Source organism: Hirundo rustica, chromosome 25, assembly GCF_015227805.2.
Source record: "Hirundo rustica isolate bHirRus1 chromosome 25, bHirRus1.pri.v3, whole genome shotgun sequence".
In the NCBI taxonomy this organism is placed as follows: Eukaryota; Metazoa; Chordata; class Aves; order Passeriformes; family Hirundinidae; genus Hirundo; species Hirundo rustica.
The window spans coordinates 4,481,604-4,623,393 of NC_053474.1; the positions used below are offsets into that span (position 1 = coordinate 4,481,604).

Genomic DNA, 141,790 nt, shown 5'->3' on the forward strand with positions numbered 1-141,790 from the left:
GTCTTGGCAGAGCAGCCAAGCTCCTCAGGAAGGGGCAGCAGGGGTGACAGCAGGCACAGGTCACGCCAGGCTGCCTCCATCTCCCCTGGCCTTCAGGCGTGTCGCGTTGGCCGGGCTTCGCTCCCATTTGGGGGGGCCACTGGAGTGGATTTCCTGTGATTTCTGCCGTGGGGAGCTGCTCCAGGTGGCTCAGGAGAGCAGCGGAGCTGGCACAGAGGGAGAGGAGCTGCAGCTTGACCCTTGAATGGCAGGGGCAGGAGGGAACAGTGACACCTCAGACACCCACGGCTGGGAGGGCAGCAGTGGGAGGAGGAGTGTGGCTCTTGAGGGGGAAGATCAGGAGGAAGTCGGTGATGGAGTCACACTGTCTTAGGAGGTCAAACCCACTGCACCAGTGTTTGGTAATTCTGGTATTGCTTTGGGTTTTTAAAGGCCCCAGAGGACTGAGGAACCGCTTGCACAGACACCTGGACAGTGTTGGCTTTGATCTGCTCTGAAAACCAACCCACATGACTGAGAAACCCTCAGGGCTCGTGAGATTGTTAAATCCTGGACAAAGACCCTTCCACGCTTCTCCCACTCACATCGAAGGAGGAAGGAAATATGTGTGGAAAGGACCTCTCCCATCTGGAAGAGGGGGGAACCAGCAGAATCCAGCTGATTCCCTGACCCTGCATTCGAGCCTTAGAAGGGAAGGTGAGAGCACGACCACGCTGCAACTGATGCCTTAAGATTTTAGCTTCTATCTTTTTCAAATCCTGCACTGACTCGGTGTACAACTCCACACAGAGTGTTAGTGAGCTCTCTTCGCATTGTGGTCAGGCAAAACAATCCCTCTAAGCCTGAGATCCAAGGACACCCTCTGCCTCAGGCCCTGAAAATATTAACAGAGGTGAATTGGGGATGGGGGGAGTGAACAGGAGGTATCTGACTTCATTACCTGAAGCTGTAATTGGAGAATTAATCCCTAATATGCAAAGAGATCAAACTTTTATCTGTCTGAAAAACTCATGACTGTCGTCCATTATGGATGTAGCCCCTTGGGGAAGCTTTGTCTGTCCTTAATGTACCTGAAGGCCCTTGGTTAAATACATCCACTTTTATCTTTGTAACTTTATCTGGCCTCTGTTCCTAGGTAAGCCCGAAAAAGGCATCAGAACCAGCGCTCTGGGTTCCATGAGCACAGAGCCGTGCCATGAGGGCTGACTGTGCTGCCACAGGGAGTGGGAGAAGCGTGTCAGGAAGGTCTGGAACCAAGGCAGGCTCTCACGTGGAACAAAAGCCTTGAGCAGCATCTTTGCTGTCAGCCTCCCGTGTCTGCAGGACAACACAACAGCCCCCCGTGCTTTGGATCCAACTTAATGGGCTCAGGCAGCATTAACTGGGAACGGCATCCTGGGGATAATGAACAGGTGTCAGCCCAGACTCAGGGTCTCGCGTTGAGGGAGGATTATTTTATTATAATTAATATTCTTATTTCTCATATTGTTAATTACTGGCAGAAGCTGGGTGCTTTGGGGAACCTGCAGTAATGCCTCCATCCGTGCTCCAGATGATCCTGCAGACTTGGAGGGGCCTTGTCAGAGCTCATCAGGTTTTGCAGATGACTGGCTACCACACAGCAGCCAGAGGTGAGTGCAAATATTACAGACACACAGGGAAATCTTCTTTCAGACTAATCCCCATGAATCATTTTGTTTGCATTCATGACCTCTTTTATATACGAGTATTCGGTAGAAAAAACCCTTCCTTCTAAATAAGCGCTCGTGAAAAACAAACATGTCCTAATTACTTGTGCAAATATTCTCATTTGCATATTTATATACTCAATATACTCGCCCATGTGAGCTGGTATATCCAACTACTATGAATATGTATTTTCTTGAGAAAACACATAAGCTGAAAGAACCTTTTTGTCCAACTTCCCTGAAATTCACTTCTTCAATATGACAGCACTTTTGTTGTTAGCATTCAACAATGAATCTGGTATTGAAAAAACACAGGTAAATTATGATTATGTGATATCTGTTTAAATGATTGTGCAACGGCAAAGGGTTAACAGGGACATGCCAGGGAAAGGTGAAAACACCTTTTAGCCAGAATTTGGTCCAGACTGTGCAGCTACAGAAACCTCTTCTGAAGAAAGAATTCTTTTTCTTGTACAGGCCTGTTGGCATAGCTGAAATGCACTGTACCAGGCTGACCCAGCCAAATGGCCCTGCCTGCCCTGGAAAGGAGATTTTAGGCATTTTCCTGACCCTCTTCACATGAAACCTCTTCAGACCCAGTAGACTTCACTGAATCATTTAGGTTGGGAAAGACCATTAAGATCACCATGTTCAACCCTGAACCCCTCAAATCCCACAAAGCCACATCCCTGGGTTACGTATCTACACATCTTTTCGATCCCTCTGATGCCTTAAGTTTTAGCTTTCACATTTTTCAGATTTTGTGCTGCCTTGCCATCACCTCCAGGGATGGTGGCTCCACCACTGCCCTGGGCAGCCTGTGCCAGGGCTTGTCCCACCCTTTCCATGGAAAAAAATTCCTTAATGTACAATCTAAATGTCCCCTGGGGCAACTTTGTGTCATTTCTTCTTATTCTATTCTTTCTCATGTGAGAAGAGACCAGCCCCCAGCTGGGTACAACCTCTTTTCAGGGAGCTGTAGGGAGGGAGAAGGTTCCTCCTTCCATCTCTCTCTGTAGATGGGCGCCACATTTGACAATCCGAAGTCAGCTGGGACCCTCACAACGAGTCAGGAGTGCTGACACATGATGGAAAGTGGTTCTGTCAGCACCTCTGCCAGCTTCCTCAGCGGCCCTGGCTGGATCCCATCTGTCCCCAGAGACCTGGGTGTGTCCAAGGGGAGGAGCAGCTCACTGACCACTTCCCCTTGGGTCATGGGGGATTTATTCTGCTCCCCACCCCTGGGTACCCTAAGAACCAATATTCCTACATGAAGGTAGGAGAGTAAACTTCCATAAAAGACATCCTTTGCTATTCTCTTTTGGGTTTGGGTGGAAGGTCAAGGATACCCACAATATCCCCTAACCTCGGAAGAATGTGCTGTCATTTTTAACCTTCTCTTCCTCTTCTCTTCTCTCTTCTCTTCTCTTCTCTTCTCTTCTCTTCTCTTCTCTTCTCTTCTCTTCTCTTCTCTTCTCTTCTCTTCTCTTCTCTTCTCTTCTCTTCTCTTCTCTTCTCTTTCAGAGAGGTATCCACTACACAACAGTTCCTCGCAAAATGAACATGTTCCCATGAATAATGGCCATTTTTCAACTTCTGGATGAATTTTCCTGCTGGAAAACAGTCAGCTAACTGCTGTTTCAGTAAAGTGTTAATGAATGTCTGTTTGATCTGTAGCCTTTACTGGAGGAACACTGGTGGATACTTGCCTTCTGCAGATACAAATTTTCATGTCGGAATTTCAAATGTTTTGGATTTTGGCTTCCCTGCTTAATGTGATCCATGTTAGCCAGAACTCTTTTGCCTCTGAAGAGCTGAGCTGTGGGTCTGAGGCAATGTTGCTGGGACATCACCAGCCCCGCTCTCTCCCCTCTTTTCCTCTTCCCTCTGCTGCAGATGGGAGAGGAGAATCGGAGGTAAAATTTAAAGATCATGGGTTGAGACAGGAACAATTTAATGTAAACAGCAATGAGATAACAAAAACAAGAGTGACAGCAACAACAGTAATCAGAGAGGGTACAAGAAAAGAAACAATTCACATGAAAATACTCCCTGGACAATAAACAATACCCATGTCTCCCCCTGTGTTTTCTTGCCTGGAAGGAAGCCATTCTCCTTGGAAGAGCCTCCCTTCCCCTGCCCCCAGCAATGAGCTGAGGCAGTACAGGATAACCTCAGGGTCCTGACAGTGTCTCCTCTCAGCTACTGCAAAAATGAATCCAGTTCTGGACGGAACCAGCCCAGTGCCGCAGGATCAAGATCCTCTGGAAGAGCTGGAAGTGTTCAATGAGTCAGTGAGCACGATGAGCTAATTCAGCACAACCTCTTCTTAGGCTTCACAGTTCTGTCATTTCTTTCATTGCTTCTGGCCCGGCAGAAAGATTCTGGTCCATTAACAAAGGACCCTTTGATCTCTTTAAAGACCATTGAGGGACAGCATCAGGTTTGCCAACAGCATTTCGCTGCTTTGACAGGAATTTCTGCAGGTGTTGTGCACAGAGACTCCCTCTGCCAGACACAGTGGTGCAGTGGAAGTAAAATCTAGTGTTTTCTTGGGTAAACTCTGAGCCAAGCAGGGCAGAAAGGAGTGACTGTAAGCCAGGTGTACCTCAATGCCTCTGTGCCTCTGCAAATGATGGCTGAGCAAGAGATCCCTTCTGGAACAGTCCTGACATCTCCGTGCCTGAAGCAGAGCTGGCATTTATAAACAAGCCTTGAACTCTTCAGAGGTGACAGCTTCTCTGCTTGGTGAAGAACATATCAGAAGTAAAAGGTTTGCTGAAAAATCAAGGTCTCTTTCAGTAACCCTTGGAAATAAGTGACAGTTTCAGGGAGGGTAAGTGCAGCCTCTTCTTCCACAAGATATTGCAGAAGAGTGGAAATCCCTCATGCAGCACACCGTTTTCCCTCAATTATGGATTATCAGTGGACTAAAATACAATTAAATTATATCAGGCTTTGAGGTATTCCTGTAAATGTATTCTAATGTCAGCTGGTTACATTTCAGAGCACCTATTTTTCAGCTAATTCATAAAACTCCAAGCCTCAGTGGGTTTGTGTCTGGTTCCTGTCTTGGTGTTAGTTGAATCACCCAGAGCAGGTTTGCATTCCTGACAAGGGAGTGTCATTTCCACCCCTCCTTGAGATAAGAACGAACACAAGAAGGTCCCTGTGTAAAAAGAAAGGGGAAGACCAGAGGTTTGAAGAGGAACATACACAAAGAAATCCAAATTCCTCCCTGCAAACCAAACTCCATCATCCTCATCTTTGTTACCCCTTAAAAGAGCGAAACAACGACTGGGCAAGACACGGTGAATATAAAACAATGCTGCAATAGTGAGAAACTTATTTAAAAGCTTTTCAGCATCATAGTCTGAGAGAAGCTAATGGCTGTGGTCATTTGGACAGTGTTGGACAAGCGTTGGACAATGCTACGAGGCACAGGGTGGAATTGTTGGGGTGTCCCGCACAGGGACTGGAGTTGGACTCGATGATCCTGATGGGTCCCTTCCATCTCAGCCTGTTCTACGATTCTATGACTTCCATGTGCTAAAGTCTGAACAATTAAATCTGTAAAATTAAATGTAAATCTGTGAAAACGTAAATCCGTAGCGGTAAATTCTGGAAGCTTGAAGAGATTGGGAAAATAAGAAAAGCAGATGAAAAACTGGCATAACAAAGCAGTGGAAATCAAATGGTAACGTTTTTTATGTGTTTTGCAGTGCCTATGCACTGTGTAAGCTAAAGCCAATATCCATCCCATTTTCCAGTAATTACTGGATAGACCTTCTCCAAAGGCAGTGCTCACATCTCCAGTTGCAAATGTCATATTTTCTAAGCTGAAGACATTTTCTTGCAATTCACATCCTAAATTTTCCAAGCTTACACTCCTCCGCTGCTATCTCAAAAATAACCAGCAAATGTTGGATCACCTTTTCTTTTAACTATGCAGGAACAATTTCAAATATTTTGATATTTCCATGGTTTAAGGAATCATTGGCTACAAGTAAAATCATAGCCTTTAAAAAGAAATCATGATTTTTTGTCAATGGAAAAAATAATCAATACACTGCAGAGCATGAGGTGCTGCGTGTCAGACACGCAGACATTTAGCTCCATAAACCCGCTGAAAATCCCTGAGCTGCAGGAAGCCTTGTAGGGAGCAACACCAGCACTTCCCCACCTCCATCTCCTCCTCCTTGGAGCCCAAACCTCTGTGAGGAAAACAAGCTGCAAATGCTTCTTGAGGAAACATTCAAGGTGTCTTCCTGACTGCCCTGGAGCCTTTCCAACAAAACCCAAAGGACAAATAATGTCCCCTGTGGTGGAACCTGCCTGGCTGGTGACTGCTCAGGGATTGTGAAGCCACACTCCTTGGTACAGTTTGTCCTGCCGTGATGGATCTGTGTGTCCATGGCATGGCTGTGCAGAGGACTCGAAGGGAAAACTGGAATAGAAAGTGAAAAAAAAAAAATCATAAAGGGACATCGCATGAAGGGGTGAGATGTCAAGTGGTCTGAAGAGCTGAGTTATGAGTCTGAGTCAATGCAGCTGAGACATCAGCACCATCCACTTATTCATGGAGCAACGCTGAGCACCTGCCTGGGTATGGGACAGCTGGACTCAGCCCCCGAATTCCAGGCAAGGGCATACATGAGACTGGTAAATGGGCTCATCTGCAAGTGCAGGTGGTCAGGCAAGCTTGTGGAGGTGATGCAGATCCCAGGCTGAGCCTGGAAGTCAGCTCTCAGGTCAGGATTTGGCTCAGAGGGGCCCATGGCCAGGGGTGGCGTGGCTGTGACGCAGCTGCGTCGTGATTCTGTCTGGGACAAAGGTCAGAGCCCAGTTGGAAGGCAGATCTCGAGGAAAGGGGCTCAGCCGTTGTTGAAGGCTCCAGCTTTCCTGCCAACAGCTTTCTTCAAGGTCATCATCCATGCTCTGGCCATGCTGGCCCAGGGAACCAAAGCTCCAGGAAGGAAGGGTGCCCAAAGGCAGGGACAGTTGCTTCCCCGTGGCCCTTTGGCCCCATGTGCCTCTCTGTTCCTGTTTTGCAGTGGGTTCCTGTGCTTCTTCCATTGCAGGATGACACAACTGGGGCACAAATGCTGTGTGTCACTGGAGCCTGGCCCCAGTGAGATGGAGCAGCCAAGAGACTGTTTGCTCCAGCACATCCCTGGGATTAACTGCAGAAATTGCATAGATTGCCCAGAGGAGAGCTGGTCATTAATTTGCCTTCTATGCCAGTGCTCCTGAACTGAAAGCCATTAACATTTGCAATCTTGAAGTGGTTAAAGTGTCCCAGTTTAACGTATCTGGAAGGCAAACAGCAGCTAGCACAGTCCAAGAGGAGGGACACTCAGCTCTACCATCTGGGTGGGCCTCACTGCAAAGTGGAAAAGTGGAAGAGACTTTCAGGAAATGGATTGCTCTCTGCCAAATCCTTCCCCTGCATGCTCTGGTTATCACCACTGCTCCAGTCCTGACTCTAGCAGTACTTTCACTTGTCCAAGGCTTTTTTTTCCCCTGCTCTTCCAATGGTGGATATGTGGTGGCTCTGTGGTGGCAGAGAACGTGAGTGCTAGAGACAGCAATTGTCCTGGGAATTGAGTCCCACTGAGCCTCATAAAGCCAAGGGGGAATTATTCACCCCCTTGTGCTGGAATATCTGGGTCTGAGTGTCTGAGGGTGACAAGTTTCAGTCAAAGCTTCTGTGTCTTTTAGGTGCTCTTCAAAATGTGAGCACATACCCTGCACACTTCAGTTCCCATTGCTTTCCCTCACCAAAATTTCATCCTCCTGCCTTTGTCTGGAACCCATTGTCCATTTATAAAAGGATCTGCTGTGAATTCCTCATTCAAGGATTTTTTTACAGCCCAGGTATTTGGCAGTGAATCCAAGAAAATATTGCAATAGATGAGGAAAACCAGAATTGTGATCTCCCCAGCTTCCAGCAGCACAGTTGTCACTGATTCCCCACCTTGCATGCAGGTCTGGGACAAAGGGCCAGAAGGAAATGACAGGCTCTCTTTTGGGAGAGCTTTTATCCAGCACCTTCACAGGGAACTTCTTATCCATGCCTTGAAACAATTGCCTGGCACATACTTGCACTTGGGTAAGGTGGCACCTTGTGGCTTCCCTCACTCCCAAACAGAGCCCACGATGAAGATGTCCCTCCTGAGAATCACCAGCTGTCCCTCTCCCTCAATTCCCCCCTCAGCCACACTCACAGGGACTGACTTTTCTCTTCCTTTGTCTTGCTTTTAATTTACTGAAGCTGACATGAATTTCACTCACACCAGCTCAATACAAATACGGTTCCACCAGCTGTGATGGGTTTGCTTTAGATATACAGCAAGGCAAAGGGTATCAGGATCTGGTTGTCTCCTTAATTGCTGGGTTTTTTCTTTCTCCATTTTTAATTGTCTCTCACTGATTAAGAAACAAGAGGAAAATCTTGTCATTCCATCCAGCCAAAATTAGCCCAAACTCCAGCTCCCCTCCAGTTTCCTCATTTTCAAGCAGTGCTGGAGGAATGGACCTCTGCCCACGCTCCGATAACACACCAGCCCTGCTCTGGAGCACAGCTGGAAACTGGCAGCACATCAGGTGCATTTGCTGGGCGTGCATTCCTGGAGTGAACACCTGGCCTGGAGTGAACGTGGCAGCAGTGTTTGTGGTGCCCACACCTCTGCCCTGTCCAGAGCACGAGGCACCTGGCACGAGCTGCCCACGGACAGTGTGCGCAGCCCTGCCTTGTCTGCCCACAGGAGTCGGACCAAGGGGAATTTGGAGCTGAGGGAAGATGGTTATTCACCCTTGGAGGTTCAGGTTATCCTGCACAGCACATCCATGGACGCAGCTGAGGCACACCAAGCCCCCTGAGCGCACAAGGGATGATGTGGGGCCTGTGGGCAGCAGCACAGCCCACTCTACAGACCCCTACGTGGGACACTTTGTCTCCTGCACACCCCTGTGCCACGCCTGGCACTGACCCATGGGCCACACCGGGCACTGTGCAAGGGGGAGAGCCTGGCACAAGCTCAGCCTTGCTAAGCCAAGCTCCTGCTTCCCCAGTTTTTCCCCTCCCCCATGAGTCTCTGAGAGCGTCTCCCTCCTCTCCCCGCTCCGAGGAGTGCGTTCCTGCAGATTGCTTTGTGGTAATTAGCACATCGGTGGGGCTGGGAGCGCAGAGCGGGGAAGTGGAACAGGAGGAGATGCTAACGAGGTCAGAAGACAGCATGTGGCATCCCCGCGAGGAGAGGGAAGAGGATTCAAAACCTGCTGCAATCAAAGACGCACCTGCCTGGGATGAATCCCCGGGGCCAGGAGAGCAAAAGGAGAGGGAGAGGATTTCATTCTGCAACATACGGCAGCAAGTCTTTCTCTCCCGTTTGTCTCACAGACTAATTAGGTCAATGTTGCCCTCGCAGATTCAGCCTGGAAACCTGAGGTCTGCCCGCGCTGCAGATTGCAGGTCCTGGCGGGAGGGAAGGGACGGGCTGGACCGCAGGATGGGGACGGCTGGTTCTGGTTCTGGGTGTGCTTGGGGCTCCTGGCCCCTTTGTACTTGCTCGATTTAAGATGCTTTCCACCCCCAATAACTCAATCCCTGCTTCCTCAGCCCCTCTTTACTGAGAGGTAGAACAGATCTGGCTTCAAACCCAGCCATTCACAAGGGCACCTAACGCTGCTGTTCCCCCCTCGCTGCCAGCCCCGAGGGAGCTCAGAGCCTGCTCTGGCCACAGCCCCGTCCACCTGCTCCGTGCTTCTTTCATAGCAAAGATATTCTGGGAAAGTTCTTCGGGATCATCTCCAGAAACCTGAATTCTGTGTTTGCTCTTAGTGGTGGAATGCCGAGCTGCACAGTACAACAGCGGGTCAAGGAATGCAGCAAGACCAGGACAGGCCAGAAAGGATCAGCATGGAAGAGAGAGCAGAAAGATCCATCACCTCTCACCACACTGATCCCAGGATTTCTGCAGAAAGAGAAAGATAAAATCAAGACGTTACATATCCTGAACATGTTGCTTAATTTTATTTGACAGCAATATACAAACATAAACCCTAAATCCTTGGGCATGAAGTTATGAAGGAGCTGCAGAGGGAAGAAAAGAAGAAATTCTTTCTTACAGGGGTTGTTATTGCCCAGAGAAGTTGCTGATGCCTCATCCGTGGAAGTGTCCAAGGCTGGGTTGGATAGGGCTTGGAACAACTTGGTGCAGTGGAAGGTGTCCCTTACACACCCGTGGCCCGGGCTGTGCCCTTGATCTTGTGTTCCAGGTGTAAAAGCCGGGTCACCCTGTCCCAGGAGGTGTCACACTCTGCAGAGCTCAGTGACATCTGTGCCGGGCTCACTCCTGTGTTCAGCTGTGCCATGGTTCAGGACAGGGATGGAAGGGAACAACACATCAAGAAGCACAAATTTCACCCTCTGCAGCTGGGAGCTGGGAGCCCAGGTCTCCTCTGTGCCGCTGCTGTGAGGAGTTCACCCCTCCACAGCTGTTGCCCTCTGCCAGGGCAGCTGGGGTGGGATTTCGGGAATAGTTTGTATTGCCAGGTAAACAGACACACACGGTGGGGGAGAGCCAGAGTAGCTGTTGAAATGAAGCTATCACCAAGCCCCTGGAGCACTGCCTGGCACGGTGAGCCTGAGGGAGCGGGAGATTCTTTCCCATCCCTGTTGGGTTAAAGCTCATGTGCTCGCATGGGGCCCATCTCATGTTCACCCTCCTGCCTGTGCAGGACTCAGGCTGAGATCCAAGCCTCCCAGCTAACTCCCTCTCCATTTCACAAGCCCTGAAACCCCTCCAGGGCACAGACTCGGGATTCCAACACAGTTGTTTCAAATCTCACCCACTCAGCCATGCTGCTTTTCTTCTGCTGATGGTTTGTTTAGCCTGTCCCTAGCAAGTGACCCATGAGGAGCCTGGCAGTGTTTATGCTACCGCTGATTAGCAAACAGCCGTGTGACCCGCTGGGAAAATCCCAGTCAAGTCCTTGTCTGGCTGCTGACCCATGTAAACACCAAGAATTACTCCTGCGGCTGCAGTGATGCAGGTCTGGGGTCAGGGGATTAAGCTCCAGGGAGCGAGTGCCGCTCTGCTGCTCACTGACAGCATCTGCACAGAGGTTTGGTGCCTCACACTGACAGGCACCACCTTCCCTGCTCTGCCTGACTCAGCTCTCCCAAGGCTTGGGGGACAAGCCCAGAGCACCCTTCTGTTTGATCTGCTCTCCTCGTGGGTCTGGGAAAGCAGCAAGGGGTGCAAAGAAAACAAAGAGAGGTCAGAGAAGAAGCAGAGAGAGAGGAAAACGCACACAAAGGAACAAGGGTCTCTGGGTGGCAGGTGTGGGACATCACTGCTTTCCACAGATGCCACTTTGAAAGCAATCCGAAGGGAAGAGGGCATTTCCCACCCCCAGTGCCTGTCCTGCAGCAGCTCTTGTGTCACTGGATCAGGGCTGAGCACGGTGGGGTCACTGGGGCACAGAGGCAGTGCAAAAGCAGCCACGAGCTGGTGTGACGGGCTCTGTGTGACAATCCTGCCATTCCCAGCTCAGGTCACAAGTGCTGACTCCACTCGGGGTTTCTGCTCACGTCTCTTGAACACTTACTTCCAACAAGTTTCCAGCTGTGCCTCTGGCTGTGCCTTCCATCCTTTGCACACTTGGAAGCAATTATTCCAGCCAAGTGGCAGTCGCGGTTACTCAGAGAGCCCAGGCAAAAACCGGAGCTGCACATGTGAACTGACAGCTCTCAGAGGGGATGCTGCACCAGGGACACAAAAAGAAACAGTCTCTGCTCCTCCTGTGCCTGCTCCAGTTATTCCACATGAGAGGCACAGGAGGAAGGAGAGCAGTTCCTCTGACATTTGTCAGCAGAAGGGCGAATGGGGCACGTGAAGGGCCAGGGTGACCCAAACTCCATGGATACAGACCAGGAGGAAAGGGACAGCAGGGAAAGCCCTGGGCCACGGCTGGACTGATGGCAGGGGTACGCTCTTCAGGATCCATTGGATCTTTGTTGGATCCAGCGAGGCTGTGGTGGCCCTGCTGGGCTCCGTCCCTTTGTCCAGAGGGTGATGGTGTCTGGTGCCTCACTCAGAGACAGTTTGGTGACCCTGAACTTTAACCCACCCAGGAGAGGTGACAGCGCGGTTTATGCTCCTCTGTATTTCTGCAGTTACATCAAATGGGAGAGAGGAACACAAAGCATGGGCTTAGCACCTGAAATTCACGTTTGCTGGAGAAATTTCCTCACTTCCACATGACCCCACCGGGAATTGCAGGGGGAGCCACCTGCTGTGACACAGCTGCTCCTGGCATGGTGCCTCAGAAAAAGAGGATGGATTACTGGGACCTGGGTGACTTTAATAAAAGATAGTTTTCCTGAAAGAGTTTTGTCTCTATCTCCAGGCTCCATAGAAAGAGAACTCTCCCTTCCCAAGCAGCGTGTGACCACGTGTCCATAACAGGGCTGGGAACAGCACACACTGTCCTGGGCACCAGCCCCAGGTCCTGCCCGTGGTGACTCTGCCACACACACCTCCTGCTGCCCTGGGTGCTTTGCCTTCCCACTCGAACTTCCAACGCCTCCCCACATCCAGGGGATAATTAATAACACATGTTTTCCTTAATCTTCCTTGTAAACTGATAACCACCAGTGTCTCTTACAGCGGAAACCCATCCTTCACCTGCCCCAAGGGCTTATCTGATACCTGCTGCTCACCTTGGCCCAGCAGGACTATTCAAGGAGATGGTTTTTGCTGATCTGGGTCACTCATGAATTTAAATTCGAGTTAAAAGCTGTCAGCCGTTTTGCCTGATAAATACATGCGCACGGGATTTGCTTCAGTTTAAGAGAAAGTAGCAATTTCTTTTGACTAAAAGTTGCTTGGAAAAACTGTGGCTTACAGAAATTAGTCTCGCAACGCTCCCAGCTTGGAGACCTGCTTTCTGCCCTGGTATCGCGCCGCTTTGTTATGCACCTCAGCACTCCGGAGTTAATTGCAGAGCTCACACTTTCTCTTGGCTCGTTCGCTTCCTGCTGTTTCATGATTCATTACTTGTAAATGAGTCCCTGCGGTTCTCACAAAGCTGATTCCCAGCCTCACAAAACCCTCAGATCTGTCCTTTGGCTGAGCTTTCGCTGTTCTCGCCTGTGCCCGCTTCTGGGGAAACTGTCGCCGAGTTACAGGTACCAGCTGCCATTTGAAGAATGGCTTCATCTTCTTGAAAAAAAGACCTTTTTTGGTTTTTTTTTTTTGAGGTTCCAAAGTTTCTGTTGACTTCTGCCTGCAGCCAGAGGCATTGAGCTGCACCAGCACGAGGGCTTTAAGCGCTGGCCTGCAGAATTCCCATCGTGCCAGGATGCCACCAGCCCCCGTGGATGTGACTGCAGTGATATCAACCACAGGCCCCTCTGAGACCTCCTGGAAATAAAAGCAGGAGGAATTTGTGTTTTCAACACACAACAGCGCAAGGTGGGAGTGACCTTTCCCAGCTGAGGGGCTCAGGACTGCTCCCAGCTAATCACCAGCAAGGGGTGAAGGTTCAGGATCAGTCAGAAGCTTGCAACTCGACCTGGCAGTCACTGGGGCATCTCCTCCTTTCCTGGGGGGATGTTTTAAAACAACCTGCCTAACAGAGGGGTATGCACAGCTTTGATAGGGAGTACCGTGGAGCGGATCACTGAATCCCTTCTCCTGGACTGATGGTGCGTGGTGCAGCCCTTTGCCCTCACAGCCATGTCCTGTTCCTAGACAATCTTTTCTCCTCTGGAATGAGTCCCAGGCAGCAGGCTGGCATGGCAGGAATCTTCATCTCTGGACCCCTTCTCCTTCGTTGTCAGACAATGACAATGATTTCATTTTTGTTTCACTTTCTTCCTTGTCACCAACATTTCTTTTGTCTCTTTCTTTCTTTACAAATGTTAATTTCCGTCTTTGTCTCGGTTGTAGCTGTTTCAGTGCATTGTCTTTTGCTAACCGAAGTCCTCCTCGACAGACAGATCTGAGAAAAATTAACATCATGCTGCAATTTGGAACTAGCACAGCTGCAGCAGCTGCTCAGCTGAAGAGAAAGAGGCACAAGAACAACAAGAGTGAAAAGCACCTCCGACCCAGAAGAGCTTTGGGGCCATACTCTGCCTGTGTTCATCAGAGTGGCATTCCTTCGTGATTTGAAGTCAATAAAAATGCCTTTGGGACAGACTTGGGCAGGGTTTTACATTCCTGCAGAATTTGCATCAGCTGAGGCAAGAAGAGGACTGGGAACTCTGGGCCAGCCACCTGTCTATGCAAAGACAGGTCACGGAGCACATCCTCTTGGAATCCTTATCCAAATGTGTGCAGGATGGGGAAGGGACCTCAAAGAGCTAGAACAGGTTTACTGAGGGCAAATTGGGGCTTGCAAAAAGGCTGGAGAGAGACTTTGGACAAGGGCCTGGAGGGACAGGACAAGGGGAAGTGGCTTCACACTGCCAGAGGGCAGGGATGGATGGAATATTGGGAAGGAATTGTTCCCTGTGAGGGAGGTGAGGCCCTGGCACAGGGTGCCCAGAGAAGTTGTGGCTGCCTCATTCCTGGAGGTTTCCAAGACCAGGCTGGATGGGGCTTGGGAGCACCCTGGGACAGTGGAAGGTGTCCACGGAATGAGATAAGCATTCTATCCAAGCTGTTCTGTGATTCTATGAAAAGGCCGAGCTGCCTCTGCCTCCTTGTCCCATAACTATCCCATTACCTTATTCCCATCCACACCAACTTGAATAAGACCAGAATGGGCTCCAGAGTGTGATATATGTCCTAAAGTTAATTCGTGTTAAAAGATATAAGATGTAATTCACCCCCTGTAAATATAAGTTTTATTTCTAATCAAGTATACTACGGGTTAACTGAGACTAAAGCTGCACGGGAAGGGGTACAAGGAATTTCCTTCGCCAGAGATTACACAGGAGGGACACGAGAAACTATGTTAAGAATTACACGAAAAGGGACACGAGGACACCTCTGCCGGGAATCATTAAAAAGAGAACAAAGACAACGGAAAAGGGAGATGGAGAGCCCGGAGAACCAAATGATTACGTCAGATCGATATCTCATCCATCTCCTCCCGACATTAACATCTCCACACAGCACCTGGACACAACAATCAAGGACATTGTCTTCCAGAGCAAATCCATTCAGACACACCAGAACCCGAACATGAATATCTAACGAGGCTGCCTCGGAAGAGGGAATCTCGGAGTCCCGATTTTCTCTCAGCGATCCAGTGTATAAAAAGAGACAGTTCCAAGCCAGAAATGTGAACTTGGGGGGTGACATACTAACTGAGTGTGTCACCGCGTTCACCCAGTGCCGAAACCCGGGGTTCGACGCTGTCCTTTTAATTGTGGCTATCAGAGACTGTTATTTTTTCTCACAATAAAATTCTAAATTTTGATTTATAGAATTTGGTCTATCGTATTTATTACAAGAGGGTTAGAGGTAATCACGTCGAGTTTTGGGTTTAAAATGTTATAGTTCAGGAACTCAAATTTAACAGAAGTGCTGTTATTGCCTTCCAGCTGCATTACATCTTACATCTCCAATGTGCACAAATGAACTGAGCAGAGGTGGAAATCTCTCTGGGTATTCTATGATTTTGAGAACAAAAGCTGAACATCTTCCTAGACCACCAAGACAAACGCCAGAATCAGAGCTAATGAACAGCACAACCAGCTGCAGCTGCAGAACCAGGACATGAAGGAAAAAAAAGACTTTTCAGCACTTCTGCTTCCAAAGTAAACTTTCTTCCTTGAGCTGAGCGAAACAGCACTCAAAGAAAGGCTGGCAAAAAGGATACTGATCCCTCAAGTTTCCAGCAGCCACCACTCCAGGGATTTTGGAGGAGGTTGATGATGTTTAGTTATTTACAGGACTGAGTCCAAACAAACTGGAAAACTCCAACTCTGGGAAGCTGACTGATAATGTTGTGGTAACCAGCAGAATGCCTCAATTAATTCTTCAATTAAATCCTCTATTAACTTATCAGATGCAGGACAGGCTGAGCTGGACAAGGCAGCTGATGCCTCAGCAGAATCCTTTGCCAGGCTGGAAGGAATGTGGAAATCATTCAGGATTAAAATTCCTCTGGCCCATTCAGTTGCCCCTGTGCAAGCACAGCAGGACCGAAGCCCCAGGGTGATGGCAGGGACAAAAGCTTCCTTGATCTGCCCTCATGGCACATCCCCTCCTCGCTGCTGGACTCTTGAGGACATGCTCAGAGAGTCAAGAGGGAGAGAACAAATAAAAATGGCAAGTGCTTCCCCGTGGGGTGGGAATTGATTGCCGAGTTTACACTCCCAGGGCTGTTCACTGCTCCCTCCCTCCTGAAACACAGGCCATGGATGGCCCCCGTTTATACCTGCAAACAACCCAGGGGTGCTCGGGCAGAGCTTCCCTCTCTTCCTGACCCAGCTCCTCCCACTCCTGACTGAAATAAGGAGATAAATCCTGTTACCCCCACACTCAGCTCAGTCGGGGCTGTGTAACCTGCCCAGTCCCTGCCTGGTGCCAGGGACTGCCTCTCTCTTCACTCCTTCATCCCCTCTGAGCTCTTCGTGCCTTTGTGCCTTTCACAATGTTGGCCTCCTCTCGGCAAGGATTTGGGTTTACAAGCTGCTCACACCTCACCAGGTCCCGTCTGCGTGTGCAGGAATGTTCAACAAAACGAGCTGGGAGCTTTAGTTTGGCTGCAGCACTGCAGGAGACACCACTCAACCCCTTTCACTTGAGGGCTTCTTCTGTACTTGAGGGTTTCTTCTGTAATGACTCACTTTGTGCAAGGAAATGTTATACACTGAGGCAGGAATTTGTAGCACAAGTGTGTGAGTATTTCTTTATTGTCAGTTAAGCAAAAACAATATAAAAATTAGCTGTGAAGTGGCCCCTAAGTGAAAAACTCATCACATCTCCATCAGCCCAAGCAGAAGTAGAGTGCAAATGGGTTTGTGTCAGGAATACAAATGGTTTTATCTCAGGAGTTTTGATTGAATTAAATAGAAGTTCAAATTATCCTGCAATTGAATTAACTGAATGTCACTGTATTTCTCACACATTTAATAAAGATTTTAAAGGGCACTTACAGCAGGGTTTGGTGTCCTTAGGGCTGCATGAACAATGAGTGATTTGTCCTTTTCCATGAAGTGCCTTTTGAGACATCTCACACCGCTTGTGTGACACTCTCGCCACCCACCAACAAAGCGTGTGCGCACTCAGAAAAGGATTGAAATCCCTCGAGTTTTTGCCCCTTCAAAACTAGAAACTAAATGACACAGCAGGAGGGAGAAGCCACCCGCAGAATCGGGTTCAAAGTGTAGAGTCCAAGAAAATCAGCACGAGGGAGCAGAAGACCTTTTGGACTGTTGTGAATCCCAGCGCACAGCCCTGCGCTGTGGAGCTGTTGTGTCCCTTCGGGGTGGACGCAGGGATGTCACTGGTGGAGACAGGATCTTCTCAGGGGCTGTGCTGCTCACTCATACCACGCGTTGTACTGCACCTGCAGTGCACACCCCCAAATGTTTGATGTGTTTGATCTGGTGCCTCGAAGCCCATCCAGCTCCTGAAACCACCACCCCAGTTCTGCTGATACCCTGTTCCTGTTTCCTGCTGCAGCCAGAGGCTGGTTGTTAGAGGCCAAGCTTTTTGTTGGGTTTCTTTGACTGTGGACACTGCCAAAAACACCGCACTGGGTGCTGGCCCCATGGTACTGCCGTCTGTCCCGTGGCACAGCAGGCTGCACATGGCTGGGGCAGAGCACGAGCTCAGCTGCGCTATGAGGTTTCCTTGCCAGCTTAGCTTCACCTCTGCAGGAGTCCATCCAGGAACCCCCCAGGGCATTCCTCCTCTCTCAGGGCTTTGTGTCAACCCGAATTTCCTTCATCCTCTCTCTGGAGCCTTTGTGTCTTTCCTCCTCTCACCCAGCTTGCCAGGAAGAGACTCCCAGGAGTGACACTGTGGGACCTCTCCTTTCTCAGCCAGCAATGTTGGCCTGGAAACTCTTCTGCCTGCAGATTTTCTCCATACTCCTCCAAGCCTCTGCTCATGCTGCTTTCCTCACACCAGTTCCTCTGTTTGCTTAGCACTTTGTCAGTGGAGCTCCTTCTGCCTGTGCTGAGCTGTGCTTTGCTGCTCACAGGCCAAGGCCAAGGTCCCACGGCTCCCACACATCGCTGTGCTGGTGGCACACTCTCTCCTGCTGGTGATCACATATGCTCTGCTCCTAAAATGGAAGGATCTCACCTTTTTTACAGCTAAAAATAAACCTGAGGGAAAGGAACCCTTGGGCGAGAGGCTGTGTCAGCTGTTCTGTGCATGAGAGCGATCTTGTCAGATTTGTGTTGTGGAGCAAAACATGGGGATCCGTTCTCTTAACTCTGCCAGAAATCCTTTGGGACCTCCAGCAAAACACTGAGTGCCTTCATCCCATGACCATTGAATTACAGAACCATGGAATAGTTTGGATAGAAAGGGACCTTAAAGCTCATCCTGCTCCACCCTCTGCCAAGGGCAGGGACACTTTCCACTGTCCCAGGTTGCTCCAAGCCCCGTCCAGTCTGGCCTTGGACACTTCCAGAGATGAGGCAGCCACAACTTCTTTGGGCAGCCTCTGCCAGGGCCTCTCCACTCTCACAAGAAAGAATTTATTCCTGATATCTCTCATCTAACCCTTCCTTCTGTCAATTTAAAACCATTTCCTTTTTCCTGTCACTACCTCACTGTATAAAAAGTCCTCCTCCCTCTTTTCTCAAAGAGGCATCTGCAAACTTATGGGAGAACCTAACATTTTCCCAGAGTTTCCTGGCTGATCCTAGCCCCTAAAAAGTACTTCTTGCACCCTGGTACCTTGTTTGCAGCTCCAAACCTTCCTGTGTACTCTTGGGAAAAAGCAGATCCCTTATGCCTTGAATAGAGCTGAGTCCCACACTGAGGTGAGACTATTCCCAGAGGAATGGAAGACTCAGATGTTCTCTGGAAATCAGAGAACATATTACACACACAAATCACCTTTGCTACCAGGCAAATGTTGAGGTGAAAGCAGAGTTCAATCACTAAATGCAAATATTGTCAGGACAGGTTAAGGACAGAAAAATGAAGCATTTGAGCAGAGCTTTAAATGAACTCCAGGCTGGGCTGTTTTGTGTGGTCAGTGAGCTGATGGCACACTCATAGTTGTGGCAGAGAAACAGTATTTTTAAAAACTTCCAGTCTTTGACACGTCCACAAAATCATCCTGGATTAGGGACAGGTATAATTTCACATCCCCAAAGCTCCTCTGGGATTCTGGTGCTCCCTCATAGTGGTTTGCTGTGACACATAGCATGGTCCCACCTGATTTTCTAGCTGTGGTGGCCTCTGTGTGTGATAACCTGGACTTGACCAGATGGTTCACAGCCCCTGTGTGGGGAGAGGGCTCAGCTCTGTCCTGGACTTTGTCATACGGTACCTGAAAATATCTCTCTTGGATCAAGGCTGAGTTGTGCTGAGAGTCAAAAAGGTGCTGGGGGAGCAGTGACCCTGGTGTGTATTTTAATTCAAGGAAAAATGTTACAGAGAGTCACATTTATTCTTTTCCCTGACTTTTCTGTTGAGGAAATGAACAGTCTGGGGGAACTGTGACCCCTTCCTGTGTGTCTGTGCAGTGCCTCACCTCCTGCCCTGGGCCTGGCACACCTGGCTGCTGTTAAAGCAAACCTTGGCCACATTCTGGTATTTATTGTACGTGGTATATAGTGAGGCCAAAACCTGTTTTACCTCTTGGCACCTCAGTGCTTTGCTGAGTGCTCCTGCCCTGCAGAGCTCTTCAGGTTTGCTGAACCCGACTCTCCCTGGGTGACTGCACTATTTAAGCACTGAGACCCCGTTCTGTGCCTGGCAGTGACATTCTTGTCCCCATGCAGGTCCCACCACAGCAATTCTGCCCATTTACCTAATGCCCAAACAAGCAACCTGTCCTGCACTTGATCACAACAGCAAAACACTTATGACCGACAAGGTCACAAGCAGCAAGGATGGTTTGGGTTTGTGGAACCTACAGGCACACCCTGACATCCCAGGGCGAAGTCATCTCAACAAATGTTCCTGCAGATGTCCCACCTTGTCCTTTCAGCTCTCTGGACCAAGCCTTTTCTTGAACACTTGGTTCACTACCAAAGCCATGACTGAAGAGCAGCTCTGTGAGATAAATTTTATGATGGCTCCTTGTTGCCACTAGAAAGAAAGGGAAAAATTAGTCTCCTTGGCCAATAAGAACAGAAGGTGTTACTTGACAGCAGATAAAATTTAAGACTTGAAAATACAAACACAACAGTCAGTGAATGAAGATTTGGGCACCAGAGAAATCCTGCAGACGGTAAAGCTCACAGCATCAAAGAGGCAGGTGAAAACGGACCTATGGAAATATGACAGGATAAAAACATTAAAGGCAGATGACTGAATGGAAACCAGCATGCTTCCTGTGGGTAGCAGGTCTCTTTTCCCTACACCATCCTTTTTCTTGGATGACTCTCTATAAAGTCCTTGTCCCAGTTTTCCCTGGTCTCTATTAGAGACACCTTACAGGCTCACAGACCTGTCGCAGCACTGCAAATTGTTAGAAACCTAAATCTCGTGGTTCATGTACAAGGGCCAGGCAGCTCTCCTGGGAGCAGAGGTAATTAAATTTTGCTCAGCCATGCAGGTAGAGAAGCAGCTCTTGAAAATCCTGCCTCTTGTCCTTGCATGTCTTCATAACACACTGCGTGGCAGCTGGCTTGGCCTCTCCAGGATGCACAAGCTGGAAACGCACTCCTGCAGAGTGCTGGAGGAGCTGAGGACACTCCTTAGGCTTCACATGGCCTGTGTGGTTTCTCTCCTCAGAAAAAAGGTGTCACAGAATCACAGGATGGTTTGGGTTGGAAGGAACTTTAAAGGTCATCTTGTTCCAACCCTTCTGGGCAGGGACACTTCCCCCTAGACCAGGTTATTTCCTGGCAAAACCACCACCAGCGCAGTGCCCTCAGAGAGGGAAACTTCATTTGTTAAAGGAAAACATCTCATTCTGTTTCTACAGCTTCTCCACTCATCAAATCTGCATGAAGGCCTGCAGCCCACACCCTCACCAGGCTGGCCAAAGAGTGACAGCAGCACAAGCAGCACCCGTCACCCGTTCAGCAGCAGCTGGCTGTGGCAGTGTGTGCAGGACATGCAGCTCTAACTGAAATGAGGGAACCAGGACAGAGCAAGCTCAGCCCCCCACCTTGGACAGTGTCATGAGTGGAGATAAAGCCTCACCTCCCTGTGCCTCCAGGTACAGAGGACACAGTCCCACAAGTCACCAGCAGAATCAGTAATGGAAACAGAGAGCTCTGACACCCAGTTCATTGCAGATAGAAAAGACTGTCCCTAAAAGGTCGGACTCCTTGACTCCATCTTACACAGGAGAAACTGAGGCACAGAACTGTGGCATGACCTCTCAGGGCTGAGGACTGAGAGCTGGTCTCAGTTCAGCACTCTGTCCAGGGCCAGCACTGGCTCCATCACACAGACCTGAGAGCTTCAATCCCCATCACACACATCTCCTGCACCTGCAGAACTTTTTCTCCCCACTCCCGCCCCATTTGGTGACATGCTGTCCCTTTCTCATTCACAGTCCTCCAGCCAAAACATTCCCTTGCCAGCATGGATGAGCTCTGCAGCACTCCAGTGGGTTCACTCCTCTCCTCCTAGGAAAAAGGCAGCTCCTCTCCATGGAGAAAAAGAAGCAGAGAGGAAGAGGCCTGAAGGTGAAACCCCCTTGCCTGAAAGAATCGAGACCTGTGGAAGGATCACAGTTCTCCAGTGCAGTGGGTTTGGGATGGCACCGCAGAGACTGATGCGGAGGGGTGCTGCCAAATGCCCCCTAACATGAGCACGAGTGGTGCTCCAGGATCTGGTCCTGAGAGCAGCTCTGAGGTCCCCACGGGTGTCAGTCACCACAGCCTGCTCGCTTCCCTTTGTTACTGCACAAACTCTTTTACTGGTCCATTCCACCATCTAGTGGAGATCTCTGAGAGGACAGAGTGCCGAGAGGCGAGAAGGCAAGAGCTGCCACAGGACAGGAAACCATAGGACAACTGAAAATGGAAATGACCTCCAAGATCATCAAGTGCAACCTCTGCCGGAATCCCACCATGTTCACAAACCATACCATGGCACGGTTACTCATTGTTTTGCACTTCCAGGGACAGTGTCTCCACGACAGCCCTGGGCACCCTGCACCAATGCCTGACCATTCTTCCAGTGAAGAAATTCTCCCTAATATCCAACCTGAACCTCCTCTGGCACAACTTGAGGCCATTTCCCCTTGTTCTGTCACTCATCCCCTCAGCTGCTCCTCATCAGATTTGTGCTCTGGAGCAGGGTACATGTAGTAACAGCTCTCCTTCCCACATTATTTTGTATCTTATTCAAGATCTGCCCAGATCCTTTGGTTGCCCAGGGTAACAGATGTGTTTACTTTGCACTTAGACGAAAACTTGATCAAGTTCAAAGCACAAGCGTAGACTTGTAAAAGGGTTTGAACATTTTACACAAACCCTGATTAATCCTGCAAATGGAGACCTCAGGGAGCCATACAGAAGGCTCCCAGGGAGCATCCTGCTGTGTGGAAGTGCGACTTGGACAGTGCTTGACACTTGCCAGTGACTCCACAACACCCCTGGGAAGTTTATATTAATCCCAGGGTGAAACCCAGTGATCAGCACACAGTGGAAACCAAACGTAGAGCAGTTTCCCCTGTGTGTTCCAAGGCCTGGCCGGCACTGCGTCCTGGCTTTGATCCACATGCTGATGGGAGTTGGTTAGGAAAACCTAAAAATGGGGATTTTTACAGTCACCTCTATAAAAGGAAGTCCAGCATCCTACATCAGATAATACATATCTGCATTACTAGAAAGAATTTCCACCCCAAACCACTGAAGAAGCCTTTCAGATGACACTTGGATCACAGCAGGAACTATTTCATCACTACTTCAGCAGTCACAGAGTAAGAACTGAGGGTGAATCTGGAGTAGGGCAGATGGCAATCACCCTCGTGCCTTGATTTTCGGCTGTCTGCAATATTCTGTATTTAAAAATCAGCCAAGATGCTTTTGCACTGCAAGTATACATCATAAATGTTATATAATTTATTTTTATCACTGTCATTAATATTATACCCATGTAGCATCACAATGAGCCTTTTCCTGTACAAATAGTTCCCCTAAACTACAAGGAAGTTCAAGTGAGTGTCTGAGGATTCCAGTCTATTCATTCCTTGCATAATCCCAGTAACACATTAACATTCCCCAGAGATATGCCAGTCCTCCCAGCAATGTTTTCCAGTTAATTTGTTTTGTTGTGAATCAAATCCTGTTAAATAAACAGAGCTGATCCATTTCATCGCATTTCACATTTCTGAAAGGAAAATATTCAGTCTGTATTTTTCTGAGAGCTGAGAACAAGGCACTGCGAGGGCAAAACTTACCGGGGGCAAAATTAAGGGTGAAACACATGAACCCACACACACCTTCACCCACTTGTGCAAAAAAAGCTGATGTAATTCTGCATAACTTGAGATATTTGTGATCTGACTTTTCTGGGTCACTGTTATTCCACACCATTTAATGCTCACAATAGCTCCCACTGAGCGCCGCTCTCTCCTGAGCACCACGGGATGTCCAACCCCCGAGGCCTTTAATGAGGCACTGAGAAAAGGATTTGTGTGTCCCGAAGTTAATGCTCACATCGTGGTTACACACATCTCCACAAGAACGGACTTCCCATCAGCTACAAGACACGTGTTTTGCGGCCCCACTCATGAAATGGGAAAAGCCGGGATGTCTAAACGCAGTCCTGGGAGAGCTCATTTTCCCTGTGCCTTATGAGGACGTGCCACCAGGCAGCGACAGCAACAGGCTGAGCTCACACAGCCCTTGCGTGCTGTCACCCATCTCACTGCCACCAGACCCGTCACCACCATCCTGCAGAAAAGGTGCGGTAAATGAGGTTTTTTTTTCCCTGCTTAGGAGCTACTCGTAGGACAGCAGAGAACAAGAAGAGTCTTTCGTGGAGGAACAAATCAGCACGGCCAGGTAATTCTGAAAGCAGATGCTTCCTGCGAGAGGGCAGCAGGCACCGCACTCCTGTGCGCTCCTGTGCAGGGTCACCGTGTGCCAGCAGCGAGGGGACAGCCCCAGCCCGTGGGAAGGCAAAAAACACGTCTGCCCACAGAACTATCAACACCCAGGGGACCACGTCCATGGGAAATGTGCCGGCAGGACACACGGACACCGGAAAAGGAGACCGACAGTGACAGAATCCACCTCAGGGGCAGCTGAGGGAGCCGGGAAGGGGCTGAGCCGGGAGAAAAGGAGGCTCAGGGGCCCTTGTGGCTCTGCACAACTCCTGACAGGAGGGGACAGCCGGGGGGGTCGGGCTGTGCTCCCAGGGAACAGGGACAGGAGGAGAGGGAACGGCCTCAGGCTGGGCCAGGGGAGGCTCAGGTTGGAAATTTCTTCACTGAGAATTGCCCGGGCCTAGACTGCTCAGGACAGTGGTGGAGACCCCTTCCCTGGACGTGTTCAACAAAGGTGTTGATGTAGCACTTGGGGACATGATGAGGGCGTGTTAGGTCACAGCTCGGACTAGATGATCGTAAAAGTCTTTCCCACCCAAGCTCATCCAGCGACTCTCTGACCGCTCCCGCTCTCCGGGAGGCACTGAGGGGGCCGGGGCGGGGCAGAGGGCGGGGCTATCCCGGCTCCGCCCACGTCCCCGCCCCCACGCTCCCGGCCCGCCCCGCGCAGGCGCAGAGGCGGCGCTGGGCCTCATGCGGTTCCCAGCCGAGCCGGCCGGGAGCGGCGCCGCGCGCGCTCCGCACCTCCCGCCCGCTCCCCCCGCGCGCGCGCTGTCCGCGCGCCCGGCGGCCCCAGGTGAGAGCGGCGGGCGAGACCATCCGGGCAGCGCCGGGGGGGGGGAGCGGGGCGGGGAGCGGGCGGCAGAGCGGGACCGCGCGGACCCCGCGGGCCTGGCGGGGCCACGCGGGCGGCGCGCGGCGGTGGCGGGAATTTGTGGCGGGAGGAGCGGGCGGGGCACCGGCCCTCAGCGACGGGCGGGGGAACATCCCGGGGATCGCCGTCGGGAATGTCGGCGCCCGGGGCGCGTCCCCCTCGCGGAGCCCGCGGTGAGGCGGTGCCGGGGTCCTTCGCCAACAGGCGCGGGGCAGATGAAGTACATCCTGGTCACGGGCGGGGTCATCTCGGGCATCGGCAAGGGGATCATCGCCAGCAGCATCGGCACCATCCTCAAGTCCTGCGGGCTGCATGTCACCTCCATTAAGATCGACCCCTACATCAACATCGACGCCGGCACCTTCTCCCCGTACGAGCACGGTGAGTGCCGTGTGCTCGGTGTCGGGGTCTGCGGGGGCCCGGGGCTGGCCTGGCTCGCCGCGAATCGTCTCCTCCGTGCCAGCCTTTGTGCCTGGTCCTGCCTGCGGGAGCCGCAGGCTGAGCCTGCCAGCACTGCGGGCTGGCTGGGGCGGCTGCAGTGTGCCCAGCCCACGGCACAGATGTGCTCCGGCCTGTTCTGGCTGCTGCCTGCAGCGGTTCAGTCCCGGTCCTCTCGGTTATAGAAGGCTTTTAGTTCTGTTAGCCACTCCTAAACTTGCTGTGGCAGTCAGGGAAGGAGTTTCCTTATACTGAATTTTTCCACATGCCTGACATGTGTACTCGTGCCTGTTTCTGTGCGTGCAGGGGAGGTGTTTGTGCTGGATGATGGAGGGGAAGTGGACCTGGACCTTGGGAACTACGAGCGCTTCCTCGATATCCGACTCACCAAAGACAACAACCTGACCACTGGGAAGATCTACCAGTATGTCATTAACAAGGAGAGGAAGGGAGATTATCTTGGCAAAACGGTCCAAGGTGATGCAAAACTTCTTTCCTGGCGCTTAGAAATGCGTTCTGTATTTCAGTCCTGGCTGGATGCTTTTGCCTTTCATCTTCACTTGAGGCTCTGCACCATCCTGTTTGTGTTTGGATTGTGCTGGACTTGGATCCAGCTGTCTAATGTACCCAGTGATAAACGTGAACACACTTCAGACCAATACACTTTGGGGTTGTTTGTTAGCTGGTTAAAATGGTTAATGCTTTTATTAACTCGTAATTAGAAAACCCCAAGGATTTTTGAATATCAGATCAGTCCCTTCCCTTTCTAACCACTCTCCACAGCTGGTTGACATTAGGACTTCTACAGACAGTTAAAAACAGAGTAACTTTCTCTGCTTAGAGCAAAGAACAGTTTGTGCTTGAATCTTTCAGCTTAAAGGAAATGTTGCTTACATGTGTTTAAATTAAGGCAGGGTTCCATTTCCTGCCAAGGCACTTGAAAATCACGGCCAAGAATAATCACTTCAAAAATGCATAGCTCTTTAAAGACACAAATTCCTGCTCAAGCCCTGTGGGAAGCACTGGCTAGTGATTGTCAGTAATTTGCTCTGTAGTGAGTTAAGAGGGAGAAGCGTCTGTGGGGGCTTTAACCCTTGCCTGGGTTTCTTTTCCAGTTGTTCCCCACATCACAGATGCCATACAGGAATGGGTAATGAGGCAGGCACGGATTCCTGTGGATGAAGATGGCATTGAACCCCAAGTTTGTGTGATTGAGGTCTGTAGCTTTTAAAAAAAGTAGGTTGTTTTGTTTCTTGTATGTAGTAAACTGATCCTCCATATGCATATTTCCTTACAGAAATGTTCAACTTTGCATGTTATTGAATGGGTTAAAAATTCCCCTTGTTAACTTCACTAACTCTAACCTTTTGAATTGCCTCATGAGGGGCAGCCCCCCAGGACCCCCGGGAACAGCTGGAGCTGTGTCAGGGGGAATTTTAGGCTGGAGATCAGGGAAAGGTTCTTCCCCCAGAGGGTGCTGGCACTGCCCAGGCTCCCCAGGGAATGGGCACGGCCCCGAGGCTGCCAGGGATGCCCAGGCTGGGATTGTTGGGGTGTCTGTGCAGGGCCTGGGATTGGACTCAGTGGGTCCTTTCCAGTTCAGGATATTTTATGAATTAACCTACAGGATGAATTTTTTAGCTCTTGTAACTTAATATGCCAGTCTGAGTTAATTGTGCTGTGCCCTCTTCTTTCTTGGGGGATGGAGGGAGGGGAGGTAAATCCCCCTCTGGAAACAGCTGCCCTTCCTCCTCCAAGTGACCAGTTTGAGCACAGACAGGCGACAGGGAATGGCACAAGTTTGTGGTGGCAGTTTTCAGTGTGTTTATGGAACGTTCTGCTGCCGAGAGGAGATGGAGCAGGGCGAAGGCTCTGACACTGCTGAGCTGGCTGCTGGCATTGGCTCACACAGGAGAGGGAGCTTGTCACAGAGCCCAGGTCACGGTGACTTGGACTCTGCCTGCAGCTTGGGTGCCAGTTTCTGTGCCAGGATCACAGCCAGGCCCAGATCTGCAGTACCAAGGAGTACAGTCTGACAGGGCCTGGGAAGCTCCAAGTGTAGTCTTGTGTCTGTTCCTGTGTGTGTCCTCTCTATATAGTTCCTAGAACTCAACAGAAATTTTGCTTCTCAGTGCCACCTAATGTTCATAAATCATAATTTTCACATCTGAGTCTTTTCTCTGAAGAGAAGATAGAGATTGAGCTGATGTCTCTGGAGAGGTGTGGCCCGTAAAGGAAGCTGCTTTTCTTGTGGCTTTTTGATTTGTGGGGAAATCCTGAAGGTAGGACAGTACCTGGAGTAGATTGGAGGCTGTGGAGTAGTGCATACAGCTGGTAAATCCTGGTGCTTTGAGTGGAATCACAGAATATCCTGAACTGAAAGGGACCCCAAGGATCATCCAGTCCAGCCCCTGTCCCTGCCCAGACCCCAGCAATCCCCCCTGTGCATCCCTGGAGCGCTGTCCCAAGGCTCCTGGAGCTCTGGCAGCCTCGGGGCCGTGCCCATTCCCTGGGGAGCCTGGGCAGTGCCAGCACCCTCTGGGGGAAGAACCTTTCCCTGCTCTGCAGCCTGAGCCTGCCCTGGCCCAGCTCCAGCCGTGCCCTGGTGCTGTCCCTGTCCCAGAGCAGAGCTGGGAGCTGCCCCTCGGGAGGAGCTGTGTTGGTGGTGATGCTCCTTTAGGCAGTCAAAGGGATGTTCTGGGGAGGTGTTTGTGTGTTGTTAAGTGTATTCCCCTGTCTGTAGTGTACTGTTTTGGCAGTAGCTTTAATTCCCCACTGTGTGTGTGTTCCCAGCTCGGGGGCACCGTGGGTGACATCGAGAGCATGCCCTTCATCGAGGCCTTCCGCCAGTTCCAGTTCAAAGCCAAAAGAGAGAATTTCTGTAACATTCATGTCAGTCTGGTTCCCCAGGTAAGGATATAGGTGGTCAGAGGCTCCATCAGTCCAAAGTTTCCTAAACAGGTGTTTCTGAAATGGTGTATCTCTGAGTGCTGTTACTTTTGTATTTCTGTGTATATATAAACCTCTGGCAGAAATGCAGAGATCATATGCTTATGTATTTTAAAAGTCTTACAGGAATTGAACAGGAGCTTTTCGAAGAGTGTAAACATGTAATAAAGGCTTGGGAGTTGCAGAAATGCAGCATGAGGGTTCCTTGTGTCAGACTGAACTGGGTTTGACAGAGCAAATTGGTAATTATGGAGTGCAGATCAATCTTTGTTACTTCTCCCTTTTCCCCCTTCTGTCCAGGCCAGGTAATTTACAGAGAAAAATCAGAAATACAAAACATTAGGTGTTTGGAGGTAGCAGTGGATAAACCTTGGGCTCTCTGTCCTTCTCCTTCCTGCACTCCCGTGGGCACATTGGAACTTGCTGTGTTGCTTCCAGTCCTGGGGATTAAAATGGACTGCATGAGGTTCATGTGAATTGTCCAAGAACTGAGTCAAAGCTTTTATGAGATGGCTGAGAGTCCTGATTAACCTGCTGAATCATTGCTGCTTATCACAATCTGACACACCAACTGCTCTTCTCTGCCCAGCCAAGCTCGACAGGGGAGCAGAAGACCAAACCCACCCAGAACAGCGTTCGTGAGCTCCGGGGTCTTGGGCTCTCACCAGATCTGGTAAGGTTTGTGTGTTTGAATGTAAAAATCTGGCAGGTTGCAACAGCAGTCTTGTCTAAGTTGCTTAAGCTGAGAGCTCTTGTATAGTGGGGATAAATAAGGAAGAGAAATGGATTTGTGGGGTTTTTTTCTCGAATCACAGAGACTGCACAAAGACAGCTTTTCAGAGGTTTGTGTTATGAACGCCGGAGTGTTTCTGTTTTGCGTCACAGCCCTGATGTTGCTGCTCTGTTAGATTGTTTGCAGGTGCTCCACTCCACTGGATACCTCAGTAAAAGAAAAGATTTCCATGTTCTGTCACGTTGAACCAGAACAGGTAAGGATTGCTGTCTGTGCTTCCCTGCAGTAAATACTGGAGCTGTTTGTCAGGTGCTGAGGGGAGTTTTGTCTGAGTGCAGCAGTTCTATCTCTGTGTTTTGATAGCTGCATAATTCATTTGCTGCTTTGTCTTATCTCCTTTCCTGACACATGGGCCTGTAGCTAAACCAATGCTTTTTGTGCCAGCACCCAGGTTTTCTTGTAAGGTGCTTGGTGTAAGGTTAGAGAATTCTGTGGAATCCATGGTGCTGTTTGAATGACTGTTCTGACCTTAATTATGCTTCCACATTCCTTCTGTGAACATAAACCAATGAGATTTTCCAGTATTTAGAGGTGAAAGGATTCCCAACAATTAGGTTTAAAGGATATATGACTGTACTTCATGCACTACTCTTTTCACAATATTATTCTTCTGCCCAAGAATTCTTGAGGAGAGATTTCACAGAGGTTGAAATGGTGTTTGGGAGAAGCATTGCTTCACTTGAAGGTTGTCGTATGCACAGATTCCATGTTTGCATGATTCTTTCTATACTGAGACTCGTAACACACTCTAAGGTGGAAAACAGTCAGAAGTATGTAGGCTGACTGTTAGCACTTTCCAATCCAGCTGGAGCTTGAAGAATGTTGTCTTTTTGTGAAAGACTTCACAATCCAGGTTCTGTCAAGAAAATTTTATTAATCTGCTCTACAGCAAGACCAAACTTGAGTCCTGCAATTTCAGGCACTGCACTGCTGTGCTTATATACAATAATGCCAATAATGTTGATGTGTCATCAGTAAAATACCTACCTCCTGTTTGCCAGGAATTCAGAATAAGTTGGCTCTTGTCCCTTTCCAGGCAGTTTAGTGCAGTTCTGTGTAGTTGCTGCTCTGGCTGCTGTTGCACTTGGGTTGAGAAGTAAACAGCACTGAGGGTAAAAGAGGAAAGTGTGCAGCCAGGGAGGTTTGGCTGTGCAATGTTGAGCTCTGCTCTCATTTGAGTCAGTAGAAATGAGGATTTAAAGAAGTTTTGCCAGTGTGTTTTGGACCCTTAGAGTACAGGTTCATTATTAATGGACAGGTGACAATTGTCCTGAGCCATCTTTTCTCATTTCAGTGAACTGGAACTGTTGATGCAGATTTTCCTCATTGACCTAAGATTTCTTTGCTCATAATTGTGCAGTCCTAAATTTGATGAGGGGCACCCTGTAAAGTGTTCTGCTGTGTTTGTTGGGGTCACAGATTTCCCTGGGTTTCAGTCAGACTGGGAGCCCTGGTTAGGAGGGACAGTGGTGGGAAGGGGGAAGCTGTGCCTGTGGCAGTTTGCCTGCAGCTTCACTTGGGGTTCTGTATCACAGGAGTCTCTCTGGAACGTTCTTTGAACTTTGCTGTGTGCTGCTCACCTAATGTGGTGGGCAGCTGACTCCTGCTGCAGGGTTACTGCGTTAAAGCCCTTCCCAAGGGGCTCCAGGGAGCAGCAATGCCTGGGAAGTGCTGAAGAATGGCTTTTTCAAGCATAAGGAAACCACTATTACCTGTTCACTGGTGTGAGTGTTTACAACATTCAGCACGTTGTTGGGAGTTTAGGTGGTCGTATGGTTAGAGACAGGAACACTCTGAAAATCTGAGCAAAAATGAGTGTATGGCACTGGATGGCTGTGTTTTAATGACACCCTTATTTTGTGAGCAGGTCATTTGTGTTCACGATGTCTCCTCCATCTACCGGGTCCCGCTGTTGTTAGAGGAGCAGGGAGTTGTGGACTACTTCAGGCACAGGCTGGACCTTCCCATCGAGAGGCAGCCCAGGAGGATGCTCATGAAGTGGAAGGAGATGGCTGACAGGTGAGCTGCACTGCTGGGCACGCTGCAGCACGCTCCAGGGTCGGGTTCTGTTGGTTGTGTGAGATGATGAATGTTATTTCCTGTTCCTCAAGTGTTCTTACGTGCTGACGTTGTTTATTCCCTTCTGCTCAGAGCTCCATCCAAGCTTTGAATGTTTCCAAGGTGGGGAATCCACAGCTGCTGTAGACAGCCTGTGCCAGTGCCTCACCACTCTCATTGTTCAGAATTTCATCCTTATCTAAATCTCCCCTCTTTTAGGTTAAAACTGCCCCCACTTGTCCTGGCACAACAGACCCACTAAAAAGTCTGTCCCCGTGTTTCTCATAAATCCTCTTACTGGAAGGTTGCCGTAAAATCTCCCTGGAGCTTTTTCTTCTCGAGCCTGAACCACCCCAGTTCCCTCAGCCTCTTTCCATAAAATCCTGTGAGATAAACTTAGTGAGATCCTTATCTTATGTTAGAACTGTAGTGTCTGAGTCAAACCCAGCTTGAAGTAATTAAAAGCTGGACGGCTCTGCCCTCCCTTTTTATAAAAATATCTCTCAGTAACGTTACAAAGTGTTGAAATCCTTTTGTAGCTATGTGGAGGTGTCAGGAGTGTCAGTAAAGAATATTTTTGAGTGTGCTTTCAGGCAAGTGAGACGAGTGTTTGGTATCTGTTCTGAGACTCCTTGGACACTGGGGATTTTTCTTGTGAGGAATAGAACTCAATGTTCATGGGGAAATAGTGACTAGAACTCAATGTTCATGGGGAAATAGTGAATAGAATCTTTTCAGAAAGGGCTTGAATGTCAACTGAAGCCTTAAATGTGTTTGTTTTTATAAGAAATTAATTTTCCAGATTCTAGATGCTTTCCTTTATTATTTCTGTGCCTGACATAAGCCAGCCCTGTCAATAACATTTCCTTTTGATGGGAAAAGCCCTTGGACACCAGCTGGGCTGAAGGTATTTAGCAATTGTGAGAGAAACTTTAAACAAACTCCTGGCTGCAGCCAGGAATGCCCTGTGAATCCCATGCTGCCAGGTGCTGGGGATGGACAGTGTGGGCAGCACAGCCTTAGGACTGCAGAAATGCTTTCTGTGCTTGTAGCTGCTGATGTGAGTTCAGCAGCAGCGTGGGAAGATGCTGTGCGGTACAAACATGTGCCAAGCTGTGCTTTGATCCTCTCCTAGGACTTCACTGCAGCCTTTGAATCTAATACAGCTTCCTGAGAAGGCAGTTTGGATCTGCTCAGAATGGCTTTTCATCATCAGGGCAGAGGAGTTAATCTATGTGTGGCTTTCTGCAAGCGCTTTCCTCAGTCATTGTTTTGGTTTTGATCTCGCTTTGATGTTTCTAATTTGTGATTATTATAAAAGGTCACTCTTCCAAAGACGTCAGCTCTGCTGGACAGACAGGAGAGCACAGCTGTTCCTTGAAAAGCTGAGCAGGATGGAAGTGATTCCCATCCCTCTGCTGTTACTGCTGGAATGACCTGTGGGTTCTGGTGTTCTCTAGGTACGACCGTCTGCTTGAAACGTGTTCCATTGCACTCGTGGGCAAGTACACCAAGTTTTCTGACTCCTATGCATCTGTCATCAAAGCCCTGGAGCACTCTGCCCTGGCCATCAACCACAAACTTGACATTAAGGTAGGGCTGGGTCTGTGTGTGGGGAAAAAACTCCCCTGTCCTACTTCCACCTGCAGTGCTGCCCATCCTAATTCAGATTTTCAAAAACAGGCAGAAAGGGAGAAGTGATTCAGCCAGTGAACATCCTGCATCAAAACAAGCTGTTTTGATGATAACAGCATTAAAACAGCTGTTACCAGGCCTAAACCAGCTTCAGAGCAAACCAGCCTCTCCTCCTGTGAGCTGTGTGAGGTGTCTGGAGTGGGTGGAAACTCCTCAGTGCTCAGCGTTGTGTGCTGGGCTGTGACAGTGGTAGATGGAGTGGAGGAGGGCACTCTCTGCTTTAATTTCTCTGACCCTTGTTGCAAGTGATCCTTTTTAGGGGTTGTTGCTGTTAACCTTGTGGTACTCAGGTTTTCTGCCTCAGGTTTTATTGAGGTTTTCATGCTGGTTTGGCTGCAGTGATGCTTTTAGGGGTCTTGGTCATAGCTGGATGCGCTGAAGAGGTGAAGTATGTACGTGTTGCCAGAAATTTTATTTTCATTTCAGTAGACTTCTAAATGTCCAGCAGTTTCATGATGTCAGTCATAGAAATAGGTGATTACATTTGAACAGTGCTGATCTAGGTCGGGGTTTCCTTTCAAATACCAAAATCAGTAGAGGTGAAAATAAGCAAATAAGTGAGACTGATGAAGTGAAACCCTGTGGGTATTGCCTGGCACAGCTGTGTCTGGTGAAGGGAGCTCTGTGAGCCTTGTGCACTGAGATCTCTGCTGAAGAACTGCAGCTGCAGTTAAAAGAACTGATTGGTAGCTTTGCAACTTCCAAACAAACAAACAAAAAAGGACAAACTGGTTCTTTTAAAGGGTTAGCAGCCTGCCAGAATGTCCAGAAATTCAGAGGTGCTGGAACACTGGAGATGAGAAAATGGAAAAATTGCAGAGTTTGTTTCCATTGTCATAACACCCTTTAATTACAGCAGCCTCTGCTTCACCATATCCTATTTCTTCAATGCCCCTTGAGGAAGATGTTTATTTGATGGCAGTGGGATAGGTTTTTTTCCCTCTCTGTGTGGTGGTTTGTGTCTGCACAGCCCCATGTTCCCACCTTGCTGTGCTGCGTTAACACCTCACATTTAACATTAGAGACTTGGTGTGAGTCACAGCAGAGGTGCAGAGAGGGGAGGACACAGAAATCATGGGTTCTGTTTGTGCACCAGGAGCAGGGTGGTGAGGAAAGTAGTTTTGTTGGCTAACAGATGGGAAATCAGCCCAGGAAAAAACCCTCACGTATCCATTAGGAAACAAATCCAGAGCTGTCCAGGAGGAATGATGCTATCTTAATTTAATGAGAATTCAGGAGGTCCTGTACACTCTTGTGGCAGTATCTCATCATCCTTTTCTTTGGATTTCTTCCCAGTACATTGACTCTGCTGACTTGGAGCCAGACACTCTGCAGGAGGAGCCTGTGCGGTACCACGAGGCGTGGCAGAAGCTCTGTGGTGCTGAGTAAGATCTGCTGTGGCCCTTTCCTTGGAGAATTCTGATGAACCTGCTGCTGCTGACAGCTTTGGCATCAAGGGCCTGGCTGGAGACTGTTCAGCACACTCTGACAAAGCCCCAGACACCTCTCAGGGGCTTTTTAGGATAAGATGATAAATGGAGGATTGTTAAATCAGTGAGGGAGGTGGTGACAGGCAGCAGTGGGGGAAATGATCATGTGGAAACTGTGAGAGAAAATCAGGAGGAAGGAAAGGTACTGGTGTAAAAGCCAGAGTGAGAATGGAAGGTGTAAATGGGGTAACAAGTTCTTCAGAAATAAAGTGTGAGAGGGGGGAAAGCATTAGTATGCAGAGGAGTGCCAAGAGCTAGCACAAAACCAAGAACAAGTGGGGCCTGTTGCCCCTCAGGGTGGCAGGATTTGAGTGAGGTCAGGAGAAAGAACTCCTGCAGAGTTTGGTGTTAGGACAAGCTGCCTCTGTAGCCAGAGGCTTCCTCAGCGTGGGCCTGGCCGGGTGATGTGTTTGCAAACACGCTTGGTGCAGGGCGTGTGAGTCCCACAGCATGAACCATTTCAGCGTGGTAACCTGCAGAAGACTTGGGATCTCTCTTTGGGAGGCTAGAATTGGCATTTATAAAACATTTCCCTGTAAATTGTGCGATATGTGACAGCTCATGTGGAAGCTGCTGCAGCCAGGCCTTGCCTCGTGGCTGCTTGAGAGCCCTTTTCAGGGGAGAGGTCCTGCAAGCCCAAGATTTTATGGGAGGGAGGTGATGGGTGTGGTTTGGGGCAGCCATGCTGAACGGAATCTTCTCATCCTTGTGCAGCGGCGTTCTGGTTCCTGGCGGGTTTGGTGTTCGAGGGACAGAAGGCAAAATTCAAGCTATTTCCTGGGCAAGAAAACAGAAAAAACCCTTCTTAGGTGAGAAACGTGTTTCATCCATGAGAAGAAATAAAGCAAAGGAAAGGAGGTTGAACAGGAGCCTGGCTGCTCTGCAGCAGGAGGTCCCCTGATTTTCACTGGTGTGTGGGATGAGCAGTTTTGCAGGCTGCTGTCTGAGGAAGGCAGTGAGCTGTGCTCAGCTGAGCTGGGAGTGCAGCCTCGTCCCTGCTTAGCTCTGAAGTGGTCAGGGTTGGCTGGGACGTGCTGACAGCGAGTCTGTAACGAGGGGAGAGCAGTCTGGGGATGTTTCATGTCAGGCTGCGGTGATCTTGGCACCCAGAAATAACGTGGCTGCATTTCAGTGAAGTGTCTGTGGTGAGGGACTGCAGTGGTGTGTGAGCAGAGGGCATGGGAAAGGGAGGGAAGTAAAACATGTCAGGACTACAGACCCCTAAATCCCAGTCAAAGATCTGCCTCGTGCAGGTTTTCCTCTGACTCAGGATACTCTGTGAAGGTGTGTGTGCTTTGTAGTGTGGGCTCAGAGGTCCTTGTCCTGACCTGATCCATGTCCCGCCCTTCCTTCCTCAGGAGTCTGTTTGGGAATGCAGCTGGCAGTGGTGGAGTTTGCTCGCAGTGTCCTTGGTTGGCAAGGTAATGGCACAAAACCCTTCCTGCCTTGGGTCGTTTCTTGGGTTGCTTGAGTAATAGCTGTGACTTTTTAGATACTGTGATTTTAAATTTTTCATAGGTAGGTTTAGTTCTTTACCTAGGCCTGTAAAAATCCCTCTCTTTTGCTAATTGAAAGAAAAAAGAACAATTTGCTTACCCTATTTAAATAAAAATCAATTGAATAAGTCATGCTTATAATGACAAAAGGCTTCCTGTTGCTTAACACGGGGGTTCAGCTCCTGAATGAAACACCTTGGTGGCCTGTGTGAGCTGGGCATCCCAAGGAGTTTCTCAGACCACTCTGCTCCTTTCCCCCTCCCTGCCTTCATTTCTGTATTTGAAGCTGTTGAACATTCATTTTTCCTGGGTTATCCTAAGGCTGCAGCCTTTGCAGTGGATACCAAACGGTGCTGGCAGCCCTGTTCCTGCTGCCTGCGCTGTTCTGTGCCTGAGGGGGGCTCAGCACAGCTGGGGATGAGGAGCAGCTGGCCCTGGGGCAGGTCCTGGGGGGGATGTCGTGGTGTGAGCCCCTCGGTGTTCCTGACTGCTCAACCTCACATTGCAGATGCCAACTCAACAGAGTTTGACCCCAAAACTTCTCATCCAGTGGTGAGTTTGTGGTGATTTACTTGTGATATCCTTACTAGATTTGCCTGCACGTCCCTGGGCATGAGTGCCAGGAGAAGCTGTGGCTTTCCCTGGATCCCTGGCAGTGCCCAAGGCCAGGCTGGAGCAGCCTGGGACAGTGGAAGGTCCCTGCCATGGCACTGGATGAGCTTTAAGGTCCCTTTCAACTCAAACTGGTGTATGACAGCTACAGACCCCCTGAATTCCTGGGATGTTCTGTGGAAGGCTCTGTGTTTCTGGTCCAGGGTCCACCATAATGGTTGGCTTCTGCTATAATTTAAAGTGCTACTCAAAAGTGAGGAAGTTATCAAAAAGCAGCTTACGATGTTACTTATCAAACAGTAAACGATTCTGATCTGGGGGGTTTGTTTCCATACATTTGCTTGTGTGTTTGACATGCAGTGCAGTAAACAGCACAGTACTGGTGTGTGCAGTGTGTGTGTAAACTCTGAGGCCATTTCCGGTGTGAAGGTTTCCTGAATATCCACAAACCTCCCACGTGTGCTGTGCAGCCTGTACTGAACAAGAGCCAACCTGCTTCTGCTGCTCTGCCTTGTCAGAACACTGTTCCCTGGGCTGGTTTCCTTGGTTTTTTGCATGAATGTTGGTGGGATTTTATTCCTTTAATGTATCAGAGTCTGCCTGTTATTGTTATTCCTCCCTGATTCCCGCCTCCCTCTGAATTCTTTCCGCAGGTCATAGACATGCCAGAACATAATCCTGGGCAAATGGGCGGCACCATGAGGCTTGGCAAAAGAAGGACACTCTTCCAAACCAAGAATTCAGTCATGAGTGAGGCCCTTCTTCCCTCCTCTGGGAATGTTTCCTGGGAATGGCTTGCATGTCTGGTGGGATGGGGAAGTGGGGCTGGGGGTGTTGAAGCATCCTGGAGTGGCAGGTGTTCAGTGTCCTGGTGGGGAGTGGGATCAGGGAATTTGGTCCCCTCCAGGAGCAGCAGACTCTGAAGGATGCTGCTCAGATGAATGTGTTAAAAGCTGTGATCACTGCTCTAAGGTACTTCTTCCTTCTCCTGCAGGGAAACTCTATGGAGATCACGATTTCTTGGAAGAGAGACACAGACACCGATTTGAGGTAAAAATTCCCTTGTAGGTATTGAGCTTTCCTGTGTGATCCAGACACAGGAGATCACGGCTCGTCTCGCTTCTGGTTTTCTAGGTCAATCCAGAACTGAAGAAGTGCTTTGAAGAGCAAGGTCTGAAGTTTGTGGGGCAGGATGAGGAGGGAGAGAGGATGGAGGTGGTTGAGCTGGAAGGTGAGTCCTTAAGCAGTTGGTTTGTGGGTGTGGGATGGACAAAGGAAAGTGTTGGGAGGGTAATGGAGGAGGTTTTCATGTGGGACCCGTTCAGACTGTCCCGAAATGACTCCATCCATAAAATGATGGTAAAAATAAAATCCCATGTCTCTCCCTATTTATGGACAAAAGTCATGGAACTGATACTTCCCCATCATCAGGGCTTCAGCCAGGATTTCACCTGCAGCTCAGCCACAGGCTTGAGAGACTTGACATGAATGTTTTGTTTGTTCCTCTCAGAGCATCCTTTCTTCGTTGGTGTTCAGTATCACCCCGAGTTCCTCTCCAGGCCCATCAAGCCATCACCCCCATACTTCGGGCTCCTCCTGGCATCTGCAGGGAGACTCACCCACTACCTTCAGAAGGGCTGCAGGCTCTCCCCCAGGTGGGTTTGAGACACACCCCGGTCAGAGCTGTCACAGGACAGTGCTGCTGCCTGCAGGATAACCCAGAGCATCCTCTTGGCACAGAGTTCCTGGGGAAAACCTGGTATTGCGCCAGCCCTTCTTCCCACTCTTCTGAAAGCTCATGCCTGGTGTGTTGAGGCTGATTGTGGGGCCACAGAGCTGTCCTGCAGAGAGGCCCTGGCTTCAGGGAGAGGAGATCTGCAGCCTTGTGCTGTCACTCAGGCTCTTTGGGGAAACTGAGGTTGGGCCTGCTCTTTTACGTGACTGGAGACCTCACAGGCTTTTCCCGACATTCCTCAGGCAAGCCCCACCTCATGGCTGGTCCATAAGAAACTTGTTTCCTGTTTCTGGCTTAAAGAACAGGCCCTGGTGGTTGCAGCCTTATATTTATTTTCTGCTGCCTTCAGCTTTCTTTGGTTCAGTTTGCAAAGCAGGTGATGTTTGGGGTGGATTTAATGGCGCAGTTGCTCTGGTGCTGCTGCTTTCCGGTGCCTGCAGTTCTGTTTGGGACTGTGCAACATGTAGCAACCATTTGGTACTGAGCTGTTCTCCTCACAGAGAACATTGAGGGGTTGCTGGGTGCTGACGGAGGCACTAAACAAAAACCAGACCAAATGCAGAGGAGCATTAGCAGTGCCTGTATCAAACCCAGGCAAACCCAAAAGGAAAGCGTTGGCTTTGTGGGCTGAGCTGCAATGCAGCTGCAGCACGGGATTCCTGTGTTGGTGTTGACATCACAGTGGTCAGGGCTGGTCCAGAAGAGTTTTGTGTGTGAGGGACTCTCATTTCAATGCCTCTGGGGGTTGAGGGGTATTTTAATTCTCTGCTTCTGGACGTTTGGAGTTTGAAATGGCCAAACTTTTCCCTGTGCTGTAGCATCCCACATTAATTATCAGTCCTTAGAGCACTTGTGCTCCCTAACCCCAACTCCTTTACTCCTGCAGGGACACCTACAGTGACCGGAGTGGCAGCAGCTCTCCTGACCTGGAGATAACAGAGCTGAAATTCCCTTCAGCAAATCAGGACTGATTCCTGGTAATGTTTCATGATCTCAACCTCTTCCTTTTGGAAGAAAATTCTTGCCCAGTCTTTGCTCCTGGCATCTGCCTTCCACGTTATTTGGTAGAAAGCTGGCACACCATGAGGTGGCACACCATGTGTTCCAGCCCTCTGTCTGTGCAGCAGCTGGGGATGAGTGTCCCCTTAGCAAAGTGACACAATAAAGTACAAATACAGAGGAATTTGGGCTTAGATTCAGATAAAAGCACCAGTGGAGCACGCACTCCTGAAAATGGGGGCAGAGCTGTGCGAGGGGTCCCTGGGTTTAGGAAAATTCAATGTTTTGCAGTCCCTCACTGTTGTAAAAACATCTTGGAAGCATCCATTGTGTCCATCTCCTGGGACAGCAGTTGCTGTCAGACCTAGGGCTCAAGCTCTGCTCTCTAAGGGCTGCAGGTGTTGCAGGGATGTGCAGACTGGATGTGGGGAAAAACTACAGTACACAGTCCTGGAAAGGAGAAGACACTGAAACCTGGCACTCAGACTGCACCAGCAAAACAGAGACTTTAAATTTGCATTCTCCCTCTGTGCAGTAGGTGATGAGGGATGTGAGACGTGCCCCTGCTCTGGCTGGTTTGTGTGGGGGTTTGGCAGGAGCTGAGCAGCATCTGCACACACCTCTGGGGTGACAGCAGGGCACTGAGGAGCTGCAGCCCTTCCCTGCTCCCCGTTCCCTTCGTGCGGCTGGCACTGCCAGAGTGACCTGCAGAGGCAAAGCTGGCTCAGCCCCACTCTGTCAGCACAGCTCCCCAGCCCTGGGTGCAGGATTGGGACCAGATGTGATTGCTGCGTGTTGGGCTGTTCCACAGCTGCGTCAACACCAAGAGTTGAAGAACTGTCCCTGTAAATTTTTATCCCGAAGATCCTCTGAACCTTGTTCTCACGGACAGGATCCCACGTGCTCCCTGACGTGGCAGCTCTGGTGGCTTGGAGGCTGTCCCCACGTGTGGGGAGCGTGGCAGTGTCCCTGGCACTTGTCTCAGCCCAGCTCCCCCAGGGCTGCAGCACAAGGAAAACGCTGCTTTGGTGCTGGCTGGGGGCAGGGCAGGGGCTCAGTCCTGGCTGAGCAGTGCTCCGTGGAAGGAGCCCGTGTCCAGGGGAGCTGGTCACTGCCCTGGGTGGTGCCACGGTGCCCCTGTAGAGCTGACAGACCCCCCTGAGCTGGGCACGGGGCTCAGACTGTCTCCAGTGCTGTGGCTCTTCCCTGTCAGTAATTCCTGCTCCTTTTCTCTCTTCTCTCCAGGTGTGTCCTTGCTGCAGAGAGGAGTCTCCATTAGGTTTTCCAGGTGTTCTTACAGCAGTAGCTTCAACACCCTCAGCTTTGGGCTTTCCTAACTTACGGGTTTCTAATTTTTGTTCTGAGATCCTGTCCTTTATTTCCTCAGCTCTTCTGTCCTTCCTTCATTTTCTATCTGGATCTTGGTTATTTGTGGAGGAGAGTTCACAGAGGCCCCTCCAGACTTCCTTCACTTGCACCAGCTTGGAGGTCGAAGCAAACTGGGGTGTGGGATTTGCTGTGCTGAGGGGAATCCCATGGCACACGTCCTTCCCAGTGCAGGGGGAGCTGGCATCAGGGTGCCTTGGACACTGACAGTGGAGTTGCTTTCTCCAGTCTTTCTGCTCCCTCCTCAGTCTTTACTTACTGGTGAAATTATGGATGGCACGAGATTTTGGGGGCTGGCTTTGAGCTGGGCTGTGCTGCAGAGAGGGCTCTGGGCAGCTTCATGCAGCCTTTTTGGTTTGTGGGTTTTGTTTGTTGTTTTTTTTTTTTTTCAGGGAAAGGGGGAAGGGGATGACTTTTGGTTTGTTTTCGTATTTTTTTTTTTCAGTAGCATTTGCAAACCTTTGGCACTGGTGCTGTCGGTGCATTCATTGTCACTATGAATTTGTAACCAGGAAGATCTTCCTGGAACAGTGTTACTCTGGAACACGCTCAGCTCTGGCTGAGGTGTCCCTGCAGGGATGTGATTAACTGGGATCAGGGGACAGGAGAACAAAGCTGCCAGGGAAACCCTGCCCCAGGGGTCCACGTGAGCCCTCCCTGTGCCAGCGCTCCTGGAGCTGCTCCTGGGCTGGGAAACTCCGACCCCTTGCATCAAGGGGGAGGTGAGAACAGAGTGAACCACTGAACCACTTCCACTGCTGCCTTGAACTGTGTCCTTGGCCTGGGACACAGCAGCTCCTGGTGCTTTTTTCACGGATTTGAAGCGGAGCCTTCTGTTGCCTTTGTGTCCACGTTGGAGTCGCGTGTCCCGAGCTCCCGCATTCCCAAGGGCTGTTGCTGAGGGAGGGGTTCCCGCTCCCCTCGCTGTTCCCGGTGCTGGGTGTTGCTGTCCAGCCCTGGGGTGCAGAGGGGGCTCAGCTGCCTCGGCTCCCTGTGCTGCTCTGGGGCCTGTGTGGCCTCTGGTGGTTGAGGGGAAAGGGAGGGAGGGAATTGTCTCCGTTGTCCGACGTCGCACACTCAGACTTCAGCAGCTCCCTGGAGTTTGGGGAGAGCAGGCTGAGCCACGAAACCAAACCCTGTCCTGTCCCTCCTCAGTGATCTCCTCCCCAGCCCCCCTTGCTTTAGTCCTCAGTTGTTTTAAATATTCCCTGTGAAGCTGCTGTGAGCCCGGAGAGCTTCGAGCGTTCCTCGTGTGCCGGTTCCAGCTGTTGGGCAGGAATTACGGAGTTGCAGTGCTCTGCTGCTGCCCAGTCCTGCTCCTGGGGCAGGGTGAGATTCTTCCTCAGCTGCAGCACAACTGTGAGGTTTTTTCACCTGAAATGTTTGTTTTGGCCAAAACCGTGCAACTGACTTGGTCATTAAATGCTCATTTGTAACAAACTGATTAAGGAGCTGAGCTCGCTTTGTTCCTGCCTGCTCGGAGGGAGGAAAGGGAAGGATTGAAGCACAAAACTGCCCAATCTTGAATCAATCCCCTCTAGGGTAGCAAAAACTTGAGCTGTTTTCACGGTGGGCTTAGACAAGGAGCTCCCAAGTCTGAAGTTATGGAGGAACCTGGGGAACCTGGGCTGAGCCTGCAGCCTGAGAACGGCTTTGAGCTGCCCCAGGAGAGTTTGTCCCACCCTCCTCCTCCTCAGCTGGAGTGTTTCTTGCCCAGTGCAGGACATGCAGGACCAGGCCCATGGTCAGAGCTGTGTCCCTGGGCCCTGGGGTGATGTGGGGCTGTCACTGCCCCCCTGCTCTCCCCAGAGCAGCCTCAGCCCTGGCTCTGTTCAGTCTCAGCTCCCCTGGGACAAGTCCTGGGACCACCCTCACCCAAGGGCACCACAGTTCCTGTCCCCCCTCCCCAGGAGGTGCCTCGGGGGCTGGTGGCCGCAGGGAGGACCCGATGTGCCTGGCCGGCCTCACCAATCACCCCCGGGTCCTTCTGTCCTGTCACCCCTCGAGGGTCGCTCGGCTTCCCTCAGCCCCACCCTGGCCCTGCTCTCCCTCCCTCCCTCCCTGCCTGGAGGAGCTGCTGGGGCAGCTGGGGGTCAGTTCCGGGGATCAGTCCTGAGGATCATTCCCGGGGATCAGTCCCAGGGATCATTCCCAGGGATGAGTCCAGGGATCATTCCCAGGGATCATTCCTGAGGATCATTTCTTGGGGATCATTCCAGGGGATCATTCCTGGGGTTCAGTCCTGAGGATCATTCCTGGGGATCATTCCCAGGGATCATTCCTGGGTTTCCATCCCAGGGCAGCACCCACTGCCTGTCCCTTTGCTCCCCTCACGGCCGGGGCTCAGCCCGGCGCTGCCCTCAGTGCACAAACAGCGGGGAAGAACTTGGTATCCTTTTATTTATAAACAAATCAACGTAAAATAAGTGCAGAGGAAAGCACTGGCTGACCCCCCCCGGGGCCTGGCTGCAGCGGGGGCTCACACCGAGGGGCTCCGTGAGCAGCCCCCAGCCCCGGGCCGGCGGCGCAGGCTGCGCTCCAGGACAAAAAGCCATTTTGCCTTATTACTTTGGGGTTTGGGCTGGTTTTTTTTTTTTTTTTATTATTATTTTTTGCAACTTTGCCCCTTAGGGGTAAACCTGACTCAGTGCAAGAGCCTGGAGGGTTGGTGACCACAGGGGCCCGTCCTGCTGCTGGCCAGGCCCTGGGGGCTGCAGGGGAGGGGGTGAGCTGCGGGCTCCGGGTGCGGAGGGTGAGCTGAGGACAGGAGAAGGAAGTGCTCGGAGTGGAGATTCCGTCCCAGCCCTTTGGTCACTGCAGGGGAAGCGTGTGTGTGTGTGTGTGTGTGTGTGTGTGTGTGTGCGCTGAGTGCGTGTGGGCACACACTGGGGACAGCCCGTGCTGGCCCCATCAGCCCTGTCCTATCACCCCTGTCCTGTCAGCTGGGTCCTGTCAGCTGGGTCCTGTCCCCCCTGTCCTGTCAGCTGGGTCCTGTCAGCTGAGTCCTGTCGCCCCTGTCCTGTCCCCCCTGTCCTGTCAGCTGGGTCCTGTCGCCCCTGTCCTGTCCCCCCTGTCCTGTCAGCTGGGTCCTGTCCCCCCTGTCCTGTCCCCCCTGTCCTGTCCCCCCTGTCCTGTCAGCTGGGTCCTGTCCCCCCTGTCCTGTCAGCTGGGTCCTGTCCTCGCTGTCCTGTCCCCCCTGTCCCCGCTCAGGCCAGGCTGGTGCTGCTGATGCTCCGGGGTCTGGGCAGCCCCCTGCCCGTCAGGCAGCCCCCAGCTGGCAGCTGCTGTCCAGGGGACACTGCGGGGGCACAGCTGGTGGCTCCACTCCCCACAGTCCTCGTGCAGCTGCAGAAACATCTCGGAGACCACGGGAACCACTCAAGTGCCATCAAAAATAAATACATTAAACTGCCTGAGACCAACAGGTGCCTCGGGAAGGGCAAAGCCCTCACAGGAAGAGTGATGCCGGGACAGGTCACCACCCCGGGGTGCTCTGGCCAGACCCAAAACCCTCTTGCACACGCTGAGCTGGGACACACCGAAACTCTAGAGGAGCAGGAGGGCCCCTGGGAAGACAAACCTTAGCAGCTCTGGCTAAAAATCGCCAAGAGCTGCGAGTTCAACACAGGTAGAAAAATCATCTCGTCGTTTGAAACAGACAACTCCTTAGTAAGAAAAAAAAATTAAAAAAAAAAAAAGGAAAAAAAGGCGAGAAGGATCAGCCGAGTCCTGCAGCATCCAGGCAGCCTCCAACACCAGCCCAGGCCCATCTGTGCCAGGGGCACGCCAGGCCCAGCCCCGCTCCTCAGCTCTCCCAGCTCGCCCCACGCTCCCACACGGACTCCCCAGTCTGGAATAAATGTGAAGCCCTCCATGCCCAGCCCGGCGTGCCCAGCTGGAGCCAGCTCAGGAGCAGGGGGCAGGCAGAGCCGGGTGTTTGGACTCCCCCAGCGTGGAAGACAGGGCTGGGTGGTCAACGCTCAGAGCTCCCTGTGGTGCCACAGGGCTGAGGGCACACGGGCACCGAGCCCCTTGAGGCTGGGCAGGCTCAGTGCCCAGGGGCTGCCCCGGGAGCGCCGAGCCACAGCGAGAGCCGGAGGAGCTGAGGCAAACACCCAGCGCCCACGGGCACTGCCTGGAGCGCCGCCCCATCCCAGGGAAGCAGGAGCTCACGGAGAAGCGCCGGCTGGGCAGCGGGGACGAGACCCTCCGCTTCCAAGGCCCGCAGCTCGAGTCTGGTGCAAAGGCCAGCTGTGCCGGGCTCCTCCTGAGCGCTGTGGGGCCGGGCGGGCACGGGGAGTGTCCGGCGGCGGCGGAAGGGGGCTTGTGCATGCGAACCTGTCGGCAGGTGAGCGCGGGTGGGGACGGCCGGGAGCGGAGCTTCCAGGATCCATCCTGCCGGGAGTCCTCTCAGAACTTGCCTTGCTTTAGCTTGTCGATGTGGTAAGTGAGCTTCAGGGCCGGCCCCAGCTTCAGCCCCATGTATTTCATCATCATGTCACTCCGCAGCAAGAGCAGGGCTTTCCCGTCGATCTCCTGCAAGGATGAAGGACAGAGCTTGTGATGGCACCTGGGAGCTCCAGCCCTGCCCCAGCCAGGCTGGGCACAAAATGCAACGGCAGGGCTGGGTGTGAGAGCCCAGCTCAGCAGCATCCCAGGAGGAACATCCCAGTAGGGACATCCCACTGTGGACATCCCAGTATGGACATCCCAGGAGGAACATCCCAGTAGGGACATCCCACTGTGGACATGCCAGTATGGACATCCCAGGAGGAACATCCCACTGTGGACATCCCAGTATGGACACCCCAGGAGGAACATCCCACTGTGGACATCCCAGTATGGACACCCCAGGAGGGACATCCCAGTATGGACATCCCAGTATGGACAGCATAGTATGGACACCCCAGGAGGGACATCCCACTACGGACATCCCACTACAGACACCCCACTATGGACACCCCACTACGGACACCCCACTACGGACATCCCACTACGGACATCCCACTACGGACATCCCACTATGGACATCCCACTATGGACACCCCACTATGGACACCCCACTATGGACACCCCACTATGGACAGCACAGGCAGCCCTACATCCACCCTGCTGCAGCCCCAGACCATGTGTGCAATGGGAACATCCAGGAGCCATTTCCAGAGAGCCAGCACATCCTGAAGGGAGGCGGGGAGGAAGGAAAAGGGAGGTTTCACCGACAGGAATGACAGAGGCAGTGGCAATGCTCACTCCAGGGCACTGCCATCCCAGCACGGGAGGAATCTGGCGGAGGATGTGCCGATGGTGACAGCCCTGCTGTGACACACACAGCTGGAGACGGAGGTGAGGGAACAGATCCTGAAACCCAAAAAGCCTGTGCTCTGGGACTGGATATTGGGAAAAAATTTCTTCCCTGAAAGGGAAGCTGAAACCACCATCCCTGAAGTGCCCAAAAACATGTGGATGTGGCACTTGGGAAATTGGTTTAGTGGTGGCCTTGGCAGTGCTGGGAGAGTGTTGGACTGTATGACCTCAGAGGGCTTTTCCAACCTGAATGATTCTGTGGTTCTATTTCTGGAGCTTTACAGCACAGTCCCAGCCACTGGCAGAGCGTGGTGGTGCTCCTCATCCCCCCTGGGGCTGATTCCAACACAGCAGCTTTCAAAGCATCTGATGCTTTACAGCAGAGCCAGATGAGTCCCTCCTGAGACTAAGGAGGGGATGGATCAGGAAGCTTAGAATAACCAGAAAACAGCTTTGTACTTGGCATTTGCAAGTGGAAGTTTCCCAGTCCCTTGCAGCACTCCTGTCCATGACCCAGTCCAGGCTGGGTCCAGAGTTTTGCACTGGACAGTTTTCCATGAAGGAAATGTTAATTGGCTTGTAAGTGAAAAATAAAAGTCACAATCTTGAACAACAGAAAATCCTGTCCTATGTCAATGCTCAGTTGCTTTCAGCTTGGTGAGATCTCCAGTGATCTCCAGTACAACGTTTGATCTGTTTTTCCCTTCCATAGACAAAAGCAAAGTTCTCCTCAGGATTGATAATCCAGGGCACTTCCATCCCTTGGTGGATTTTCATAATTAAAACAAACATTTCTCAATCATTGGTGTTTCTAAAATAGAACAAATTAAAAAGAGAAGTGTTGAGTCAGCCCAGCCCGGAGCAGGACACAGTGCTGGGTGTTTGCTCCCACTGCTCCTCAGGAGCAGCACCAGAACGGGGACTTTATCACAAGGCAGAGGGAACACAGCTCTTGCAGGGCTCAGGACACGCAGCTGCCAAACCTCTCTTGTAGCTGTCATGGTACAAACTCCACACTGTGTCTGCAGCTGTTTTACACTTAGAGATGTGCACAAGGACCAGAGCCTTAGGAGACTCCCTGTTACAGGAGCTGAGCAGCAATGCACTCTGTGAATCCCACTTGGAATGTGTTTCTTGCCAGCAGAAGTTTGCCACGAGGTGAGTACTGGACTCCAGGAGGAGCAGAGTTTGTGTTTTCAGCACTGGGATTCACTGCAGAGGCTCTGTACGTACCCAGGCTGCTCCTGAGGGGTTCTGATGAGGATCCAAACCCAGACAGGGCATGAGCAGAATTTATGAAGATCTTTTTATTAAGCATAAACCTCCGTCTGCTCTGAAGTGCTGCCATGTTCTGACTCTCCTGGATTTTGTTTGTGGATTTTCCCCACCCCACACACCCCCACATCTGTTCGTGCACCGTGGCACTCACGTGTTTCCTGAAGAGGTCAGCGTGGGGGCCCAGCTGTGGGTCGGACTCACGGATGAACTGCATCACCTCCTCCACCGTCCAGGACGAGGGGTCGCGGCTGCTGAGCCGGGAGACGTCGCGGGAGCCCAGGTACCTGTCCGACCCTGGGGGTGCCACACAGCGCCGTTACTGGGGCTCCCTGGCACCGCCCCAGGGCCATTCCCCCTCGATCCACCACTCAGCTCCGCTCCCACAGCAGGGCAGAGACACGGCAAGGGGCACGTCCCAGGTGTGCCCCGCATTCCTGCAGCGCAGGCCTGGCACCGACGCCTTATTCCCTCTCCTTAGGCCTCACTTCAGGGCAGCCTTCTACACTGGGCCCTTGTCTCCTCTCAAGCCCCACCGCCCTTGTTTGTCCCCAGCTCTCACTGCTCCTTGTCCACGGGCTGACACTTCCCACATCAGCAGAACACCCCCCTGCCGTTCCCACCTCTCTCCCCATGCACGGTTCCTCCTCCCCTCCCAACATCTTTAGCACATCTAACACGGCAGAGCTGGTTTATGTTTTCACTGCCTGCACCATCTGATGGACTGAACCCACAGGTGACCTCCTGTTGTCCAAAAGCACAACATGAGCTGGCACAGGTCCTGCTCCCCGTGTGCACAGCCCCTTGTCTCAGCTCTGCCTGAAAACCTGTGGGGGAGGCACCAGCAGCCTGAGCTTTTCAGAGGCTTTTACTGATGCCATGCACCTAAAGTGACGCTCTTTGCAATCCCACATGCTGCAGTGAGCAGTCCAGCTCTCCTGCCCCTCCTCCTCGGTACACACAAGTGCCACTCATGCATCTGCTCATCCTCCCAGCCCCAGCAGGCACCTTTCGACTCCCCAGCCATTCCCAGTCCATCCCTACAGGACCCAGTCCATCCCTTTTATCACCTGGACACAGCTCCTGCCTGTTCCTTCCTCCCCACTGAGCCCCAGGTCCACCCAGTCACCAGCCAAAGGAGAAACATCACCTGTCCACACTGCCACCTGCCATCACACCTAACAGACTTCGTTGGCTGTGCAGAGCCCAGCCTCTGGTGCTTGCTGAAGTTAGAAAGGTGTAACTGGGTTAGACTAGCCCTTTCTTGCCCAATGTACAGCTGCAGGGCTGTTCTGAGCTCTTACCCCCAGAGCTAAGCCTGCGCAGGGCAGAGGTGCTGCCCTGGCTGAGGCTAGAGGGCTGGTGCAGGTGCCTGTATCCTGGCAGGCGATAGTCTCTGGAGCTCCTGCTGTGGCTGGATGAATTGACAGAGTTCAAGGCAGAGTCCATGGGGTCCAGGCGAGGCTCTAAGGGCCCCGGGAGGCCATCTCCCAGGACAAAGGTTTCACCTGGAACGCACCAAGCTGCAGTTAGTGCACCCGAACGCCACGGCCCCACGCTCCCGTGCGGGGCAGAGCCGCAGCAGCGGCAGCGCTCGCTGCGTCCCACCCCTGGCTGGTGTCTCCCCAGCACAGGGATCAAACCAGGCACTGCTGAGCCCTGGTATTCACCAGCTGCCAATCTGCAAATGGTGTCAGCATCTGCCAGTCCCAGTCCAACCAGCACAGTGACCACGGTCCCAGACTGGAGCAGCAGCTCCTTTGCTCAGCTACTCTGCTCATGCCACCACCAGCCGTGGCCCAGCCCTGTGGCCTGACTGCCCTGGGCCCCTCTGTGGCCAAGGGGCACCCCGGGGTAGGGCAGGGCTGTCCCACCTGGATCACAGACCCAACACAGACAGTCCTGAACAGGAAGGGCAGGGGATGCGCCCCGAGGGGTCACACACTGCACATCCTCAGCATGAGCGTGCAAGGGAACGGCCCTGGTGTTTGGCATCGGGGTGTCAGGGACCTGCAGAGCAGGAGGGAGCTGTGCCATCAGGGCCAGGCAATGCTCCCACACCGTGCTGGTCCTCTGGGCCCAAAAGCAACACGCTGGTGATGAGCTGCTCATCCCTCCTGGCCTCCTGCCGGGCCCTTTTCCAGCCTCCACATCGGAGGCCAGCTCCCTGTACTGGAACATGCACAGAGCGCCTGGGCTGGGGGCTCTCCCCAGGCAGGGTGTTAAGAGCAGCATTGGCTTCCTAACCTTCTCCAGAAATGCACTGAACTTGCAGCTGTGCGTGGCACTGTGGGCATGGAGGGGCTGAGGAGAATGTGACAGGTTGCATTGGCTGAGGCAGCAGGATCTGCCTCTGCTGTTACACTGCGACAGCTCCAGTGCAGGGCCACCTTTGCAGGTTTTACTATGGCACAACGGAGTCTCAGCCTAGGTGGTCCTTGTGCCTCACAAGTCACCCTCAAACACCTGTGCTCTTTGTGGTGAAACACCTGCCAAGGAGGGAGGGAGCTCCACAGCATTGTCTGCGCACTCCAGACCTGCCAGCACACGTGGCTGGGAGCTGCAGCTCCTCCACCAGCACCTGCAGGGACCCTGAGGGCAGCTCACAGCTGAGCTGCTGCCACTCGAACACACGGCAGGTGACAAGGCTGAAGAAGCCTGAGCACTGGCCAGGCCCTGGGTTTCTTCCCTGGCACCTCCCAGACTACAGGAGCAGCAGGTGAGAAGCCAGCAGAGCACTGCTGTGCTGAACTGGGATCATGGTGAGGGTGCGGGATCCTGGGCCTGTGAGACCCAGAAGCTGTTGAGATTTCCTATATTCCCTGCTGAGCTGATGCTGCCACTCTCCAGCGAAGGGAAGCGCAGCTTGCCAGAGCCTGAAGCGTTTCCCAAGTGCTGCAGACTGGGAACCATCGACTGGGGCAGCCTCTCCTGGCTACACTTTATTTGCTCTGGTTTCTGTGAACTGTGCCACTATTTTGGGAGCTGGGATCTTCTGGTCTCGTGTCCTGCTGCCTGTGTTTGAGCAGATGCAGAGGCCAGTTCAGCTGGTCCAGCCCCGACCTTCCAGGGTTTCACATCACAAGGATATGAAATGGGAACACCTTTGTCTGGCTGCTGGCCAGCCCGGTGTGGGGTTATCACCGGCTAACTGCTGTTCCCACCTCAGGGCTTTGCCACTCTGCACTCGAGGCACTGCTGCCTTTCTTTGCTTTTAGGTCTCTGGGATGAGCCCAGAAACAGCAGCACAGCCTTAAAATCTCAGGTACAAACTGCTGGTGTGAAGACTCTTACCCCTGGTGACCTGTCCTGTGCTGGCCCACTTGTCACTCACTTCCTGCATGGACACGTGTGATCTCACCTGCTCTGGATGCATAAAAAAATGGTTTGCTGACCCATGGCTATTCCTGAATTACTTCAAACCCCTTCTGCACTCCCCACCATTGCATTTCAGTCCCAGACTGGGCACAAACCAGAGCTGGCTGCTCTGGAAACCTGCTGGAGAACCCCTGCCCAGTCAGACCCACCTGTGTGTGTCGCTTACACCAGTGGGTTTCCACTGTAGCTGCTTCCAAACAGGTCTCCTGTTCAACAGGACAGTTCTGTTTAAACCCCAAAACACTTCCCAATAAACATCTGGGGAAGGGTGCTGACTGCCAGGGAAGGACAGAGGGCAGTGGGCACAGTCTCAGGGCTGTCACAGGACAGTGGCTGTGGGCATGGGAACAGGTCCGAGCTGTGCATCTCAGCCCTCCAAGGAACCCCAGCACCTTCTGAGGCGACAGAGAGCTTCAGCTTGCCAGGAAGTCCTGGGACACTCACCCAGATGTGCTGGGTGATGCAAACACACGTGTGTGAGCGGTCCCAAAAACCCCAGAGCTCTCACAGCAGGGACTGGCATCAGCAGAAGGAATTTCAGGGCCCAGCCTGGGAGGCTGGGAGAGCACATGCACAGGCTCCTGTCGGTGCAAGGCTGAGGATCCAAAACTCACCCTCAGAAATGACTTCACTCAACAATTAACCCAGGAATTAATTCACGACAGGAATGTGCTGTGATGCATTCTGCAAATATGGGATCCTGTTCTCACACGCCGGTGATCACACACCCGAGGACCATGGATGAAGCCCATGAACACGATGTTTCTTTGCCCAGGAGGTAAAACTGAGGGCACACAGTGATCCCCAGGTTCCCTATCCCTGCAGAGGGGAGTGCCTGGCTGGGCTGTAGCACTGCAGCATACCTGGGGGGTTTGTGGCTGGATCAGTGCAAGAGAGATTGAGGGTTTTCCTAGAAATGCAAGTACACAGGGAACTGCTCAATGAATGATACCTCCAGGGAAGGGAGAAGGAGATGAGGGGAATGATTATTGCCCCTGGGAATCATCTGTAGACAAGATGTTCCTGCAAGTGGCAGGGCACAATTGTACTCAGGCAGAATCCTTCACCCTTGATAACCAGAGTCAGAGGAGAAGGTGGCCGATCCTTAAGCAGATTTTCCTTACACAAACTGTTGGATTTAACTAAAGGCTGGCAGTTGGCACATTGTAGGGAAATATGCCACAATTAGTGGCTGAGAAGCAGGGAGCAGATAATTAAAGTTTAATTAAACAAATAGCGCTATAGACTCAACAGTGTCATTTTACTGCTAAAACACGGGAGTTTGGCCACAAGCACAAATGTGATTTGCACTACTCCTGAACACCCACTGCTTCCAGCAAGTGATGGGCTGTGAAGGCAGGTCCCCACTGTGCTGGGACTGCAGCGTTTCAGCAAAAAGCCACACAAACGCCACCGGATGCAAGAGGAAAAACAATGTAAGATGTGAGATCCTCTCCTCATGTCCCTGCTTCTTGCCAAATGCAGGGTGAATGGAGATGTCCCACTGCTGCTCACAGCCTTCCACATGGCAAGCTGGGGTGTGCTCAGGAGCTGCTGTCTGAGGCAGAGTTCATTCCCATGAGAAGATGTTCCTTGCTCGAGAAATATTCAATATCTGAGTATTTCAGGTGCATATTCTTAAAATATATCCTCTGAAATGCAAATATTCCCGCCTGAACCTCAATTTCATGGTGGAGGAGGATGTATTCATTACAGCTTTTAGCTGTGGGATAAGAATGAGTTTCTAGATGGAATTTGAAACTGCATCTCCTTGCTCCCTGCGTGGATAAAGAACAGAACCAGACCAAGCTGCTGCAGAAGGATCACCCCCTCACATGCAGACACACTTCCTGCCCACTTGTTTTCCTGGAAGAGGCTGGAGAATTCTGGCATCCAGACAGCACAACCCATTTGAAGGCCAAGGGATAACTCAATAGACTTTGAAGCAGCCTAAGAATCGATCTTGTAGAAACCTAATGAAGGCTCCTCCTTGGAATTACCCATGATGGAAACCTTCTCTCTTCACTAACAATGCAAAGTGTGCAATATTCACCACCCAACCAAGGCATCTGAACCTTTGGAGCAATGCAGTGCTTCAAGAACAGGCTGAACACTGCATGTCCCACCTGCTGGGGGAGGAGGAGGTTACCCAAAGGTTACCCAAATGAGGCTGAGGCATCAGAGGGGAATCAAGGAGACCAGCACCCATTTGGAGGTGGGAAACAGAAGGGGCCTCAGGGAACAGTTTTTGACTTGTCAGTGTGCTGGAATAGATGGGGCACTGCCACACAGCACCTCTGTCCTCACTTCAGCTCTGTGACAGACCTGCAGTTTTAATCACTGCAGATAAGGAGGCCACTGGAAACTGTCCATCAGAGAATGATGAAATGGTTTGGGTTGGGAGGGACCTTAAAGCCCATCCAGTCCCACCCCTGCCATGGCAGTGCCACCTTCCACTACCCCAGGCTGCTCCAAGCCCCATCCAGCTGCCTTGGAGACTTCCAGAGATGGGGCAGCCACAGCTGCTCTGGGCAAGTTCAGAGCAGCTGTGCTTAGGGACAGGGTCAGTGATTCTGCAGAGCACAGGACACAGACCAAAATCCCCCACAGTGGTGCCAGCCTGGGCACTCACACCTGGGATCCCAGCAAAAACCAGGGAAAAGCAGCCCCCACAAAACCAGGGAAACAGGGGTTCTAAAGGGACAGCAACAGAGCATGAAGCCACTGAATTGTGAGTCCACCCAGGAGTCTCCAGCAATTTTTCAGGGATTTCAGTCACAGAGAATTGTGACTAACATCTTGGCAGATTTCACCATCTATTAATTAAAAGCCTCAGTAAGATTAAATTTTCAGTCTGCACTATGAAGGGTTTGCAGCTCAGAACAAAAGTGGGAGTGTATTCATTGAAGATTACTCAGTTCAGGGAGTCCTCCAGCTACCTGGACTTTCTGGAAATCTCCCACATGTGCAAGCAGGGGACACCTGTGGATCCCACACCAAAGAGGACACCCCTGCAGCTGCTGTTGGGAACGTGGCCCAGCACATCTGCACCGATGGTATCCCAAGGGACTCCGGGAAGGGAATGGTGTGGCTGAGCTGGTGGAACCAGTGACACCCCTGGCTGTTTTAGGGAGGCCTGGGAGGAACAAGATGAGATCCTGGGAAAGGGCAGCAAGTTCCTGACCGTACAGCTGCACATCAGCATCTGTACAACAGGCTGCAGCAAACCCTCAGGGAGAAACCCGGGGCAGATTGACTGAGGCAGCTGGGCAGGTCGAGCACTGTTAATCCCATGCACAGCGAGGGAAACTAAACCAGATTATAGGGTGTGAGATGATGACTGTCAGGGTTGGAAAGAATTCCCGCTGCATTCCACATGCCTGACACATCTGTGTGGGGAACCTGTCTCACCACGGAGCAGCTCATCCACTCCCCTCTGGAATACCAAGCACAACCCATGCCAGGGACGAGCGGAGCAGCTCCCTGAAGCCACGGCTCGGTTTGGCACGGCAGATCTGAGCCCGCTGCGGCCGGGTCAGGGCGCTGGGAACGGCCAGCTTTGGGAAGAGACACGCTGTGCTCACCTTCCAAAGGGTGACGGTCATTCTTTGGTAACTTGGGGGAGAGAGGAGCAGTGTATGGAGGGGAATCTTGGGAATAGCGCTTTGTACCCCGGCCTGGTCCCTGCAGAGAGCCGTCTAACGAGCTGCTTCTGTCTAGGAAAAGAGAACAAGCCCTCTTTAGGAGAGGAGACCTCCTGGGAAACGCAATCTTGACAGAATCCCCTGAGCCTTGTGTGCATCGCCAGCCTGGGCACCCACCACCTGTTCAAGCTGCAACCCAGCACATCTGGCAGGGCTCAACAGAGCAGAGTTTGCAGGTTTTATCAGAGAAAAAGGGTGGCAAAAAAACTAACAAAGAATCTTAGCCATGTTTTGCCACATTTCACCCAAATATCACCTCTAATTGACTTCATTCCATTTCTCCTCATTCTACACCTTGGCTCATCCCACACAACTCCTGCTCATCCCAGTGGCACCTTTCAGATGCACGTAACGCCCGGACAACCGGCAGACAAACCTTGGATGATCTGCACCCCCTCCGTGCCACACACAGTGCTGGATTAAACCCTCCTCCAATTTTCCATCTCCCCCCTCCACGGAGCCCTCAGGTGCTGTCACTGCTGCTCCTCTCCGGACACACCCCAAGGATGGGACTCTGCACATCCCGCACAGCACACGGGACGCTGGGAGGGGCTGGGCCGTCTCTGCACACACGGCGTCGGCGGGTGGATGCACGAGGAATGGAAGCACCGACACTGATGGGGACAGCAGCCAGGGAGGTGACACGGGGGTGGCAGAGCCTGTCCCAGCTGAGGTGCCCCTCCAGCTGCCCCCTGCCCACACAGGCCAGCAGCTCCCAGCTGGGCCCTTTCGGCCACCCTGAGCACGGGCGACACGAGAGAGCTCGCAGCGTTCCTGGGGGTGGCACAGAGGGGTCAAACGCTCCTGCCAGGAGCCAGCAGCAGCCTGGAGCAGCCCTCACAGCTGGCACAGGGCAGGATGGGCAACAGGTACGGCGGGGAACACCGGGATCGACACCAAGGGAGATGCAGAATGCCCAACAAACAGAGGTACAGCTGGGGGAAGCACCGGATGGGCACAACTGAGTTGATTAAGGAGAAACACAAAGGTAGGAAAGGTACTTGTTCAACCAATACACTTTAGAGAAATGAAAGAGCTGCTTGCACTGAGGCACTGGGACTCCATACAAATATGACCAAAAATCACCGTGACATTGCCAGAAAAACAAATTCCATCCTCAGGATGAGTCCATGTAAGAAACAGTCACTGCCCAAAGAGGGGAACACATGCTCTTGGTAATGTCTTTGGATAGCCCTGTGTCAAACTGCACCTTCCTCACCCAACAGCCACAGAACCACAACACAAGGTGATGCTTTACAAAGGTTTCATCAGGTATGGGTTATTTTTTTTTAAAGTGATTGATGTAAAAAGTAATGCAAACACAGCGGGTCAGGTTACAGAAGTTAATCCTAGGAATCAGGAGTGAGGTCGGTGTAAATTAATGAGAGGATAAACCAAAAATAGAATTCTAGTTTTAAAGGACAAGTTTTAAGAAAATATAGAAATGGAGTAACAGACAGAGCTGTACTCAGATCATCAGGAATAAAGAGAAAATGCCTTCAGTTCAAAAATGACATAAACCTCACAAATGTGTATCATCAAAGAGGAAATAATCTGAGAGGGAAGGATATCAGTGGATAAATGCTCACTTTGAGAAGGATGCTGAGAACAAGCAGATCATTTACTTGGATGGAAAAAGGCCCTGCTCAGCTTGGAGCTGTGCACCTCAGGGGATGGGGAGCGCAGGGAGGTTTTTAACTCATTCTGTGTTTTGTGACAGTGCAAAAGCAAAGATGGGCCCGTGCTCCAGCTGCAGAAGGAACAAGCACAGGGGAACAGAGCGAGGGGACACTGTGCAGAAGGGTAAGGATTGAGAGACAAGGAGAAAGGGTTGTCCTTGCCTCCAAATGACAGGACAGCTGGGAGGGGTATTTCACCTCTCCTGCCTTGGGAGGCTGGTGGTGGGAGGAGCAGCTCACCTGCTGTTCTAGATGGTGCTGTGTGCCATCCCAGAGCCACCAGCATGGACGCCTTTACGAGCAGTGAGTACTCACCTCATCTCATCAGGCCACTCAGGGCTTCTAGCTAAGGACAATGCACCTTGCACTGAGTGCACTGGCACCTCCTCCCTGGCTGCAGAGCACACCTGCACACCCGGCTCAGTGCATCCACCTGCACTCAGTGCACTTGTGAGCTGAAAGATGGTAGATTTAGAGTGGATATATGGAGGAAATGTCTCCCCTGAGGGTGGGGAGGCCCTGGCACAGGGTGCCCAGCGAAGTTGTGGCTGCCCCTGGATCCCTGGCAGTGCCCAAGGCCAGGCTGGACAGGGCATGGAGCACCCTGGGACAGTGGGAGGTGTCTCTGCCCATGGCAGGGGTGGAATGGGATGAGCTTTAAGGTCCCTTCCAACTCAGACCATTCTGGGATTCACTTCCAGCTACAGCCATGCTGAGCACTGGGGGCAAGGCTCTAAGGGTAAAAGAAACAGGACAGGAACCAAAATATCCGCCACTGATTAAGTCAGACAACTGAATGCCCTCAAACTGGAGACCTGAAGGTGCAGAGGAAGCCAGGAATGACAGCACACCTGAAACTCCGTGTCTGCTGCAGTAAATTCTAACAGAACTCAGCACTGCATTACTGAGAGTCACTTGAAAAGTAGTGCTAATACTTAAAAAAAAACAGGTGGGAAAGAAAATTACAATAAAATGCCTATGTCCCACCTTAGCAGCACCACAAGGCTTGTGGCAAGCTCTGAAAGAAGGGCAGGAAATACACAGGGCACATTCTATGGCAGGTGTTCATCAGAGGAAGCCGACACAACGGCCTCCCTGTGATGGGGAAATCCTGATCTACCACATGAGGGAAGAGAAACCAACCTCATACACCTGGAATGCAGCAAGACACACATCTATTATTACATATAGAGAGCCACCAGCTGAGACAGAACATGAATTACCAGGAGCCTGGCTCTATGCACAGAAATGTGATTTGAGAGGTGAAGCTGCTGGCAGCACACTGAGAAGGAACATGAGACTGGGAGCAAGTGCCAGTGAATCTGCCTGAGGATCATCCTTGAGCCCAGTGTCATTTCGTAACTGTAATAACTTTGGGCAGGAATTTTAGAGATTTACCGATGAAATCTGCTGATGTCTTCCCATGTCAGGCCAGACAAAGCAGCATTTAAAACCAGGCAGGAAGGATATATGTAGAACCAAGAACCAGCAAGGTGGAAAATCCAGCAGCTAAATCCAGATGTGCATTTAAAGCACTGTCCCATGAGCCCTACAGGTGACAACAGTGGATGAGAAGAACGGGGTATGTGACCAGGACAGGCTGATCATTACCTGGTACAAGGTCACAGTGACTAAAAGTGACTGCAGACATTTCCTGTGACCACAGCGCTGCCAGTGCTGTGGCACCAGGTTCCCTGAGCTCCTCCCCAGAGTGCAGGGTGGCACTCTGGCCACCCCATGAAGTTTAAGTCAAACCAACACTCTCTGAGGAGAGTGAAAAGCAGCCAAAACCTCCACAGGCTACAACTGCTCTGCAAATACATCCAGAAGAAAGAGAACCAAATTAAGCTAAGAGACAATATTAAGACCAGGAGACACAGACATCAAGCTGCCCAAGAATAAATTAGGGCTGGAAATTACAACATAGTTTCTAAAATCTCAGCATAAAACCCTGGAGCAGGTCTCCAGTGGAAAAGCAAAATCTGCAGCTCCAGAGTTAATGCAAGAAGCACCATGTGTGGTGGTGCTGTAACAGCAGGACTCAGTGGTGCAGAAGGTCTCTCCAGTCCCATGTTTTCAGAGGGCTCCAGGTCACATCATGTTCATGTTGCTATGAAGAGCAATCCCAGCTCCCTGCAAACGGCTGCTCCTGATGTACAGCTCATCTGCTTCTCCTTATCTGCATTTACTCAGTAAGGCACAATGGCAGGACACTGCTGACCCACGGGTGCCTGCAGACCTTCCCTCTGCCCCAAGCACACACACCAATCCTGCACGGCACCCACAGGGGTGCTCCTGCAAAACCAGTTTCTTCTGGGAACTCAGACCAGCTCCCAGTCCTAACCAGTGGCCGCTTACTGGAAGAACCAGCCCCATACAACACATTCCTGTACTGGAGGGGAAACAAGGCAGGACATGCAGAGCTGAAGGTGAGACCACAGCAGCCTTGACATCTGAGCAATTTAAGGATGTACAACTCCACCCTCTTTGCTCCATGACCAGCCCAAACTTCCCAAAATCACCAGCATTGTTTCCCTGTCCTCACCAGAAGCCACTGCAATGTGTGGATAATGAAGTTTACCACCTTCTTTCAGGTGCCTGAGAAAGGTGTTACATGAGCAGATGCCCAACAAGCTCAGACACCAGGATGAACTGCAGGACTAGGTGCTGTCACACCTCTGACTATGGCTGATTTTTCTTTAAGTGCTGCAAACACTCTGAATCGGAGTTCAGGATGGGCAGATGTCAGCATCATGTCAAATCCAGGGCTCTGCCCGAGTTTCCCTGAATTCTGATTTATACTTTTCCACTCTGCCCAGCAGCCCAACTCTTGGCACAGCCACCACTGAACTTTCATGGGGGCTGGAAACTCTGTGTGTGAGCTCATCCATGCCCAGAGCTGGGTGCTTTTACCCACTCTCATGACGACAGGGTACCTCCACACTGAAACATGGGGATTTCTTCTATTTGAAGGCTCCTCAGGGGAAAGCCTCCAGGCACAGTAACTGGTCATGCTGCTCCTGTCCTTGCATGTCCTACAGCTCCTCTGCTCCTGGCCCTGCTGGCTCCAGCCAGGAGGAGGCAGAGGATGGGAAGATCCCCTGGCTCTCTAGACTCTGACTAAGGTGCTTTGTGAGGTGCAATGAATGGAAGCACTGTGGCATTTGGCTGCTGCTCCTACACCTCGTGCTTAGCAACTTCTTCTGAAAGAGCTCTTCCTAAGTGCCCATCCTCTTACATTCATACAACTTCTGCTTTTCTTGCCAGAACCATAATTATGCAAAGGATTAACTTTGGAACGACCTCAAATAACGCAACAGCTATTTGCTGACTAGAGGGGGAAGGCGGCAAGACGGGAGAGGAGATCAGAACTTGTCAACCACCTAAGAGGGTGCAGCCAGCTTTGATCCTCTCCACAACTGACATTCCTGGAGCAGGAGCTCCCCAGAACCCCAGACTGGGGCAGCCATCACTCCAGGCTTGTTGCCACTGCCCCGCACTGTGGGTGAACTACCAGGCTTGATTTCCACTGCTCCTGCTTCAGAGCAGTTTTGCAGCCTGACAATCTCCACCGTGGCATGAACTGTCTTGCTGGGGTGAGCTGCTTCAATGCCATACCAAGGAAAACAAAACCACCTCCGCCTCGGATTGCTGCATGACCATCACCCCTGAACAGGCCACGCTGTCACAGAGGGTTGGATGCCCTGGCTGCTGCCACCAGATCCACAGCCAGCACAGAAACCACTCTGCTTTAATTAATTTCTAATTACAGTTTACCTGCTGCATGTTCTCACTCTCCCTCCTCATGCAGTCTTTCCCTCGAATTCCTAGCTGTATGAAGCCACCATAATCAGATCACAGGGAGCGGGAAGGACTGGGGGACGAGGAAAGGAGGGAAGACAAGGAAACAGCACGGATGAGCGGAAACCTACAGCGGAGATGGAAACCGAGCTGACAGGCAGAAAACGCACCTGGAATCCTACACAACAAGAGCCCTGCGGGCACGTGCACGACACTGGGTGTGATGTAATGAACCCTGGGAGAGGGCCCCGGAACAGGCGCCTGCCTTCCTTCCAAAACTGAGATAAAATCTGGGTTAAGACACGGAGCACCTGGGTCCCTACAGCGCCGCCCCCGCCCCAGCTCCTACCTGGTAGATACCTGTCGTGGTCGTACTCGTGTGAGCGCTGCATGTGGCTGTTCTGAGTGAAAGGCTGGTTCCCAAAGAGGTTGTCACTGCGCAGATTGTGGCAGAGCTTCTCCAGGAAGCGGAGGACGTAGGTGATACTGTTTACTGCTGGCAGGTTCAGTGTGTGCTGTTCCCGATCAAACACAGCTGGAGACAGAAACAAACAGAGCCCAACACGTGAACCCCCCGCGAAGGCGGGAGGCTACGCCCAGGGCCGCACAGCCAGCTCCTGGATCTCAGCATCGCCGGGGCTGTCGAGAGCCAAAAAAGCCGCTGCCTTCCGCTGCCGGGGCAGGCCAGGACCAGCCTGCTGCACCCAGCACGGGGCCGGGGCGGCAGCGCCGGGGGAGCCGCGTCCGAGGGAACCGAAAGGATTCCAGGAGGGGCCTGAGCTCGCAGATCCAGCTAGGCACGGGCTTAAAGGAAAATGAAAACCCGGGGCGTTTCTCGTCTTCCTGTGAGGAGTTGTGGAATTCCCCCCTGTTGTGGCTCTTCCCAGGGCTGGGGCAGTGCCGGGGGGCCGCTCGGTGGGGCAGGGTTGCTGCCCAGGCTGATGCCAGGACTGAGCACTGCCTGCTCCAGCAGCTGTGCCCGCAGGCCACGGGAACTGCTCCGCTCTGAGTCAGCTGCCAGCTCTTGCTTCACTGACACAGATGTGTGGCAAGAAAGAGAAGACAGAACTCTTCCATCTGCCCCTGACCTGTGGCCGCAGACAGCTTCAGGACAGACATCTTCCAACGAGAGAATTCTTGCAACAACCTCTCTGGAGGCAAAGTGCTGCGGGCCTGTTCTCACCTGAGATGACCTCTCCCCCGTGGCCTTGTTTTAAGAAGGAGAAGACTGTTTTCTGATGATAAGCGCAATCAATGCAGGCCTGCACTGCTTGCTGCAGAACAACAGAAGCTCGGGCTGGTCCAAAATGGTCTGGCAGCTGCTGAACTTTCTTCTTGTCTAGGTGGGGCCCAGTGCTGCCGTTCTTGTTCAAGTAAATGCAAACTGCCAAGATGAGAAACGTGTTTGCCGTTAACCCACTCAAGAAAGCAAGAAACAGATGCCTAACATCCAACCTGAGCGATGCTGAGATTTTAAGACCGTCCAATCACTCAGAAAGTGGAATCCACCACGATTGCCTGACTGCATCCTCACAGTGGAGCCGCTTCTAGAGGGGAATCACCTCCAAAATCTTCCTGCCTCATTCTCACCTTCCAAACTGCTGCTGTTTCTCCCATTGCTCTCCCCTGCAGTCAGGCTGTAAAGTGGTTTCCATGCCAGCCAGGAAAGGTGGCTGTGATGTTCACAGGGGGAGAAGGAACGCAGCCCCCACTTTCTAGGGGTTCCCACAACGTTTCCTTTTTAGGGAAACTGGCTTCTTTATGTTCCTCTCAAAACTGGCCAATTACATTCTGGGGAAACAGAGGGCTCAGCCCATATCCAGTGCTTGACTCAACATGTCAAAAGCAGCTCTGCATTACACTTTCCTGGCCAGATTCATCCTCAGCTGTAGCAGTGCACACACTCTTCACTGCTGCTCCTCCTCCTCCCCTGTTCCCTCCTGTCCCTGTGTGCCTTGATATCCTGGCTGGAGCTGGGCAGATCACAGTCCTTCAGCACCTCCTCTGCCCCCTGAGCAGCTCCAGCAGCTGTGCCTTGCATGGTGTGGGAGAGCTCACGCTCGGGGCTCACAAGGGCTGCTGCACACCCAACTGCCCCCGGGCACAATGGGCCACAAATGTCCCTGGAGAGCTGTGGAGACACCAGCATGCAGGGGAAAGGGGTCCTTGCACTCAACAAGTGGGCTTGCAATCTTCCTACTTCATTATTTCCAATAGAAAGATCAATGGACAGCTGCTCTGGACTCACGTGCCTCTCTCAGGCCAGCCTTTCTGGGGTGGCAAGGATTGCTGGTTTACAGGCTTAGGAAGAAACGGGACTCTCTCGGGGCGTTGCTGCCTGCCTGCTGCAGTTCCTAACTGTGCAATCCGGTCAAGAATGTGGTCCAAGACCCTCCTTACCTGTGGGAGCCTGCATGGCAGAGCTGGGGATTGTAGCAGCGTCCTGGGGCACAGTGCTTGTGTCTGGCTCTGGGGTACTGGTTGTTGGAGAGGTGGGTGCTGGGTTCAGCAATGTCCTAGGTTTCCTCTGCAGAAAAAGAGGAGATATTTCTCCTTTTACCCCTGCTCTCCTTTACCACCCACGATCACTACACTCTCTCCTCTGCATCCAACAGACAAGGCACTGTGGAACATGACACATTTCTGATGGTGATGACGGGATGTCTCAAGAACCTAGTGATTATAATCGATACGTGTGTATTTTACAAACCACAACCCTGAAAAATAACGAGCCTGGGATCTGCCACCTCTGTTTGACTCAGACTAGCCACACACAAAGGACTGGAGAGCTTATTCTACCCTTTGGCCATCCTGTCATCCTCCCAGCATCTGCCATGCTACTCCACAGCCAATGCACTTCCAAAGACACGGATTCTTGATGGAAATGATCTTTAGGACACAGACATTCTCTACAGCTCCGGGGCTGGGCTCTGAGGATACTCCCAGCCCACAAACCCCTCTGGTCTCCTACTTGCTGCAGTCACACAGCCAGAGGCTGAGACAAACGTGCACAAACACACGCATGCACCAACCCATGGCAGGACCTGCAGCACCTGCTGTTCACCCGCCTGCATCAGCATCAGCTTTTACCTTACTGCCAGGCTTGGGGCCTCTCTTTCTGGGGAATTTCAAAGGCTCCACTGACTTGGAGGGTGTAGGCATGGGGTGGTGGATTAGCGCTTTGGTCGTTCGACCACGCTTCTTCCCTGTTTTGCGACGCCTTTGCCCTTGTTGATGCCCCAAAACAGTCTTTGTGCTACTGTGCATGCTAGGTTTCTCCGAGTTTACTTCGGAGGCAGGTAAAGGGCTCTTTGGAATCACAACTGAAATAAAAAGAGAAAAAGCAAATGTAATTAAATCAGGTGAGAATCAAAACAAGAGCAGCCTCCATCTTTATACAGTGTCACATGGGAAAACCTGGAGTAGTCCCAGACCCCTGGGCGGGGGCACTGCTCTCCATGCCAGAGTGACAACCGAACACACGGAGCCCCGGCTCAGCACTCGAGCTGGGGGACACTGGGGCTTAACCTGGATGGGCTGAACTGCAGAAGGATCATGCTTGCAGCCATACCTTCCTTCCTGAAAATAACTGGTACCTACAGCTCTTCCTTCTGCGAGGGGTGACCTGCCAACGGCCACGGAAAAGGCTCTGAGAGCGTTCCTAGGGAGGGATCAGTCAAGACCTGTCTGACAGTCACAGAGCCAGTGCTGCAGACACTGGAAATCCCCTCTCTCAAGGCTGACATCAAATCTGTTCTGTCCCTAAATTTCCAGCAAGCTGCAGTGGAAGGGACCAATTCCATCCTCGCTGCCTGCAAGGATTACTGCCCCTATTCCAGCTCATCTCAGCTGGACCAGCTGCCCTGCTCCTCCCACATACTACCAGGGGCAGGTCTGTTCCTTCTTATCTTCTCACTCTTTCCACGTCAAAACCAGGTTTCTGCTATACTCTACCACAGATCCCCTAGATTTGGTTAGTCATCTTTCCCAAGCCTGCTAAAAGCCAGAGATATGCTGGCCCAGCCCAGCAGATTGGTATTTCCTTCTGTTTTAAATTTCTGCTAAAAAGAAACAACCCCAAATCCTGCTGCATTTTGAAAACTGCAGAGTGATCTTTAGGATGTCTTGTTTCTCACATCTGGAAACCTCAATGTGTGTGCAAGGAATTAGGAAAAAAACACAAGCAAACACACTTGAAATCAGGGGCTTTGTAGTTAAGGAAAAGAGCCTTAGCCAGGGAAACAGTGCAATAAAAAATTGATACCAGGATGGCACAACTGTGGGCATATACAGAGATTTGTAAGGTTTCTGTAATGAGGATTTTAGGGGCAGTTACTGTGAGCAAGGATTCATTCCCCAGGCACAGTGAAGTTGTGGCTGCCCCTGGATCCCTGGAAGTGTCCAAGGCCAGGTTGGACAGGGCTTGGAGCAACCTGGGATAGTAAAAAGTGTCCCGGCCATGGGCAGGGGGTGGAATGGGATGAGCTTTAAAATCACACTGCATCCAGGATCCAGCCCCATTCTGCTTGTCATGTGGGCATATTTAGTTTTAATTTTATTTCCTTGCTTTTGTGCATTAGCATTCTGAATCAGAAGCTGGGAAGAAGCACACAGTCACCAGGATCTACCTGACTTCCTGAATGAAGACTTTCTTGTGTCAGGCAGACACAGGGAATGTGGCAGAAAACATGGTTTTACTACTCTTTGAGCTGTTAAAAGCAAAATTATTTTGCTGCTAAGAAAATGAGTGATAGCTCAGGCACTTCTTACAGCTGATGGTACTCCAGGAGTGTCACCTGGAGCAGGTGACACCTGACACTGAGCTGCAGGGAGGAATGGCACATTGTAAGGTGGGTGCTGATTGTGGAATCGTGGGGCCTCTGGTTTCAGGTGTGCAATGACTGATCTCAGGAGAGAAATGTTTGTATCAAACCATTTATTACAATCCCACAAGCTGACAGAAGGATAAACACAGATCAAATGGAACAGGGTGCCCAGAGAAGCTGTGGCTGCTCCTGGATCCCTGGCAGTGCCCAAGGCCAGGCTGGATGGAGCTTGGAGCAGCCTGGGACAGTGGAAGGTCCCTGCCCACGGCAGAGGGTGGAATGGGATGGGATTTATGCCCCCCTCCAGCCTACACCAATCCATGATTCAAACGCTCTCCATACTTCAAAGAAACTGTTAAATATCAAAGGGATGTGGAAGCCAGGGCAGGCAGCATTTCATTTGAGATCTGCACAATGCTCAGGGTCTAAACTGAGCTGTGCCACAATGAAGTTTCTCTACCATGGAGGAAAAAACTGAGAATTCTACAGAGAAGCTGTGAGGCAAACCCGTGTTCTCAGTTTTACTAGTAACAAACCCAGAGAAATGGAGCATTTGGGAAGTTGGCATGCAGTAGGCAGAGCAGCTGGACTGCACCCTTTGCTCCCAGCCTGGGACCACAGCACTGGGAACTCAGTGCCAGGAAAAAAGAGACTGCTGTCAGATGAAGTCCTGGGGTGTAAGCTTTCACTGTATAATTTTATGTTAAAAAGGGATTTCATCTTTTGGTGAAATAAATGCAAGGAAAATCTGCTGCCCACTTCAGCTGCAATGACAGAACACGTAATAGTGATTTGCCAGGCTTGAATTGGTTTTGGGATTTGGGCAATAAAAGCCCATAGCTGGGTGCATGCAGATCCCATGATGGGACACCTCGTGTCATTCAGCCACCCAGAGGAGTTCCCACTGTGCCTGTGCCCCTGGCAGCACATCCCTGGTCCCTGCTACAGCCACGGCTCCTGCTGGGATGGAGGAGCTGCCACAGCAAGGGAAGCTGTTCACAACAACAGGCTAAACGACATCTAAATGTGCAGCCAGCTCAGGACAGAGACACAGACTGTGACCTAGATAGGAGCTGTGTGCCCAGCAGTACAGCTGAGCACAGCCCTGAGCACAGCCCTGCACAGGCACTGATGTTTTCCCTGGGGCTGATCCCAGCAGACTGATGCAATGCACAGACATTTTTCTGAACCCGGAGTGATTTAATGAAATGAGGTCTTATCCTCCCATGATCCAGCAGACTTGCCTGGCTTTTTGTTGGATTTGAACCAGAATCCGAGTAAACACCAGGCTGTGCTAATACATTTCTCTTGCCCTACCAGATGCACTGAGCTGTGGGGAGGAGACACCAAGAACTCCAGAGCAGAGTCCTCCTACCAGCTGTAGCTGCACATCAATGGTGCAGCCCCCCAAACACAGGATTACAGCTCTGCCTCATCCCCCAGGCACCACTTCCAGTGACTGGATGCTTCCTAAAGGAGCCTGCAGTTTCTTTTCAGGTGCCTGTTATTTTCCTGCAGGATTTCAGCCCGTGCTGTCATGCAGATGTGGTCCAGAAACATGAGATTGCTATGCAGGGATCAGTGCCCAGCCTGCACCCACCCCAGCACCTACAGAGTTCCAAAGGTGGAAACAGCTGTGCCCAGCAAGCAGGGTTATCACACAGCTCCAATCACTGCCCAAGTGTCCTTCAACTGCCAAAAGCTTAAATTTACTGCATCTTATTCTTACTATTATTACATCTTAATTATTAAGGATCTAAAGCTATCAAAAAGTGTCCAAAGAGCAGCCACAAAGAGGCCAAAGGGCCAAGAGGGGCAAAACAAGGAGCAGCTGAGGGCTCTTGGAGTGTCCAGCTGGAGCAGAGCACACTGAGGGCAGAGCTCAGGGATCTGCAGCTCCCAGATCTGCTCTGGGACAGGGACAGCACCAGGGCACGGCCGGAGCTGGGCCAGGGCAGGCTCAGGCTGCAGAGCAGGGAAAGGTTCTTCCCCCAGAGGGTGCTGGCACTGCCCAGGCTCCCCAGGGAATGGGCACGGCCCCGAGGCTGCCAGAGCTCCAGGAGCCTTGGGACAGCGCTCCAGGGATGCACAGAGGGGGTTGCTGGGGTCCGGGCAGGGACAGGAGCTGCACTGGATGATCCTGGTGGGTCCCTTCCAGCCCAGGATATTCTGTGATTCCACTGGTGACATTGCCCAACAGTGAGCAGCTCCCAGAGACATCCTCACCTCCTTCTTCCTTGTACAAGCCACTGAGAGGAGCCACATTTTCAGAAAATCAACTGGGGCCTCTCTTATTTAAAAAATCAACAGTTTGCTGTTCCTGAGTAAAGCAGCATCTCTCTGTGCCAGAGCTTTGCTGCTCACCCGAGCTCTGAGTGATTCAACCAACTCCAAACCTGGCCTTGCTTTGGAGGAGTTGAGCCATGCAACCCTGAGATCCTTTCTGACCTGAATTATTCACTGATCTGAACTCATGGTTATTTCAGCTCATTAAGGGGACAGAAAACTAATCATTGGAAGTTTTCTGCTGGCTGAACTGTCTTGTTTTGGGTCACACAGGCATCCAGGACAATGGCAGACATGGAGGAGGTGGAGGCTGGCTGGCATCAGATCCATTTGGCACAGTGAGAAACATCCCCCTGAAGATGCAGCTCAAACACGGCTGAACTCGGAGCCAAAGAGAAGCTGGGCACCACTGATGATGTTATCCATCACTGAAGGATTAGTTTAAACAAGAGTTCTGAGCTTTCTGCAGAAACAGAGACTTGACAGAGAATTCCTGATTTCAGGCTCTAATTCCTCATGCTAAAATATCACCTGCAGCTGCCCAGCACACTGTGACTGAAACTCGCTCACAGGAGACTCTGCACAGTTGCCATCCACACTCTGAGGGTTAGTCAATGCTAGGAAGCAGCATTTGTCACCCATCAGCTTATCTGAGACTTGTCACAGCTTGAAGAAGACAAAATTATGTCCTTGGGATAAGAATTACAAAGTCAAAACATGTAGAACAATATGGAACAGAAAAGTTGAAGTTGCAGAAAGGTTTCCTGCCTTTCTCTCTTATTTACAAGGTTCATTTACCAAGAGCTGCAGGAGCACAAATCCCAAATTCCCGTTTTCTGTGCCAAGGGCTCTGTGCTCTCAGATGCAGCTGTAGTTCGCGTGCTTGTGCCTGGAGATGTCCTGATGCAGTGTCCTGAAGCGCAGGGCGAGATTTCTGAGCACACCACTCATGCCCACTCCAAAGCCCCTCTGATGATGTCCTGCAGCCACCCCTCCAGTGGTCCTCTGGTGCTCACTGCTCCTTGTCCCATCTTCAGCACCTCCCGGGGAGAAGCAGCACTCAACGAGGTGGGTTAATGAGAAACATTTAAGATTAGCAAATTTGCCAGAGATTTGTTGAGATCTGGCTGAATCCTTCCCTTCATGAGGCATTTCAGTTCTAGACATCCTGAAGATTGGAGCTGGATGGGAACTGCAGTTCACTCCCCGTCCGAGGGTAAAATGGGAATGCTTCAAAGCCCTGTGGTTCTTCCCAAAGCAGAGATCATCATCACTGGCCACCATGAGCACGACTGGGACAGAAATACAGGCCCTGGGAAGGCTCCAGACTGGGACTGTCCTGAGCTCTCAGCAGATGTGGCAGACACAACACAGGACAAAGGGTTGGAGCATGGGTGGGAGACACGGGCTCCTTGCAAAGACAGAGATTAAGAACAAGACTCCAAATTGTGGAATTTAAAGGTGGGAAGACAATTATTCTGATAATTTGGTATTACCTGCAGGGATTTGTGCTCTCCAGCCTGAAACACCTGTTTGAGCTGAGACCAGAGGAGACATCCAACACAGTGCTGGGATCCAAGTGCTGCAGGATTTGGCGTGTTCTACCTGTTCTCATGATGAGCTCTCTCTTCTCCCAAAGATACACTTTCTTTTTCAAGATTTGTCTAGCTGCAGGTTTTGACAACTGAAATAAGGTTCTTTTATCCACTAATCCCTCGGCCAGTGGTTACACAGTAGCACACAAAGAAACCCAAGCCCACAGATCCCGCTCATCCTCACCACGGGGGTGCATTATAATGTCTTTTTTGGGCAGGACATCCACAGGCACATGAGAAGCTGTAACTTCAGATTAAAGCAATGCCTTTTGTGCATTTATTGAACCTGAGACAGGCTCTGAACATCCATCATCAGTGTCCCATTTCTAAAAGGCTTAGAAATCTACATGGTTTGGAGCAGCACTCTTCCTCTGTCACTGCAGACGCCACCGTACATCCCCCTGGCACGAGCTGTGCCATTCTGTATGGTTGTTTGATCTGTTTTTCCAGTTGTTCTATTTATCAAAATAAAACAACTGGGAAAGAAAAAAAAGTCTCAGGAGTCACAGTGATATCAGCAACTGCTGTTTGAAGTTGCAGAAGTGTCACATTTTCAGCCTGACAGCAGCGTTCCCGTGTGCCCTAAACCATACTGGCACTTACACCCAGTTCTCTCTGAAGCAGCTCAGCAGGGATCCTGCAAACCTTGGCAGGTGTTCCCAGCACCCTGTACCATGTCTCAGAGGTGTGGGGCAGCACATGACAGCCTGAGCTTCAGTGACTTGCCTCAAGTGCCAGAGCAGGGACTGAACTGCAAAAGAGCCCAAGTGTCCCACCTCTGACTGTAACCACACACAGAGACGTGGAAAAGAACTGCAGGCTGCAGTTGGTGCTACTGGAGCTGGAGACAAAAACCCTGTTCTGGATCTACAGGGTCTGCTTACACAATTAAACACCGGAACTCGGGACCCAAGAAACCTCTCCACCTCCAAGGCTGGTGCATCTCAGTCTGCCCTATTCACCCAGACATTGGCTAAACCCAAGCAGATGATTCTACCCAAGCATAAAGTGCATCTGCTAAAACATTTTCCAAAACAAACCAGAGGCTTTACCCAATAACACAGCCCACAAGAGCAATCTGAGCCACTTGGGCAGTGGCAGTCCAGCTACTGCAACAGAAACCTGGAGGGGTCTGGACTGGCCAGAGACCACATGGAAGGATGTGACACAGCCTCATCTGCCTCCAAGATCCTCACCAAAGGCTTTTACAACACCTCCAGAGCCTTGGGATAAGAAAAAAGGTTTCTACAGGGATAAATCAAGGATTACTAGAGGTGGGGGCAAGGAATCATCCTTGCAGAGTAGAGATACCTGTGTGAGGAACACAGGGATGTGCACCGGGATCCACACCGCTCATCCATGAGTGACCTGATGAGGGGATGAGGGGTGAGGAAGTCCAATGATTTACCCTTCCAGGGCAGGCAGAACTGTGCAGCCCACGAGCAGAGACTGAGTTTCAGGGAGAGGATGCAGCAGGAGACCACCCCACCCAGAAACAGAAAGCAGTGAATGTGGGCAAACCCACTCCTGCCTCCAGCTGCACAGCGCTGGGCTCTGAGCTACCCCGAGCTCCTTCAGGATGGAGAACTCTGGCTGCAACACTCACTGCACAGGAACAGCAGCTCAACTCACAGCAGTGGCCTCAAAGAGCCAGAGAGAAATCTTCCACTTTGGAAAAATGAGAGACCAGAACACTGGATGTCACCAGCTATGAAAATCCTAAATTTATTGGTTCAAATCAAGCAATAAGCCTGCAGCTGATGTCTGGATTCTCATTTCCACAGAGTTCCAGAATTTCTGTGGACATTTCATCCAGGGCTCAGCTCTGCCTTGCCTGCTGCACACCAGGACCCCCCCAGACTTCACTGGTCCTGTCAAAACTCATCGGTCACACTGAGCATTTTGTTAGTTCCTTCACACTGCATTGGCCTTTCTGCACACAACATCCAAATCTTTTAATGGTTTTATTCAGAGGCAGTAACTCTTACTGTTACTTAGCAGCTTTTGAGCAGTTTTTGAGTGTTAAGAGTATAAACATCCGTGTGCAGATATTCCTCAGTGAGGGGAAGTGCTCTGAGATGCAGCACAGCCAGTGTCAGGATGTGCCACACAACCGATGTGTCCCCCAAAGTGCCCCGGGGTCAGCATCATCCCTGCTCTGCTGAGGGCAAAATAAACACAGAGAAGTGACTGGCTGGGGATCAGAGACACACAGCGACAGCTTGTGCAGAGCAAGGATGACCAGACTGTTGTCCTCAGCAAAAGTCATGCTCAGTTTTGTGCTGAGCACACAGATTTCCTTAGTGCCGAACCCAGGTCTTCATTTCTCTTCCACACAGGGAAGAAATTAACTGCTCTGTACTCACTGAGTAGCATTAGGAAATGAATGGAGAAACTGAGTCACATCTTTCCTATAAAACCCTGCAAAGTCTGGCACTTGGATAGGGAAAATGGCCTCCTGTCCCACCACTGGAGCTGCCAAGCAAGCTCTCCCTCAACAGCAACTCAAAGCCCCTCACATCTCAGCACATTTGTTGTGAAATATCTGCACAACCAGCCACAAACAGGTTGGCAATTACATGTCTGGAGCCTGGAAGAGCAGCAGCACATTCCTGCTTCTTCAGCCCCTCTTTTCCCTACCATGCCCCACTGCAGCCCCCCGAAGACAAAGCAAAGGGGCAGAAGGATCATGCTGGGAACAGACCTGGCCACGGGCATTTACACCCTGGAGAAGGGCAGCTCTGGACAGCAGGGCTGGCTCAAGGGACTCGGTGTGCACGTGTGGATTACACACGCAGTCCTCAGCAGAATTACAGCCCAGACTGCAGCAGGGCTGTTATTTATTTTCTGCAGAGTATCCTCATCACCCCCAGAGAAACACTCACCTGTAGGAGCCAGCGTGCAGCAACCTTCACAGCCCAGTTACACGAAGCTGGTGGCCTTAGCTCACACTCTTTTGTGCACCGTTTTTATTTCTCCAGTGCTCAGACACTTAACTCTGGGTCCAGTTCTCCAGGTCAGCCAGATGCTCCCTGGCACAGGGGCTGCCAGCTCCCCTGGTCTGCCTGGAGCACAGCTCCTCCTCCCACAGCTCCCAGGTCAGACAAGGAGCTGCAGGGAGCCTCCTGCAGCGTACGGTTCAAATGCAGAGGGCAAGGAAACGCCAGGTTTATCTACAATCACCCTCTTCTCATCCCAAATCAGCAGTTTTTCTCCTGTTCCCATCCCACCACTTCCTATTCCAAATAAACTGGCTTCAACACAACCTGGGCTCTTGCTTGGGGATCACAGCCTCATCTTCTGCACTTCACTGCAAAGATAAAGCTGTTGAAGCAGTGTGTTGTTTCAATCAGCTGTGAAGCAGCTTTAGAATTAAAACAGAGTCTGAATCAGCTGTGAAGCAGCTTTAGAATTAAAACAGAGTCTGAACTACAGAGAGGAGATGAGAACTGAGCTGAACCACATTAGCAGAGTGGAAATTCAAGCCTCTGACCGAGGGGATGCACCACTGGGTGAAAGGAGAGGTAGAGGGGCAATCAGGAAGCTCCAAGAGAAATGGCAATGTTCAAGAAAGAATATCAAGTAGAAACCTGGACTTTAAACCTGATTTGATTACCTCAAAGCCAGGCTTTGTCTCCTGCATGGCAGTGCCCATGGGCACACAGTGAGTACCCATAGTGAGCAGCAACAGAAAAGCCCACCTGTGACCCCTGGAGCTGTTTGGCAGAGGGAACATAAGCAGAACTGGCACCTTTGGTGCTGACACAGTGACAACATAAATCAACTGATTTCATACCTCAGGAAAGCCATCACTGCAGCTTTTCCAGGCTCAGAGCTTCAAGAGAGGCCAGAGCAGAGCCTGTCCCTGCAGGGCGCTGCCACGAGCAGCAGCGGTGGCTGATGCATCTGGTCCTCGAGAAGACCCCAGAGCTAAATCTTAGTGAGCAACCAGCCCACAGCCTGTCAGGCCTTCAGCCTGGGCACCATGCCCAAACCCACCTGTGCCACACCTGCAGCAGGACAGAGCTTTGGTTTCTGCACAGAAATGCAGTCCCTGGGAAGTTTGCATGGCTCTGTTTCTATTTATACTCAGCTGTCTCAGGGACACTCAGCAGTGAAAGCATGTGCCACGAGAGACCACTGCAGCCACACTGACTGCTCACATCTTCTGCCCCTGGAGGAAAACTGCCAGGGGGTTTCCAAAACTGAGAATGGTTCTGTACTCCAGCCCTATTCAGGTTATTCAGGGCAGTTCCTGGGGTTTCTGCTTGTTCTGATCTTCTCTGAAGTTCTTTTTTTAGCTTTGGCTTCCAGGTTAAATATTAGCAGAACACCTTCAACTTATCAGTGCTCAAAGAATGAGGAGAGCGCTAAGTGGGTGTGGTTTGTTCCAACTTCTGTTATTTTTTAAAGTTCAGAAGTTATAAAAATACCAAAGATCAAGAGAAGAACAATGACAAGGTGCAAAAGGTCTGATCTCTGTAACAAGTCAGGCTATGTTCAGGATGAAGCTCCTGGAGTCCATAAAAATGCACACTCTGGCAACTTGGGTCTATTCCCTAAAGCCAGAGGCAGAGCTGGGCTCAAAAGCATTTACTTCCACTCTCCAAAAAATGAGGAGGAAACAAAAAAATTAAGAATCTCCCCAGCAGGTCACGAAAAGATGAGATGTTCTTGCTTCTAAAGAGTCACTGTCAAAAACCCCACCAAAAAGGCTGTACCTTGCTCTGATCACACCACAACCATGTGTCTGCCCCATCCCTGGCAGTGTCCAAGGCCAGGTTGGACAGGGCTTGGAGCAACCTGGGATAGTGGAAGGTGCCTGCCCATGGCAGGGGGTGGGATCAGATGTGTTTAATTCTGGTGGGGATTCACCATGTGCAGCCTTTACAGACCTGTGTGAGAGGAGATGGTTCTGGCTCCTCCAGCACTTGCCCACAACAGAAGCAGGACCCCTACAAGGGACCCAACTCCTGTCACCAAGGCTGGAATACGGTGACAAGCAGAAACAAGGTGTGGAGCGTGAAATCCTTGATGTGAAGATTTGTAAAAGTGAGTGTTTAAACCCTTTCATCCTGATGGGAAATTCTGCTCTCCCTGTGGTTGTCCTACACAAATTGTCACCCTGGGCATACATTAAGCTGACTTCACTCTGCTTCCAAAGTTCATGGCAGAGGATGGTTGGGAAAAGCCACCAGCCCTGCCTGCAATCAGCAGCTCAGGACATCCTGAGTCAGGCACTTTTAGACCCCCATAAATAACAGCCCTGGAATACTCTTCTTCCTTGAGGTCATCCAGTTCCATCCTGCAAGCACTCAGACTTCCAGCCTGCACAGGCACAGCCCTGCACCGTGTCCCAGTGAACAGGAGTGTTGTTACTGGTCAGAGATCCTGCAGAAACAAAGTGATGACCCCAGTGTTGTTCAGCCAAAGAGAAGGAGTTTCTAACAGCAGGGTCCTGCTGAAACCTCCTGTCAAGACTCAGTAACACCCCCGAGACACTGAAATTCTGTTTTGAGCCAGGAAGCATGGTGGAAAAGGGAAGGAAACATCCTGAGCAAAACCCAGATTCTGTGGGGTATGAAATATTTCAAAATAAAACACGAGGAAAAGTCAAGCTGAGAGAAAGGTCTAGACACTGAGAGTAAGGACAGGCTGGAGACCAGAGGAAACTGCTTTTCCCAGGTCAGTTCCTCTTCTCAAAGGCTCCTGCCAGCCTCAAGACATCACTCAGTAATCTCAGGTCTCTGACATGCCATGGCTCCCACAGACTCGGTGTTTGCAGAGCCACAGGCACTGCCAGCACCCCACTGCCTCCTGCAGTGCTGGGCTCCCTTATCCAAGCCCCCAAACCTCCAAACCCCACACGCATTCCAGGACCACATCCAAGCCGAGCCAGGGTCACTGCTAAGAGCCTTGGCTTTGTGCTCCAAACAGCTCAAGAGATTTTTCTTGGGATCTTCCAACAGCAGCCTCGGAGGCAGCACCACCCAGGTTCCAGGGCTGCTTGTGTGTTACACTCATGGATAAAAACCTGAGCTCCTCTGTGTACCCTCCTTCCTCCTGCTGCTGGTGCATAAGCTCTACCTGTGGTCCCCAAACCGGCCATGCCAGTGCAAAGCAATGTCACCCAGCCTAATGTGTGAGCTGCAAATCCCAGCTCAGTCCTGAAGAGACAGTAATTAATATTCTCCCAGCTCCTCCAAGCAGGATTGCACAGGAGCTCACCTGAGTGTTACCCTGCCAACTACTCCTGATGAGGATCCTCCTCCCACCACTACGTTCTCACCCTGAAGAAAGAAGAGAAACTAGGCAATATCCAAAATAAAATAACAAAATACACATTACCTTTGCCCCGGGCAGGAAACCTGGCAGCTGATCATCATATTCCTTTGAGGAGACGAAGCAGTTAAACAACAAATCACGTGACAGCAATGGTGGTGAGAAACAAAGAACTTCATGAACTTTCTATCCAGGGTCAGCATCTTGACCCCCTGGAGTCATTGCAGCAGCCACCACAGGCAGCTCTGGTCCCAGTGTAACACAGAGCTGTGAGCCCAGGGTGGATGCAGCTCCCCTTCAGCCTGTCCCCATGGTAACTATCCAAAACTATTCACATCTGCGAGCAGAGGAAGCAGCAGCCAGGCACAGGGAGCAGGGTCTGAGCCCACACAGAGCTGTGCAGGCACTGAGCAGGGTCCCCAGTGCCCTGGCACGGTGGCAGAGGACGAGCTCTGTGTTAGCTCTGCCCTGCCTGGGCTTGGGGCTCTCTGCCAGCTGGGCTGCTGCCAAGGCAGCAATTCCTGTCCTCCAAATTCCAGAGCTGGAGCAGCTTCCCCAGCGTTAACGCTTTCACTGCCGCCCCTGTCCCACAGCACGGAGTCACCCCTCTCTCTGAGCATGCAGAAAGCTGCAACAGGGAGTGGCAAACACATCAGGAACTCCAGAGCAACTCGGCATCAGCCAGGGCACAGCCCAAGGGGAGGAACAGCACGGGGATCTTCTGAGATACAGACACTGAGGGCTTTACCTGTGTCCCTGCTTCCTTGTGCCCAAGGTGACAGTATTTCCCTGTCCTACAGCAGTGACACACAAGACATGGGAGCAGACTTAAGGGACGCTGTTACAGAGAAACGGGTGTCTGTATGAGTGTGTATGGGTTTCACAGGTATGGATTAAATCCAGATTTCTCAGGATGGAGGAAATGAGCTGCTTTTCAAGAAGCCAGGAAGATTGTCACTGTCACAGCACCTCCCAGCAGCAGCACAGTTGGGATCGTGCACACAGCCACTGGCACTCAGCCGTAGGAAGGTCCTGTAAAAGTCTCACAGGTTTTTGAACCAAATCCCAGCTAAACTTCATAATACTGTGGCACAAACCCTAGAAAAATGCCTGCATTTCTCCAAAACTTAAAGCTGGTGTTTTTAAGAGCCCTTTCTCGTGCAATGACACAGGTTCTGTGGAAATTCTCAGATGCCTGAGCCCACAATCACACACCCAGGCAGAAAGCCCCATCCCACCTGCCCAGGCCCTTTTGCCAACCCATGTGCCTTTACCTGGCAGAGATAGACCCTTCAGTCATCACCTCCTCGGGTGAAGAGCTCAGGACATGAAGCCTCCATGCAGAGGTACCTAAGACTGCTTTAGTTGCTCCTCCCTCGGGGGATCACAGTTCTCCATCCCACAAACCGCTTCATAATGGAAAGTAACTTCCCATGGATCCTCTTCCAGTGTGTGCTTCCCTGACTACAAAGAACTGAACTTTCCTCTAGTCTGCAATTAGCTATAAACTCCCAAATTTCCCATGAATTACAGAGGCAGACACATCTCTCCACAAAACCATGCCTCAGCTCAGGGAGATTTCCCTCATCCCACCTCTCTGCTGAGGGCAGGTGGCCCCAGAAACAATCATTAACCAGCCTCTTAGCTGTTTCTTCCTTGTTCTCATCGATTTTTATCACAGTTATTTCCCTCTTTGTTTCCCTGAAGCTCAGCAGCAGCACCTCCATTTCTGTGTGCATCTCCTGCTCTCTTTCTCCCCAGCCATGATTTCAGGTAACTGAACAACCACCCTTATTCTTTAGGTCGATCCTAAATATCCATTTTCTGCACTGCTTACAATGGGGAGGGACTCCCCAAAGCAGCTTCCCAAAATCTGCTCTCCACTTATGGCAGTGACCTGGCCTAGGAGCCCACAGGCATCCCAAAGAGCAGGATGGTTAGAAATAAAATGCATGCAAAAGTTTTTTCAAAGCAGTGGGTTTTGGCTGAGCTGGAGTTCACTTTCTGCAGTACCTGTGCTGGGATTTGTGCCCAAGGCAGGGCTGACAGCACCCTGGGCTGGGCTGGGCCTGCACAGAGCCCAGCTCTGCTCTGTTCCTGTGGCCAGCATTGGGCTGGGGGGCACAGGGAGCTGGGAGGGGGCACAGGTGAGAGCCCACTGCCCCAGGGATGTCCCAGACTGTACAGCTCCATGCTCAGAGCTGGGGAAGGAGGGAGAAGGGGGATGGAATGTTTGTCATCCCAGTCCCTGTCCCCTGGGATGGACCCAGCTCTCCTGGGGATGCTGAGCACCTGCCTGTGCTGGGGAGCAGTGACTGGCTTGGCCGTGCACCTGCAGCTTTTGCTTTACCTGTGAAACTCTCTGTACCTTCATCAGTTTTCACCCTTTTACCCTTATGAATCTCTGTCCCACCCCACTGGAGTGGGAGTGAGTGGCTGGGGGGCTCAGCTATCCCCTGGGACAACCCACCACACCTGACATGCACATTTTCCTCCTACAGTCTCTGCTTTCCTCCCAAATTACACTTCTACCTGTGCTACAGTGCACAGACTCTGGGCCCCAGCTCCCCTGCCCAGCCACTCCAGCTAAGCAAACACTGCTGGGAGTGGGAGACCCTGGAGATGGAGCAGGACCATGCCTGGGAGAAGCCCTGCACTCCTCCACCTCTGCTGGTAGCCAGCAGCAGAGACAGATTAGAGCTGAATGGAGTTACCAGCATTAAATAAACATGCCTGCCCTCTTTGAAGTTCGGCTTCCCTTGAACATGAGCTCATTTCAGGAGGCCTCTTTTTGCCCACCCCCAGGAAGCCACGGGGTTACTCATCCTCCATGGAGTTAACTCTTCACAGGATTCCTCAATTTCCACAGAGTTAGCTCCTCACAGGATTCCCCAGCTTCCACAAGGGCCCCACACGGTTCAGTCCAGGACATGAGCACAGACCAGTATTACCACAGCAGCACTTGACTGCCTGCATGTCTCTCCAGTTCTCCTTAAGAGGAATTCCCACCAGGAAAGGGAAACTGCCCAGCTCCACCACACAGTCCTGCAGGCTCCAGGCTGGCACGTGGAGAAGGTTTACTGGAGCTCAAGGAAAGGGCAAATCCTCTGTGGTGATGCATCCTCCAATCCTGCCAAGAGCAGCACTCTCAGGTCTGAGAGGACCGTGCTCAACCCTCCACCACAGCAGGGCTGAGGAGTGAGGAAACACAAGAGGAATTTCATTAGAGGAATTTCATTCCCAGTACTCTGTTCTTTTAGTTTAATCCCACAGAGTGGAAGTCAAAAATTCTTGGGCGGGAAAAGGAGCAGACAGTCACAGAGGGAGAAGTAAAACCACAAAGACAAGGCTGATCTCAACTCCCTGGCATTTTTGCATGGCTCATCCAACCCCTGCCAAACCCTGCTCTTGTCCCAGGAGTTGAAAAAAAAGGACAAAGAGAGCAGAAATCTGCCCGAGAGTGAGGGCTGCCTCTGCCTGTGAGTGGGGAGATGTGACTTTTTGTGACTTCTTGTACATGAGCAGGAAGGGCAGTCACTGCACACGGAGCCGGTGGGAAAGGGAGAAGCTGTCACAGCCCTCTACCAAGGGGGGAAGCACAAGTTTTGCAGGATGGCAAATGAGGCGTGGTTTCTGGATAATTGACTGGGCTCTGCTCACTCAATGAGGCTGGGGAGGAACAGAGCTGCCTGTGCTGGGGGTCAGACAGAGGATCCCACTTCTCCTGAGAGGGCGGATTCCACCCTGCTCCTGAAACCTTCAACCCCCAGGTTACCGCCAGGAAAGCTCCCACCAAACACAAACATGAGCCACTCATGCAGCACCTGAGAGACACCCTGGAGATGCCTGGTGAGAGCCCCTGACTCCAGGGCACCACTGGAGAATCAGCCACTGGCTGAGAGGGCCCCAGCGCTCCGCAGAGCCTACAGGACAGCAGCAGGTGGGACACAAACAACCAGCAAGAAGAGAGGGAGAGGCTGGGAACAGCGAGGCAAAATGTAGAAAGCCAAGATAAAGATGAATCATCTTCAGCCAAGAGGAGCCCACAGCTCAGCTCACACACAGGTCATGTGAGATCACCTCAGGCAATCCACTGAGACCAGCCCTGCAGAGCACAGACCCGGCCCAGGTCACGGACACAGGGCAGCACCAGCCTGACAGGGCAGCATGAGCTGACCCAGGACTCCCAAGAGGAACAGTCTTGTCAGAGAAATGCCTCTCCTAAGCAATCCTTCAGCTCTGGCAGAGAGGCTGTTCTCCTGCCCCTCATTTCATAAACAAGCACATGCAGGGCTTGCCAGCCAGTAAATGCCAGAGGGGTGTGCCTGGGGACAGTGACAGCCCCCCTGAGCCCAAACACAACTGTGATGGGAGAAAGCTTGAGACATGTCTGAGAATCAAACCAACCATTGCTCAGGCCTTTGCAAGGCAGCAAGCTCCCCAGCACTGCTCCTACCCAACAATCACAGCCCCAGGAACAAGGCAGGCAGGACCTGCTCCACACCTGCTCTGTCCACGTTCACAGCAAAGGCAGACCAAGAAAACTGTCCAAAGCACAAAGAGGCGCAGTCCTGCCGCTTCACAGCTCCCATTATTCCAGCCCCCCTGAGAAAATCTGCATAGGAAAATGTGGTCCAAAGGCACAGGAAAAGCTTCAAGGGAATTCCTGGAGAGGAGCAGACTTCAGCAACGTTGTACAGCACCATCCCTCCCCAGAGCCATCATCCTGGCCATCTTTATGGCTAGCTGCTCCTCAGCACCTTGGTGCCAGGCTGTTTCAGTGCTATAGGCCTGATCACCTGTAACTTTACCACACGTGAAGCGGCACAAAAACCAGACAGGGCACCCAGGTGTCCTTGCTGCCAGTCTCTGCCTGCTTTGCTGCTCTTTGAAAGCTGAGTGGAGGAGAAAGACAGCTAAGCAACAACGTGGGCCTTACCTTTTGTACCAGGGGGCTGCAGATTATCTCCAGTCAGCGAACACCAGCCTACGGGAAAGATGTCCCGGGAATCATATCGGCACCAGTAATCGAAGGCACCTCTCCAGCCATCAAATGTTATGAGGACCTCAGAACCTCTCACCTCCCCAATGGTGGCCGGGCAGATGAAGTGAGGGTTCTTCCTGTCCACTGCCTCCAGCTTCATACCTGTCTTGAAGAAGTTTTGGGAAGGAGATGGTGGTTCCTACAAGAAGAAGTGGAATATATGCTCAAAGGGGATATGGCAGTGCCTCCCCACACCAAGGCTGTGCCCACTCCAGCAAACTCACCTCCAGCTGAAGGGAGTCAGTGGGCTGGATTTGAACCCCAATAAGTGTGCACACACTGGCTGGGCTGCACAGCCACTGCCCTTTAATCACGAGGCAGCAAAGTCCATTACTAGCTGCTCTACCCTCAGCTGGCTTCTGGACCAAACCCAGGGAATGGGACATTTCAGAGCAGTGCTGATATTCCCACCTTGCATTCCCCACTTGGAGCAGCACCTGCAGCTCCAGTGAAAAACCAGCTCCTGCCTCAAGCCGAAGTGCTGAAGCCCAAGGCACTTGCTTGGCAGGCCTCTGGCTACATCTTGACATTGCTGTGACACAGCTGCAGAGGACACAGGTCTGTCCCAGAGCAGCCCCGAGGCAGGGCTGGACAGTGTCACCTCCTATGGGACCAGCACACCTCTCATGAGACACCAGCTCTGAGCTTGGTGCTCTGCAGCAGAGGGGCCATTGCCAGAAGGATCTGCACAAATGGTGAAATACCTTGTGAAAAATCCGGACAGGAGCCATCTCTGCTCCATTCAGAGTCTTCAGAAGGAACATGGGCCAGGAGGAGGCATTCAGCCGGAAGCCTGAGGGGAGGGAAGCAGAGATGGAGACTTTTAGCCTGTGGGGGTTGATGGATCTGGCAGCACACGCCTGCTCTAATGGGAACTCACACAACTGTGATCTCATACCACCCTCCTCCCAAGCTGGAGTCAGGTGGGACTTTATCCAGATATTCTGAATGCAAAGCATTTGTGTTATTGAAAAGAAACATCTGGAAACAGCTGTCTGACTGCAATATTCACTTATCATAACAATCCCATGGACCCACTGACCATCCAGGCAGAGCACTTCGTGCAGTGTCAGTGCTGTCAGCTCCAGTGATCCTGCTGCAGGGGAGACATGAAACAGCAAGTGCACACTCAGGCTATGGAATTCCTTCCTCAACAGGGAATCACAGCTCCTGGGTGGCCTCCTCCACCTCTAGTTAGAGCTGCAGGCAAGCTAATCTGAAGAAATAGAGGCTGTGACTTGGCTGGGAAACAGATTTAAACATTATAGGGAAGGATGGCAGGTTTTGGCTTGACACCTGCTGTGAAAAAAGTGGAGAAATAACAGGAGGGGGCTTATGGGCAGGAAAAAAGCAGCTTCACATGCTCTGAAGCATGTGGTACTGACTATGACTACACAACCAACAGAAGGCTCCAGATATCACAGAACATCTTTGCTAAACGTGTATCTTCCTGCACAGGCAATTTCCGCTGCTCAGGTGTGTTTGGTCTGTGTTTGAGGGGTTTTGAAGGTAACCGTGGCACTGAACCTGGACCAAGAACATGGCGAAACTTTGCCAAGGTTGCAGTGCTCAGCACAGGTGACCATGTGAGCCCTGAAATCTGTCAGATCAGCTTGGAAACCAACCCAAGGAGCCACAACCACAGGGAATGGGAGAGCTCAGCTCCCACAGTGGCAAAGCAAACATTTTACATGAGTCACAAAATATCCTGGGCTGGAGGGGACCCACAAGGATCATCCAGCCCAGCTCCTGGCCCTGCACAAAACCTCCAGCAATCCCCCCTGTGCATCCCTGGAGCGCTGTCCCAAGGCTCCTGGAGCTCTGGCAGCCTCGGGGCCGTGCCCATTCCCTGGGGAGCCTGGGCAGTGCCAGCACCTCTGGGGGAAGAACCTTTCCCTGCTCTGCAGCCTGAGCCTGCCCTGGCCCAGCTCCGGCCATGGCCTGGGTGCTGTTCCTGGAATTATCTGTGTAAAGAAAGAGCAGCAGCAGATGTGTGCACATGGAAAATACTACAGCAAACAGAAAATCCTTGCTGGGTTTTCTAGGCCCTTGAACTCTGCAGGCAGGAAGGACAACTGCAGCACTAGCTCTGTAACCTGCCTTCATGCTGGGTGCAAAATCATCCAGTGCCACCCCCTGACACGGCTGGGACACCTTCCACTGTCCCAGGCTACTCCAAGCCCCATCCAACCTGGCCTTGGACACTCCCAGAGATGGAGCAGCCACAGCTCCTCTGGGCACCCTGTGCCAGGACCTCCCCGCCCTCACAGGGAAGATATTTTTCCTAATGTCTCACATAACCGTGGCCCCTTCCCTGGTGCAAGGTTAAGGAGGTGCCAGGGGCCAGAGCCGGGCACAGGGAGCAGCACTCCCGGACCTGCTCCCGGCACAGCCGGGGCTGTTTCACCTGCGGCACCGCGGCCGGGACAGGGCTTTGCAGGAGACGGGCAGCACAGCCACGGAACGGTTTGGGTTGGAAGGGTCCTTAAAGCTCATCTCATCCTCTGCCATGGGCAGGGACATCTTCCACTAGACCAGGTTGTTCCAAGCCCTGTCCAACCTGGCCTTGGAAATATTGTTTGGGGATATGCTAATTGAGAGATTTATGAAGACACTAGAGCTGTTGGGCAGCAGGATGCAAAAGCAGGTTAATTTTGCAGGAAAGAATCAGCAAATCAGCTTGTCACTGAGCTAGCATCAAAGAAAAAGGAAAGATTTGTGTGTTTAACAGCAGACTGGAAGAAGTGTTAGACTGTCCAGGCTGTTCATGTTATAGCCAAGCAAAATTAAATAAATAAATATGAACTATTGCAAGGGTCCCTTCACATAAAACAGGACTTTATCCACTGTGAACTTTTTCAGACACTGTTTCCTGTCCAGGTAACCTGGTATTGAATCCTACAATCACAAGGTAGGCTGGGTTGGAAAGGGCCTTAAAGATCAACCAGTTTCACCCCTCTGCCACAGGCAGGGACACCTTCCATGACCCCAGGTTATTTCAAACCCCATCCAACTCGGCCTTGAACACTTCCAGGGATGGGGCAGCCACAACTTCTCTGATTGACAATCCAGAGCTTGAGCTGCAACCAGGCCAAGCAGCTCACCTTGGTGCAGAGACCTCTTTGATCTGCACTCTAAAGGATCTCCCTGTCCACGTGTCCATGTGGAAATCCAGACCTGGTGTGGTTCAGAAACCTGTGTGTATCCCGGAGCAGGCAGGGGCAGGCCATGGGCCTCTGCCCCAAGCAGAGATCTATAAAATCCCCCAAGCTTTGCCCACCATCAGTCTGACCCTCGCTGGACAGCTGAACTCCAGCTCACCCAGTGGAGGCTGCAGCATCCCTCCGTTCTTCTCACAGTTGCCAATGGGCTGGATCTCAGCAGAGTCCACCAGCCTCCAGAAGTCGTTCTTGTTGTCGCTGCCATCGAGGCGCAGGCGCAGGCGGGCGCCCGTCAGCCCCACCACGGTGGCGATGCATGTGGACGTGGTGTTCCGGGGGTCCTGGGCCTCCAGTTTCATACTGATCTTGAACTCGTTTGCAGGTGGAGTGTAGGACTGAAAAGAGTGGAACAGGCGCCAGTCAGAGCCAGGATTGCCAATGCATGAACCAGCTCAGGCACAAAGCTTCAGCACTAGGAGCACCCAAAGGGAGTCTGCTGAAGGCTGACAGCTCCTCCAGGCACAGCACGGAACAGGCACCACACAGAACTCAGCAAGCCCTGGCAGGTCTGGGAGAGACCCCCATCCTTCCACCCCGCATCATCCAGGCAGCTAAAGCCTGTTCTCTTGGAATCACAGAATCATTAGTGCTGGAAAACACCTCTAAGATCATTGACTCCAGCTGTTCTCACAGAACTGCCAAGCCCACCAGTAACTCAATACCCCTAAGCACCACAACTACAGATTTTTTGAACACTTCCAGGGATGGGGACTCCACCAGTGCCCTGGACAGGCATTTCTTTGGCCTGATCACTCTTTCAGTGAAGAAATTTTGCTGATACACAACCTGACCCTCCCCTGCCACAGTTAAAGCTGTTCCCTCTCCTCCTGTCCCTGTTCCCTGGGAGCACAGCCCGACCCCCCCGGCTGTCCCCTCCTGTCAGGAGTTGTGCAGAGCCACAGGGGCCCCCTGAGCCTCCTTTTCTCCAGGCTCAGCCCCTTCCCAGCTCCCTCAGCTGCTCCTGGGGCTCCAGACCCTTCCCAGCTCCATTTCCTTCTCTGAACACACTCCACCCCCTAGTTCTGAGGGGCCCCAAATGATCCCAGGATCTGAGGTACAGCCTCACCAGTGCCCAGTACAGGGGATTAACCCTCTCCTGGGAAGGGTCACCCAGCCAACCCCAGACCCACACAGACACTCATGGCTCCCCCCTGCCTGGACCCAGGTGTCCCACACTGATTCACTCCTGCTCCCCCTGTACTCAGCACAAGCACCTCTGGGCTCAGTACCTGCTGCCCAGGGGCTGCTGTTCTGTCATAACAATTGGGTGAATCCCATTGAAAATCTCCTGACTGAGCAGGATCCACCAAAAGCTGGATCCCAGCCTACTCAGGACACCTCCTCCAAGGGCCCATGCTTGACAGAGTAATAGCATACTTGTGTTCCCAACATGCACATCTGAGAGGAAAATCTTCTGTGCTACTCTAAATGCATCTTTTTAATCTTTGCTTCAGCACTTGGATTTCTGTTAAGTCTCCAATATCCTTAAGTATCTCCCTTGGCAAACCAGACACAGAACTCTGGGGCCCCCAGTGGACCACAGCCCTTGACTTCTCTTGTTTTCACTCTCTTACCTGCTTGAAACAATGGGCAGGAGCTGGGATGGCACATGTCTCTTTCAGGTACTTCTCCCAGGTGAAGTGGCCTGAGAAATAAAAACAAAAGGATTCAAAAATAGGAACGGATGAGCAAAATTCTCAGCAGAAGAACCAGCCAGACTCCTAAGGCAGCAGTTCTGCACTTCTCACAGAGGAGGTGCTCACAGGCAACACGTTTTCACCAAGAACCTCGGATGCTTGTGAGCACAGAAGATTTACAACTGCAACTGACAGGCAGAACAAAGCACAGCGCTGCCTTCGGCATCCTCCTGCCTCGGCGCTGCCGAGAAGGGGCTGCACAGAGTCAGGATAACAACCTCCAACTTAATGGAAAACACCCAGCACAGATGGGAATCTGTGGAGGCTTCCAGACGACTGTCCCTTAAAACCCATTCATTAAACACATCACTCAGTCTGGGAATTGCAAACAGTCACCGTGGGCTACGAGCAGCACAGCTTGGGGGTTGGAATGAGATTATCTTTGAGGTCATTTCCAACCCAAGCCATTCTGTGATCCCATGATTGTAAATCATGGATTTAGAGCAGGAACCTGCTTTGTGGTGACTGGATGGTCCCCCATTGTCCAGCACACACACACACAGAGCCCACCTCATGGCTAGGGATCAGCTCAACACCAGCAATAAGCGGACAGGTCAGCAATTAACTTCCCAAAGTGCCATGAAGTCCACAGGATGGGCAGGATGGGAGCAGGGATCTTCCAAACAGGGATTTACTGATCTCCATACCTCACACCCGACACCAAGCCCCCTTCCACCGAGTGCTGCTGCCAGGCAAAGCTCATTTCATCCTCGCCTGCACCTTCCCCATGTACAGCATGAAGGGTAAAAGCAGTACTCCACCCAGGGAAAACTGTTATTAAATGAGGAATTAAAAGCTCCTGTGATCCGAGCAAATCGTGACTTCTGCCATTTAAACTGAGCAGCTGGGAGAGGAACCTTCCAGCATGACATTCGCTTGTATTCATCCAAACAGCTCCCAGGAGACCACTGTTTTCAAGGCATTTCAAGAGCATTGGTGGCAGCACAATTAAAGTCAGCCACTGCTTCCCCGAGTCACGGCAAGTTCTTAATCAGTCTATTTTCAAAACAAAAGCTACATTAAGAGCCATTTTAGCTACTGCAGCACACACCACACCTCTGGAAATTGAGGCAGTAAGGTCAGCACACATTGCTTCAGTGCTGCCTTGCGCACAGAGGAGCCTTCATAATCTACAAGCTTCAAATAAATACAAGGAATGCTGCTTTCTCACCACCTCCCATGCAGATGACTAGTACACTGTTAAAAATGGGGAAAATGAACAGAAAAAATACAGTTTCATTGCCACACTGGCTGAGTGTGGCTGTTTCCAGACTGACAGCACTCTCCATGCCCCAGAGTACACAGCTCCATCCACTGGCACATATTTTCCTTTCAGCCACAGTCTCACATTGGGTGAATGAAGAAATTCAGTGAGTTACTGCAATGATGCTCTCACAAAACCAAAATCCTTTCGCTTTAATTGAAGCTAAGATTTTATACTTGGTTCTATCAATGAGGCTCTTTGTATGAATAATGTGGAGTAAACACCCAGGCAAAGCAAAGCCAGGCACTCCTGGAAATGACTTCTGCATCCCGCCCCTGAACTCTGGTACTTGATCTGGGCTCATCTCAGACCAGGGTGGCACTTCAGAGGCTGCTGTCCCTGGAACACACAGGATGCCCAGGTGACAGCACTGGGTCAGCAGTGCCAGTCTTAGCCCCAGGCCCTCAGACAGCTGCTTGAACAGGATCAGCTGTGCTTGACAATTTTATAAAAAAAAAAAAAATCCAGAACCTCTCCTCAGCTGGTTTCAATCCATCACTATTAAAAGTTGTCACGGTTTTAATTTTTCTACTTTTCACTCCCTCCACACCAAGCCAGGCCATCCTGCCCCCCTGCAGCAGTTCACCCCACAGCCGAGATCCACGCTGCACAACCCCAGCTGGAGCAGAGAATTTCTGAGACAGCTGCAGGACTCTAAAAATAGCGTTTGGACATGGAACTTATTTGAGATTAATTCTAAAGCCTGCTGGGATTCAAACACTGTATGAAGACACACAGAGCACTAGAACTGCAGCTTCTCTAGGACCTGAGGGAACAGCATGAAGCTGGGCCAGGGCAGGGAAAGGTTCTTCCCCCAGAGGTGCTGGCACTGCCCAGGCTCCCCAGGGAATGGGCACGGCCCCGAGGCTGCCAGAGCTCCAGGAGCCTTGGGACAGCGCTCCAGGGATGCACAGGGGGGTTGGACTGGATGATCCTGGTGGGTCCCTTCCAGCTCAGAATATTCTATGACCCTCTGATTCCTATGATTAGTGGTTCTGGTGATTTATCTTGCAAAGCAAAGCAGAAGCAGCAGAAAGACTTCTAAGAAAAGACAGAGCTGATACAGCAGTGTTCAGCCCTCCCTCTCTGTTCATTACCAGGCATCCCCTTACACACAGATGGCACAGGTAGAACCTGCACTTATTTTTCAAGATTACCCTCAAATCAAGGTAAAACCTGCAGACTGCAGTTGGAAGCTGCCACCACACCCTTAGCCTGAGAGGAAACCCTGCACCTCAGGCCCTGGTCCCAAGTCCCTCTCTGCCTCTTTCCAGCACATTGGATATTCTTCACAGGAAGAAATGAGAGAAAGACACTTAAATGTGAAACACCCTGTTTTTGCAATGACATCTGTGAGCCAAACAGAAGGCAAGGATTGGGAAGCTGTGTGACTCCCTGTGACTTGGCTGTGGAAATGCCACTGGGGTGACTGTCTGTCACTTGTGCTTGCCTTGGGAAAGCTCCTTGTCGTGTGCTCGTGCCAAGGGCAGATATTACTTCCAGGCAGAGAGTCAGATTTGGGCTCCTGATGTCTTAACCTTCAAAAATATTTACTCCAAACAAAACACTCCACACACCCAAGGGGTCAAACTGCAGTAGTTGTGAACAATGCAGCTCTGCACCCTCATGTTTTGATTCTCTTCATGTTGCATTTAACATTGATCCTTTGCCCAGAATTTAAATGAAGATGGAGTTTCTGTTTATATCTTTAACTGAAGTCTGGTTTGGGCTCCATTAGCATTTTGGCTCCCCAGGGGTCATCAATCCAACTGAAACAATACATGTGTGTTTCAGGTCACATCTGTGAAGGAGAACGTGCCCTACCCAGATCAAGGCATCCCATTAAAGTCTGCAGCCCATATGTGGGGCTGCTAAGGAGCACCAAGGCAGCACATGAAAGCGGCACACTTGGCTATGAAAATGAGCAGAGCATCGTCTGGGCTCGCAGATCCAAGGTGAGTGGCAGTCCCTGATGTCTGAGCACGGCCTCCCGAGGGCTCAGCTCTCCCACAGGCACAGCTCCCACCTGTCCCACCCTGCCCCATCCCAGGCACTTTGCTCAGCCATCAATCCAGCTGCTTGTGCTCCACCGGTAACAGCTACAGTCGGTACCATGAGCCCCACTGCTCACTGTCCTGCTCACTGAAATGTGACAACGTCAAAACTAACAGCTCTGAAACACCAGGGTGCTGTCTGGTCTGTCCTGCTCTCCTCAGAGGTGTCCCAATGCAGCTTTGAGCCAAAATCCTTCCAGCCTGGATTACAGGGTGCTCCATGCCAGAAAAACGCTGCACTTTTACCCCCTCACTGTGCAGAATGGTTTGGGTTGGAAGGGACTTTAAAGCCCATTCCTTTCCACCCCCTGCCATGGGCAGGGATGCCTCCCACTGTCCCAGGCTGCTCCAAACCCTGTCCAGCCTGGTCTTGGACCATGGGCAGCCATAGCTGCTCTGGGCACCCTATGCCAGGGCCTCCCCACCCTAACAAGGAAGAATTTCTTCTCAACATCCCATCTGATCTGTTCTCTGACAGTGGGATGCCATTCCTGTTCTCCTGTCACTTCAGACCCTTGCCCAAAGCCCCTCTTCAGTGCTCCTGGAGCCCCTTGAGGCACTGGAAGGGGCTCTATGGTCTCCTCAGACCTTTCTCTTCTCCAGACCCAAACCCTACAAGGATGTGCCCAAGCTTTGGGCAGTGATGAGCTGTTCAGAGTTTCTTGCAGTTGAGTGCCAATCCTCACTGCTGCACCATGTACTTGTCAAAAAAATTCCTCAGAAATCACAAAAGGGAGAAGGGAGGGTGAGAAAAAGCTGGGAGGAAGAAGGGAGCTCTCTTACCTTGGTACTGGGAAGGAGACTCTGACGGGCGGCTGTACTTGTGCTTTTTACCATCTTTCCAGTCTATGGCTGAGACAAGAAACAGAGCATTTGTGTCAGGGAAAGGAGCCAGATACACCCTTCTACACTATCTGCTTTACAGGCACTTCAGAGGAGAGCAGTGACCTCCCATCATGACCCCAGTTACATGGATGATTTGCCTCTATCTCTGGAGTGCGCTCCCTTCCTCCACACAGCTCATGCAGGTACCTGACAGGAGGTATCTACATTTGCACCTCAATCCCTGCTTAGTTCCCACCAGCCACTGTTCTCCTTCAGTGAGAAGCAATAACAAAGAACAGCAAACTGCTAGAGCTCCATCCTTTTAGCTGGGAGAAGAAGGGCTTGAGAGGAACAAACATAACAGCCACTAAAAATGGCTCATGTGAATCCTTGGTGGAGAATGGCTCCTTGTGTATCAGCTCCACGTTATTTCACACAAGAAACCTCAATCCTTTGTGGTGATGGGGAGAGGACTTCTCTGAAAATCTGCACAAGTGCCCTCTCCACACACAACACCAGGATTCCTTCTGTATCTTGCAGCTCAGAAGCGGGCACAGCAAAGCAGCACCAGCTCTGCAGAGCAGCTCACCTGAGCTGTCTTTGCTCATGACAAAGCTTTGGGTCTCAGAGCTCCAAAAAAATTAAAGTTCTCAAGACAGCTCTGGAAAGTGATAGAGCAAGAAGTGAGGAATGCTCATCTCAGCCTCCAAGAAAAAGGAGGGATGAAGAATCCCTATGCCAAGGCAGAGCTCACCTTGAGCCAGCTCCTCGACCTGCTCTGGCCAGGCTGGGCACCCCAGGAGTGCTGCTGTACTCAGCTCCTTTATTTTACAGACCAATTTTAGGGCTACTGTAGACAGCAGCTCGGTAGTGCCCTACAAAATGTGCCCTGCCCCCATGAAAAGCAGTTCCTTGCTAAAGGAAAAGTTTTGAAATCTCCTGACAAGTAGCTGGAAGAGACAGGCTAAGAGCTGCTTCTAAAGTGGCCTGGGGCATCTTAACGTGCCTGGAATTGCTTTGGGACAATTATTTTTACAATCTTCTCTTCTTGATATGTTCTTTTCAGCACAATGGACAGGACAGCATGTAGGTTTTATTGCTCTGGAAAGTGATAGATCAAGAAGCGGGGGATGCCCACCCTTCCTCCAACAGCCTCCAGCCCAACAGAGGGATGCCAGATCAGCATCCCTTAAACGAACACGAGGGACATATGGAGTGTGGTCACAGCGTCACTAGACATGGGCCAGACAAAGAGCCTCCTTGGAGAGACATAAATGAATGAAAAGGATTGAAGGACACCCTTCCTAATAAATGCATTACCACGAGGCACAGTATTGTGCCATCCCCCTAAGAAAGCAAGAATAAAGGACATAAAGCATTTAAGTCAGAAGCAAAAGAGCCCCCTGGGTGGGTAAGGATCCCCTCAGCGCTGCAGGACAACCCTAACAGCATCCATGCACTCAAAGGAGCTTCTCACCATAGTCTGCAGGTGAAGGTACATTTTGTTCTTAACCTTTAACATGCAAAAATCCTCATTAAGCAGGATACAAAAGCAGCAGAGAGAGGGAGAGGGAGAGAGAAACAAGAATTTCTGCAGACAAATAAAGAAACAGAGAAAAGTTCAATGCATTATTTAAAAAGCAGGTAAGTAGGACAGAAACCCACATGTGCACGGTGCAGGTGTTGCCTCTGCAACCTACGGCCCGGAGTTCTGAGCACAGGTCACAGAGGCAGGCTGGCTGGAGGCTCCAGGAGCACAGAGAACAAGCTGTGAGTGAGGCTGACTGCAGCCAGCCCGGGCCTCAGCCACGCTGCTGACTAATCAACCGGCCTCCTTTATTGCCAAGCCCTCCAGCTGCCTCGCAGCAGGGTCTCGCCATTCCCTGCTTTCCTTCATTTATTTTCACTTCATTAAAGGACAAGCGGTGTTAGGAAGAGGATAATGCTGCTGTAAGATGAACCACGACAGAAGCAAAGGAGACATTTAAAAAAAATAAAGGGAGGAGAGAAATCGAGCATAGAAATCTCCCGCAATAAACCTTGGGAGTGTGGAGCAGATGTGAACAAAGAGCTGCGGAGGATGCTCCATCCCCTCGCTTCTCCCTTCCCCCCCTCCTCCTGTGATGAGATCACTCCAGTCAAACGCACATGCATGGCACAGCACTAAAGGAAATCAATATTTTTGTTAAGCACAAGAAGCCAGAGCAGCTCAGCTGCAGGCAGCCTGCTCGGCTTCACCCTTTTCGTTAGGGATGCAGGACCCAGGAAGCACGTGCTCCGTGAGGGGCCAAGGGAGGCAGGGTAACCTCCTGACAGACTTCCTCTCCACAAGGTAGGCTGGTCTCTGGTTTCATGCCTCATTAGAGGGGGAAGGCCAGTGCCAGCACAGTGCCAGCCTCATGCTGGGAGCTCTGCCAGATGGTGCTGTGGGTTCTGCACGGCACCCTCGCTGCTGTCACTGCGCCCCACGAGCTGCAGGGATGCCCCTGAAAGGACTCTCCTCTTCCTGCCACAGAGGAGCATTGATGAACTGCTCTCTGCACACTGATTGAGAAACACACAACTCCACTTTGGGCTTCCAACCACATCCCCTCAGCTCCCACCCCACTGTCAGCCCCCTGAGGCACTCGGCCCTTCAGGCCACCCAGCTCACTGCAGGGCCCTGGGCTGTGCCCAGCATCACTGCTCACCTTTCTGAGGGCCTGGTTTCCGCATTCTACCACCTGCTGCTGTCCTGATCCTGGGACTGGGTTGCTCTTACAGAACTGAAGATGTCTAGGACAAAAGAAATAACGATGAGAAAATTCCTCATTCTGGAGAACACAGTCGTCTGCAGCATTAACTCATCACACGGTGCAGGAACACACGCTCTGTCACCCGGGGTTGCACGGAACACACACGATTCATTTCACCCCCTGAAACTACAAGACTTTCTCCAATCTGTGGACAACATCAAATTCATGGCAGCAGGAGCAGCATAAATAAGCACAAGGAGCACATGCCTGTCCCACATGGGTCCAGAGCCTGTGTGTGGAAGGAGCTGCTCCCACTCACTAGCAAAGGGGAGCAGAGCTGGAATTTATGAAAGAAAACACATGGAAACATAACATTAACTCCGGCAAAGCAGCACAGCAATCCCCAGCTTGCCATTTACAATTCAAATTGCTCGCAGCAGTTCTGGGCAATAAGGATGAGAAATTGGACAATGACCCAGGAAATACTTTTGCTGTTAGTACTGCCACAAGTGTCCTAGTTGTGCTGCATTTTTTTTTTCCTGGTTGGAGGAAAACTGGCTGGACTGTACCCAACAAGCAAAGGCATTTGCATTCTTGTTATAAAGAAATACTCCTGAAAAATCAGAGCTCTTGGGAGATGTGTGCTGGATGTGCACAGGGACGCAGCGCTGCAGCACAACCGCTCTCACAGGGCAGGGCCTGCTGCACCCACAAAGCCCTGGCGTGCCCTGCCAGAAAACATCCAAATGAATGGCTGAGCCACAAACAAGCCCTTGGGAAAGAAAGCCAGGAATAGCATGTTTTGACACTCCACTAACTAATGAAAGATTAATTGTATCAATATAATTCCATTTTGTTCACAGTGGGGCAGTCAGGAGGAGGAAGCTGTCTCAGGAGTAGTTGTTTAAAGGGTTATTTACAGATCCAACTTGGCAAGAATTTGGGGTTTTGAAAATCAGGCTTTTTCTAAATGTAAGAGAAATAGAGTTTAATTTTCTGTAACAGCTCTACAAACTACAGCCTCTTTACATGCAACACTGAGCAATACTCTGAGAAGAAAAATACTGAAGGAATATTAAATACTGAAGGGAAAAAAAATCTGGTTTTTTTTTAATCCAAATCAAAAGGTGCACAGTAGTCACTTCTTGCCTCTCTCCTAAATAGTGTGTGTGTGTCTGTACACACTTGTGAAAGGAGTAAGGCTGGTTTCCCTTTCAATAGCAGAAGGTAACCTACATGTTAAAGGTTATTTACAACTTTTAAAGCTTCTTTTCATAATTTTCTTGAGTCATTTTTATTAAAGACTAGCAGTCCTGGCAGGAAAAGTCTCCTAGACATAAAAACCCAGGCTGAAAGCTGTTTGTATATGAAGGCACCACACAAGCATTCACCATCTCTGGGTCTTGCGCCTCTGATGTCTGTGGGACTTTCTCAAGTACTCACACATATAAATCTCATGAATTTGGCACAGGAGTTCCTGTGCTCCTCTGAGGGCTTCTGAAAAGCTGCTTCAGCCTGAGCACCTCAGAGCACAGAGCTGACTGCTGGTATTCCTCAGCCAACACTGCAGCAGGCTCTCAGCAAGATCTCATGTCATGGAAGAGAATCAGACGTTGTAAATGTCCAATTCAAAAAAATAAACAAATGGTGACTCTTCCCCAAAGGAGAAAACTTAAGCTGCATGGGGAGTCCCACTTTGCTGAGAGCCACAAGTGCCAGCTCAAGGACATTGCAACTCCAAAACAGGCTTCCAAGAAACTGCCCAAATGAGACAGCCCAGCCTGACTCCTGCCAGCCTTCATGAGCCTCCACCACAGCTCTGCACCACCCAGATCCCCTGTACAGCAACACGAGGGTTAATCCTGCAAAATCATAACTCAAGGAAAAAAAGGCAAAATAATTTGTGTTCTCAGAGTTTCTAATACCTAGAGAAGAGGTAGAGCCAAATTCCATGATCACAGCTTCAGCCTGCCTGCCCCAGGAGCAGCTGGACAGACACAGCCAGATGGGAGCCAGCAGCCTCACTGCCCTGGGATGCAGGGATGTCCTTCTTCAGCCATGGAGACAGACAGTGTGTACCCCAGCCCTCCTGAAACTGGTACAGTCACAACTGGGAGGGATCCACAAGGATCACCAAACCCAGCTCCTGGCCTGTCACAGATACCCCAACAGTCCCACTCTGGGGGTGTCTGAGAGCGTTGTCCAAATGCTCCTGGCGTTCTGGCAGTCTTGGGCCACGACCATTTCGTGGGGAAAGAATCTTTTCCTTATATCCAGCTTGATCCTCCCCTGACACAGCTCCAGCCATTCCCTTGGGTCCTGTCTCTGGTCACAGGAATCACAGATAGGAGCTGCACCTCTGCTGCCCCAGGGCTTTATTAACACAGGGCTTGGGAACTGATCATTTCCACTGACTGTCATTTACAGTTGCCCAGAGGAGCTGTAAAATCTCTACCCTTGGAGACACTCCAAACATCACCATCTCCCTCCCCTGCCAGCCTGATCTAACCTTGTAGCTGACTCTGACTTCAAAGTCAGCCCATCTCTGCATGCAGCACCGGACCAGACAACCCCCAAAAGCTCCTTCCAGCCTGAAACACCCAGGGACTTTATCTCACTGACAATGGACTGGAAGGAAAGAGGAATCACTCTACAGGTTTTGACAAGGCTGAAATGCCCCAGTGAGGAACCTTCAGTGCAGAGAGAAGAAAGCAAAGGCAGAACAAACAAGCTCACAGGCACTGCAGGACAGGAGCGCTGTGGTACCAATGGACGTGGCCTTTACTCCATTCAGGGACTGAAGATTGAAAAAATGTGAAAGTAATAAACAGCAGAAGCTACAGTCTGGTATCCAAGGGGCAAAACCAGGCTATCCACAGAGAGAGATCTTCCAGCATAACCTCAGGCACAAACATGCCCCTGATGAGGACCTGTTAGCTGGATCCATGGCACAAAGGACACAATCTTACTCCTGCATCAAAGAAAGCCTTTGAGATTTCCACAGCCCAGCACACGCTGCAATGCTCCATCTCCAGAGCCTGACACTTGCACAGAGCTGCACACCAGAGTTAAAACTCCCCTTGTTTTCAAAAGCTGTGCTTCTGCTGCTTGTGGAGATGAAGATAATCTCCCAAGCATGAACTGCAGCATTATGGACTCTGGTTTCCAGAATTTATAACCTGAAAGGACAGATCAATGTGCAAATTCTTTTCAGCAAAATGCTACCTTAAAAATGTAAGAAGACCAACTGATTTGCTGCCTTTAGTAGCAGATGAAGTGCATCTCCCAGAGTTTCAAACAACTTTCACTCACCGAGATATCAAAAGTGCCAAGGGCTCCACTGAACTGTCATGGGCTCTAGTTCCCCATCACTCCTACAAGACAGCAGAGTCAGTACAAACACTGCAGCATAGCAAAACCTGAAAGCAGAGAGACAAAATGAAAAAGTTTGCATTTAATTGCAGAAAGGCTACGTTACCAGCTGCATTATTCATGTTCATATTTAATTCATTTAAAACATCCAAATTTAAATTTAAAGACAGCTGTAACAAACATTCCCACTTGCACTTGCAAAGCAGCACAGAACTTGACACAATTTAAGTTCAGCTTGCAGTGAGTACACGGGACTGCGGCTGTTAAACACCTTTGATATGAGTAAGATCACATCAACTGAGCTGATAGAAACTAGTTCAGCTTTTGTAAAATGAAACTATCACACAAAGGAGGATTGGAAAGACTAGACCTGATTAGTAATGAAAAGGAGAGAGACCACAGGAGAGGCATATAAAATAATGAGTAGCGTGAAGAGAGAGAACTGGGGACTCCAAATTATCCCTTCCCAGTGCAGCAGAGCAAACGTACAAAAGTAAAAAACTCCCAAGTATAGGGAGAAGGAACAGTTCATTGGAAACTAACAGACGTGCAACTTCACTATGGGGGAAGTTACCAAGAGAAGTAAACGAGTAACCTTAGAAATGACGCAGACATTGGAAAGCAAAGCAGCATTTGTAAGGGTATCAAAGTATGAGACCCATGCGCCATCAGTTCCCACGCCTCAAGCAAGAGCTGAATGAAGGCTGGGTGCCCAGCCAAACCCTGCCCACCACATCACTGCCTCAGCTGCTGTGCTGTGGCGAGGAAAAGCTGAGCCCTCGCCCTCCTGCCAGGCTGCTGACACCGGCTCAGGACATGGTTTGTTCACGCCCTGCTGGGCCCTGGGCTGGGTTACACTGTGATTCACATCTCTGATGCGTCTTCCTTTTTCTCAGGCGGCAGAGAGGCAGCCAGGGCTGGAAGAGCATCCCAGGGCATCCCCAGCTCCGAGCGCTGCTCTCTCCAGCGCCGCACAGCCCGCAGCACAAACACTGCGGAAATGCATCTTAATCTAATTAAGTTCTTCCCCCACTGCTCTTGCCAACAGGCTCTTCCAAAAGCTCATCCCTAAGGGCAGACGGATTCAATTTACCTGTGCCAGACTGGAAAGGAACTGCAGGGTTAGAGGGGAGCCTGCTCTGCAATATTCTTACACAAAATGTGGCGACTGTGGTATCAGTAAAATAAAAATGAGAAAACGTGGATGGGAGATGCTGTCCCATCTTTGCAGACCTCATGAGGCGCATGTAATCCCTTTATCTCCAAAGCCTCCACTCCTTCGGAGCGCATAATTATGAAAAGAGTTAGAGCTGAGGCTCTTAATGTCTCTTCTAGGCACTTCTTTATTCCACTCAAGGCACCAGTCACATCTGAATTATTTCCTGGGGTTGTTTGGACTTCCTATTATACAAGGATGATTATGGTGAACCTTGGGATGGAATCCAACTCGGATCTCAGCACTACCATGTTTGATTGAAAGGGAACCTGAAGGTTTGTTGACAGTGTGCCAAGCTTCAAACCTCTCTGGACAATGCCGTTGTCAGCAGGGCAGAGGCTTTCAGAGAGAAAAGGAAGAAAACCACCGACAGCGAAGCTGGAAAATGGTTTTATTAGGTCAGATACATACTCCACGGATTAGGATTGGGGGGAAAAAAAAAAAAAGGAAACTCTGCATATTGACAGAGGACTGTGAGAATGACGCTTCTTGGAAATCCCATGGGTCTGCCACAAGAGAATCCTGACAGTTTCTCATGATGCAAGCTGCCTGCATTCATTGATCTCTTCCCCACAAAAGCACAGGTCTGGAGCACCACAACCACTGCAGCCACTAAAAATCCCTTCCATGTAACGTCTGCTTCAGTTGAGGTTTTCTTCAGAGTCATGTTTCCATCAAACACCATCAACATTTCCAGCAGTAAAGAGTAAATTCCCTCAGGAAATGCGAGGGCAGCACTGTAAGCTCCTGCCTGTCATGGGTGATTCCCTGCTGGAACGTTTCAGCTCCATTCTGGAAGCCCCTATGTGACCATGGGTTACAGGAGCATCCAGAGGCATCCCAACCCAGGCAGAAAACCAGGCCCGTGATGAGCAGATCATGTGAATTAGAGAACAGCCTGAGTTGGGAGGGATCCATAAGGAACATCAATTCCAACTCCTGACCTCACACAGGACACCCCAACAATCCCACCCTGTCCCTGAGAGGATTTTCCAGATGTTCTTCGAGCTATGGCAGCCTTGGAACCACAACCATTCCCTGGCAGCCTGTTCAGTGCCCCACCACCCTCTAGGGGAAGAACCTTTTCCAAACTCAGTCTGATCACTCATTTAACACCTTTTTTTTGCCATTTTTAATTTCTATGGTAGAGAAACAAAAGCACTTTCAGCCTACCTGAGAAATCAGAGGATTGTCAGTGCATGATCTGACTCCTCTTACTGCTTTTCGTTTTCATACTGGACTTTGCTCCCCAGATTTCTGCTTGACCTGTGGACACCAGAACTTTTGCTGGTGTAAACCACAGTTCTTGCTCTCAACGCTCTGACGAGCCAGCTGCCTGACCCCTTTCCTGGGCAGGAGCCAAAGACCAGCTCCCAGGACTGAGCGTCAGCCTTCTTGGAGCCAGACATGCAGGCAAGGAGTCCTAAACCAAAATGCCAAACGAATGCTTACACGGGACCTGAAGGGAACTCCCAGGAGTGAGCAGCTTGCCAGTTTGAAAAGGTGAGTCAGTTTTACTTCTCCTTGTGCAAAGTCACATTTTTGGCAGCTCTGAACAAAGGCTGATGAAGATACAGCACCTCTGGAAGCATCTCCCTCATCAGGTCTAGAGAGTCCTTACATCTGTACCAGGGAATATTTCTAAGTAACACTGTATGATGAATGCTGGTATTTCCATCTGCAGTACTGATCCCCTTGTGTGATCTGAAATACGTGATGGCTGCAAACCATTACTACTCTTTCTACCAGAAGGATTTTCTGTCATTTCTAACATCTCTCCCTCTCTGGAATTAATTTTATCTTTCTACCATGTAAGAAGTGAACTGATGAACTCCAGACTTCATGACAGGCTCCTCACAAACACATTCTTGTGTTAACACACTGAGGTGTCTCAAAGATGTGATCACAAGTAACACACTTCCTCAGCCCCCGAGCCAAGTCTCATGGGAGTACATATTTTAAAAGACAAAAACACATGAAAAACGTGGATAGATCATGTTTCTACAATGAAAATATCGATTTTATGACTTCCTTCTGAACACCTTCAGGTTGGTGAGGAGAGGAGATAGGTGAGCCTTCCAGGAAATGGCAGGTGGATCACCAGACACTGCTGAGTCAAGCTCGAGAGATCACCCTCAGGGTGAGTAAAAAAACCAGGCACCAGTGAGAGGAACCACCACTGTGAGCAAAGCTACAACAGTTACCACTGCTCATGATCATGGGAAGAAATTAAATAAAACCTTGCAGGATTTCAATAAAGATTTCCTTCCCTATTTAAAAAAAAAAAAAAAAAAAATCAAACCCAAAACAAACTAAAATACAAACACCAAAAACAAAACAACAACCAAGAAATCCCCCAATAACACCAGCATGGGCCTTGGATCAAACCAAAAACATCCTGACAAGTATCACTGTGAGCAGACCTTGCTCTCCATGAAGAGTGAAGAGGCTGCAATAAAGACAACATATTTGGCACACTCCAGGAACAGGATACCCAGGCTGAGAGAAATGGAGAGACGAAAGGGCTTAAAATAAAAGACAAATAAGATAATCTGACTTGAGTCTGCTAAAGGAAGCCCCTTAACAGGATGAATTTTCTCAGTACAGACATGTTTACCGATGAGCTGGGAGTTACAGCTCCGTGGCTGCCATTTCTGTAGTGAGGGGGGTGAGCACTCCAGCCCTGCAAATCCTCCTTGGAAAGATGGGGCTCGACTGCTGCAAGAAGTTCACACACTGTTGAAAAATCAGAGCTGCTTTTAAGACTAGTGTTGATTAGTTTCCCACCCACTCAAATAGAAAGAAAACAAAACCTAAAGCCTTCCCATGCAGGGTAACATGGAGTCATGGAATGGTTTGGGTCAGAAGGGACCCTGAAGATCCTCTTGTTCCAACGCCCTTGACATGGGCAGGGGTTCACAGCATGCAGAGGATCCTGTGCTGCTCCTCCCCAGACAGGACCACGGCCAAGGCCTGGAGCCAAGGCCTGGGCTGCCTCCCACTGCCACAGACAGCGAGTGGCCCACCATGAACTTGTGCTGATGTGGTGCAGACTTTAAATACTCATACAAATCCCCTGTGGTAACAGCTGGGGTTAAGGAAACTTTGCTGTGCTTCAGAATGATTTCAGCAAATCCTTCATGGCTGGCCACTTTGAGGTTCTGCCTCTGAGGTGAGCAATGCCCATGTCCCATATCCCAGTGTGAAAGATGCCACCAACACCATTGCCCTCCGTAACTGTTCTGAAGGAGTTTTGGGAAAAGCTGTAGATCTGTTATTTCTGGGTGTTAAGCAGAGACTTTTCTGACCTGTACCACCACTGCACCTCCATGGAGCTCTCCCAAGTGCACTGTAACAAAACTCGACACAGAGACTGGCTTTTTGGGCAGGTAAGGTGCCTGTTACCGACAGAAAAGCAAAGGACTGGTGGACTTCAGTGCCATATGGGAAGAACATGCCAAAGCAAGGAACTGAATCTGTGTGCCCAAGGCTGCTGTCTCTAACACTGAACCATCTGTGTTACAGCTATTTTGTGTCAGCAGGACTCCCATAGCTAAAAGTTAAAGTCTCCTGGCTTTAGAAGAGGAATGGCCTGGGTTACAGACTGGCACAGCAGTGTACCCAATCCACTGACGACACCTGAAGTAGGGAAGATTTATCACACATGGGGCTCTGTAGCCTGATCCCGGCATATTCTGACCATCCCGTGACACCAGGAACCAGGCCACAGGCCAGGTTTGCATGTAATGGAGTTTCCTTTCATCCCAGAACACGGGGAGGTGCAGGATATGGTGCACCCCACACTGCTGTCCTGGGTCATGCCCCCCTTGCCTGGGGACAACCTCAAGGACAGGATTGATGCAGAGCACCCCGAGGGTGCACCAGCCTGCGCAGGCACAGTGGGAAGCCCAAAGTGATGCAGACAGTAAAGAAAGTTTTGCAGCTATTTCAGCCTGCACTGAGCCACATGCCAAAGCTAAGAGCTATTACTGAAAGCAGATGGCTTACAGGAGACCTTGAAATGGGATTCTGCCCAAGACACTTCCAAAGTCACCCCTCACAACAGCGCACAATAGGATGCTTCAAAGTCTTTAAATAGGAATTTAACCAGGAGTACATTAGAAAGCAGTGCATGGTTTCCATATCACCCCCAGACAGGCTAGTACAGCCCCCCTGGCACAGTGGGCCACGGCTGCTTTCCCAGACAGCAGTTACACGGGTGATGGATGTGGCCCCAGAACGGGCTCCAGCGTGTAAACTCCTCACGGGTCTCTGCCTGACACCCAACACATACATGTATATATAAAATGTTTAATCAACCTTATACTTAATTCTCTACTGGACTCCATTAAAAAAGAAACTCTTTATGGGATGGAAGATACAGGAGGACAATGTAATCCTATGTCCCTATGGAAGAGGAAACAGGAGGCAATCCAGAAGGAAAGGACTGACTGCCAGTTGTGTCTCTATTGGAAATGTCATGACAGACTGTGCAGTGATGCTGCAAGCAGGATGGGAGAATTCCTCCAAGAAAATTCTGCATTAACTATTTCTAGTAATGTAAGTTTGATAAAGTTTCAGCAGAACATCCTCAGGAGACCATAAACAGGGAAAGGCAGCTTGAGGGGGAATAAAAAACCAAAGGGATGGTAATTAGGGGACACAACAGAAATGTAAATGAGGAAAACCTTGCAAAGAGAGGGGAAGGAGATGACCCAGTCCCTTAAAGTAACCTGTGTCTCACACACACAAGGGAGGAGGGTGATCCCCAGGGAGAGACACACTGGGGCAAGGGTTTCCACTGAAATGGCAGGGAGGAGACGAGCGCTCAGAGAGCAGAACAGAACAAACCTGCCCTGAAGAAAAGGTGCAGGACAAAATCACCACTCTCTAATGAGCTAAATACTGAGACATGGGGCATGATGATAGTTACATACACCTACAATTGCATTTTCCTTCTGCTTTCCTCTATAACCAACCCTAACAATTAAATGGGATGCTTAGCAATATCCCTTGGGAAAATACACTGGATGAAAACTCATCCTCAAGCCTCACATGGCATCACAGCAGTCACTGAGCATGCTACTGGAGTGCCTAAAGTGTTCTCTTTCCTCATCCAGCACAAAGGAATGACCTTCCATGGAGTGAAGTATTTCTTTCCTTCCTGAGGTCCAGCACCAACACAGACGTGTCCCTACTGACAAAGGGAATGACTCCAGTCACACTCGAGGCTGGATCCTTCATAGACCCATATACAAATCCCTGTCCCTGACTCAACATCCATACAGCAAACTTTCCCAAACCTTCCAAATGCAATTCTCTCTGCCCTCCTGAACCTGCTTTCCCAGAGAAGGCAAGGAAAAATGATCCCTTTACTCTGTGTGTGTGTGTGTGTGTGTGTGTATATATATATGTATATATAAATAAAAATCTACCCTTAGACTGACAAAACTCAGGGTCTCCCTGGCAGGAAGCAGAACCAGACTCCCCTCCAACACTTCCAGCAGCTGATTCTTCTTATGCAAACAAAGGACAGATGAGAAATAGTTCCTACTGATCTGCCCCATCTGCTAAAGAAATGAGAAAGATAAAATCTCTAAGCCCTCAGGGTATGGAGCAGAGCCACAAAACCTGGATTTACCCTTGTCAGAGCGGAAGAGGAGCCAGTCTCTGCTGCTTGGAGCACTGAGAGATAATCCAGCCCTTGACAGAGGGAAAGAAGGATGTCTGGGAGAGGGAAGGGAGCGGCTGTGCCATCCCTCCTGGTGCCTGGTCTGCTCCAGCCAAATCAAGGTGAAGGGCTACCCAGGAGAAGAGCTCCCACAAACTCAAGGCACACCAAGGGAATGGCGTGCCAGGGCAGGAAATAAGCATCTTTGTTTTATTTTCTCACTCACATAGAGAGATAATAATTCATCTGTTTCTTAGGAAAAAGAAAGGAAATTGCTGCAGTGCAACATGTCAAAAGAAACCAGAAGAGCCAGGCTCACTGAGGATGGGTATTAATTACTGCTTGCTATTTTTAACCTGCGTGAAACTTGGGTCTCATCTGCGACTTAAGAAGATAAAATCCCAGTATTTGAAACCATGTATCTACTCAAATAGGAGAAATATCCTCTACTGGGTACAAAGTCTGGATACAGAAAAAGTATAACATGCCCATCAAAATTAAACTCCATTTTAATAACAAAAGAAAGAACAATCTAGATGCAGACAGAAATATTAGCTCAGGAGAATTACTCCCAGAGAGCAAAAATCACTAGCCAGCTCCTGCAGGAAACCTTGAACAGATTGCTGTTAATTACGTAAAGAAAAAGTTGTTAGGCTGCTTTACATTCCTGAAGGGCCAAGAGTTTGGACAACTAAAAAATACACTGTGAGGCCCTTCACTGTTTTCTGTACAACACACAGTAGATGCCAATAAAAAAACCCCAGATCATGACCACAAGCAAACAAAAGTCCATCCTGCAGCTCTGCAAGTATGTTCAGTGTCTGCCAAGGAGCTAATGAAAACAAGGCACTCTTAGAGACTGTATCTGCTTGACATTTAAGTACCTGCTGGACATTTTGTACAGCTTATAAAGCTATAAAATATCACAGGGCATTTACAGATTTCCCAGCTGACAACAATATGAAATAACTGAGCAGCCCCGAGTCCTCTGGTCAGGCTCGAGATAACGCTGAACAGATACTACCACACACACACATAACCAGAAACTGCCAGCAGTGTGCAAAACGAGAGCTAAAGCTCACGGTGATGGAAAAGGAGCCAAGATTCAAAAGCCATCCCTCAACCCCACCATAACGCTGGAACAACAGCGGGACTGCCCAGTTCTACAGCGCAAGGCTTGGCTAATGCCCAAGGGAAACAAGTTCCTCCTGCCCACTCCAGGCACAGCAATTCACCATCAAGTGAGCTGCTAGCTCCTGCCACGCCGGAGGAGACGTGGCATTGCACAGCCTGTGCAAAACCCTCCGGCCTGGGGCTGCGGAAATGACAACATGGACTTCACCTCTGGAGTCGTGTGACAAGCCAGGAGGTCAGCCAGCTGCTGTGGTTTACTCCACTTGTGGTAAGAGGTAAGGGTCCAGGTAAGCAGCGAGGTGGTGGAACTGATACCTGCTACCCATCAGTGGCCAGTATCCTCTGGATAATGTCAACTGTATATAACAAGCGGTACAGCAGGTATTCAGCTACAGGAAAAAAAAAAATTACATTTTACTGAGTAATCTGCACACAAGGACAGAAATACTACCAGCACCAAAACCTGAAAGATTTAAATTTCTATCACCTAGGGCACTACATGGGAACTATGGATTATCCACTGTTACTGATGATACTAACAGATACAGATAAAAATGAACAATCACAACACTTGGTGGCTGATGGCCCTTTGCCACATCAGCAGGTTACAGTACCCCACTTACAGCTGATACTCCAAAGGAGACCACTCCTGAAAATATTTTTCAATGATGCTGTACCACCTCAAGAGTGACTTTCTGTACGCCTGACTAATAACTTAGGACATCAGATGATGACGAGAATGTCTCCCTGGCCATTTTGAACGCAGGCACAAAAGCTTCGAGCTGAAATCATGAAGCTGCAATCAGCACTGCTCAGACCAAAGGCAGCATCACAAAGCTCCTGGGTCAGGGCTGCCTCACGCTGATCTGCTACCAGCAAAAACCAGGGAATTTGGCACCTGCCAGGTACTTCTCACCAGTCTCACGGGCCTGGAGAGCTGGTGGATGCACACATAGAATCACTAAACGGCCTGGGTTTGGATGGACCTTAAATCTCACCTGGTTCCACCCCCAGCCATGGACGGGGACACCTTCCACCATCCCAGGTTGCTCCAAGCCCTCTCCAAGCTGGCCCTGAACGCTGTCAGGGATGGGGCAGCCACAGCTGCTCTGGGCAACAAAACATGTTTTGAAATAATGTAACTTTTAATGTCACCTTATTGATTTTTATAAAATGTATCACTAACCAAAAACTCTTTCAAGATACACATTTTGCTACAGAAAAATAAGACAACTCGGGAATTCATGATATACAATTTTAATAAAACCCGTGTCACCTCAAGCACCCTATGTTCAGTGACATCAGTGCAGATCAAGAACTATTAGTCAAGGCCAGCACCACAGGGGAAGTGGGACTGGGGCTGCCCAGCTGCCACACGCGAGTCATTAAATCCACAGCACTGCCCAGGAGCCAGCAGATGCTCTCTGAGACCAGAAGGGAAAGGCAGAAAGGAAGATCAAACCCTACACAATGATTACTTTTACATTTACATTTCTTCTCTTTGGTATCTTGCCAGAAGAGAAGGTGAAATGTCAAAATGATGGGGTTAAAGTACAGCAATACCAGCCTGAAATCAAGCAGAGCTCCTTAATCTCAGAACAGTCAGGCACTGGAGTGAATTGCTGAGGAAAACAAGAATCACCATCACTGGAAATCTTAGAACACCTTAGAGAAACCTCTAGGAAACATGATGTATGTGTTATCCTTCAAGGTCACTTCTAGAAACCACAAGACCTTCTCCATAGGTACCTCTCTGATCACACAGCCACTGCACAATTTTAATGGACTGCAGCATCTAAGATTTGCTGTATCAAGACAAAAAAAAGACCAAAACACAAAAGCAACCACAGTCAAAAAACAAAAGCAACCACAGCGTACAGAGAGCAGCACTCTCTGGGCTCCATGAACAGCCACTCAACTTATTTTTAGAAAGTGGAATTGGTACAACTTCCTCCTCGGTCCACATCAGACTCCATCAGCTCTTCTGCCTGCTCTCTATGCCTTCACTTAACTAGCGAGTACAGAGCAGAAATTTCTCCAACCTTATGTGTTGCAGCTGGGCAGGAAAGGCAAAAGTGAGGAGCGAGGGGCCCTGCAGCAGCAGCCGCAGGGAGGAGCACTGATGGAGATGCCCAGCATGCTGCAAAGCTCCCCCAGCGCGTTCAGCCTGAGCCCAGGTAGCCACCCTCACCCTGAGCTGTCACCTCTGCACACCAGCCGGTTTCAGGGACATTCGACAGCACTGTGGGCACGTTTTGTGCCACCTGGAGCCAGCGCCATGCCCGGCTTCCTGCCCCAAAGCGCTGCTCGTCTGTGTCCCCACGGTGTGTGCAGCCCTGCCCCTGGCCTGGCCTGGTCCCCGCAGCTGCAGGGACACGGGAGGGCAGGCAGGCCCTGGCAGCGGCCCAGGGAGGCTCCCACAGCCAGGAGGGAGCGAGGGGGAGCAGGGAACACAGGCTGCCCTCCCGCTCACCGCAGCGCAGCTGGATGCGCATCCCACTGCTGAGGGCTCAGCATCGGGGGAGGAGGCAGGGGCTGCTCCGAACGGGAAGGGAGGGAGGCCCAGGAGCAGGGACAGCCTGCTGCAGTGGCACAGGGGAGGGCAGGGTGGATGAAAGCCGGTCAGACACTGGTGGCTGGTGTTCCAGCACTGCCTTGTCCAGGCGGGCAACAGGGAGGTGACTGCAAGCAGCAGCGATGGGATGTGGCTCGCTCGGTGGAGCACAGACGGGCTTCACCCTGTGCAGCCTCTGCCAACACTGAACTCAAACACTGTAACCATCCCCCAGCTCCCCCCAGGCACAAATCCCATTTTTCCTGACAGGACCCTTTCCTGGAGTCAAACATCAGCAGCACCCTGAGGAATCAGAAGGGTGCACCTACTTCACCCCCAAGCAAACTGCAGCAGATGTCACTCCAGAAACGGGCGAACCAAACTTGTTCCCTTGCCATGATATCTAGGAGAAAGGACCTGGACCAGTGTCCAGTGAAACCCGGAAGGGCCAGGAGAGGGGAGGAATTGCATGAAACTCAATGGGCAAAGATCGAGCTTTACAAATTTCCACTGGCATCTACTCCCAGTTTCCGTAGCTGAAAACAAACTCGAGCCACGGGAAGGTTTCTGGGCTGTTCCCACTGTGGCAGTCTGGAAAACGTACGAGCTAATCGGAGCTGGGTAACTACGAGCACATTGGCTGGGAGGAGTTTAGTTTCTGACTGGTGATAACACCATTCAATTTGTAACACAAACAGAAAAAGTTCTCAGCAAGAAATGGAGAGCTGCAGAAGCACAAGCTTGTCCCAGGGAAAAACAGCCCTGCCCTGAACTCCCACATCAGCTCCCTTGTGCTGGCAATGACCACATCGACTCTGCTCTGTTTCCTCATCTCTGGTGACATGTTACCAACCAGCCCGTGGAGCTGCAGGGGTCACCTCCCTCTGCTGATCAAGCGAGCTCTCAGGAAGCCAAGTGCTTTAGACTCCTCTGCAGCAGCTCAGACCTCACCTGTCCATCTGGCCTGTTGGATGAGGCTGCCACGCAAACAGCAGAGGCAGCAAAACAGACGCTCATCTTTTCCTTCAGTTCTCAGCCAAATTCTCGATTTTTTGCTCAGGATGAGTCTGCATAAAAGTGTGAGGTTCAGCCCAGTAAGAGCAGAGGCACAGACACAGAGCCTGCTTGAATCCCTGCTAGAGAGGCAGAAACATTTGGTAGGTGCCTGAGTGAACCCTGCAGACTGCAAACTGTATGTCACAGTGTCTAAATCTGCTGGAGGTGGTGCGTGTAAGAAACCTCGGTAAAAGAGCTAAGTATTACTTTGTTTTTTAAGGGAATTGAATGAAGATTGAGATCTCTGGGAGTTAGCCAGGCTGCAGTGATGTCCCTGTACTGATCTCTCCTTCTGCTCACAACTGAAAGCACCTCTGAAATGTCCTGCTAAGGGAGATTGCCACCCCGGACAGAACACAGCTCTGCAAAGAGGAGGAGGTGCTGATCTCCAGGGCTCAGGTGCCCCCACCAGATACCACTCTGACACTACTAGTTCAGGTCACTGGATTTGTTCACTGCAAGCCCAGTGAGACCTGGTGATACACAGGAAAGTTTTCTTGTGCTTCCTGCTGCTCTTAGACTTGCACTGTCAGGTTGAACAGAGTGCAGACGTTCTATAACAGCTGCCATTGGTAGATATTTAGACTGGTTAAGAAAGTTGTACAGTTTATACAACTGTATAAACCCAGGAAAAGCATTTCCTTTAGGATTTGGCTGTGTTATCCTGCAAACAAAGTGGGATGAAACATTCATGTTCCAGTTTGGAGTGCAGGTGCTACACCAGGATGCAGAGCTGGGGTGAAGGAGGGGTCAGAGTTACAGTCCTGCTACACTGAAAGTTCAGTTGTGGAGATGATTTTTACCTTGGCATGTCTCTGAATTACATATTTGCAGGAGATTAACCCCCCCATAAGAGAAGGTAGCAGCCGGAGCTGCTGCTCTGTCCTCAGTGCATTTTCCCTCACTTCTCAGGGACCCCTCCTTGTCAGGAAACTTCTCAAATACAAACAGATGCATGAACGACTCAAAATCTTTTTGTCTCACTGCAAAAACTGAATTTCAGTAGCAGACAAGGAAAAGAAAAGGAGAAAAGACAGGGTGCTGGATATAAACATTACAGCTCAAACGTGAGCCCCAAACACGCCAAGGTTTAACTCAGCACAGCTCCGAGCTCGTGTTGCTGGCACACTACTCCAGATTTGCAAACAGGAGCTCACTGAGCACCCCAAGTCCTCTGTCACAAACACACAAACATGTGATCTGCATTCCTCGTCACGTAACAGTGCTGAGACATACCCCAAACGGGGTCATTTGGGCCCAGCTAATTACAGCTGCTCTGCAGAAGCCCCACTGACACAGTCCTACCCCGACTGACCACGGCACTTTAGGTGAAGTGTAAATGGAAGCAGAACCCAAGTCAGAGACAGAGGTCAGCTAGGCTGACGTGCCCACGTGGGAAAAACAGAGAAACTGATCCTGCTCAGCTTAGGGAGAGGGTAAAGAAGACTTCCAGTGCTTCTAAGTGAGCTGCAGACATGAAGGAAGTGGAGTGTTGTGGGGAGCAGGGCATCAGGGCATCATGAGCTCTGGGCATCAGAAAAAGAACAGGTTTAAAGTGCAAGACAAAGATTTAGATTAAACACCCTGAAAAATCTCTCTGATGATGAGGAGGCCTAAGTGTTGGCATACATCACTTGCTCAGGATGTGGAACTGCCATCACAAAGAGCCTTACAAGAACTATTTCTCAGGAAGGGTTTAGAAGTCTACCTGACGTTACCCAGGATTGGGAAACAATCAGAACATCTCTGGAGGTCCCTGATGCCTGAGACTATGAAACAAAGTTTCAGACATTCCTTGAAATTAGACATAGGGCAGGGGCACAGCTCCCGGAGCACTCCTGTCTAGACTGAAGCACAGCTACTTGATGAGTAAGATCATCACTTAATACCCTAATAGCATCTTTTACTTATAGACACCATATTGTCCTGCAAAATTCATCAGGTTTCTACAGAAGTGCCTCAAGAAAAGCAGATTATCAACACGCAGAATTGTCGCTTGCTAAAATCTAAATACCAAACCGGGAGGACCAAGACTCAGCATATCTCTCACAAACAGAACATACTCAAACTTTCAATTAAATAAACACTTTAAATAGCACAGAAATCCCTGTATTTCCCTCGTGCCCACTGTAAGGGATGCCCTGACTTCCATCTGCATTTTCATACCATCTACTGGGCAGATTCTGAACTACCCACCAGCACACGCAGGCTGTATGCCACGGCAGCTTGTCCCAAGCTGAGACCCCCGTGAGCCAAGTTTTGTTCCCCATATTAACACCAAGCCACACACCAGTGCCTGAGACGGAGCACAAGGAATGAAACCACCATCCCACACTCCAAATATTCCCAGCAAACACATATGGACAGCACAGCCTGGCCAGCAGAAGCTGAGAGTAAGAGGAGAGGAAGGCGAGAGGAGGAGGCCCAGCCTGCAGCCGGCGCTCAGGCGTTGAACCGAGGTGGGAGAACATTTTCTCCCAATATTACTGGCTGCGAACGGCAGCGACCACATGGCTGTTCTCAGCCACTCACTGCACGCTGTTTACTATAAACAACAACAGTAAACAGAAACTCAGCCAAAAAAATCAAAGCCGGGGACCCCAGAGCTGGGTCTCCACATCCCGACCTTCCCCATGGAAATAATTTGTTTCATGTTCAGCTGCTGAACCTAAACCATCCGAGGCCCAAGGGAGCCAAGCTGCCCAGTGCATCCCAAACTCAGGCCGCCTGTTCGGATTTGCCAGCTCTACTTTCAGTCATCCAGACTCCAAAGTGCTGCCACGGTTTTACAGGGAGCTTCAAAGAGCTTGAGGATTAAACCTGCGCGGCAGGAGCCAGCCGTCACCGGGGTTATTTTTAAACATCTCACTGTGCACGAAACGCTCAAATCTTGTCTCACCCCCAGCTCCATCCCAGCACTCGACTCCGGGCGGCTGCGAAGGAGGCGCAGCTTTTCCCCAGGTATGGTGGTTATGGGATTTCTCCGGCTGTTCCCCGGGGTCACCTCTGCTACCTCCAGCAGCAGGATGCCGCAGGGACCTGCTCGGGGCACCAGATCAGCTCCACACACACACACACTGGGGTGACAGGAGGGTGTCACCGAGCCCCGAAGGGCTCGTGGGGTAGGAAGGGCACAACCCCCCCGGGGCACAGCCCGCAGCCAGGGCCACCTCCTGCAAATCTCCGGCAGCTCCGTCCCGCTTCCCCTTTCCTGCCAGGAGCGTCCGGCTGATACCGAACGGCGCCGGGGAGGGGGGCGGCTCCGGCCGGCCCAAGAACCGCTCCGAGGCCTCGGGGCGAGGCGGTACCGCGGCTGCCCGCGGCCCTGCCCGGGGACACCCGGCAGAACAACAAAGCCCTGGAAGAGTCTTCCCCGGTTGGCACAGCCCGGCCGGGGAGCCGCGGGGCCGGGGAGCCCCCGGGGCGCTGCCCGGCCGCCGGGAGTGCCGGTCCCGGACGGGCACCAGCAGGTGCGGGCGGTGACAGCCGGCCCCGGCCCGGGCACCGCGCTCAGGCGGCGGCCGGGCCGCGCTGACAGGAAGGATGAGATCCGGGCCGGGCTGCGGGCCCGACCCCCGCCTGACCCCCGCCGCGCCTCCCCGCGCCGGGCCGGACCGAGCCCGGCCGAGCCGCCCGTCCCGGGCCGCCCCCTCACCTGCGCGGCCGCCGAGCGCTGGCGCTGCTCAGTCCCTCGCCGCCGCCGCCGCCGCCATGTTCGCGCTGCGCAGGGAGGCGGGGAGGGAACGGGAGGGAACGGGAGGGAGCGAAGGGGGAGCGGCGGGGGATCGGGGAGGAGGGACCGGCGGCTCGGCCCGGCCCGGCCCGGCCTCGCGCCGCCCCCGCCGCCGGGACGGCTCCGGCCAGCGCCGGGGCTTTGGCAGCTGATCGGCCGAGGCTCGGAGAGGCTCGGCTGGGTCGGTGCGGCTCGGCTCGGTTCGGTTCGACTTGGCTTGTCTCGGCACAGCTCCTTTACGGTTCGGCTCGGTTCGGTTCGGTTCGGCTCGGCTCGGGCTCGGCTCCATTCGGTTTCGGCTGGGTTCGGCCTGGCCCGGCTCGGGTCCGCTGGGCTCCGTTCGGCTTGGTTCGGCTTCGCTCGCCTCCTCTCGGCTTGGCTCGGCCCGGCTCGGCTCCGCTCGGCTCGGCCCTCACAAACCCCGCGGCCATGCCCGTTCGGGACCGTCCTCAGGCAGGGACAGACGCCCGGTCCCCTGCCCGCACTCTGGGCAAGGCGCAGACCCGCAATGTCCTCACCGAGCCTGCGGAGGAACCCCTGTGCCCGCAAGAGGCGCCCCCAGGCACAGGGCAGACCCCCACCCGTGATCTTCAGCCTGGGGACAGCCCTCCCCAATGCCGTTCCCAATGCACGGCGCCAGACCCCCACTGCGGGCCCCAGCCTGGGGACAGACTCCCCTGTGCCATCGCAACACCCCTGAGACAGGACAGACTTACTGCACTCGTGAGCCACAGCCTTGAGATAGACCTCCCATGCCCACCTAGGACACATGGGCACAGGGCAGACCCCTACCATGATCTCCACACCTGGGAGTGGGTGCCCCAGTGCCCCGCCAGGACCCTCTGGGCATAGGGCAGAACCCCACTGCGACCTGCTGGACCCCCTCTTCCCACCAGAGATCCCGTGGGTGCTGCAGAGTGATGTCCATCCTTGTCTGGCTCCCCACTGGGGACAGCCAGGGCTGGGGTGGACTCCATGCAGCACAGCTAAATCTGGGGACAGGCAATCCCCAGATATTCCCCTTCCTCCCAGCCTGGGCAGGACCTCTCCCTGCAGTGCCATCCCAGCCAGAGACACCACAGATAAACTGATGTATTTGGGGACTCAGTGTCCCCAAATTCTCCCCAGACAGAGTAAGAGCCCCGTGAGTCCCTAAAGGAGTCCTAAAGCTAAAAGGATCCCTTGTGCCACTGTTGTACCTTCACATACCATCTCCAAGTTCCATCCAGAGAGGACCCTGTGCAAGCTGACCCCATGAGCATCCTTGGTGCTGTCTCCTGACCAGAGATGGACCCTCTTGAGAACAACCAGAGCCTACACATGATACCCCAAACCCATGCCCTGTCATGCCTTATCTTGGGGACTCCCTGGTAACAAGTGACAGTACAAGAGGAAACAAATCTCAAGTTGTGCCACAGGAGGTCTGGATTGGATATTGACAAAAATTTCTCCATGGAAAGGGTTGTCCAGCCCTGGCACAGGCTGCCCAGGGCAGTGGTGGGGTTGCTGGAGGGATTTAAGACGTGTAGATGTGACACATGGACACGGGTTAGTGGTGGCCTTGGCAGTACTAGGGTAACTGTTGGATTTGATCTTAGGGGGCTTTTCCAGCCCAAGCCATCGGTGATTCTTGGGTAACATGGGCTCCTGCAAGAGCCACCTTTGCCCTCACAGACCCCACCAGTGTTGTCCCCCCCATGTCCCTTTAGCCCTTGCACCAACACCGCCACAGCTGCCTCACAAACACGCTCTGCTCCCCCCAAGCCCTGCACCCTCCTCTGGTGCAGCTGTCTTCCACCCTCGCCAGTCAGGACGCAGTGTTCGAGGTTCCCAGCTGAGGATGCCATTTCCCATTTGCTCTATGCAATATCCTGCTGTTGGGATCACAGCTGAAGAAAACTGTTCATCTGAAATAGCAACCAGCTCAGGCTACAGCTGGATACAGAGCAGGAGATCCTGTCCTCGCTCTGCTTGCTGGATTGCCCAGAAAAAAAAATATCCCAACGAAATTCTTGTGGTCTGGAGATTCAGTTCACATATTTTAAGATACTCAAGTGAGTGGTCAGTGAGCCTTAAAGTCCTCTGGGGATAGACCTGGGTCTCGTGACCCAGGTATTTCAGTGGGCCAGTGGAGAAACCATAGAATCACAGAATGGTTTGGGTTGCAAGAGGAAAAGATTATCCAGTTCCACCTCTCTGCCATTGAGAGGGACACCTCCACTGTCCCAGGTCAATTCAAGCCCTGTCCAACCTGGCCTTGGACACTCTCAGGGATGTGGTGAGAGTGCTCCTCTCTGAGCAACTTGTGTCAGGGCCTCACCACCCTCATAGGGAAGAGTTTTTTCCTAATGTATTTTCCTGTGTTTTCCTACATAGGAAGTGACACAGACATGTGACAAGTCTTCTCAGGGAGAGAGCACCTGAACAGTATCCAAAGTACTTGTAATGACACGGCTAATATAGGAGCCTCCCCCTGAATGATTCCTTGTTCTAGGGGATTACATGGAGGCTTGAGTGGTTTAGGTCAAAAGAAGATCAGAAGGAATCACCCCTGGTGCAGACAGGGCTTGGTGGAGTCTGGAAAGGCTGCTTCTGGAAAGCTCTGCAATGTGTGTGGCTTCCTGCAGTGAGCGGCTTTGTTATCTGTGACAGAGAGAAGGCCAAGCCGTGATTCATCTGCTCACCGCCCGCTGCCAAACCTGATGCCAGCCAGGGAGGCACAGGGTGGGCAAAGGCTCCAGGGTGGGACCTTCCCACCACCACCCAGCCTTTCAGGAAGGGCTGGAGCCACCTCAGCCCATTCCTGTGTTCCTCCCTTTTCCTCTGGGGAGGTCAATGGCATCGCTCTGATGGGCTGAAGGCTGCAGTGTTCCCGAGGGACTGGAACTGATGGCTGGGCTGAAGGCAAGAGACACCCCGTAGGTGCTTACGCTGTCCTAGTTCAGATGCTGGCCTTGCTTCAGCAGGTGCAAGGCTGAAAGTCCTGCCCAAGGCCAAAGGAGCTTCTGCCTGATCAGCAGCTAACCTCTGGGGACCAGCAACTTGTCCACAGCTCTTTGATTCCCTTCTCAAGGGGAGAAAAAAGAGATCAGTGCTCTCAGAGCATTATAAATTTGTATTTGCCTGTCTCTCACCACAAAACAAAACCAAACCAAACCAAAACAAAAAAGACATATAGTTTATCAAACAGTGTGGGATATCTAATAATGGGGGAGAAAACTCTTTGGAACTGTTCCAGAGCTGCTGTTTGGAGGTTTCTCATGTCTTCTGAATGGTGACACTGGCCACTGCTGAGGGCCAGCACTGGCTTGGAAAACCTCTTTTTCTGAAGTACTCACATTGGGGGATGGACAGTTTGAAATTCTGGTGAGGGCTTCTCTTTTAAGATGTGCAGTACTTAGTTGAGGTAGGACATGGAAGTATGTTTGTTTCAGCCTTGCACCTGAGCACCTTCTCTAGAAATTCACAAGTATTACCAACACTTCTCATGGATGTCATCAACTCTGGTATTCCTTCATGTCCACAGTAATTTGGATTTTATTAATGGAATAAATGTGCAAGAGCTCAGAGCTGCAAGATGGAGACAGGAGCGAAATTTCTCCATTGGCTTTAATTTGGAGCGAGCAGTGGGATTTACATATGACATCCATATGAGCACCACAGGAATTCAGTTTGATTAATACTACAATGGAAATGAGCCACAGAAATGGTTCACCATTTATTCTGAAGCATTGCCAGAAAAGCTCAGCACATTTGCAGCCTGGTTTGGGCCAGCTCCTGGAGGTGAACGGCTGGGAGGGAACCCCTGGAAGGGGCACTGGTGCCCTGATGCACGGCGTGCTGGACGCACCGGAGCAGGACCTGCAGGAAGAGAGGGTGGAGTGGGATACAAGGCAATGTGACTGGGAAGAAAACCTCCTGCTGTCTTCTCTTCTCCCCTCCCTTTTCCTCCCTCATTAGTGCCTTGCAGCGATCTGGAATCAAATGTCCTCCTAGACCGGTTCCCACTATTTGCAGTGTTCCCATTAATGAACTTTGTTTTCTGCCACAAATTGATCCACAGTCTGGCATGGATGAAAATGTAGAGCATGCTCTGCTTGAAAGAAAAAGCCTGATGTCCCCTGGTCCATGACCTTTTTATCCTGAATCTGATACTTCATTAAAAGGTGAATAAGAGGGCACAGGGATGGCTGTAGAGGAGGCAGATCTAAAGGAGCACGTGCACCCAGTATTCCTGCTTCTCTCATAGATATGTTCTTTGACAGCTTTCTTGGAGAGGGGAGGTGGAAATCTTCTCCCCATGCCTCAAAAAGGCAGAGGAAAAGGTCATTTACAGAGATTAAAGCCCCAACAATCAGCAGATCAGGGCCTGCCATAAGTTTCCTTTCCCAAAGCAATCTCATATTGAGACCAGCTGTTGAATTTACCCAGGTCTGTCTGCTCAAAGGAGTCAATTTTTGTTCTGAAGACTTCATGGCCTGGAAAATCACCTTTGTGAGTGCCAGAATGCTCTCTTGGTAGTGGGAAATCTCCTGGCCTCATGTCCCAGACATTTGCAGGCAGCTCTGCCTTTCCCTGTCCAATTCCACTGTGATCCTCTTACAAAGGCTGCAAACTCCTGTGAGCCCCCAATGTCCTTGTGAGGCAAAACCCCCACATTTTCTCATCAGAACACATACTTATTTCTCCTGTTTCTCATGGCTCTTTGCAACTATTTCTATCTTTTCCACATCCTGGGTGGATGCCAAGTCTGGGTCCAAAGTGCCAGGGTGTCACTGTGCCATGTTCAGGGCTTGCATCCCCTGCCCTGGTTAAATGTACCTGTTCCTGTCAGTATATACACCCAAATTTAACCTAAAACCGCTCTGTTACAGAGTCACTCCTTGCAGTTCAGGTCTGCTTTGCTCACCCAGAATTGCTGCTTTCTTGATCCCACCCCACCTTTGCTGCTTAGCACCTCACCAAGCTTGGGTATATATTTATAATCCTTCTGTTATTCTAATACGAAATTATTATCTCATTATTACTTAATAAACAACCCATAATTATTTGATTTCGGGTTGTCACAATAACTCAGTCCTAACTCAGCAGTTGTTTGGTATTTCCGAAGCCTGCTCTACACCTCCATCAACACTTTAAAGATGATTGTGTTTGGGTTATCCGGGTGTAGGTGTAAAATATCAGCATATTTTTAGGTATGTTGTTTATTCTTGGCTAATAGCAGTCTTGCATGTCCTCCATCAGCTTTATGAAAAGAGATCTGGTTTCTCTGCAAAAGCAGAATTTAGGAGGTTATTGAACACTTGATTTGTTGCCTCTGTTAATAAATTTCCTGTGTCTATTAATAGACTCATATGGGTTTGAATTCCCTTTGTTCCCAGCGCCTTCTAAACATTTCCTACTGGTGCTCTTTGATCCCGCCAGCCACGAATCCTTCCCCTAATAGCTCGTTCCTTCTGTTCATACCCTTCACAAATTACTGCACGTCTTAATCCGAGCCGACCTCTCGTCCTCCCGCAGGGATTCACGGCTCCAGGGTCCTCTTTGATCCACGTATCGGAGAGAGACGCCGTTCCCGGGACACGCCAAGCTGCTGGGGTGGGTCATTAGCACTGGGCTCCCAGCCAGCAGCACTGGGGTGCGGGGAAGGGACAGGGGACATGGGACAGGGCAGCAGGGACGTGGCAGAGCTGGGCACTCGCTGCTCCGTGTCCGGTGCCCGTGCCCGGTGTCCGTGCCTCGCTCACGCCAAGAGAGCGAAGGGAACCTTCCCGAGGGATGCGGGAGAGTGTAAATCACCTCCCTAAGTCCTGTCCCCTGACACCCGGCGAGGCTGAGCTGCGTGTAAATTTTCATCAGTTCTTGACCTTTTCACTCCCACCCAAACTTTGAAACCGCTTGAGGAATTTAATTTGATTTGTTTTAATTTAATTTAGGAGTTCTCATGTTCAATCCTCCTCATGCGCTTTCTGCCTTCTTTCTTTTTTTGCCATTTTCCCCAACGCAGCATCTGCTCAGCTTCTCGAATTACTGTAAAAAATTTCAAGCAGGAGATTTTTCGGAATCACAATAAACTATTGGACAGAGGAAACAGCTCAAGGTATTGATTCAATTTGAGTCATCTTTTCTCAAACCTCACATTGAATTTCTGGCATTGCTTAGATTCAGGGTCATCTTGGGCTCACTGATCAATATAAAATGTTATTATTTATGTATCTTGCTATTTGTTTGCCCTTACTGCTCTTTGACACGTACATATCAATTTGGGATCATCAATTTACTATTTCTTCCCCTCCTTTTCCACTGAAATAGGATGGATTCCAGCTGTTGCTTTCCTTGCAGTGATGTGACCATTTTGAGTATCTGAAAACAAAGTTTCACCAGGAAGTCTCCATCTCCATTCAATTTTTCTGACTAAATTTTTCTCCCTAAAAAATACTGCCAATAATTTGCAGCTCCTTCATCGACTGCTGGCTGAGCTCACCCTCCAGCAGGTGTGGCGCCTTTGTAGTCCCTTCAGAACAGAATATCCCTTTAGAATGCAAAATAATAATTATTACTTTCGCTTATTGAAGAAATATAGAATCAACAAACCACGATGTAGAGTTCACCTGTGACTGAAGGTTGTATGTGTCTTTCTGAGTTGATTTTCTTTGTGACAGGACAAGGGGGAATGGGTTCCACTGCTAGAGGGCAGGGATGGATGGGAGATTGGGCAGGAATTGTTCCTGGGAGGGTGGGCAGGGGCTGGGATGGAATTCCCAGAGCAGCTGTGGCTGCCCCTGGATCCCTGGCAGTGCCCAAGGCCAGGCGGGACGGGGCTTGGAGCATCCTGGGACAGTGGGAGGTGTCCCTGCCATGGCAGGAGGTGAAATAAGATGGTGTTTAAGGTCTCTTCTAACCCAGCTGATCTGTGGTTCTGTGATTCTATGAAATGCTGCTACAGCTCAGCTGGTTTTCCTTGGAAAATCTGTCATGCTGCACTAAGGAGGGTGCAAGCCCAATGACATCCAATATTTTCAGGTTGATGCTGTGGAAAGTCTAAACCCGGGATACACAAATGTCTCATCTGGGAAGCTGTTTGAGCAGTGAACCAAGAGATTTAGCAAGCCTTGAAAACTTGGAAAATCCCAAGGGTCTGGGGATTTACAAAGTTGTCATGATGGCTCGAGAAAGAAAGCCATGAACCCAGATCAGATGGTAAGAGGGATAATTAAGTTCCTGCAGCTACACGCTGGCAAAATTAATGGCTTTTGGTACGGACAGTAGCTCTGGCTGGACAGACTCGAGAGCTTTGCTGTGAGAGACTGGGGCTAGTGAAAGCATCCAGGCCATGTCCCAGCAGTTCTCAGCAGCACCCTGGCAGCACCGTGGGGTAGGGAGGCTGGACACAAATCCCAGAGGAACCAGGACCAGCAAGGACATCATTAATGCTGTAAAGTGGGCATGATAAATGTCAGCTGTGCCTGGCTTTGTGACAGAGCCTCTGACCAACACCAACATGCTGAGATGAAGGAGAGGTGATGCTCCTACTGGGACTGGAAATTAGAACGACAGAGCTGTGAAGTAATTTTAGTAAAGATGGTAACAATACTAACATTTACAGTAGGGCTTGCAGGTGATAAAAATCCTGAGCAGGGCAGGTTATGGCTGCCAAACCCTCGGGACCATTAAATAGCCCCAGTCCAGCTGCTGTATTTGAAAAGCCACCCACAAATCCACCCCTGAGAGCCTGGAAAATGCATACTCCAACATGAGAGACTCAGTCTCACAAAGCATCATTCAGGGCAGCTTCAGAGTCATTCTGCGTATCTTGCCTGACACTGAGTTTATAAAAAGGGGAATAGCAAAGAGTTGGGAGTGACCTAGATCCTTCACACGGCACTGGAAAAGCTATTCCAGGAACAACACAGCAGCTCTGCTGTCAGCCTCTGACAGGGCCTGGAGAAGCACAAAGAGGGCTGGAAGAAAAGCTACAAAAGTCTTCTGGGGGCTGGAAAACCTCCTTGACTTGAGGTCAAGGAGCTCTTCATGCTTGGCACAGGAAGCTGAAGGACCTTTGCCATAGCGTGTGCCCCGCTTGTGTGGAAATAGCTGCAAGATGCAGTGAGATGGAGGGGCTGGAATGAAAATGGGGGTGATGCAGAGAGGGCAGAGATGTCAGGGCCAGGGCTGGCCTGGCCAGGGCCAGGGAAGCTGAGCATCTTCCTCTGGGGCTCTACCCCTTCACATTGATCCTGCCTGAAAAGAGGAATTCCCGCCCCAGAGCAGGGATTGCATTTAAACAGCACATACTGAGCTTCTGTTTGGCTCTGCAGAAACACTTGTCCTGCCTTTCTGGGTTTTCCTTTCTTCAAATTACTTCAGGCCTTTTGCACCTGGAGGTGGGGTATGGTGGACCATGCTCTCACCTATGACAGGGAATCTCCACTGGCCCTGAATTTTCTGTTATGTCTGTGTCTTTTAATGGAGCATGAACCTTGGGAGGAACCTGTTCCTCAGGCTGACAGAGACCCAAGGGTTTCCATCTCACCCAAAGCATGTGGTTTACCATGTTCATCTGTGTGGGGTCATGGTGGATCCCACCCCTTCCAGGGGCCCTGCTTGTCTCTTTCTTCTGGCAGCTGAGTTTTACAGAATTGAAATATTCGGCTTCGCTACAGTCTTTGGGCTCAGCAGAGAGGGTTTGGGTGAGACTTGTGACACATAAAAGTTGCAGTAAATGGTCTCTAACAGTTACTTTCATTTTAATTTTTGCAGTCCTTCTGTGGGTTTTTATTTCAGAAATAGCCATACAGCCCATTCGTGCCTTCCAAATTAAATAGAATTATTTCCCATTTGCATGTGATGAGCCTCTCCCAGGTCAAGAGACATCACCCATTTTCCTTTGCTCTGGGGGGTAAATCCTACACCCGGCGATGCTGGGGAAGCAGGGCCAGCTCTTGATCATTCCTGTGGGGCTGGGAGGGCTTTAATTCCACTGCAGGCTCCTTGCTCCAGCAGCACCACCACAGGGATGCTCCCACCAAGCTTGCCCACTCCCTGGACCAACAGCCGGCAATATTCCTACTTTGCCTTTGCCTTTTCCTCATCACCACTTGCAGCAGCTCCTTGGCTGCATGCTCAGCTCGAAGCCAGTTGCAAAACCATTTTGGTGAATGAATTTGTGAGTCGCTCATTAGGATTATTCACGGGTGGCCGGGCTTTGCGGGACACAGCTCCCACGCACACACGCAAGCACCGGGCGCCGTGGGCACATCCTGGGCTTGCAGCCTTTTCCCGGGCATCCTGTGTCTTCCTGCAAGATGTGTCGCTGGGTTTTTCACTGCCCATCAATACAGATAAAAACACACAGCCTGTGCTGGAGAAAGGGGAGGTTCCCGTGCAATCCTGCTGGGAAATGGCTCCCGGGGTTGTTTCAGGACATGAACTCGGCCATCGGGCTGTTCAGTGTGGAAATGGAGCTGTTTGCTTTCAAAAGAACTTTTCCTAAGTAACGTCTTCGCTCTCCTCGGGATGCTGCTGGCATGCTGAGGAGATTTATATGAGGAGTTTTTTTAATTTCCAGGGCTTTGCCTCTGCCCAGACCATGGAGCAGAGAGTCCCACCCTGCCTGCAATGAGAGGTGCTGTGCAGGGGTTTTGGAGGGAAGTGGGGTTGTTCTATTCCCTGCACTTTGGCCTGTGGCACTGCCAAGGCTGCTACTAAAACACACCCCCAGGTGCCACATCCACATGTTTTTCGAACAATTCCAGGGACGGTGACTCCACCAGTGCCATGGGCAGCCTGTTCCAATGCCCAACCACCCTTTTTCCTATTATCCAATTTAAACCTCCCCTAGCACAACTTGAGGCAGTGTCCTCAGAAGGCTCTGAACGGGCACTGGTTATTTTTAAAGTCCGGCTCCCTTGTTTCACTTAAATTAAAATTGCAGCATCCTGCTGCTTCTGTGAGCATAAAATCCATCGGGTGCATGCGCAGCTGAGTGACATCATCCGATCTGATTCATATTTTGAGATCTATAGAGTTCAAGCCTGATGCACTTATTAGCAGGCAGATTTACAGGTGAAGTGTCATGCACCCCACTACCAATTTCAGGAGGGGCTAAGTGCTGCTTTAGGACACAAAAGGTATTTCAGGGCATGTCTGAAGCTACCCCCTGGTTATTTAGGGGATCTCGATGTGTTTGGGGTCTTGCACTGATCGACTCAGACCCCCTGAGAGAGGCTGTGCCAGAATTTCTCTCTCCATGGGAACTCGCTTTTCTGAAAGAGGAGGGACTTGGGGATGCTAATTTGCCTCTCCTAGAACATTAATTGAATTGCAGATATAAATTGATATTAGGGTAGTCTGGAAATGAGATATAAAAAGATTTCCTGGCATGGTGCTGCAGATTTTTCTCTATTAACATTTTGCAGAGAACAAAACATGGCTCACAAATACCTGCTATTAGTTTCAGTGTTTATTACAGCGTCACCAACTGTGCCAGAGACACGAGAGCTGCAGGATGCTGGGCACGGAGCTTCAGAGCCTGTGGTGGCCTATGGGAGGCAGGAGAATGGGCACTGCTGTGCCTTGAGTTCCTGCTCCTGCTTTCCAAAAATTAGGGAAATAAGCTAGGAGATGAGGGCTGCTCCTGATGTGAAGGAAACAAAAATCCCCCTGGTCCTCAGCAGGTCAGGGAAGGGCACATCCCTTTTTGACCTGGATTTTGTTCTGGAGAAGACACTGGAGCAGTGCTCATGCAGTGGCTGAAAATCAAAAAATTGCTCTTTTTTAAAGAGCTCTGTCTTCTCCTTAGGGAGCAGCTCTTATTTTAGGGGCAAAATAGTGCTGAGCTGAGCTTGTGGCTGCTCGTGGCATCGTGGAGTGTGTCCAGCAGCGATTTCCCACTGAAAATCCAGAAGGATGTGATGTGTCTGTGCGGGAAAGGAAGAATGAGATGAGCTCCAGGAGGGGCTCAGAGAGCAGACACTTTCCAAGGGACTGTGTCTGGCAGCAGCTGTGGCAGCTTAAGCATGGGAAGAGAAGCACTGTGAGCAAATGTGGAGCTAAAAACCTGGGGGAATTTTGGTAAGGGAGTAGCAACAAGCCCATTAAAAAAAAAAAAAAAAAAAAAAAAAATCCTAGACAGAGCGATCTGCTGATGCGTAAATTCAATCAGGATATTGGGAAAAATGGAAGAGCCAGAGTAAAGCAAAACCTGGGGCAACTCCGGTGGGACTGGTGAGCCTGAAAGGGGCAATAAACACGTGATGCTCATGAAAAAGGGAGAGAACAACAGATAGGAGATGAGCGCCTCACAGGTGCCATGGGCCTCCATCTGCTTCCATGGGTAGGAGACACTCTGAGCAGCCTGGAAGCACAGCTGCTCAGAGGGATGTTCCCCTGCCACAGTGCCTTCAGTTAAATGAGGGGGAAAAATGCCTGGAGAAGCTTATCTTTTACATCTCCAGTTCGAGAAAATTGGCAGTGAAGAAAAGGCAGTTGTGGGACGTCGCTTTTGTCCTTTCCAAGGTACAGTGTTTGGGTAACAAGGAACAGGATGGTGAAAGGGGAAGAAAAGGGAAACAAAAATTCCAGCACAGGGTAGGAAAATACACATTTTCTGAAACTGATGGAATTGTGACATCAGGATTTTAAAGTGAAGTGCTCTTTTCCCTTCTGGGCTGGCCAGGAGCAGTGGGTGAAGCTGAGGTTGATTCTTGAAGAGCCTCAGACCTGACCATATCAGGGAAAAGGAAAGGAAGATGGGTTGGAGAGCTTGGTCTGAGATGGGGTATGGATGCTTATTAGGAAATAGTTTGTTCGAGTCTTTGGTTCTGGACTATTTTTAATGTCCAAGTGGGGAAACTGAGGCAGCAACCAGGCACTCCATATGCACTCCAGACTCCGCCTGGTCCTGTCATTTCCTTCCTGATGTACCTTTAATTGCAGAAAAACCTGCTGGGGACCTCCAGGACAGACACCCCCGAGGCAAAGCCTTCAGTTCTCCTCTTTGACTGAGTTGACTGTTTTGACCCTACAACACCCACAGGTGTGGGGTGGGTGCTGGCACTTTTAACACGAGTGGTCCATTTATTGCAATCCCTCACCTGGAAGGCAGAGAAAGGGTCCAGGACTGGGTTGTGCAGCTGCAGCTCTTCCCAGCCTTGAGCTCCTGTGTCTTCCAGGGGCATGGGCAGGCTGGAAGAGAAGGACTCAGGTGTCCCTGGGGGTTTGGCCATGTGGTCCCACCTGGTCAGCTCATGTCCCCCGTGGGGCCTGCAGCCCCGTGGTGCTGTGCCCTCCCCGAGGGGAGGGGATGAGGTCGTGTGAGCCCAAACCCAGCTCTCCTCACCCCATGAGGCTGCAGCAAGCGATGGCAGCAGCAACCTCCCTCTGGGGGTTAAAAGCTGCAGGCTGCTGAGGGAGAGAAATACAGCCCATAATAACAGCAAACATCCAACTCCTGCCCCTTTTTAGAGGCCACAAATCCTGACAGACCTTCTCCAGGTGATTCCTGCTTGGTCCAAGGGAGAGCCGAGCTCCCAGTGCCCAATCCTGTCCCCCTGACAGCGCATTCACGAGGTGAAACCTCTCCAAATTGCGCAGATGATCGTGGCACGAATTATCAGCAACTGCTGTTGGGAAGCGTGGCTCAGGCATGGCTCAGATGGTCTTCCCTCCCCTCATTACAGGCATCTTTACAGCAGCTGAAGCCACCAGAAGCACAGGCAGGGATTCAGGCTGTTGGAGGTAGAAAGAGACACAGTTCCCAAGAGCTGATTAAAAAAAACCTCAAAAAATAACTTACAACAATGTGAAACAACACAAGAAATAGCTTGGATTGTGCCAAAACCCATTGGGAAGCAAAGGGATGATTACTCACCACGCCACTGCTGTCCTTCACTGCTCAGTGTGACCTTCCCGCTGGGAGACCTTAAATCTGGTCACTGGCCCCAAGGGCTGAGCAGGTTTCACCTCCCAGAGACCACCAAGGTGTTCAGGCCAAGCAGCATTGTCTCTGGAGCAGAGGGACAGGGCTGGAGAAAGGCTGACAGCTCCCTGAGGAGCGGGGCTGCGCTCTCCTCAGTGCACACACGTCCCCTGCCCTGTGCCCTGGGACACTCTGCTGCTGAAGGGTGGCTTTGTGAACAAACTGGGCACAGGGACTGTGCAGGGCAGCGGAGTTACGGCGGCTGGGAAGAGTTCAGCCACAAGCTCCCAGCTCTGCCAATCTCCTGTGGCGTTTCTGAAAGGCTCCTCTGAACGAGAGCAGCAGAACCAGGGATGGTTTGAACCTAGATGTCACTGGTGACATCAGCAGCACCAGACCTGCTGGTTCAGGCTCCACCTTCACCTGCAAGAACTGCCCAGGGATACCTCTGCAACCCACCAGAGCCTCTGCTCCCAAAGGAGCACACCACAGCCTCAGGTTAGTCATGTGGGATGAAACTGCCACAATCCTGGTGAAGATTTGTGAGCCATCAGAAGTTTAAGACACAGCTGCCTCTAATGCAGAGAACACTTGCAGCCTTTTTGGTAGATGTTCATAGCTGTCTGCAACACCCCACATGCTGTCTGTGCCAGAGGATGAGCTGTTCTGGAAAAAACAAAGGAAAAAAGACCATGGTACTTCTGAGGATATGAGGAGACAGATATTATCTCCTCATTGTTTATTAACAACTTCTTGTGCCTTCAGAAAGTTCAGCTCTGCTGCTGTAAGAGCCCACAAGAGATGCTGAGTCCCCATCAATGTGGGCTCACAGGAGCATTGGAGTGGTGGCCTTGACCTTGGGGACAGCCAGGGGCAGGGGGTGACCCAGGGGGTGTGGAAGGTGTGGGCAGTGCCAGCAGCTCCTGGAACCTCAGGAGATGCTGTACAGCAGAGCCAAGGTGACCTGGCTGGAGAGATGCTTCAAGGAAAACTTTGGAATTACAGCCTGGAGAACTGTGATTTCCTGATGGGCAAGGGAGGTTCTTCCCTGCGTTGATTTCCTGAAATATGAGAGAGACGAAGAGCGGTGGGGGCTCTCCAGCCCCTGCCAAGCTTGCTGAGACTCCTGGCAGTGGCCTGCAGGATGCTCTCCTGCCTCGCAGCTCCACCCTGCTGGTGCTGGGAGCCGGGGCTCCTCCGCTGCCCGCCACTTGCCAGGCTGGCAGATGGGCACCCGTGGCTTCCAGGCTCGCTGAGTCCCCAGCAGCTTGCCACGCAGGTTGCTGCAGAGTGGGGATTGCCAACCCGCTCCACAGCGTGCCAGATGGACCACGGGGCTGGCAGGGATCCCCTGCTCCGTGCGCCCGCTTGGCAGGCTCGCAGCATCCCTGGGCTGGCCCACTCCCCGGGGCTCCTGGCCCGCTCCCCGGGGCTCCTGACCCGCTCCCCGGGGCTCCTGGCCTGCTCCCTGGGGCTCCTGGCCCGCTCCCTGAGGCTCCTGACCCGCTCCCCAGGGCTCCTGACCCGCTCCCCGGGGCTCCTGACCCGCTCCCTGGGGCTCCTGACCCGCTCCCTGGGGCTCCTGACCCGCTCCCTGGGGCTCCTGACCCGCTCCCTGGGGCTCCTGACCCGCTCCCCGGGGCTCCTGACCCGCTCCCTGGGGCTCCTGACCCGCTCCCTGGGGCTCCTGACCCGCTCCCTGGGGCTCCTGGCCCGCTCCCTGGGGCTCCTGACCCGCTCCCTGGGGCTCCTGACCCGCTCCCTGGGGCTCCTGACCCGCTCCTCGGGGCTCCTGACCCGCTCCCTGGGGCTCCTGGCCCGCTCCCTGGGGCTCCTGACCTGCTCCCTGGGGCTCCTGACCTGCTCCCCGGGGCTCCTGGCCCAGCGCTGTGGTAAGCTGGGAGTGTGCTCAGCACCCGCAATCATCAGGACTTCCAGGTGCAGCAGGAAAGCTGTGAGCTCGAGGAACCCTGAAACTAAATCCCACCTCTGGCACCACAGGACTTTGGGGTCTGCTGCTGCAGGGTGCCAGCGGGGCAGGGACACCGGTGTCCCCATTTGCTGGCACCCCTCACCCACAGTCAGAGCTCTCCAGGCTGGGAGGCAGCTCAGGTCTCCTGGAGAGTTGCTGGAAGGATCTGGGGGGTATGGATGTGTGTAAGGGGGAGAGTTGTGGATATGTGTAAGGAGGAGAGCTGTGGATATGTGTAAGGGGGAGAGTTGTGGATATGTGTAAGGGGGAGAGTTGTGGATATGTGTAAGGAGGAGAGCTGTGGATATGTGTAAGGGGGAGAGTCGTGGATATGTGTAAGGAGGAGAGTCGTGGATATGTGTAAGGAGGAGAGTCGTGGATATGTGTAAGGAGGAGAGTCATGGATATGTGTAGGGAGGAGAGTTGTGGATATGTGTAAGGAGGAGATCTGTGGATATGTGTAAGGAGGAGAGCTGTGGATATGTGTAAGGAGGAGATCTGTGGATATGTGTAAGGAGGAGAGCTGTGGATATGTGTAGGGAGGAGAGTTGTGGATACATGTAAGGAGGAGATCTGTGGATATGTGTAGGGGAGCTGCACGGTGCTGAGCAGGGAGTCCTGGCTCCTCCAGAGCTCCTGGAGGATCCCCTCATGCCCTGTTGGGGGGTCACCCCTGCCTGTGCTCACTCTCTGCCCGTCCCTCGTCTGGCTCTGATGGTACAGCCAACATGGGCTGGGCGCCCTGTGCGAGATTCATGGGTCTTTTTCCACACTCCCCCTCGCCCCGAGCACAGTCTGCCAGGCGATTCCATCCAGGAACATAAGCGAGTTATTGAGAGCCTTGCTGGCAGAAACATTGGGATCTAATTTCAGCGTGTGAGTGAAAATATTATTCTCCAGTGCGAGGGGAGAAGCGATGAAAGAACAAGAGGCTTTTTGAGATGAGTCGGGAACACCAAGTTACACCAGGACAAAAACTGAGCAGTGATTTCCCAAACCCCAAACTTCCTGCAGAAAGGATTTGGTTGTGATTAAGCCATTGTTAGGAGCTTCCCTTTGGTCCAGGGTGTGATTTCAGGTCCTGGGAAAATGCAGAGGAGCCTGGCCAAGGCTGTAGCAGGAGCTGCAGGGTAATTGTTGGTTTAGGGTCAAGCACGGCCTGGGGCAGTCACTGGGAGCTTGGTCTTGGCTGCTGTGGGTCCAGGCAGGAGAGCTGAGCTCAGGCACTGCTGGGGAGCAGCAGGAGAGGGTTTCCCCATGCCCTGGGTCTGCTGGAGCGTGGTCAGTGCAGCCAAGGCAGGCTGGCAGAGCAGAGGCTGCACCAGAGCCTCCGGGGTGGGACTTGCACAGCCCCCTGCCAAGGGACGGTCCTCATCTGCTCTGGTGCCAGCCTGACATGGCAGAGGGCATCCTGGCTTTGTCTGGGGTAATTTCCTTCCCAGTAACTGGTGCAGCTCTGGGTTCTGGAATGAGAATAATGGTGATGAAGTGATGTTTTAGCTGCTGCTGAGTAAATCAAGGACTAATCATCTAAATCAAGGACCTTTCAGTAGCCCATTCTCTGCCAGTGATGGCCAGGAGAGCTGGCCCAAAGTGGCCAGAGGATATTCCACAGGACAGCCTGTTTCTGTGCTGGGAGTCACCCGGGGGCTGCCGATGGAGCTGGGGGCCAGGCTGGGCAGTTGGAATTGTATTGGCATCACTTGTTTCTCTCAGGGTTTATTCCTCTCTCTCCTCTTGTTATCTCCCTTTTAATTTTCTTTACTATTACTATTACTATTACTATTACTATTACTATTACTATTACTATTACTATTACTATTACTATTACTATTATTGTAACATTTTACTTCATTTCAGTTATTAACCTGTCCTTATCTCAACCCGTGGGTGGATCCCCCATTGCAGGGTGGTGTTGAATCCCACCAGAGGGACAGGACCAGCTATCCTGCCCCAGGAGAAACTGGCCTTTCTGCTGCTGGTCCTTGCCAAAGGCCAGGACAGTGGTGGAGGTGTGGGGACAATGCTCCGTGGGCAGGGGACAGCTGTGGCTGGGCATGGAGATGTCACTGCCTTGTCCCCTGTGCATGGAAGCACCAGCCCAGCCTGGGAACATGACATGGGATACCCAGGGGTTGTCTACAGTGTGGGAAGAACAAGGCTTAGCTCAGTGCCCTTTGCCGCTGCAGGAAGGTGATTTTTGGCGGTGGGAAAAACACAGCTCTGCCTCGGCAGTGGCCAATGCAGGGCAGTAGTAACTGGAGGAACCCTGGGGCTGGTGCCTGGCTGCCACCAGGACCATCCAAAGGCTGTACATGCATGGGTGTTCCCAAAACAAGCAGGAACAGCAGAGGACGACTGATGTCCTGAAGATCTGGGCCTTTCTCCCAAACTAAAGAGGCAAGAGTGCCTGGAGTTTGCCCAGAGAAGCTGTGGCTGGCCCTGGATCCCTGGGCTGAAGCTGGTACCATCCTGGTGAAGATTTGTGAGCTGTCAGAAGCTTAAGACACATCTGCCTGTAACACAGAAAACACTTACAGCCTTTTTGTAGAGGCTGAGAGCTATGAACAGGCTGGACAGAGCTCGGAGCAGCCTGGAATAGTGGAAGTTGCCCCTGCCCGTGGTAGAGGGCGGAATTGGAGGAGCTTTAAGGTCCCTTCCAAGCCAAGCCGGTTTCTGATCCCTCCACGGCAGCGGGGTTCGCGGTGGGATGAGCAGCCGTGCTCTCGCCCAGCCTCGGGAACGGGCTCGCTCCGGCCCCGGCGCGTTCACCGCGGCCGTGACCCCGCGCCCCGCAGCCCCCGCTGTCCCGGGGCCGGCGGCGGCGATGGAGCCAACATCCCGTTACCGTGGAAACCGCGGGGCCCGGCCGCCGGTACCCGCCAGGGGGCAGTGCCCGCGCACGGATGGGGCTGGACGGGAGGGGCCGGGACGGGAGGGGCCGGGACGGGAGGGGATAGGGACAGGGATGGGGATACAGGGACAGGGACACAGGGACAGGGATGGGGACAGGGATGGGGACACAGGGACAGGGACACAGGGACAGGGACACAGGGACAGGGGGATAGGGACAGGGATGGGGACAGGGATGGGGACACAGGGACAGGGACACAGGGACAGGGGGATAGGGACAGGGATGGGGACAGGGATGGGGACACAGGGACAGGGATGGGGACAGGGGGATAGGGACAGGGACAGGGATGGGGACAGGGATGGGGACAGGGATGGGGACACAGGGACAGGGATGGGGACAGGGATGGGGACACAGGGACAGGGACACAGGGACAGGGGGATAGGGACAGGGATGGGGACAGGGATGGGGACAGGGACACAGGGACAGGGGGATAGGGACAGGGATGGGGACAGGGACAGGAGGAGAGGGACAGGGATGGGGACACAGGGACAGGGACACAGGGACAGGGGGATAGGGACAGGGATGGGGACACAGGGACAGGGGGATAGGGACAGGGATGGGGACACAGGGACAGGGACACAGGGACAAGGGGATAGGGACAGGGATGGGGACACAGGGACAGGGGGATAGGGACAGGGACAGGGACAGGGATAGGGACAGGGACAGAGGGACATGGACAGGGGGACAGGGACAAGGGGACAGAGACAGGGACAGGAAAAGGGACAGGGAGACAGGGCTAGGGGTTATCCCTGCTGCTAGCCCGGGATAGGGGGACCAGCCCTGGGGCCGGGCAGTGACAGGAGGTGTCCCTGCAGCCGTCCCAGACAGGAGGACCAGGACAGGTGTTGTCACTGCGGCCAGCCTGGGACAGAGGGACGGGCCCCGCATCCATCTCAGATAGGGCGACCGGCCCTACAGCCAGTCCAAAGTTATCAAACTGTTCTTTCAAATGAAACCAAAGCAGGCCAGAGTCTGGACAGAGCAATAGGATTTTTCAGGTTTGGAGAGACCTTTAGGGTCGAGATCAGCAGCACTGCCATGTCCCATCACTAACCCACATCCCCAGCTGCCACATTTATACTTATATTCCTGCAGGGCTGGTGACTCCACCACTGCCCTGGGCAGCTCTGCCAGGGCTTGATCATCCTTTCAGTGAAGAAATTTTTTGTAACACTCAGTTTAATCCTCACCTGGTAGAACTTGAGGCTGTTCCCTCTCCTCCTGTCCCTGTTCCCTGGGAGCACAGCCCGACCCCCCCGGCTGTCCCCTCCTGTCAGGAGTTGTGCAGAGCCACAAGGGCCCCCTGAGCCTCCTTTTCTCCAGGCTCAGCCCCTTCCCAGCTCCCTCAGCCGCTACTGGGGCTCCAGACCCTTCCCAGCTCTGTTCCCTGCCCTGGAGATGCTCCTCAGGCTCCTTCTTGTCCTGAGGAGCCCAAAACTGACCCCAGCACTGGAGGTGCCGCAGCAGTGCCAGCACAGGGGATGGTCACTGCCCTGGTCCTGCTGTCACACCATGGCTGGCACAGACCGGGTGTCACTGTTCTCCTTGGCCACCTGGGCACAGCTGGGCTCACGTTCAGGCACTGTCAGCACCAGCACTCCCGGATCCTCCTCTGCCAGGCAGCTTTGCAGCCGCTCTGCCCCGAGCCTGGAGCGCTGCTGGGGGCTCTTGGGACCCGATGGTCACGAACAGGATGGTGCCTCCAAGGGCTGCCCAGGGAGGAGCTCAGGCCATCCCAAGGGAGCCAGGCCGTGCTGGGGAGGGGATGATTCCTCCCATGGTGGGACAAGCCCCCTGCTCAGTTCCCTGAATGCGTCTCTGGCTCCATCCTGCCTCGGCACCGGCGCCAGCTGAACCGGTGCCAGGAGCACATCACCACCATCGGTAACATCGCTAAGACAAGCCTCTATTTGCATATTTTATAGCATTAAACATGCACTGCAGCCCACAGAATACACCACAGGGGCTTTGTGTCCCCTCAACAGCCTCTCCTCAGCCTGGTGAGGACACCAGCTGGCTCTCCCCATGGGTGAGCATCCTTTCTCAAGGAAAACATCAGCAGGATCCCCCATCCCAGGTCCTGCAGGGGAGGATGGTGACTGGTAAAGTCTCCTGTTCTCAGAGAAAGGCTGTTTTGCTCTGGCAGCAGGGTGACCAGGAGCTTTCCCTGGCTTCAGTCCTGTTCCTTTATAGACGCTCTGCTCAAAATTTCAACTCCCCACGTGCTTTGCCTGCCCTGGCTGTGCTTCTGCAGTGCCATCCTCTCCCAGAGCCTGGGCTGGGGATGGCTGCACCACTAGGGTGTGGGGAGAAGCTGAGGGGTCTCTGCAGCACCTGGTGGCCTTTGGCCAGAGGGCACCTGTGTGGACATCACCTCTCTGCATGGGGGGAGTGAGGAGATCGGTGATTTAACCAGATCCTGGGTGGATTTGAAAGAGTCAGAGGGAAAGTGTGTGTGGATTTCAGCCCTCATTTGAATGCGGCTCAGTGCCACAGCATTCCCAGGCTGAGAAGGAGTTTTCCCCGGTCTCTTGCATGGCTCCGTAGCCTCAGGCACACAAGCACAACTAGAAACATCTGTCCTTCTTTCATGCAATCACTTTCAATCACTAATAATTATCTCTCCTCTTGCCTTTTCCTCCTCTGCTGGCTGCTGTCCTAGAGCAGCGTGGCACTGCCAGAGACCAGGTACCAGGTACCTGCTCCGTGCCAGGGCTCGGGGCACGGGCACACCAAGCTCTGCTGCTTTTGCTGGCCAGATCTGGCCAGGGCTTAGCCTTGCTTGCCAGACCCTGCACCTCTGGGGATTTTGTTGAGAACCCCAGCTCTGGGGCACAGGTGATGGGAGGATCTCAGCTGCCCTTGCTGGATAAAAACAGTTTCCTTCTTTGGTGGGTAAGAGCACTGTTAGTACAGACTGACAAGGCAAAGGCACTGAGGTTCCTCACCCTTTTCCAAAGAGATTTCTGGACAGTTCTCCTGGCTTTTGGGTGCCTGCACCCTTTGGAGCCCTCATTTGTCTTCTCCCTCTGGAGCAGGCAGGAAAGTGAGGATGTTTTTTCGACACTGCAAGAAAACACAACCCCCGTAAGGCATTGTCCTTGTGGCAGGAGGGTTTGGGGTGAGCACCCAGCTGGAGGCATCACCCTTCTGCACGTGGGCAGATTTTGGTGCCAGCTGCACGGGAAGCTCTGCAGCCTCAGCCTGGGAGCTGGGGGTCAGGTTAGAGCTGGATTTACAGTCAGTTTATCAAGTTAGCTCTGGGCTTGTTTTAAACATTGGCAAGTGGTGAGCTCCTGGCTCCGAGTACCTGTGAAGATGAGACATAGATGTATTTACACATCTGTTATTAACCTAAAAATATAACCAAGTGGCAGATCACCTGTCTTGGTTTTCTTGCACAGGAATGCAGGGCTTGGAGTCCTTGCAGAGAATAGGAAAGGGCTGATCCACCCTGCAGGCTGCCAGAGCTGCCTCGTGCCCGGCTTGTTGGTGCCAGCACACCAGGGAATGTCCCTGTGCAATGGGCAGCGAGGAGAGACACGCTCAGGGTGCCCAGTCCTTGTGTGGACACACAGCACCCAGCACAGCTCAGCTCTGCCCCCAGAGCAGGAGATCCAGGCTGGGTCTCATGTGGAGCTCCCACTACTGCTGCCAGAGCAGGTTTCCCTGCCATGGACAGGGATTTTTCCAATATCCACCCTGAGCCTCCCCTGGCCCAGCCTGAGGCCGTTCCCTCTGCTCCTGTCCCTGTTCCCTGGGAGCACAGCCCGACCCCCCCGGCTGTCCCCTCCTGTCAGAAGTTGTGCAGAGCCACAGGGCCCCCCTGAGCCTCCTTTTCTCCAGGCTGAGCCCCTTCCCAGCTCCCTCAGGATTCTCCAGCCCCTTCCCAGCTCCCTCAGCCCCTCCTGGGGCTCCAGACCTTTCCCAGCTCCATTCCCTGCCCTGGACACACTCCAGCCCCTCAATCTCCTTCTTGTCCTGAGGGACCCTGAACTGGTCCCAGCACTGGAGCTGCCCCAGCAGTGCCAGCACAGGGGACAGTCACTGCCCTGGTCCTGCTCTCACACCGTGGCTGTGCAGGACAGCTGCCACTGTTCTCCCTTATCTCAGGAGGAGTTTTATGGAGACCAACGAGACTTGAAGAGGAGTAAGTGTTTGGCTCAGTGACCCTGCATTGCATTTGGTCACTAAACCAGCACGTCCCATCCCTGACAGCCTTGGCCTGGAGGGGAGAAGCTCCCCACGTGCTGTGAGCTCTGTGGGGGCAGTGGATAGCCGGGCACTGAGCTCAGGGCCTGCTGCTCTTCCAGCACCCTGGCAGCGTGTGTGGCACCCCTCTGCTCCCATCAGCTCAAGCACATCACCAGCATCGCTGCACTCGTGGCACCAACAGGGGAGCTTGCTCTGTCAGCTGGAAACTCAGCAGACCATGAACTGCAGAGGGGGCTGGACATGAAAGCTGGGCGAGGAGCTCGGGGCTGTTCATGTGCTGTAGGTTTTTGTATCTGGGGTTTTGCACTCGCATCCTGAGGGAAGGCCCTGACTCACACAGCATCCCTGCCCACCCCACCGGGATGAGCTGTTGGCCCTGCTGCTGCCGTGGGGGCCAGGGAGCGTTGATGCACTGGGTGTCCCTCACCTCTCCACACATCTTCAGGGCACAGCAGTCCTCAGGAGAAGAATGGAGGGAAGTACTGAACCTTCAGAGCCAGACCTCCTCCAAACCTGCCCATCCTTGCTCCTCCGTTGAGAGCCCCCATGCAATGCAGCCTCTCCTGCTCAGGGCCGTGCTGTACCAAACTGGGGTTCATCCCCCCATCAGCACCCCAGCGTGGTGCCTGCAGTGGGAGCCAACCCCGTGGAGAGCAAAAGGCATCCGTACAGTTCCTGTGGCCTCTTTCATCTCAGACACTGTGCTGGCCCTCTCGGACACCCTGCCTGGCCCTGGAGATGGTGGTGCCCTTCCACCGGGCTGCAATATCTCTGATTTTAGGGGACCACGACGAGATGAATCCCAATCCCAACGCACACGCTGAGAACGTCCAGATGGAGAATTAGCGTAGAATATCAGATGCTCCTCACGTCTTTCCAGAGAAACCTTTGAGTCATTTGCTCTGAGGCTGTGTGGGTGGGTGGGTATTTGTGCTCGTGCACGTGGGCTTGCACCTGGCTACTTGCGCAGACTGATCCCTCTTGCACTCATGAGAGCGCCCCGGGCAGACCCTGAGCTGTGCCCCGCACACTCGGGCAGCCGGCGGTGTCTGCAGGGAGGGGTTCCTGCAGCCCCCGTGCTGGGGCATCTCCTGCAGCGCCCCATGCCAGGGGATCTCCTGCAGCCCCCGTGCTGGGGCATCTCCTGCAGCCCCCCATGCAGGGGGATCTCCTGCAGCCCCCCGTGCTGGGGCATCTCCTGCAGCCCCCCGTGCTGGGGCATCTCCTGCAGCCCCCCGTGCTGGGGGATCTCCTGCAGCCCCCTGTGCCAGGGGATCTCCTGCAGCGCCCCATGACAGGGGATCTCCTGCAGCCCCCCGTGCAGGGGGATCTCCTGCAGCCCCCTGTGCCAGGGGATCTCCTGCAGCCCCCCGTGCAGGGGGATCTCCTGCAGCCCCCCGTGCAGGGGGGTCTCCTGCACCCCCCGTGCAGGGGGATCTCCTGCAGCCCCCTGTGCAGGGGGATCTCCTGCAGCCCCCTGTGCCAGGGGATCTCCTGCAGCCCCCTGTGCCAGGGGATCTCCTGCACCCCCCGTGCAGGGGGATCTCCTGCAGCCCCCTGTGCAGGGGGATCTCCTGCAGCCCCCTGTGCCAGGGGAATCTCCTGCAGCCCCCCGTGCAGGGGGATCTCCTGCAGGCAGCAGCAGGCGAGGGGAGGCTCTGGTGTGGCCACCACAGCTCGGAGCTCTCCGAGCAGCGCTGGCTGAGCAGAGCAGCCTGGCAGAAACAAGATAACGTGCCATGGGGAGCAGAGCTGCCTGGATCACCTCTAAAATGCCTTATGCGATCAGACACTTATCACCTCCAATCCCCGGCTTGTCCCAGGTCACGTACCACAACCGCTCTATTACTAATATCATTAAGATCCCTTTGCTGGCTTCTAAATAATAAGCATAGGCGGGGACGCTGTGATTAATGGAGGGCTGATGGATGAAACCCCCTGTCACCATTTAATACCTGTAACAATAGATTCATTAACTAGGATTAGTTTCAGACATAAGCTTTCTATACCCATGGCTATTACTCACTCAGTTCATTAACAGGACAGCATTAGTTCTGGTACCTTTGAGCTGCCACACATCCTGCATACAAATGATGCCCGGTGCCGTAACTTTCAGGAAATCCAAAGACTGTTTATAAAAAGCTGGAATCTCTTAATTCCAACCTGTCAGCGAAGGCATTTCTGCTCTCATTTTCTGCACGCTTCACTTCTGAAGGTGAAGGATGGAGGTGATGTGCCAGAGCACAGCTCCCCACAGCTCCCCACTGCCCCAGATCCTGCCCTCAGCAGAGGCCAGGGGCTCTCCAGGGCCACTTATGGGGTGAGCCCTGTGCCACCGGGCTCATCGTGCCACAGCGCTCCCATTTCCCAGGAATTAACTCCAGAGAGTTTGGCACCATGGTTATTTCCCCGTGCCACCAAATGTGCTTCAAGGGACCAGGCTGGCCAGCTGGCAGTGTGCTGCTGCGTCCTCAGCATTCATCCCCACGCAGCATCCTCCCAGGTTTGGCCAATCTGTGTGAAGAGGAAAACACTTTTATTCCCTGTCTGCTGTGTTTGTCGGCTTATTTCTGTCCGTGGCCCCTGGGGACGGGTGGTTGGACACGGCTGGGTGGGGATGGGACGGGGGCAGGTGGTGGTGGATCTCTGGTGTCGGGAGAAACGTGTAACCAGGTGTCTGCAGAGGTAAGGGGGGAGGTCAAAAGCGAGGAGTGTTCGCTGTCCCCATGGGCTGTCACACAGGGAAAAGCTCCAGCTGCAGATGTTTGCTTAGCTCGTGGTTTTGCCGTGGTTCCTTAGCTGTGGTGGAGCAGTGGGTGAACGGGACTCCTTGTCTCATCTTGCTTAGCAAGAGAGCAAAGCCACAGGGCTGCATGCCTGGTTTCATTTTCCAGAGGCTCTCCCTTTCTCCTGCTGTCAGGAACCCAAGGGGCAGTGCTCAAAAGGGGGATGACTTCTGCACTGCTCTTCAGTGGGTGGTAGCACAGGTTGGATGGGACATCCTAAAAATCCCTGTGCCTTGGGTGGTCACAGTGCTGGGATGGGCTTACTCCGGAATAAATATTTTTTGGAACAAAATAAATATTTTCCAGTGTGTCCAGATGAGTCCAAGGCAGGGAAAGTAATGGCCTGGCACTTCCCAGGGAGCCAGGACACAGCACCAGCTGCTCCCTCCCAGTGTACGGAAGAGCAGCAGGAGATCCCATTGCCTGGAGATCAGCTGTGCTCACACAAAGACTGGCTGCAGTCACGATATTCCCCTTGTTGGAAAACCCATGGAAAAAAAAGTACGTGTATCCAAAAATAATTGAGGGTTGAAGTCAATCAATCTGCAGGGATTTTGTCTACTGTGGGAGGTGCCTTCTCAGTTTACCGTAATAAGTGTGATAAGTTCATTGTTACAGAAAATGCACAATATGTTTGGCCCAAAAAGCAAAATAAGGCTTTGGAGGATGCAAAAGCAAAGCTGAGTTCCTGCATTTTGATACATTTCAATCTCAGCCTCCTCCCCATTAATATGCGGTGACGAGCCGGGGGGTAGGAGCTGCGATTCTGCACATATGGAAAGATAGGAAAGACAACTCATTTCCTCCAGGAGCAGAAACAAGGGCTGGAAGAAACCACAGCGGGGTTGAGAGAGAGGAACTGGGGCAGGAGAGGGAAGGAGAAGAGGGAGTTGCACTTCACAGATAATAATGTGAGGACAAAATGTGAACCCTGGCAGGAGGGTGCAGGAGGCTGTGGGATGTGCTCCTGCTCCACCTGTGAGCGATGGGGAGCGTTCAGATCTTGGAAAATGCCATGATTTTAGTGCCACGTGCTGATATCCCAGCTTGGGCACAACACCACGTCCCTGGCCTGAACCTGCTGTGAGCCTTCAGCACGGCTCAGTGACGCTCCTGCTCTTTCTGGCTCAGGGTAAATGAGTCCCTGCTCCATCCCATGTGAAGCAACTCCTCAGATCAGCAAAGGATTTTTCTGTATGGAAGATTTCAAAAAAAATGGAGAGGAAGGATGGGAAAGAATGGAGGGAAATACTTTTTCTTTTTTTTTTTCACTGCAGATTTCAGCTTTTAATCAAAACCCAGGAACAGCCTTCGACAATTTTGGCTCCTTCTGATGAAAGACTTTTAATGAAAACCGAAACTGTCCATAGGGAATAGGAGCTTAAAAAAGCAAACAATGAAGTCAATCAACCGTCCAACCAAATATGAGCCACAAACGAGTTTAATAAAACAGAGGGAAGAAGTGGTGTGAGAGCCATGGGAAGGGTGTTGGGGTGCACGGCCACGATGGAGATAGGCGTGGATGACTCATGGTTGGAAGGTTTGGGACATGTGGAATTTCACTGTGGGATGTGGATTCCCCCCGGGTGCTGAAGGGTTTGCTCAGATCCCATCGCCATCTCCTGCCCCGGCTGGCACTGGGGGACACTGTGGGGCCACAGCTCCGGGGACAGGGGCTGTGCTGGGCAGCGGTGTGGGACGCCTGCACACCCTGCTCACTGCATCCCTGCTGGAATGCACTGGGAGTTTCCCATCACCCACGTGTTCCTGCTGCTCACACAGCCCTGCACGTCCACATGCACTGGGGAGCGGGGGCAGCTCAGCTGGTTTCACCACCAAAGGGGTGGATGGCACGGCCAGTAAGTAGAGGTCACCATCCCCTTGGAGAACAGGGATAGAATCATGGAATCACAGAGTTCTTAGGGCTGGAAAAACCTCCAGGGTCCTTGAGTCCAACAGTTCCCCCAGCACTGCCCAGGCCGCCACTAACCCATGTCCCCAGGTGACACATCCATATGGATTTTGAACACTTCCAGGTGACTGCACCACATCCGTGGGCATCCTGTTCCAAGCCTGATCACTCTTTCAGTGAAGAAATTTTCCCAATAACCACCCTGAGCCTCCCCTGGCCCAGCCTGAGGCCGTTCCCTCTCCTCCTGTCCCTGTTCCCTGGGAGCACAGCCCGACCCCCCCGGCTGTCCCCTCCTGTCAGGAGTTGTGCAGAGCCACAAGGGCCCCCTGAGCCTCCTTTTCTCCAGGCTCAGCCCCTTCCCAGCTCCCTCAGCCCCTCCTGGGGCTCCGGACCCTTCCCAGCTCTGTTCCCTGCCCTGGACATGCTCCTCAAGCTCCTTCTTGTCCTGAGGAGCCCAAAACTGACCCCAGCACTGGAGGTGCCCCAGCAGTGCCAGCACAGGGGATGGTCACTGCCCTGGTCCTGCTGTCACACTGTGGCTGGCACAGGCCTGGTGCCATTGGCTTTCTTGGCCACCTGGGCACAGCTGGGCTCAGGTTCAGGCACTGCCATCCAACACCCGCAGGTCTCTTCCCACTGAGCAGCTTTCTGGCCACTCTGCCCCCGGCCCAGAGCACTCCCTGGGGCTCTTGTGACCCAGGTTTGGGACCTGGCATGTCAACCAGTCGAACATCATAGACTTGGCCTCGGCCCATCGAGGCATGGAGACAGTGAAGGAACCTCTCCCGTCCTAGCCCATCAATGCTCAACATGCACACTTCTGTGGAATGAACTGAATCCTCATTTTTGAGACTTTGCATGAAAAATTCCCAGCCTCATGTCCTGCCTGGCACAAACACAGATTCAGTTGGAAATGACAGAGGAAGCAAAGCCCACACCTGACCCTGGTCCCAGTCCAAGAAGAGCTGAGGCAAGTCAGAAAGCAGGTCCCACCCCGGTAAGTGGCAGGTACCCTGTGTTTATGGTAATAACAATAATTTACCCTTCACTATCACCTTCCAGCTGAAGAGCATAAAGCCCTTTGCAGGCATTAATTATCATTAGCCTAATGACATGGTTGATGAAACGGAGGCACTGAAAGCTGGAGTGATCCACCCAAGGTCCCCAGGCCCCTGCGGTGGCAGAGCCAGGAGTTACAGCGGGCAGGGGCGCAGGGCAGGCTCCGGGCTCACGGTGGGCACGGGGGGCTTTGCCTTGTCTCGGGGCAGCTGGAGGTCAGCTGGGTGGTTGTGTGTGTTCCACATTCCCGGGAATCCCTGCAGGCTGGGATTGCTCTGGAGTGGTGCAGTGGGTGGCTGCAGGCAGTGCAGGCAGTGCAGGCAATGCAGGCAATGCAGGCAGTGCAGGCAGTGCAGGCAATGCAGGCAATGCAGGCAATGCAGGCAGTGCAGGCAGTGCAGGCAGTGCAGGCAATGCAGGCAGTGCAGTGTGGGCTCCTCCGTGGGCTGGAGGAGCCCCTGGGTTTGGGCTCCCAGTGCTGGGACCCTGCTGGCTGTGCCCACGGCTGGCCACTACGACAGCACAGGCAGCTGAAGAGCTGGGGAGCTTTTCCTGGGCGCTGCAGAGGTGTGGGCAGAGCTGCTGGAGCCCCCTTGGCTGCAGAGGCAGCGGGGCTGGGGCCGAGCATCCACCCTGGGATGCAGAGCCCAGCTGGGCACGGGGCTGGCAGCCAGGGCTGGGGCACAGGAGCCCGTTAACACCACGCAGAAATTTTCTTGGAAGGTGTGGCATGATTTATGGGTTATTACTGGCTGTGACAGGGTCAGCTGCCAGGCCTGGTTGATTTGGGGTTGGGGGATCCGGGAGGATAATGGGGACAAATTGGGGCCCGAAGGAATGCGTGCTGGTGGAGCGGGAGGAGGCGGGGGGCAGGGGAGGTGCCGCCTTCTCCTCCATTCCCAGACACAACCTGCTCTCATTATCCGGAGCCACCACAGGCGCTAACGCACACAAATATATTCTAATTTATTAGAGCTGGCAAAGATCTCTTTGCAGAGAGCGAAGGTTTTATTTTTGAGGCTCAGTGGTTCAAGTGTTTGAAAGGGCAGCATTCTCTGTGCCTCCAATGTGGGGCTAATGATAATCTAAATTAGTTATTGGAAATAATTACCAAGGCTTTATTGTGCCAAACATAGCAGAGCCCTGGAGAGCAGTCGCGCTCAGACACGGCCATGCAGCTAAAAGCTTTGATGCTTCATTAATATTCAAGGGGAGTCTTTGGCTGTTTTCCCTCCTCCCCTCGCGCTGCCGCAGCTCTCTGAATGAACCCAAGGCCTCCGGTGACACCAGCGAGGGGCCTGCCGATTGAAATTAGCACTGGTACCGTATCAAAGTTCAGTGCACTCCTAATCTCCGGTGGAAAAGGTGGGTTTGGGAAGGCGCTATCGCTCGGCGCGGCGGCGAGCGCTCGGTGCCGAGACAGCTTCTCCTGGCTCCAGGCGCCTGGTTCCAGGCTGAGATAATGCTGGAGAGGAGCATCTCCAAGGTTGTCCTACACAGCTGGGTTTTATGATATAATGGACCAAACCGGCTGCATAATTAATCAGCCTATATTTTTTTTCTCCCCCCTAGTAAATCTTCCTGTGATGGGCAAACAGAAGCCCTGGAGCTGTGTTTGCCTGCCAGATCCGTGGTGGTGCATGTGTGTCTTTTTCTTTCTCTTCTTCCCCATCTCTCTTTTGGAACAAGTGCTGTGATTTGAAAGTGACTCCAGCCCTGCTCACGAGGACGGGGGGGCTCTCGGGGCTGCTGTAGTGTTTTTTTGGTGGTTTTTTTTTGGTTTTTTTTTGCCTGAGAAGCAGCTGCGCTCTCCCTTCCAAAAACCTCTGGGCTCCGAGCAGGACGGCAGGATGTATTTTTGGATGCGGGCTTGGCCTGGCAGGGCTCCAGGGAGAATTTCCTCTCCTTGCTCGGGATTCTGCACTAATCAACCGTTCAGTTCCGGCGCCTGCGGGCCGGGCTCGGAGCGGAGGTACCGTCCATCTCGGAGATGATCTCCATGCTCGGCACATCCCCGCAGAGCCCTGCGGGCTCGACCTGCCGCCGGCAGGAGCAGTGGCAGGATTCCTCTGCTTCAACGAGGCTTGGGTGGAAAGAGCAAATCCTTCTGGTTGGCAAGACAAGGGACAGCTGCTGAGCCTGTTCTCCAGGCAAGCAGCACGGCAAATTGGGACAATCCAGGAATTTCACCCCACCTCCTATAATCCAGATTAAAACCACCACGAGCCCCATACATTTTTTTGAGGCGAATCTGCCACCCTCCAAGGTTTTTTGTGCCATCCTGGGTTGCGGGGTGGGGATGGAGCCTGTCCCGGGTCCGTGGGGGCGGTGGGCACGAGAGGAGCTCCAGTGGCACGGCAGGATGCGGGGTGTGGTGAGTCATTCCTGCTTCCATCCCACGCCGTCTCGGTGCGTGAGTTATGGGACTTCTCCTCTGCTGAGCAGGCACAAATCATCGGGGCCTGTCAGGAGTCAGGATGAAGTGGGCTGGCTGGAGAGTCCACACTAGTCCTTTAACAAGATTGATGCTTTGCCGCTTCCCAGGTCTGAGTTCAAGAATCTATATTTTATTCCTTCCCTCCTCTCCCTTCTCCCTGCCCCGTTCGCCGCGGCAGAAACGCACTCTTATAATTCCTGGTCAGGTCTGTGTGTGTGAGGTGGTAATGTGTCTCCCTGGGAAGAAGAAAAAAATTGTTTCTAGGAAAGATTTATGTGGAATGAATTATTTAACCTCACCATCCTGGTTACCCCCGTGCCTGCCCAGACTCCAGGGCTCGGGAACCCTGTCTAGGGAAGCCCAGGTTGGGATGTGCCAGTGTGTGATTGGTGGTGCTCAGGATCAGAGGGGACCCAGCTGGGCAGAGACCAAAGCTCACACAAGGTCTGAGAGCTGCAGGTGCCCCCTCTCCTCCCGTGTGCTCCTGTCCAGCTGCGGCCATCGCTGCCTGCCCATCCTCCAAAGCTCAGAGGGCGGGGAGAAAACCAGATGTGAACAGCTGGTAAAGCATCTGGAGTGGCTTTCTGCCAAGGCAGGACGTCACTGCCCCACCGGGACAGGACACACCGGTGGAGCTCAACCAGCGTGACCCCTTGTCTTGGCAGAACCCCAAAGTCATGTCCACCCCACCACTTGGAGCTGCCTTCCAGGACTTTGACAAACCCAGGGGAGCGATGGGGCAGCCCAGGGAGATGCTTGGCTGGGCTGGAAGAGGGAAGGGGACAGTCAGGGCTGGTGTGGGAGCACAGTGCTGGGTGTTACTGGTGCCTGACAGGGTCAGCAGCACAAAGCCCAGCCCAGGGCTTTGCAGATCCGGGGCAAACCAAAAGGGAAAAAAAAAACCAAAACATGTTTGTTAGATATTTTTCCCTTGCAAATTATGATTTCTGCAGGAAGTGCCTGTCTGCGGAGAATTTCCAGAAAGAGAAAAAACACACACACAGAATGGGTTTGTGCAAATTGAAAACAAAAAGCTGCCAGACGTTCCCTGCTCCTTGCTGCCCGCCCCCTCGAAGAAATATTGGCAGAAGATGGGGAAGGGAAGCCAGAAAACTTTTGAAGAAAAATATTAATGAAAACCAAACCCTTTCTGCTTCTTGTTTAATTTCCAAAGGGAGGATGAAGGGCTCCCTGCCCTGCCCTCTGGACTCAATGCTGACCCCGGGGTGAGGACAGGAGCGGTGCTGGTCCAACCCTGCTGCTGTTTGTTGAAGAGCCAGACCAGAGCCCTGGACCTGGGCACTTCTTGCTCCACAGACCCCTCTCCCTTGGGACTGGGGTCCTGGAGCACCTTCTGATCCCCAAAAGCTTTTGGGAATGGGGAACTGGGTGATGTCTCAGGCCAGAGAGGAGCCCCAGAGTGGTCTGCTCAAGTGAAACCCCCCAAAAGAGTCCCAGGTCTTCATCTGTCTGGGGACATGGTG

General features: G+C 51.9%; 2 protein-coding genes across 5 annotated transcripts; one reads left to right on the forward strand and one right to left on the reverse strand.

Annotated features, from left to right (window-relative positions):
- The first annotated feature begins 24,571 nt into the window (after positions 1-24,571).
- On the forward strand, positions 24,572-41,935 carry CTPS1 (CTP synthase 1). The gene is made up of 19 exons (XM_040086201.2): positions 24,572-24,657; positions 24,940-25,116; positions 25,480-25,650; positions 26,289-26,389; positions 27,967-28,083; positions 28,712-28,795; positions 29,031-29,111; positions 30,783-30,934; positions 32,434-32,566; positions 33,965-34,053; positions 34,873-34,967; positions 35,517-35,579; positions 36,163-36,206; positions 36,920-37,016; positions 37,261-37,316; positions 37,401-37,497; positions 37,777-37,921; positions 38,888-38,978; positions 40,246-41,935. The coding sequence occupies exons 2-18, from the start codon at positions 24,951-24,953 to the stop codon at positions 38,970-38,972; spliced, it is 1,776 nt and encodes a 591-aa protein (XP_039942135.1). The 5' UTR covers positions 24,572-24,657; positions 24,940-24,950; the 3' UTR covers positions 38,973-38,978; positions 40,246-41,935.
- A 1,578-nt stretch (positions 41,936-43,513) lies between these two features.
- On the reverse strand, positions 43,514-110,089 carry SCMH1 (Scm polycomb group protein homolog 1). Of its 4 annotated transcripts, XM_040086106.2 has the most exons (16): positions 110,015-110,089; positions 94,669-94,775; positions 91,312-91,396; positions 88,580-88,648; positions 84,356-84,426; positions 82,882-83,116; positions 80,265-80,353; positions 79,456-79,699; positions 62,618-62,850; positions 61,928-62,054; positions 60,711-60,911; positions 59,877-60,062; positions 53,928-54,059; positions 48,270-48,473; positions 47,120-47,262; positions 43,514-44,922 (listed from the first exon to the last, which is right to left on the reverse strand). In XM_040086106.2, exons 3-16 carry the CDS (start codon positions 91,334-91,336, stop codon positions 44,797-44,799), a joined length of 2,085 nt encoding a protein of 694 aa, XP_039942040.1. In that variant the 5' UTR covers positions 91,337-91,396; positions 94,669-94,775; positions 110,015-110,089; the 3' UTR covers positions 43,514-44,796. The 4 variants fall into 4 exon arrangements, with proteins under 4 accessions (XP_039942040.1, XP_039942045.1, XP_039942042.1 ...); XM_040086111.2 differs by lacking the exon at positions 62,618-62,850 and having other exon boundaries at positions 79,598-79,699; XM_040086108.2 differs by lacking the exon at positions 53,928-54,059.
- Between the last annotated feature and the right edge of the window lie 31,701 nt (positions 110,090-141,790).

Coding starts and splice junctions, on each gene's coding strand:
- SCMH1 (XM_040086106.2), bottom strand. CDS start 91,336: ATGCGGAAACCAGGCCCTCAGAAAG. Junction 62,055..62,617: donor GCCCCAAGCCTGGCAGTAAG/GTAAAAGCTGAT, acceptor CTTTTTCTGCAG/AGGAAACCTAGGACATTGCT. Junction 60,912..61,927: donor TGCCATGCAGGCTCCCACAG/GTAAGGAGGGTC, acceptor TCATCTTGGCAG/TTTGCATTTACTTGAACAAG.
- CTPS1 (XM_040086201.2), top strand. CDS start 24,951: ATGAAGTACATCCTGGTCACGGGCGGGGTCATCTCGGGCATCGGCAAG. Junction 25,117..25,479: donor CTTCTCCCCGTACGAGCACG/GTGAGTGCCGTG, acceptor CTGTGCGTGCAG/GGGAGGTGTTTGTGCTGGAT. Junction 36,207..36,919: donor CCAAAACTTCTCATCCAGTG/GTGAGTTTGTGG, acceptor TTCTTTCCGCAG/GTCATAGACATGCCAGAACA.